Here is a 114,974-nt window from a genome sequence, read left to right on the forward strand (position 1 = left end):
TTCCTCTATAGGATCCATCTCTCGATCTTTGGTGATCACGTAAGAGTCGCAACCACGCCATCACGCCAGATGTCGTGCCCGAATTTTACCGGTGTCGTCCCCAAGGTCCATCTTAGCCACCGTCGGAATGGAACTCAGATTGGTTTGTTTCTTACCCATTCATAGCAAGTATTGCCGACAGTTTTCAAGTCAGAAATTCAGCCTCTACTACAGAAAAACTTTTTAACTCAATGTGTTGGCTTCCTGCTCGGGAAATTAATTAAAGACTTTTTAACTCAAACATTCAAATTCTTATCTTGGAAATGAAACTTTCTTCTCAGCAACCACAACTCTCAACTTAAAATTTGGCGTTCTACTTAGAAACTAAAATTTAACTACGGTGTTCGAATGCTCAACTTCAAAAATTCAACTTACCATCAACAAAACGCATTAGGCGGGGAAAAATTGAGTTGAACATGACATCAGATATCCCTGCAACTTGTATAAAGATCATGCCTACAAATTGGGGTTCGAATTTTCGCGGACTGTGCAAATGAACAAATTAAGACCCTGGGATTCGTAGATAAAAGAAGATAGGGTGGCCTGCTTAGGTTAAGAAGAACAACTTGTAAATGACACCCAGGTTATATTTTTCTAGTAGTAGTCATGCTATCAGTGACTGCATGCCAATTCCATGAAAACAAAATTGCATGTACATCGATCAAATTCGGACCAATGAAATTTATGATTAAGCTTTTTATCAACTCATCTCTTCGATCTACGTTGTCGACCACATGATCCAACAGTCGAATCGGTGTGGCAACAGTGGATGGAAGTGATAAAAATCAGTTTCTTGACACACGGTTGTTGCACGACCCTCAGGTGCGACGGCAGTGAAGTTCACCTTCCTCAACAACTGCCCGGAAACCGTCTGGCCGGCGACACTGACCTCCGGAGGCCGCCCGTCGTTTCCGACAACCGGTTTCGTCCTGGCACCGGGGGCCTCCCTCTCCTTCGCCGGCGTGGGTGCCACGTGGTCGGGCCGGGTGTGGAGCCGCTACCGGTGCACCACCTCCGGCGCGCGCTTCTCCTGCGAGTCCGGCGACTGCGGGACGGGCCAGGTCGAGTGCAACGGCGCCGGCGGCGCCCCGCCGGCCACTCTGGCCGAGTTCACCCTCGGCGGCGGCGCCGGCGCCGTCACGGACTTCTACGACGTGAGCAACGTCGACGGCTTCAACCTGCCCGTGGAGATCGAGCCAGCCGGGGGGCGCTGCCAGAGTTCGTCGTGCCCGGCGGACATCAACCGGGTGTGCCCAAGCGAGCTGGCGGTGAGAGCAACATCTCCGTTGTCATCGGCCAGGAACGGGAGCGGCGGCGGTGCCGTGGCCGCGGTGGTGGGATGCAAGAGCGCGTGCCTGGCATTCGGGACGGACGAGTACTGCTGCCGCGGGCGGTTCGCGTCGCCGGCGACGTGCGAGCCGAGCAGGTACTCGAGGCTGTTCAAGTCACAGTGCCCGCAGGCGTACAGCTACGCGTTCGACGACGGGAGCAGCACCTTCACCTGCAACGGCACCGTGGACTACCAGGTCACATTCTGCCCCGGCCCCGGTTCGAGAATCCAGGCCGTGCCACTGCCGCCCAAGGGGAACAGCTTATAAACGGATTGGTCATGTCAAATTGTCTAGTAGCCACAACTATATACGTGCCCACGTAAGTTAAAAGCTGTCCATTTCAGTTGATTTTAGCACGTAATAGTGCATTATCAGAGGGAACATACTTTCGTACAACCCATTTGTATAATTCTGTTACAACCAGTTGCTATCAGTACTACTACTCCTATTCTTTTCAATTTGACGTTTATGAATTTTTGCAGTATTTTTTACAACTTAAAGTCAATAGCCATCAATGAATTTATACTTTTGTGAAAGCATTTTCAAATACAAATCTAGTGGCATAATATTCATATAGCCAAACTTGATAGCTTTTCACATATGAATGGTCAAAGTTTAATTGTAAAGGTTGACCGCATGGATTATAGGACGCCAAAAAAAAAACGGAGTGAGTATGATTCAGTGAGGCTTTCGGCATTGCAAAATTGATGTAGCTATGCTACATGCTCTTCTTCCTTGGTTCGGAAAGCGACGACAACCCTTTTTTTCTTTCCGCTGAAATCATTGCAGCATGGAGTGCTGCCAAGCATTGACAACTCCAAATCCTTAATCATGTAGTTCTTGTGTAGTGCATGATTGTAGGATCAAGATGTTCAAAAGGAGGTGAATTAGGTTCTATAACTTTTTCTATCTAGTAACTATTAAAAAAAATTAAACAACTTTAGTCTAAATGTACACTAGTTTCTAAGTGAACTATCCTATGAATAAAGAAGCTCAACCAAATTACATCCCTATTCTAGCATAGCAAACCTATTAAAGAAAATTGCGAGAGTAATGTAAATGTAGAGTTTAAATGCTAGAAGTAAAATGCTGAAAAGTAAAAAAAAAAAAAGATATGGAAACTCAATTTTTTTCTTAAGTATCGAGTAGTTGATGCTCCCCTATCATTTGAGCACCCATGCAAGGGTACAACTCCCTCTTGATCTTGTGGAAGGGGCCAAGCGCTCCCTAGTGGTAATCCTTCTCCACTTTAGATCAATAGACTCCAAACAATCACTTCACAATAAAGCTCCTCAAGATCAAACACCACCACCAAATTTTCTGGTGACGTCAATCATCAAGAGTAACAAAGCTAATAACCACACTTGATTTAATCTAAGCTAAAGAGATTAGTGGATTCACAATAGCTACTCTCCTAGCACTAATAATAACTACTACATAATTTGTTTTATATACTAACCTATCACTGCCAGTTTCTAATAGACCGGTAGTGTTGAGGTATTACTGTTGGTTCGTAAGCTGTGCATGAAGAATCTATTATCGTGACTTATGAACTGGTAGTGATAAAAGGCATCACTACCGGCTCAAGCCGTCGCCCGGCAGTGATGCCCAAATCCTTCATCACTGCCAGTTAAAGCCATAGACCGGTAGTGATTCTAGGGTCAGACCTGAATTTTAAGTTCAATCCAATTAAGTCTCGCATCTGCTCATCCGGTTAAGTCTCTCTCAATCTCTCCTCTCTCTCGTATCTCAATCGATCTCCTATGTCTTAATCCAGTTAAGTCTCTCTCAATCTCTCCTCTCTCTGGTATCTCAATCGATCTCTCAATCCAGTTAAGTCTCTCTCCATCTCTCCTCTCTCTCATATTTCAATCGATCTCCTCATGGCGTCAAGGAATGACTTCCCAGCGAAGGTCTCCCTTGCTGACCGCGACGTTGCCACGCTATACTATTCACTAGGACGCTTCGACCTTGACTACTCCGCCAAGTGCACCAGTGTTGCTTCCCCCGACTTCGGCGACATCTATAGCCAGCAGGGCCACAACACACTCGACCGGTGCGCCACACAGCAGCAATAGCCACGACACTCCATCTTTGTTGTCCATCCAAATCTGTGATGTTAATCTTTCTATGAAGATGTGAATGTTTGCAGGTTGTTGATTTCTTTCTTCCTGCGTGGATGTGAATCTTTCTGTGGATACGAATGTTTGATGTCTGTGAATGTGAATGTTTGATGCCACTGAGCACGATGATGTGAATGTTTGATCTTGCTGCACTCATGGATGAAACCGGCAATGGTGGTGTTGTGGTGGTCGCCAGACGACGGAGTGTGTGCGGGGACCAGCGAGCAAGTTGTAATACTGGATTTTTTTAGAGAGAAAAAAGGAGTTTTGACCAAAAATTAACTTTTTGATTTGTTGCTCGTATGGACGATCGAAGACCGTGGTTGCGTTCATCTCGTCGAGACGAACCCATTTTGCTATTCATATGTCCGTTCCGGGCACTTTGTGACCCGTAGCGAGCCCGATAAATTTAGACCGTTCGTTGTTTTTTAAAAAAATAAAAAAAGAAGAGATAAAGCTCCGAATGGATCGGTCGTCACCCCGACCCATCCAGAGTTTTCGTGCCGCCTCTCGTGTTCTCTCTCTCTCTCTCTCTCTCTCTCTCTCTCTCTCTCTCTCTCTCTCTCTCTCCCGTCGCCGTGCCGTGCTGTCTCCGCCGGTTTGAGCCATGCTGCCGCCCGCGTGCGCGTCGCCGCGCCTCTGTGCCGCGTGCCTGAGCATCGCGCCGCTGCCACTCGCCGCCGTGCGCCGGGCCGCCGCTGTCGAGCTGGGCCGCGCCTGCGTGCCGCTGCTGCACGCCGTCGTGCTGCCGTGCAAGCCGGCCGCCGTTGCCTCTGTGCTAGCAGCTGAGAGAAGCAAGCAAGCAAGCAGCAAGCTGGCAGAGCAAAGAAGCCAGGAAGAAGAAAGGAAAAAAAGAAAAGAGAAGAAAAAGAAAAAGAGAAAAAGGAAAAAAAAGAGAAGAAAAAGGAAGAAAAAAAAGAAGAAAAAGGGAAAAGTTGGAAATTTCGTAATTTGGTCGGATTCATCGTCAATCCTTCGAAGGTGATTCCTCGGTAATTCCTAGACGTTTGTGGTTGGATTAAATCAAATCAATCAATTCCTGTCATATCATTTCATGTGATCAGTAGTCCGATTCATTTCGATAATCGTTATTGATTCGAAGATACGACATCCGAGTCAAAACATTTATTTCTTTCAACAAAGCAAAGTCTAATTAGTAAGAACTTTGATTCGACTCTGAATTGAAAATAGTGTATCATTTCATGTGATACGGTTTTCTGTTCGGTTTTCCGGAATATAGGCGTATATGCGACGTTTTCAGGTGTAGGATGGACGCTTCATATTTTATGTGTTTTAAATGTGTTTTAGTGCTAATAATATACCTGTACAGGTGGTAGTACTTCCGGACGTACTTGATCGAAATCTCTTCGTCGATTTTGGTAAAAGGCAAGTAACGTGGGGGTGTGATTCCGTACTATGTTTATATTCATGTCTTACTTCTTCTGCAAATAAAATTAAAGTATATGGTTTTTCTCTAATTCATTCAAATCATGGATGATGTTGCATTCAATTATTTAAATCCATGCTTTTCTTATTGATTTGGATTGTACCTTTGTCTTCATGAATCAGTTGTGGTTTTTATCACGAGTCATTCACATGCATACATATGCATTTATGCACTTCATATGGTGACAAAGACTGATCACTGCCATCGTGCGTGATTCATACCGATACATGGAGTTGCATGAGATGTTGGCATCGTCCAGCTCTCAAATGGAGTTGCATCATGGCATTCATACATTTTTTTATATGATATCTGGAGAATACAGAACTCTGAGAGTTAAATGTCATATTTTGTGGGAGACCGGGTTGGAGTCTGTCGTTACTTTCTCGACAAATACTTCTGAAAAGTTATTCTCTTTAAAACCATATGTTTTTTCTATGTTGTGAGAAGAATGTTCAATTCCCAAATACTTTTGAACTGAGTGAGATATGTTTATATTCATAGCTGTTACTTGCTGAGCTCGTCTCACCCCCTGTTAAATCTTTTACAGGTATATTTAGAATGTTGATGTGCATTTTGGGGATGGATCTTGGTAGTTGCACGCACTACCTCATCATGATGTCGATAACTCAACTGCTGTTTAGAAGTTGTGTTTTTTTTGGTGATCTGTCGTTTGTTTTGTATATATTGTGGTAAGTGTTGGGTAATGGGTAGGCTATGAAATCGCTATGAAAATCTCATCGGATCGATCGTATCGAGCCAATTCCGAGTCATTTATAATGCCTCAATTTCCATTAGATCAATCCCATTGATCATCGCGTGAGGTTTTTCCAGAAACGATGACAGCACACACGACCTCGATCTGCTGTTCTCCCGACCATGTCGCGATGCATGCAGTTAGCCCCGATGGTGATTCCAGCCGGTAGGGGCAAGTCGCACGCAAAACCAGGTGGGAGATCGAGCTAATCTTTTTGGCTATGCGGTTTCATCGACTGGCATCTCATCCGATCTCTAATTCACCAACCGTGCATTGATCAATCCATCATATGAACTGATCAAAAACAAAAGATCTAATCTATTTCTATCACATATCTTCTATATGTGACTGATCCAGATCGAAAACTACGTGGGATGGCTCTGATACCACTGTTGGGTTATGCTAGCACAAAATAAATTTTCTCTACTGCATTCAACCAGGAAGCCATGCGAGTAGGGGATCATGAATCGTTACCACTTGACGAGCAGTGCAGCGGAAGAAGAGTTGGAGCAGACCAATCCAACGTCGTGCGCGTCAAGTAGTCGATCGTCAACCTCGTCCCGAGCACGTCCCGAGCACCTTCCGAGTATTCGCGAGTACGTCCCGAGTACTCCTGAGCAGATCAGCACCGCAATAGTAGCAGCGCCTCTATGGTATCCACATGTACAAGGATGGAATCGCCGTGCGCCGGTGTACTAACACCGCGCGCCCGGCTAGGGTTTCGAAGGGAGTTCGAGAATAGGAGGCGGCCAGGGTTTTTGGTGGCAAGATCTGTTTTTTGGGAAAAACTCAATGCGCCTTGGCCTCTGCCTATTCTTATATAGAGCACGCTAATGGGCCTTTAATCAACATTAAAGCCCATTATGACTCTAAACCCTAATGGTCCTTTAATCAACATTAAAGCCCATTAGCAGATCCAATCCGCAAACTCGATCGCCTCTAGGGCACATCACCAACAGTAAGACGCTGGTAGCGTCGTGAAGATTGCTATATATGTTGGTTATATCATATTTTGTCTGCCTGTGATCTTTTTTGTGGTCAGTTATATCGCCCCTATAGAGGAAATGCTGCCAAAATTTGCTATTTTCAAATTTATGCTTAGTTGTAAAGTAGGGTGTTACGCTGCAGAGAAAGGTTATGGGTAAAAAGAAGGTCTTTATCCTGGTGCTGCGGAGACCGGTGTTGCTGATCGGCAAGTTCACCATCTCTCTGAGAAAGAGGAGCCACCATTGTGGTGCTGGCCTCACCCGCTGTAGTAAGCTTTCTTTTGCTTAGGTGGTATCAGAGCATAGGCTTTAGGTTCTAGGGTAAGAAGTTAATAACTTGACACACTTGCACTTGTAGGATGGAAAAGGGTTTGCATATCTTTTCATATGCCTTGTTCCGCTATATTCCCTTTAGTTCATTTGTTTGAAGTATGTTTGCAGTTTAGTGCTTGTTTACTTATCTGTTATGGTGTTTGTAGCTATGCCGCCAAAGGTGCGAGGTCGTGGTCGAGGTAACGAGGCAGGTCGTAGTCGTACAACAGTCCCAGGTCGTGGTGATGCGTAGTTATCGGCCGCTGAGGTTGAGTCCTCTCAACCAGGAAGTATCAGTCAAGCGGAATTAATGACCACTATGAAGGAGATACAAGAAGAGCTAAGAGCATTAAGACAGGCTGTTCCAAATACTCCTGCTGCTGCTAGAGTTGTGGCACGTGAGATACCTGAAGGGGGTGCTACTAGTGGGGTAACGCTCCGTGAATGGGTTAGTATGAAATTAGACTCCTTTGATGGATCAGGGACTCCAATTCAGGCTGCAGATTAGCTTGCTTATATAGAAATGCAGCTGGATACTTTTGATGTGTTGCCTCGAGACAAGGTTAGATATGTGATACAGTTGATGAAGGGAGAAGCCCAGATCTGGTGGAGAGGTGTACAGTCAGCCAGGACTGTTGCCCATGGGGACCTTACCTGGTCTGAGTTTGTCAGACAATTTGAGAGGAGATTTTATCCAGCTACTTTTCTGGATAAAATGCAAATTGACTTAAACAACTATACACAAGGTCAGAAATCAGTGGCAGAGTATGAAGTGGGCTTTAATCAAATTGTGCGCTTTGTACCTCATGTAGCCCACGATGATGCAGAGAAGGCCAGATGTTTCAGACAGGGTTTGAAGCCTTTTATCTGTCATGTGCTTGGTGCTTTTGTTGTTACAGATTTTCGCTCTATGGTTGAACAAGCTTCTGGTGTTGAGTTGCAGTAAGCTTACACTGATGATATTTGTAAGACATCGGGAGCCGATCAGCATAAAGGACCAGAAGAGAAGAAGAGTCATTTTGGTGGTCCCATCCATAAGAAGTATAAGGGACAACAACGTCACCAACCATACTGTGGTGGACCCTCTCGGATACATCCTCCAGGCACCAGTACCCAATTTCGTACAGTGGTTAAACCCGGTTTTGGTTTGGTGTGCTTCAAGTGTGGTGATTCACATATGCAGAGTGAATGTTCTTGGAAGGGGAACTGTTCGGTATGTGGTCGTCCAGGCCACAAGGATGTGGTGTGTCGCAGAAACCTGAACAGTTGTATCAGGTGGGAACCAGTATCTTCTTCTTCTGGGGTTTCTTCTTCATCGAAGGGATCAGCACATGTATTGGCTGCTACTCCTACTCCTACAGTCATTACTGGCCCTATGGCTCCACCGATGCAGTATTATCTTCCTTCTACAGTTCCCACTGGGCCTTACTAGTCAAATCAGCCTATGATTCCTCAGGGAACTTCTACACCGACATTGCCGTTGGTTGGGTTATCTTCTTCCCACATTGCAGGAACCTCTTCATCTCAGACACCTTCGGGGTTATATACTTTACCTAGTGCTGAGATCGTAGGTCATAATGACGTGGTGACAGGTATCTTACCTGTGGACTCCTTTGATGCACATATTTTATTTGATTCTGGAGCTAGCTTTTCCTTTGTCTCGGTAGACTTCGTTAGACGAGCGAGTCTATCAGTACAACAAATTGGGCAATCTGTGGTAGTTAACTCCCCTAGTGGTCTTATATCCAGTTCTTATATTTGCCCGGGGTGTGTTATAAATATTGGAGATGAGGAATTCACAGCTAACTTGGTGATGATCAATTTAGAGTCCTTCAACGTTATTCTTGGTATGGACTGGCTTGCCCAATACCAAGCCATTATCTCTTGTTCTTTGAAAATCATCACCTTGCGAGCTCCATCAGGAGGGGAGATTGCTTTCCAAGGGAAGGCCTTGCCATATGCACTTTCCATGTTGTGCAGGATTTTCCCTAACCGATGGATGCGGAAATCTGGTGCTCTTTGGTCATTGGTTGAAGGGCAGGATGTCACTCTACGCGTGGAAGATATTCCAGTAGTGTGTCGTTATCCTGATGTGTTTCCTAGTGAGCTTCCAGGATTACCTCCTGAACGAGGACCAGTCTTCCGTATTGAGTTGATTCCAGGTACATAACCTATTTATAAGACTCCATACCGAATGGCTCCAATGGAACAAATGGAATTGAAGAAGCAATTAGATGAACTCCTTGCTAAGGGATTTATCAGACCGAGTACGTCGCCTTGGGCTACCCCTGTTTTATTTGTGGAAAAGAAAGATGGCACTAAAAGGCTTTGTGTGGATTATCGGGCGCTTAATCAAGTGACAATCAAAAACAAATATCCTCTACCTCGTATTGATGATCTTTTCGATCAGTTGAGGGGTGCTATGATATTTTTGAAGATTAATTTGCAATCGGGTTATCATCAATTGCGAATCCGAGATGAGGATATTGAGAAGACGGCTTTCAATACAAGGTATGGGCATTTTGAATATGTGGTTATGTCTTTTGGACTAACGAATGCCCCTGCTGTTTTTATGGAAGCCATGAACCGGATGCTCCATGAATATCTAGATGTCTTTGTGGTGGTTTTCATCGATGATATATTGATTTATTCCGAGTCAAAAGAGGAACATGAGGTGCACCTCAGTTTAGTGTTGGAGGCCCTTCGAAAGAATAAATTTTATGCGAAGCTAAAGAAATGTGCCTTTTGGCTCAAAGAAGTAAGTTTTCTTGGTCATGTTATTAATCAACATGGTATTACTGTGGACCCAAAGAATGTTGCTGCAGTATTAGAATGGCAAAGACCATCTAATGTGACAGAGATTCGAAGTTTTCTTGGACTCGCTGGCTATTACCGGCGCTTCGTACAAGATTTCTCCATTATCGCAAAACCTATGACTAGACTTACTCAAAAGGGCGTTCTATTTGTATGGACTGTTGAATGTGAGGTCAGTTTCCAAACCTTAAAGAATAAGTTGGTGAACGCTCCTATTTTGGCTTTGCCCGAGAGTGGTAAGCGTTTCACAGTTTACACTGATGCTTCTCGAATCGGACTTGGCTGTGTGCTTATGCAAGAAGGTCGGGTAATTGCATATGCTTCCAGACAATTGAAAACTCATGAACAGAATTATCCCACTCATGACTTAGAATTGGCTGCAGTGGTTTTTGCCTTGAAGAGTTGGAGGCATTACCTGTATGGTGAGTCATGTGATATTTTCACTGATCATAAGAGTCTCAAGTACATTTTTACTTAAAGAGATCTGAATCTGAGATAGTGAAGATGGTTAGAATTAATCAAAAACTATGATCTGACAATTCAGTATCATCCCATAAAGGCAAATGTGGTAGCTGACGCCCTTAGCAGAACAGGTGTACCTAAAGCAATAATGTCCTTACATTCAGACTTGGATTGGATGGGGATATCTTTTTGCTTTGCTAGCATTGTGCAGAAAGAAACTCAAATGATCATCCAATCTGCTATACCTGAACGTGTACGTGAAGCTCAACAGCATGATCGTCTTCTTTTAGAAGTTCGAAAGAGAATTTCAGCAGGAAAATCAAAAGAGTTTAGTGTGGATGAGCATGGTGCAATACGCTTTACAGGACGTCTTTGTGTACCACAGAAGGCAGATGTGAAAATGGATATATTGAGAGAAGCTCACCGGACTCCTTATACTATTCATCCAGGTGAAACCAAAATGTATCGAGACCTAAAACAAAATTTTTGGTGGAAAAAGATGAAAGTGGATATTGCTAAGTACGTTGCAGCTTGTGGTGTCTGCCAACAAGTAAAGGCTGAACATAAAAGACCTACAGGATTAATGCAATCCTTAGAAATCCCAGAATGGAAATGGGAACATATCACTATGGACTTTGTTGTTGGGTTGCCTCGTTCACCTCGAGGCAGAGATGCTATTTGGGTTATCGTGGATAGGCTTACCAAATCCGCACATTTCATCCCAATGAAGACAACTAGTTCGGCACATGATTTGGCTCCCTTGTATATCAGGGAAATAGTGAGGTTGCATGGTGTGCCAAAATCGATCATTTCAGATCGGGATTCCAAATTTGTATCTCAGCTTTGGCAGAGTTTGCAAAGTGCCTTGGGCACAAAACTTTCTCTTAGCACAGCCTTCCACCCTCAGACGGATGGTCAGTCAGAACGGACTATTCAGACTTTGGAGGATATGCTTCGTGCTTGTGTCTTATCTTGGAAAGGCAATTGGGAAGATCATCTAGCCTTAGCAGAATTTGCTTATAATAATAGCTATCAAGCTAGTATTCGGATGGCTCCTTTTGAGGCCTTGTATGGCCGAAGGTGTGTTTCTCCTTTGTGTTGGGATTCTGTTGGAGAGAGATCACTACTTGGTCCAGATTTGGTTCAGCAAAATCAGAAAAGGTGCACCAAATAAGTCAGAACCTGTTGGCTGCTCAAAGTCGACAGAAGAGCTATGCAGATATCCGGAGACGAGACCTAGAATTTACAGTTGGTGACTATGTTCTTCTCAGAGTGTCGCCAACCAAAGGTGTTGTACGTTTTGGTATCTTTGGAAAGCTTAACCCGAGGTACATTGGCCCATTTCTAATCACAGCCTGAGTAGGCAGTTTGGCGAACCGTCTTGAATTACCAGACTCAATGAGTGGAATACATAATGTCTTCCATATTTCTATGCTAAGAAAATATCTGAGAGACCCTGAGCATAAGATTGATGTTGAATCAATCACGATAGAGAAAGACCTGACCATAAAGTGTCACCCAGTACGTATTCTGGATTCCTCAGAGCGAGTTATGAGGAGGAGAACTATCAAGTTTGTGAGAGTCCTTTGGACAAATCAATCAGAACGAGAAGCAACATGGGAACTTGAAGAACAAATACGCAAGGAGTATCCTGAGCTCTTTGAGACTGGTGAGTCATAAGTTTTGAAATATTTTACCTCTATTCCATAGTTGCCATGGAAGCGGCAGAATTCGGGGACGAATTCCTTTAAGGGGGGGAGAATGTAATACCGAATTTTTTTTGAGAGAGAAAAAAAAGGAGTTTTTACCCAAAAATTGACTTTTTGATTTGTTGCTCGTATGGACGATCGGAGACCGTGGTTGCGTTCATCTTGTCGAGACGAACCCATTTTGCTATTCATATGTCTGTTCCGGGCACTTTGTGACCCGTAGCGAGCCCGATAAATTTAGACCGTTCGTTGTTTTTTTTAAAAAAAAAGAAGAGATAAAGCTCCGGATGGATCGGTCGTCACCCCGACCCATCCAGAGTTTTCGTGCCGCCTCTCGTGTTCTCTCTCTCTCTCTCTCTCTCTCTCTCTCTCTCTCTCTCCCCGTCGCCGTGCTGTGCTGTCTCCGCCCGCGTGCACGTCACAGCGCCTCTGCGCCACATGCCTGCGCCGTCGTGCGCCTGAGCATCGCGCCGCTACCACTCGCTGCCGTGCACCGCTGCTGCGTGCGCCGGACCGCCGCTGCCGGGCGCCGACGTGCTGCCGTGCAAGCCGGCCGCCGTTGCCTCTGTGCTAGCAGCTGAGAGAAGCAAGCAAGCAAGCAGCAAGCCGGCCGAGCAAAGAAGCCAGGAAGAAGAAAGGAAAAAAAGAAAAGAGAAGAAAAGGAAAAAGAGAAAAGGAAAAAAAAAGAGAAGAAAAAGGAAGAAAAAAAAAGAAAAAGGAAAAAGTTGGAAATTTCGTAATTTGGTCGGATTTGTCGTCAATCCTTCGAAGGTGATTCCTCGGTAATTCCTAGACGTTTGTGGTTGGATTAAATCAAATCAATCAATTCCTATCGTATCATTTCATGTGATCAATAGTCCGATTCGTTTCGATAATCGTTATTGATTCGAAGATATGACATCCGAGTCGAAACATTCATTTCTTTCAACAGAGCAAAGTCTAATTAGTGAGAACTTTGATTCGACTCTGAATTGAAAATAGTGTATCATTTCATGTGATACGGTTTTCTGTTCGGTTTTCCGGAATATAGGCGTATATGCGACGTTGTCAGGCGTAGGATGGACACTTCATATTTTATGTGTTTTAAATGTGTTTTAGTGCTAATAATATACCTGTACAGGTGGTACTACTTCCGGACGTACTTGATCGAAATCACTTCGTCGATTTTGGTAAAAGGCAAGTAACGTGGGGGTGTGATTCCGTGCTATGTTTATATTCATGTCTTACTTCTTTTGCAAATAAAATTGAAGTATATGGTTTTTTTCTAATTCATTCAAATCATGGATGATGTTGCATTCGATTATTTAAATCCATGCTTTTCTTATTGATTTGGATTGTACCTTTGTCTTCATGAATCAGTTGTGGTTTTTATCACGAGTCATTCAAAAGGAATAAAGAATTGACGTCAATTCACATGCATATATATGCATTTATGCACTTCATATGGTGACAAAGGCCGATCACTGCCATCGTGCGTGATTCGTACCGGTACATGGAGTTGCATGAGATGTTGGCATCGTCCAGCTCTCAAATGGAGTTGCATCATGGCATTCATACATTTTTTTATATGATATTTGGAGAATACAGAACTCTGGGAGTTAAATGCCATATTTTGTGGGAGACCGGGTTGGAGTCTGTCGTTACTTTCTCGACAAATACTTCTGAAAAGTTATTCTCTTTAAAACCATATGTTTTGTTCTACGTTGTGAGAAGAATGTTCAATTCCCAAATACTTTTGAATTGAGTGAGATATGTTTATATTCATAGCTGTTACTTGCTGAGCTCGTCTCACCCCCTGTTAAATCTTTTACAGGTATGATTAGAATGTCGACGTGTATTTTGGGGATGGATCTTGGTAGTTGCACGCATTACCTCATCACGATGTCGATAACTCAACTGCTGTTTAGAAGTTATGTTTTTTTGGTGATCTGTCGTTTGTTTTGTATATATTGTGGTAAGACGCTGGTAGCGTCGTGAAGATTGCTATATATATTGGTTATATCATATTTTGTCTGCTTGTGATCTTTTTTGTGGTCAGTTATATCGCCCCTATAGAGGAAATGCTGCCAAAATTTTCTATTTTTAAATAATTATGCTTAGTTGTAAAGTAGGGTGTTACACAAGTGGTGTGGAGCTGGCGTGGGGGCTGAGCGCCGAGCGGGATTTTTTTTTTCTTTCTTGAAAATGGCAATACTGTCGGTGGATAACAATCAGCAGTTATAGTAATCGGACTATCACTGCCCGTTGCATACTGCCAGTTCCATCCGACAGTGAAGGGTTGTTTTGTAGTAGTGAATGCCCTTAATCTTGCAATTAAAGAGCTTGTAAATCAATCAAGTGCTTTTTCTTCGTCTTGGTCCTCCAAGGATGTAAATGAGCTACACCACCATCCAAGAGAGGCTTCATGGCGTAGAGGGGATGTATTTATAGCCAACCACCATAAACTAAGTGTTACCCCTTAGGCTAGAAAAATTACGAACACTAGATGACCCGGTGAACACTAATTTTCAACACTGGAACATCCGGTGTGTACAAGTCCAGTGTAACTCAGGAAGTGGTTGTTACTGTACGGCGACACTCACTGGATGATCCGGTGAGGTTTGAAAGCTCACACCGAAACATCCAGTGCATGTACCATCGTGAGCCTTCGCCAACAATGGCTTTGTTCAATTTCTCCAACGACATGCTCAGATGAGCACTGGAACATTCGTTTGCCATTCTCCGATGAACACATTGGATCATCCGGTGCGTAGAGCTTCTACATGTCACTAGAAATTGCTCTATGCACAAGTCCTCCGATGTAACCTTCCGATGATCATGGCTCCATAATCTCTTTGAAAATTGCTCTCTTTATAATTGCTCCAGTGCAATCATCCAATGTGTAACATCTAATCATCCGATGAACACTGAAAATGTTGAATTTCTTCAATTCAATCCAAACTTTGATCCGTCTTCGATCATTGCTTTCTTGAGCTTTATCTGAGCTACCTAGTGCTAGACTAGATTAGTGTGCATCACAACTATATCTCTAGCTTAAACTAGATCAAACTACTATTCTCAATTCCCTTTATAGTACGGTCAAAGGAAAAATAAGCAACCTATCTACTCTAAATGTCAACCCAACTTCTTATGATAATTAGAACTAAGTATTTCTTAATCTTTGTGCATATCCTTTTGACAATCACCATGAATACCAATATGGAGGTTGAGAATACCCAGGAATCATTACCATGACCTAACTTCCAATAATCCTACATCAAATACGTTAGTCACTATGATCACGTTGTCATTAACCACTAAAACTCAAATTAGAGGCTCAAATGCTTACAATGATCTCATTATAAAATAGGTTGACAAGGCCCAATGATATTTTTTTCGCTGTTATGAATGAAATTAAGGAACTGCAAATACAGAAAAGCGAAGTCCACAGCATCTTGCTCTCGCCTATCACTCTTGTGCAACTTAGTTTTAGTCATTCATAAAGAAATCACCACTCTTTCTTGCACTCACAACAAATTGAAGTCGACAAGGCACCTTTCAGTTGTCCAACATACAATTCAGACATAGCACGCAAGAGATGCAGACATGGTAAGGTCAGCTCTCTTGAACAATCAGAACCGACAGCGACACCCTTTCAGGAAAGAAAAAGAGCCGGTCGGCAGCGACAAGCGTGTGCCTCTCGGCTTCTCATCCAGCTAAAGCATATGCTTCCTCAGTAAGTGGATCAGCTTCCCACGACGTTGCCAACTTACACTGAGATGTGTTCCTCCATTCCTGCATGAAACTTGCTTCCAAAAAAGACTGGGAGAGCAGGAGGCTTGCAAGACTGAAAGTAGAACTCTAATGCCGTCCATGATAAGCAACAATCAAAAGACGGCATAATGAAGTGTGATTTAGAATTACTTACTTTTTTCGGAAAAGGATATAGAATTACTTAGACAAATTAGTTATGAAATATCTTTTTCTATTTTTCTGATCTGATCTGAGTCAAATAACAAAACCAATCTTACAATCGGAGAACATAGTTTATTTTACTCGTGAAATTTACTGCGGCCAATACCTACAAGCAATATTGCTATTTGGGGGTTCACACTACATCCATCTTCAGCTACAGAGTGTTCATTTCATAACCAATTTCAAGAGGATGTGGGAAATCACAGCGATTCATTTGGATTCTTTTTTAGAATAAAATTCATTTGGATTGTAGCCAATAATCTTCGTCCATGGGCCACGCTTGCAAGAACATTATGAAGAATGGAAGTTAAGAAACAGAATCTACATTGCATTCATATCAGGTCCAAACTCCAAATACCTTCAGAGGAAGACCAATGTTCGGCCTCAAATACACACAAGTAAATTTATCCAGTAGTATATTTTTTTCACTGAACAAAGAAGGAAAGAACAAAGAAGGAAAGACATCCAATCATGTGCAGTTGTAACGGAAACTGGGAAAAGCAATCAAAGAAATGCATTCGAACAAGACACTGAAGATGATATTCACGAGAAATATAGTTTTGCATCTGGGATAGATTGTTTGACATAATACAGAGTAAATAAACTACAGAAAATACGTAATCTGGATAATTCGCATTTACAAAGATAGCTTTCATTTCACCAATGAATTTCTACAGCCGAATTGATATTACTTCGTTCAATGTTGGCTTCTGTGCGTGTACCGCAGCCGCTGCAGCCTGCTTGGCACCAATGATGGATCATCTAGGCTCCTGTCAGTACCTGCACCACGGTTACCAGCATAGGACCGATCCAAGAGTGTGCCATGATATCCGCGATAACTGCTGCGGTGCCCAGAGTGGCGATTTGAGAAGCCTTGTCGCAGTAGGCTCTGTGTGTTTGGCCTCCGACGGCCCAGCCAATCTGAGCGCAAGCTGCGCCTATCACTGAATGGAAGCCTGGGAGAATCTCTGTTGTTCTCTGGCACAAGCCTTGGTAAACCATGCCTTTCATCTGCCCAAATGCTAGGTGGTCCTAGTCTTTCATTTGGCCAAAGCATTGGGGAACCAAGCCCGTTATCTGGAGATTCAACTTGGTCTCGAACAGGAGACCACCACTCTTCACTACTTTCATCATCAGAGTCTATGCCAGGGGACGTTGTGTCTCTGGTCTCGATAACATAGTCACCAACTATTATTGCCCCAGGTATCTGGGACCTAATTGCGCTAATGACATCACCAAACTCCTGCTCACGCTCAAGGCGATCCCAAGTTCTTTTCCTCGAGAGGTCTACATGAGAAGGCTTTGTAAGCAAGTGTGAAGTCCTAGCATGTTCACGCAGCTGCTCATAGGTTCCAACAAATTTGCAGGAATCATGAGAGCAAGTTCTCAACCTCCTGTCTAGATACTGTCTCACCTCTCCAGCAGGAATCCAGCCAGATACAGATCCTCTACAGAGGGGACACTTCACTTGAACTGAACTCTGCATGGCATCATGACATTCTCCTGTTACAATGCTTCCTTCTCCTACAGATAAGGTTGAGTCTGTAGATTCTTGATAGTTAGCAATCTCAGACTCTGACCTAGACATGCCATCTGGATTTTGACCACTGTTTACATTGGAACGATAAGATACTCCATTATCAACATGTCTCCTGAGTCTTGGACTCCGTGAACGTCTGGAAATCATATCATAGTGAGCTCTTGGTTGGACAGTTCTGATATTGGAGTTCGAAAGCACCGAATAGGTTGAGTGTGAAGCACGGACCTTACTATCACCATTCATTTTTCTGAACCGGTCAAGGCAATTAGAGTGTCGATGGCTCGTGTTACAAATGTAACATCTGCAGCCATTCTTGTATGAACTGCATTTAAGTAAAACAGCATTGTGGGGTTGCTCCATACAAATAGGGCAAGAAATCCTGTCCCATTCCATATGCAGAGCAGTGCGTGATGTGACTGTAGATCTGTTACTTTTCCTACTTGTCATCTTGAAATCAACTGTGTTGAATTCACTTAATTGTTAGAATTGTTGAACAAAGAACTAACCACTGTTTCAACTTAAGAATTTAGGAACTTTAGAGAAAAACATTGCCGTGAAAACATCTTTATGTACTCATGAAAACAGTAAAACTTTTTGAATTACGGCAAATAAGAAATGAATCCTCTTACTTAGCATGTGCTCAGATCAAGGAGACAAGTCAATAATGAGTATCAAGTGTGCGATGACAAAGCTTACTACATTAATATTTAAGATCATTTAGCAGGAACAAGATTTTGGTCCTGAAGAGAGTACTCTGGTGCAAAGGAAATCACACCTTGAAAATATATCAATCATAATTCTAAAAAATTAGCAGAGCACAAAATAATCCACAAAAGTTACTACATTAAGAACTGAAATCCAAAGAAATTTGCAAAGAAAGTGTCTAATTGAAGATAACACAATATTCAAAAGAATTATGAATTACTGGCCATGAATAACAGTATCTAATGTTCCAAAAGACACACACAACATTAAATAAGACCATCATCCACAACATAAAAAAGAAATAGTAATTCTACCCAAGAAAAAAGCTTTCCCTGATAAATTGCATTAGCTTTCCCAGTAACAAAGACAAAAGGATAAAGTAGTTGACTATAAAAAGTGGCCTTACTGAACACATGTATAACAAAAAGAAACAAATGGGGCAGCTCTCAAACAAAAAAGAAACATATGGGACTTGAAGCACATAAGATATGTTCATTTAACTTTTACATAGAAAGTTTGAACTAACCTATAAGAAGTGGTTGTATGTACTGAACACTTCGAATGGATAAAGATCAGGGATGACACAATTTAATCCCTGAAAATAATGTGTACATTGTCAGTGATAGAGCATTATGTTAGCAGAATCCACAAGATAAAATCAGGTTGCAGTTAATTTTGTTTTCCTCGATTCTGATACCTATCTCTATAACTAACAGAATACCAAAGGCAACCTAAAATCATAACAGAACCGAATAAAGAAATATATTGGACATTTTCACGATACAGCACACTGCAGTTCACCTTAGCAAGAAATTTCACGGGCCAAACAGAAGTATCAACAATTGACTCACCATTTTCACGATACAGCACACTGCAGTTCACCTTAGCAAGAAATTTCACGGGCCAAACAGAAGTATCAACAATTGACTCACCTTAGAGAAAAATTCCGCGGGCCAAACAGAAGTATCAACAATTGACCCATAATTCTATCAGTGTGGACTTAGGCCCCCTTTGGATAGGTTTTTTTCTAGTTTTTTTGAGAAAAAAGCCAGAAGCTATCCAAATGGTTGGCTTTTGGCTCCGACTTCTAGTGCCTTTTGGGTGGCTGAGGAAGTAGCTGTGACTGAAATAAGCTAAGTCTAAGAAGTAGACTGGGAGGAACTTTTCTATCTTTTAGTGTGCTGAGAAGCTAAAAATTTATTATAAAAACCAACAACGAAAATTCAACAGCCACAACCGCTTTCTCAGGCAAAGCTTTTTTCTCTGAAGCTCTAAAGCCACAACATATCCAAAAGGCCCGTTTAGACCGGCTGTGGCTTCGGAGCTTCTGGTTAGATGAGGAAGCGACTGTGACTGTTGAATTTTAGTTGTTGATTTTTATAATAAATTTTTAGTTTCTCAGCACACCCAAAAACCAGAAAAGTCAACCAGAACCTGCTTATCGGCTTTTAGTTCATTTCAGCCATAGTCGTTTCTGGCTAAAGCCAGTCAAAAGCCACTAAAACTGGGACCAAAAGCCAACCGTCTGGATAGCTTCTGGCTTTTTTCAGGGAAAAGCTAAAAAAAAACTATCCAAATCGGGTTTAGTATCTTACTCACATGAACCATAAAGTTGTCAAACAATAAACCATTCTAGAATACAGCTTACAACACCTGATGAGACACAACTATTTTGCTTCTAATTGATAAATAGAATCAAATAACTGAAACAATTTGTATAGGATTGAACATGAATAAAAGGAAGAAACTCTCCTATCTTCAAATTTCAGTAAAAGCTAAAAATGCTGAACTGGCATCCATGTTGGCATGCATCTCACAATGCAGACTAAATCTTGTTGCTTGGTAAATTCAGTAATTCACAGTTATGCATAACTTCTTTTAAAAAAAGCATGGCGTAGGCTGTAAAAGAATACTTTACCCCCAAAGGAAACTTTAAGGGAGCAAAGAAGTTAAACATGACTAAATCCATAGCACTCATGTCTGAATAAGTGAATTAAGGTACATATTGCCTAGATGACCAAAAAATTGTACATTTTTTCACACCAAGCTTCTGAACACAATATTAAACAGGAAAATCGTGTGAAGACTTTGCCTATACAGTAAATATCAAATACATTTGGCCCAAACAGATTCGTGGATCGAAGATCAATCGCTACGGGCATGGCCAAGAGCACACGGAAAGAACCCACGTTTCTCCTGCCCGGATGCCCTCGAACCATCAGAATTATTCACAACCCCCAAATTCCCCAACCGTCCATCAAGAACCAAATCGGCGCCCCAAAATCCAAACCCAACCTAATCGACCGCTCCAACGTTAACCCCAAGAAACATACCTAAATCAACAGGCGCGATCACCGAGGACCCAACCCCTTACCAACCACAAAACCGATCTAACTATACACCGACGGATCGATCAGGAAGAGGCAGCAAAACGCTTAAAGAGAAACAAGATTCGACGGACGGCGAGTGGAAAAACGAAAGAAAAAGGTGGAATTTTTACGAGGGTTTGACGAGACGAGGCTCCGGATCGGACGGGGTTGCCCCTTCTGCTGTTGCCTTTTCTTGAAGGCTGCCTTTTCTTTCGGATTTCTTTCCTCCTCACGGAACAGGAGGGCGTTGGCGTCGCTGCCTGCCATTTTATAGGCGTGCGTGGAGAGGCCCGGGGTAGATCGAGAATCCTGTACGACCGGGCTTCATTGTCTGATGGATCTGGAGGGAGGGTGCCGCTGGTCGGGTGGTGGAAGATCATGAGTTTTTTTTTTATATTTTTTATTAAAAATTTAAATAAATAGATTTTTTTAATTTTTTTTTTACAAAACTAAGTGAGTGCTGCAGCTCTCTGAGAGAGTGATTAGACCTGCTTACCGCCCCTGGGCTTAGAGGGCGGCAAGGGTGTCCGTCTGAACCAATGCTTATCGCCCCCTAAGAGAGCGGGTACAACTCCTTGCCGCTCTCTCAGAAGGCGGTAAGGTGGCTGCCCGCCTCCACCCCTTGCTCCCTCCTCTATAAAAAGCTCTAAAATGAGATAAAATTCTTATTTTATTCCGAAAAAAGAAAAAACTCTGAAGAGGAAAGGAGAGGAAGAGAGTGCAGCGAAGTCCTGCTGCATTTGATTTGCAGATTTGAAGATCACTTTCCGGTAAATTCCTCTATACTTTTATTGTTATTAATTAGTACAGTAGTAGTATATGACATAGGTTTTAGACATGTATAACTTAGGGTTAGAAAATGCTATGTTTAGTAGAAAATTGTCAATTTTACTTACGACATGGTAGGATAGCAGTGAAATATAAAATATTATTTGTAGTATGTTAGTTTTGAATATGTAGATTGTATAGAGTAATACTTGTAGGGTAGTATTGTGTGACATGGGAGCTAGCACTGTATGATAATAGTATGACCTAGGATGCAACGTTAAGAAAATGGTAGTATACTGTGAATATTAATTCTGACATGGTAGGATAGCTATTAAATGTAGATTGTATAGAGTAATATTTATAGGTAAGTTTGGGTAGGGGTATTATTGAAAACTTATTGTTATGTATGAATCGGTGCCGGTAAATTTTTTTATCTCCGATATTGAGAAATATAGTTCGTCAGTTTTAACATTGGTTATATTTGCGGATGTTTCCAGGGATGGCAGATAAATTAATTTTTTCAGATATATTATGGTGAGGGTGAAATTAGGTACGGTCCTAATGGTGTAGATCTGTCTGAATTTCGTCATGTCATGAAGGGTCTTAGTAAAGGTAATGAGAGGACCATTGCGGGTGTGTGCAAATAGCTCATGCAGTTTTTCCAACTGGATCCGTAGCAACATGAGCTTAAGCTGAAAGCTGTCCTCAGCCGTGCTAGTCATGGATACTTTAGCGAGCTTGTTCCGATCGAAGCCACATCAATTTGGAGGCACTATATAGATATATCTTGTGAACGTGGCCTGCCTCTGATTTTGTTAGCTGAGGTGTACCTGAAAGATCAAACGGAGGTGAACTCTGCGGAAGCAGTAGCGGGACCAAGTGAGGCAGTAGAAGATGAATCAGACCTGGTTAATGTCGGGACCAGGGCAGATGTTGGAGATATTACTGAGATGCAACCGATGGGTGTAGCCGATGAAGGGGAGCATATCCCTAGCATCATTGAAGAGATGGAGTTGGAGGATCAAGAGTTGGAGGAAGATCTTGCCGATGGGGATTCATCTGACGAGGAGGGTAATGATCTAGTGCCTACAGAGTTGAGAGATCATGGATTTTCAAAGCTGGTGGTTAGTGAGGATGATCGGACACCGTGACAGTACCATGAGAACGAGGTGTCTCAGGGTGTTATGTACCCTACAAAGGAGGCAATTATTGATGCAATTAAATTCTGGTCGCTGTCTCTTCGGAGGCAGTTCAAAGTTGTTAAATCCAGTAAAAGGGAGTATGATATGAAGTGTTTGGTGCCTCAATATCCTTGGCAGGTGCACGCATTCAGAGGGAAATGGGTAGACTACTGCAGTACTTAATAGTCAAGGAACATAATTGTCACATTGAGGAAATAGAGTTCGCCCACCGGAACCTGTCATATGCCTTTATTGCTAATGTTATGTACGGGGAGATTGTGGACAACCTAAGGCATGAGCCACGATCAATAATCCATACTGTTGAGCAAAAGTTCCCGTACACAATAAACTATACGAAGGCATGGAGGGCGAAACAGAAGACTATTGAGATGAGGTTCGGAACATATGAAGATTCATATCACAATCTACCTCGTCAATTAGCCACAATTTGTGGAAGGATCCCAGGCAGCTACTATGATATCAAGCATTACCCCTCGACTGATGCGGAGTACAGCGGGAAACGAGTATTGCAGCGTGCTTTCTTTGTATTCGCTACAACCATCAAAGAATTTTGGTATTGTCGACCCATCATATGCCTGGATGGAACATCCCTGGCTGGGAAGTACAAAGGATAGATATTATCTACAATTGGGGTCGACGGTAACAACCAAGTCCTGCTACTGGGGTTTGCTTTCGTGGAGAGTGAGAATGTGGACAACTGGTATTGGTTCCTCGAGCGAGTGAAATATGCTATTGTTCTTGACCGACTAGATGTGTGTCTGATTCATGATAGACATACAGAGTTGTTGCAGGCTTTGTTGGATATGCAACATGGTAGTATTCGACGGGGGGTAGCAGCACAGTGGCCCGACCTGAAGAGCAGGTGGTGCATGTACCATATGGGTGCGAACTTCTACAGACAGTTTAAAAACAAAGAATTGATGAAGCTTTTCAAAAAGTTGTGCAGTTAAAATCAGCAACGGAAGTTCAATGCCATATGTGCAAGACTGGACGAACTAACTTTAAAACAGACAGCGGAGGCTGCACCAACTGGTGATGAACCGATAGCTCTTGGACCTCTCCCAACAGATACTCCGTAGATAGTAAGGAGGTCAGGGTCAGTTATTAGGAGCTTTTCATAGTGGATACGTAATGAGTCAAATAGAAAATAGGCTTTGCTGTACGATAGTGGTGGGGCAAGGTATGGAGTAATGACAACAAATTTTGCTGAGGTTTATAACTGGGTCATGCGAGGAATGAGGTCTCTCTCACTTGCTGGAATTGTAGAAGGCACTTTGCATGAGACTTGTAAGTACTTTATTGATCGGTACGCAGTTGCTAAAAATGTAATGGAGGATAATCGTATGTTGTATGGACGGATACTATGTGAGTATATGGAGAAGGCTACAAAGAAGGCCCACATGCATCGCGCAAATCAAGAGGGGACTACAGAGCACAGGTTCAGTGTCCTGTGCTGGGATAAGGGTCGTTGGGTTGGAAGACGTGAGCGGCAGGTTCAAGAGTGCGTGCTAAGGAGTGGGACATGCATTTGTACTTGCCAGAAGCCACAATTACTCCACAAACCTTGTACACATGTCATAGCTACGTGTGCGGAGCACAATATGCTTTCCAGACAATATGTTTCAAAGTACTTCATGAAGGATCGAATATTGAATACCTGGAATCATGAGCTGTATGGTTACGATATTGTTGACACTTTTACAAGTAATCCAGGGCTTTCACGAATCTATGTGCCTGATTTGGAAAAGATGAAGAACGCACCTAGCTGCCGACAAACTCGCCGGATTCGCAACGAGGCAGGTCCTAGGGTCAAGCGCTGTAGTCAGTAAAATGAAACAGGTCATACGTAAAAGTATTGTCCTAAAAATGCACCTGTTGTCTAGGTTAGTATTATGACGCGTTCTAGTGTGATTGTATTTAGCATAGCTTGCTGTCTTAATTGTACATGTCGCAATATATTCATGTTACATATAGTTGTAAAGTGAATTTGCATTCAATGTATATTGTTCCTATCTACATGTTGCAATGCATTAATGTACATGTCTTTCAAATGCAGATATGGCGGACCCTGCGACCCCGAGCTTCTCGACCCTGCAGTGGACAAGAGGCATCGCAGCTTCTTGTCTGCCGAGCACCAGACGGAGTTAGGAGTGTTCCGACCATGTGGCCCTGGAGAGCTGCTTACGATCGACGATCGGTGGAAGCCCAGGTACTTCGATACTTTCATACGAAATTGCCATATCATTGATGTATTGCATTCCCCTATTTATTTATATTCCTAATTGTTCAGGTTGGTAGCGGTGGGACTCCTACCGCTTTGTCGTTTGGTTGAGGCCCGATCGACGGAGAACTCGAGGCAGCGGCGCATTGTTTCTATTTTGACCGGTCACTGATAGCAGCACTGGTTGACCGATGGAGGCCAGAGACACATACGTTCCACCTCCCTTGCGGCGAGATGACCCCGACCTGCAGAACGTAGCCTACCTCTTAGGCTTACCTTGCGTGGAGCTACGGTTGGGGTCATCGATATGGATGCTGACTGGATCAACATCATGCATCAGCGCTTTGACCCGGTTGAGAGGAAGGCCGACACACCCCCTACGTGCCTGAGTTCTTGTCTGATGCACGAGGGCCAACGAAGAAGTGGATCCTACAGTTTTAAGTTTGGTACAATACAACCTCTCATTTACTATTCGAGTATCTAGTTATGATCCTTATTGGCACCTATCATATTTGCAGCCGGCGTACATGCACCCGCAGGCCAACTCAAACTCGGTTTCCAGGCATTTGGAGGCCTATCTGCTTTAGCTGTTTAGGAGGGTTATGTTCACCAGCGGCCAAGGCCACTTGGTTGTGAGGACCCTTGTGCCGTATGCCAGGTTGATAGCGGATGTTGATGGCGAGGAGGTACCGCAGTTCAGTTGGGCATCTACTGTCCTTGCTGCGACGTATCAGGCGCTCTGCGACATGTGCACGAAGAAGGAGCCACTTGCTAGTTTTGCTGGGTGCCTACTTCTTCTGCAGCTGTGGTCCTACGAGCGGTTGGCCATAGGCCGGTCAGTGGTGGACCGCTCCCCGTACCCAGAGGAATGGTATGGCGAGCCCGAGGAGGACGCGCCTACCATGACCTCGCTTTGGTGTCATCGTTGGGTACGTACTTTTTGTTAACACTTTCATTGGCATGTATGTTATTTCTAATGAATTCTAATGATGTTTGTCACAGTCACACTGGGCGCATGAGTAGCCTCGCAGCGCTTACGAGCATTTTCGATCACAGTTCGACAGGCTGCGTCCAGACGACGTGGTCTGGCAGCCGTACAGCTTCTTGACCGTCCAAGGCCGTGCGGGTTTGGGTTTGTCGCCATTGTGTACCCGAGACGAGGAGTAATGGCTTATGAAGGCACCGCTTTTCTTTAACATCTACATCGAGGAGTACTCACCGCACCTCGTCATGCAGCAGTTTGGCGGTCACCAGGCATTCCCTCTCATCCACATTCGTACTGTTCCCATGCATGTCCATAGGTACATATGCAGAATTAAAAATTTTGTAACATTCGTCTTACTATGAATTATATTTAACATGTTTCACTTGCAGGTACACACGCAAAGGCCAACCGGCTGGCAACCTCTGGGCAGATCGCTTGGCCCCATACATTTCAGCATGGGCCCAAGCGCTACAGAATATCCTGGAGGAGGCGCATCCCTTCGATGAGCGGAGCTTCAACGACTACCTATGGTGGTACGTTCCACGTACACGCACACATGTCACCTACACCCTTGAGTGTGTCCGCCCCCATGTCGCGTCGACTACGGAGGCGTACCCGGTCCATTGGTACGAGGACGCTGCATTGGCGGTATGTTTTACTTACAAGTCAGTAGTCCATACTCGAGGAACAAAGACTGTAGATTTAAATTGTTTTTTTCTTGTTCGTATCCACATGCTGATATCATTTACGATGTCCATAGGGATGCAGCTCGTACCATAGACCGCCTCAGGCAAGGGGTGCACCTCAGTGCGTCGGATGTCGCGGGCTTTGTTAAGCGGGTTTTCGACAAGACCGCGCGAGTCTTGAAGCTTACCTCATGCCGATCCACCACAGATGTAGCTAGAGCACCTCCCAGGTCTAGTGGGGTCCACGCCGAGTCGTCCCGGAGGTCAGATGTGCACCGCCATTCATCGGTGTCGGCACCCACACGACCCCTTTTACCACGTCATGCAGGCTTGGAGCAAATATGTACGAAATTTTAATTCGCACGATGTTGAAATATAGTCGTTTCTTACTGGTGCAATGATTATTAAACAAATATTAGGTGCACCTACACAAGCGTCGATGCAACCTCGTAGATCGAGCCCTGTGCCTCCACCCTTAGGTACTAGGCGCCACTTCATCCCTGTATTTAATATATTTAGCAATTCATCTAATATTGTCCACATGTTATTTCGGTGATGAGGCCAGCCCATCTTCAGCTGCCCCATGCCCTATCCCACCAGCACCGTTTAAGCCATACTACGCCACGCTCGCCTGGCCATCTTCTGCTGCACCGGCATACCACGCAGGTACAATTGTGTATTTTTTACTACTACTTTCATTTCCACATTGTCCATATCTAATATAATTATTTGTTCGTAGGCCCCTCCAGCCAGTACACATGGACGCTAGCAGATCCTTCACAGTCCTCGTACCCTAGTCAGGAGGATGAGGCTGGCCCAAACCCCGCGTAGGACCTCGTTCGGGACTTCTTCAGGGGCACACCTGACTACGACGTCCTCCAGCTGTCCCAGGTACCCAGTGCTCCACTTCGGACACAGCCCACGCAGGACGAGGTCTCGACACCGGTGCTCCCTACTAGGCCTACCAGACAGGTCGGTCCACCCGACCCCCTCACCTACTCCAGGGGCCACATGAGGGTCAACCAGCGTCATCGGGACCACGATGGGGGGAACTGTCGACGGCAGCGGGGGAGACAGCAGTAGGATTTTACATTTGTTTTTGTAACTTACATATGCATATTTTATTCATGATGTACTCTTACGTATTCAGACGCGTGTAATCTTTATGGTCCACTTAGCATGTCGTAACTGCATTTCTTATTCCAATGTGTTGGCACGCTAGTTGCATTTCTTAATCCGACATGACCACACGCTACATTCTATCGTCCTCACCCATGTATGAACTGTTTACGACAGACCTAGAAAAGTATATCTTACAAAGCTACTTATACACGAAGTGACTGCTCACTTACTCTATCGGGATTGTAACTTTAATCACGAAGTGACCACACTACTGAACTTTAACCATGAAACGACAACACATGTCTCCTTTCACAGGCTTTAGATAAGAAGTGACAACACCGGACAGCTTTTACCACACAATAAATGACAACACAGGTACCAATACACATGGAATCTCTGTCCATCATCAATGACACAACTTTCCTATTCTTCAAGATGGAATCCAATGCTCCTGCCACCCTCTGAGCCCTTCCACTCACTCCTTTCTTCAAGAGTGAATCCAATGATCCTGCCTTCCCCCACTATAAATAGCCGAACCTCCATACGTTGATGCACCACTCATTTCTCAGATCTCTCAAGTGCAATGTCTTCCTCAACTCCACCAAGCCCACCAAAGAAACATTGGGGAATTTTCATCCCTCAAGGTATCGAACCACTGATGTGCTTCTGTGGTGACCGTTGCAGGCTCCGCAAGCCATATGACATCTCATACACCTATGGGCTGCGCTTCTTCATGTGTGACAACTACCAATATGACAAACCTCAACATGGAACATATGAGTATCCACCGGTATAGCAACAAATATCAGCCACATCTTTGCCGATTCATCTTGTTCTATTTCTTCAATCCCCTCCACCGCTCTGTGATTTTATTCAATGGCTCGATAATGAGCAAAATGAGGAACAGAAGCAGTGGGTCGGCATGAACATGAGGTGGAGAAGGGAAGCTTACGCACGTCGGGAGTACGAGCAACAACAAGAGGAACTTCGCCTAAAGCGGGAGGAAGAAGAGCGCATGAGGAAGGAGGCGCACGACCATACCGTGACTCAGGCTCGGGAGGCTGAGAGGGCAAGGAAGCAAGAGAGCCCGCCGTGTTAAGGCAGCAGGTCCCGATGCCCTCCGAAATGGAAAATATCCTAGATGCACTCAGTAGAGAGTATCCAATGTAACCCGACATACTTCCACTCCCCAAGGCATGTTATGATTAGGAGCGGTGCACTAATAAGTAGGTCTTAGTGCGAACCGTACATGCCACCTCTTTTCCTCGTCGTGTCGTCGTGGTTACAGTCTCATGTAATATTTTCCACCGTATGTTTAATATAATGTTTGTCACCGTTTGCAATCTCATACTCGCGTAATATGCTGCGAGTGCTTCACACATACAATTTGTTCACAAATACTGATTTTTTATTCTCCGAAAATTACGTAACCTACTCCAAATTCTCGCTTCCTCAGTATACCGTTTTCACTACTCTTCAACCTTTTTAATTCCAAATTTTGTTAATTCCAAAATTTGTAAATTCCCTATTTTAAATTTTGACAAAAAAATAAAATTTTGCAATTTTTAGCAAAAAATATGTCATTACCGCCCCTCAGAGGGTGGCTAGACTGCTAACCGCCCTCCCAGGCCCTACCCGCACCCCTGAGGGGGCGGTTAGCACCCTTGCGTTCCTCTGAGGGGGCGGTTAGGCCACCCGCCCTCCGAGGGGGCGGTAAGCAGGCCTAACCGTCCTCTCAGGGGGCTGCAGGCGCATAGTTTTGCAATTTTTTTCATAAAGAATCTATTTATTTAAATTTGTAATCAAAAAAATATAAAAATAAAAAAACTCGAAGATCGTCCGTGGGTGGTGGGAGTGGTGTGTGCATCAAATCAACAGTCTTGCAACATTAAGTTAGCGTGACAGCGTATAGTGGATGGTAGATCTGATGATGGGAACTCGTATGAGACGGTGGAGGAGGGCTAGGTGAGGGCGAGTACATTGAGATGGGGTTACCGAAGGTAAGGAAGAAGGAGAAAGGTGGAGATGGAGGTAGGCACGGTGGATGACGGATGTAGCGTCGGAGAGCCATTAGAGATGGTGGAGGAGGACATGGCAGGGCAAATATGTTGAGATAGGATTGCTGCAGGTGAGGAAGAAATAGAGAGGTGAAGATGAACGCTATATCATTTAGTTGTTAGGGCGGGATGCTCGCTTGCTTGCTCGCGCGCAGGCACGAATTAGAACCGTCCGAAGTAGATTGATGTTGGTGGCTGGTGCGGGCAGTATATTTCGCGGTTTCCTATCTCTCCTCGCCTTCGAACATGTTCCGTTCGTCGTCCACCGAGTTAAACTGGGTCGGTGGACCACTAGATCAGTCCATCTTTCAAACTGGTAAGCACCGGTAATGGGTCCCACAGGCCGGTGACCGGAGTGTGTTCCACGCTCTGCTCTTAAATTCTACTGTATTACTAACATGACATGATTTGCAATGGTACCTAAATTGTACATGTTTTATACTATGATATGATATTACATGCTTTGCAAATGCTGCTGCTCTAGTAGAGCTTTGAAAAACTGTGACGTACATGAATCCAATGTCTAAATACATAAGGGTTATAGGAAACAAAATAATAGTAGAAAAATATGCTCAGAGATAGACATGTCCCAATAGGTCTGTCGGGCCGGCTAGCATAGCCTGGTTATGGCACGGCCCTGACTAGATACGATCTGGTTATGGCACGACCTAACAGACCCGTTTAGTTAAATAGATCATGTCGGGTTGGTCCGCGTGCCACATTCTGGGTCCACGGCACGACCTGTTAGTCACCGCGTCATGCTAAGCCCTATGCTTACAAAATTTACTATATTAGAGCCGCGCGGCTTCCCGGCCAGGCTCCCCCTCCATGTCACCGCAAAAGCCCTCGCGCGTCCGATCCGTGATCCTGCGTCTGCCGTTGCGCGCCTCGCGCTGCCGAGCCTGGCCCGCATGTGCCCGCGTGTCGGTGGCCTGGTTGCCGTCGACCTCTCTCTGGAACACGCGCGCCTGCTAGTTCTGTGTCACGCGCGCTGCGCTCTTGCCCGCCACGCTCCGGTTGAAGGGGTTTGCTCTCCCGGTTCGCTCATGGTGGGGGATCACTGCCGTCTGGTTCCCACGCTGCGTGACCACCTCGGTGTTTGTGCCCTCTGGTGCCCATTGCCTAGCCTGGTCGCCAGCCCATGGAGTCTTTGCCCTCCTCTTTCTTCCTCTTCCCTTTTCGTTCCTCTGCTGTTTGTGAGGTAGGAAATCTCCCCCCCCCTCTCCCCCCTCCCTTCGCTGCTGAGCCTTGGTTCTTGCCTGGATGTTGTCGCTTGCTTTGGTCATTGCCGCATTTTTGGATCCCTTGCTATGGCGATTCCAGCGTTGTTGTGGTCAGTGCCTTTTTGCCTCTCTGATTTGGTCTGCGCCCGGTCTGGATCAGGACGTTTTGCCGGTTCTTTATAGCTTTCTCTTCCGGGCCTTTGGTTTGTTTCCATTTTTTTTGCGAGCCCTCTTTTCCTGTCCCTTTCTATGGCGGTGTGCTCAGCAGATGGTGTTCTCCGTTTTTTTGATGCCCGTCTTCCTCCTCTGCGCGTTACTTTTCGACATTTCCTTGCACTTATTCGCTACATGTATCGATCTCTTTTTGTTTGTTCGCGTGGTAGCGGGCAGGGAAAGCGATGTGGAGCTTTCCCTTTTTCTCTTCCTCCCGTATCGTTGGGTTGTTGTGCTCTTCAACAATTTTAACAATCCCATGAACCTTTTCAATCCCATGAACTTTTTCGCACGGCTCGGTGCGCGTATTTTGTTTATTTTCCCTTCATTTCAACCGCTATTCCCCGCTTTCTTCTATACCTTCTCGCTACCTCTTGCGTTTTTTCCCTGCTCTTCTTTTTTTTTGTCCCTGTTGGCTATTTTTCCCCTGCGTTTTCCCCCCTTTAAATAAGTTGGCGGGTTCTTCCTCTCGAAGCTTGCTTGTTTCTTTGTGATTGGGATCCCATTTGTTTGCTCTGATGTTGCTTACTATTTGCTGCTCCAATGCAAAGATTTGGCCCTCCAGTGCTTCTGATTGTTCTCGTGTGCAAGAGCGCAAAAGCAGAGGAGGTACAGGAGGAGGTAACGAACAGAGGCTGCAAAAAACAACGACAACCGATGAAACCCAACCTGAGGCTATTTTTTTTTTGCTCTTTGTGTAATTACAGCCAAGGAGTTTCGAGGGCGGAAATATCCAACCCTGTACCTGCTCGTGGTGGTTTCTGGTATGGTGTTATTGTTGCTTTGTTCACCCCCCTGCTCCCTGCCCGCTCTGCATTAGCCTCCCTTGCTCGTTGCTCTATTTTTATTTTATGGGAGGGGGGAAAAAACACCTACCGCATGTTCCTGATATCGTCGGTATACTGATTTATGCTTCTTAGTCTAACGGGTGTCCTTTGTTCCATGTAGGTTTTGCATCTCTTGCGGCCCTTTGTCCCGTTTGGTTCGCAAGGAGGGTCGTTGCTCGATTGAAAACGTTTGCGTTGATAAGATATAGCTCGCTCTCCCCTTTTATTGTCCCTAAGTAATACGTTTGTACCCATATTATATGGGCACACAACTGACGCTTAGTTTATGCATGAGATTAGTCGTTGTGCTATGATTGTGCTTAGACCGTTGTGTCCCTGCACATTGTATACTAGCCGCTACATTACCCCTGCATATTATATTACACCGTATTTTCGTTGTTCTCATTATGCTGTGCCACATATTCCTTTATGCTGCGCTCTTTATAGTTTCTGTTATCTTGGATGTGTCAGATCCTTCTTTAAAGATCGCTTATCTTTCCATCCCTTGCAGCTCTTTCCACTGTTTGGTCCACGAGCAGATTGTCACAATGCTGAGCTCATCTTTTCTGGTTTCCCAGGTGGGATGCGCCTCTCCCCCTGTTTTTGTTGCTCCTGGAATAGATTGTTTGTGCTTATCTTACGTGCAAAATCTCTTGTCTGTTACCTTACGCGCGACATTATAACCCCCTCCTGTTATATATATATATATATATATATATATATATATATATATATATATATTGGTACCTTCTGTTCTGTCATGTCTCTAATTATGATACAACAGTTAGCACAGCTATCGCCGCATCTTATGTCGCGTTGTTTTGTTTCCTTTAGTTTTTTCAAGCTCTAGGTCCTCATTTATACTGGATGTGTAGGTTCTTTATTGGAGGCTTAGTTGCGGAACATAAAAAGAACATTGCCTAATTCGCCCATGCCTATATTACACAAATACCTTATAATTTGTTACCTTCAGCGCGATGTTATAAAGCGTATTGTTTGTCGGCTCTATTACATTATTTGCTACTGTATAGTATATCACCTGCCACAATGCTCCCACTTATTACATTATGGCGTATTTGTATTGTTTCTTCATGTTGGATTTGATCATGTCCGTTGTTCTGATACGTATTCTTGGTCCCCATGTAGGTTCTTATAAATTAAGACCCTTTGTGTTATTCGATCTAGAAGGAATTGACGCTGAGCCAAATTTGTTATCCTCAATAAGATAACCCCCCTACTGTCCTTGATTGATTTGCCAGTGACCATACTATGTGGGCATCTTATTGCTAGCTGCCTTGCACATGAAATTTGTAGTCGTATTTGTATTATGTTTATTACATTATCTTATTATGCAGAATATAGCGACTGACACATTGTCCCCTTCTTTTTTTTATTTTCCCCTTTTTCCTTCCTTTTCCCTGGACATCTTCTTCTTTTTCCTTATCCTTGTGTTAATTCCTTGTCCTTTTCGTGTATGTTGGGAAAAAAAATTTGGGAAAAAAATAGCAGAGGCAGAACAGCGTTAGTGGCCTTATGTTTGCTATTGGGACTTCCTACATCTCCCTTTTGCAAGTCGTCGCGTGTAGATGTCGCTTGCCATACGTTTCGTTGCTTTGTGAGGTTGCTAACGATGGAAGCGTCCTTTGTGGAGTAGAGCTTCCAGAGCACCCCGCGCCAACTCTTTTTCTGGTCATCTTGTGGTTGACCAAGTATAATGGAGTCATTGGATGCGCCACAAAGACAGTACAGTTGACACACAAAGACAGAACCAGGGTGGAATTCCAAGCCACGACAGAGTCAGCTATCAACGCCAGTCTCAACAAGGCCAATGCAGTGGAAGATAGCAGGGTGGTCGGTAAATTTCCAAACGTCTTCCTGGAGGATTTGCCAGGTATGCCACCTGATTGCAAAATTGAGTTCGTCATTGAATTAGTACCTGGAACGACTCCTATATACAAGAGGCCATATAGAATGGATGCCAATCAGGGCTGAGCTCATGGAGCAAATCCAAGAGATACTAGATAAAGGGTTTATTCGCTCCAGTTCTTCACCCTGGGGAGCCCCAGTTATCTTCGTACCGAAGAAGGATGGAACCCAAAGGATGTGTATAGATTATCGAGCCCTAAATGAAGTAACAATCAAGAACAAGTACCCTCTACCCCGCATTGAAGATCTGTTTGATCAGTTGAAAGGAGCATGTGTGTTCTCCAAGGTCGATCTTCCGTCTAGGTATCATCAACTAAAGATGCGCACCTCGGATATTCCAAAGACAGCATTCGTTACTCGGTATAGTCTATACGAGTACACAGTAATGTCTTTCGGGTTGACCAATGCCCCAACTTACTTCATGTATCTAATGAACAAAGTCTTCATGGTATATTTGGACAAGTCTGTCATGGTATTTATTGATGACATCTTGGTTTACTCCAAGAACAAGAAAGAGCACGAGAAACACCTAAGAATGGTATTGCATAAGCTTAGAGAAAACTAATTGTATGCAAAACTGAGCAAATGTGAGTTTTGGTTAAAGGAAGTTCCCTATCTTGGTTACATTATTTCAGCAGGAGGTGTGTTTGGATCCATCCAAAGTAAAGGATGTTCTGAATTGAAAACCACCACAGAATGTTTCGAAGATCTGCAGTTTCTTGGGTCTAGTAGAATACTATCATCAGTTCATAGAAGGTTTCTCCAAGATAGCAAAGCCAATGACAGAACTACTAGAGAAAGGAGTAGATTTCAAGTGGACAGCCGCCCGAGAAGTTAGTTTTAATGAGTTAAAGAAAAGGTTGACCTCAGCTCTAGTTTTGATCATGCCAGATACTCAAAAGCTATTTTCTGTGTAATGCGATGCATCTCGTCAAGGTTTGGGTTGTGTGCTCATGCAAGAGGGTCATGTTGTAGCATACACCTCTAGGTAGTTAAGGAAGCACGAAGAGAATTACCCGACACATGACTTGGAGCTAGCCACAGTAGTCCATGCCCTAGAGATCTGGAGACATTATCTGATAGGTCAAATATGTGAGATTTATTCAGATCATAAGAGCTTGAAGTATATCTTCACTCAACCGGATCTTAATCTTAGACAACGCGGGTGGTTAGAGCTCATCAAGGACTACAATTTGGGAATCACTATCACCCAGGAAGGGCAAATGTAGTGGTTGATGCCTTGAGCAGAAAATTTCATGTCAACGCTATAACTCTTCAAGAAGTGAGTCCCGGGCTATGCAAGGAGTTTGAGAAATTGAATCTAGGAATGGTGTGTAACACCGAGATAGTTGCAATGGAAATACACTCAATGCTTGATCAAGATATAAGGAACGTTCAGCTTGAGGATGAAAAGATTTTGGAAATCAAGCAGCTCATCAAAATTGGCCAAGCCCCAGATTTCACTGAAGATGAGCAAGGTACAGTGTGGTACAAGCACAGGATATGTGTCCCGGACATAAAGGCTATTTGGGATACAATTTTAAAAGAAGCTCATGATTCAGCATATTCCATTCACCCAGGGAGTACCAAGATGTATCATGATCTTAAAGATCAGTATTGGTGGTACGGAATGAAACATGCAATAGTAGAATATGTGGATATGTGTGATATCTGTCAGCGAGTCAAAGCCGAGCATCAGAGACCAACAGGTCTGCTACAGCCATTGAAAGTACCTGAATGGAAGTGGGAAGAAATCAACATGGACTTCATAGTAGGTCTACCTCGAACTCAGTCAGGATATAATTCCATATGGGTCATAGTTGACTAGTTGACAAAAGTAGCTCACTTCATTCCAGTCAAAGAATCCTTAATGTAAGAGGGGTAGACCTCCCTCTAAACCTGGTAAAATAAGAATATGTTACCCGTAGAAAGGTTGGGTTGGCCAAGTTAAAGGAGTGAATGTTTGTGCTGGAGGAACAGTCACCATGGCTAAGGTCGAGTTGGTGGTAGGCAGTCCAACAGTAGTGGAGAAAACCTTAAATCGAATAAAAGGAGTAACGTTGGAGTAGATTCAAGTGGTCTGTGAGTTTCCACTGTACATCCCAAAGTATTGCCAAAAGAAAGACGGCGGCCAAAGGTTATGCATAATGGAGCTCCCAATGATGTTACCATCAAGGACGAACATCCTCTACCAAGAATTGAGCATTTGTTTGATCAAATCACCGGATCTAGTGTTTTCTCAAAAGTTAGACCCAAAGTCGAGATATTGTCAACTGAAGGTACCTTATGGAATAAGGTTTTCATGAAGTATTTGGGCAAGTTTGTGGTAATGTTTATTGATGACATACTAGTTTACTCTAAAAGTGATCATGAGGATCACCGAAGAAAAGCTTTGGGAAGCTTAGAGAACATTAGTTAAATGCTAAGCTCAGTAAGTGTGAGTTCTGGTTCAAAGAAGTAATGTTCCTCGGACGTACTATGTCTACCGGAGGAGTTGCGTAAGGTGAAAGATGTGCTAGATTGGAAATCACCTATAAATGCTACAAAAGTACGAACTTTCCATTGGTTCAACAGGACATTAGCATCACTACATAGAAGGGTTTTCTAAGATAATAAAACCGCTCACGGAATTGCTTCAAAAAAGAAGATAGAGTATGTGTGGACCTCTACTTGCGAAGCAAGTTCCAAGGAGCTAAAGAAGAAACTACCTCAACCCAGAGCTAGTGTTACCTGATACCCAGAAGAATTTTGACATATATTATGATGCATCTCGATAGGGACTTGGATGAGTTTTGATGCAAGAAGGTCGAGTTGTAGCCTATGCCTCTAGACAATTGAGAACACCCAAAAAGAACTACTCGTCTCATGAGTTGGAATTAGCAACCAAAGTGCATAATCTAAAGATATAGATATACTACTTTATTCATAAACGGTGTGAGAGATACGGATCATAAGAGTCTGGAGTACATATTTACTAAAAAAATAAGATCTTAACTTGAGACAACGGAGATGTCTATAACTGATCAAGAATTATGATATGGGAATCCATTACCATCCTAGGAAGGAAATGTAGTGGCGGATGAGCTAAGTCGAAATATTGCAACATGGCCATGCTATAAGAAGCTCTACCAATCTTATGTGGAGAATTTCGGTGACTCAACCTAGGGTTTGTCATGGATGTGGAGGCAATAGCCATGGGAGTGGAACCCACCTTGGATGAGAACCTTCAAAAAGGTCAGGTGAAAGATGAGAATATAAAGGAGAGCATGCGGAATATCTAAGTAGGCAAGATTAGAAGCAGCTCAAGGAGCTAATTCTAAAAGAAGCTCATATATCAATGTATTCAATTCATCTCAGAAGTACCAAGATGTACCAAGATCTCAAGGCCGTTATCGGTGGTACGGAATGAAGAGAGACATATCAGAATACGTAGCTCTGTGTGATACATATCAGATGGTCAAAGCTGAACATCGGAGATCCGCAGAATTGCTACAGCCACTGAAGGTGCCTAAATGAAAATAGGAAGAGATCAGTATGGACTTTACAATTGGACTACCACGTACCCAGACTAGTTATGACTCTATATGGTTGTAATGGAACATTTGATCAAGGTTGCTCACTTGCTCCCAGTAAAGGACAACACCTCTAGATACAACAGACCCTCAAGGTACTAAAAGAGAAGTTGTTTATTGCCTCAACTATCATCTGTGCCTGATGTTTGCCTCAGTTACAGAAGAGCCTATGAATCTTCGAAGAGTGGTTACCAATTGAAGAGTTGGATGTAAAAAAGATCTCACATACTAAATATCCAGTCAAGATTCTTGAGATAGGTGAAAGAGTCACTAGAGGCAAGGTAATTACTATATGCAAGGTGCAATGGGGTGGACATTCAGAAGATGGGCTATCGAGACATAGAAGATAGAGGAATTTCCTTATCTCTTTTCAGATCTGCCCAAATCTCGAGGGCGAGATTCCTTTTAAGGGGGTAGATTTGTAACACCCTACTTTCCAATATTTTACAACTTTTTAAAATTTTCCAACTTTAGTTAGTAGCTTCACTAGTACAGAAGTTTAAAACCTATTTTCATAAACAACCAAGCAATCTAGGTTATTATTTCTTGTCCATTGCATGCTGAGTTTTGCTAGGAGCCAGGTAAATGCATTAGTGTTCTTTTTCTTTTTCTTTCTCTTTGGTGTTTTGAGTGAAAAATATTTTGAAAAGATGTTTACAAAACTCTATAGTAAATTAGTTAAGGATCTTAATGGTTGGAATTTAAAATCCTTGAATTCATCATCTATTCAATCCTTGATCATAATGATCCTTCTCTAGTTCAATTCAAATCTTATCCAAATTCTTGTTTAAATCTAATCTCTCCTCTTCCTCAAATTCTACCCAAATCCAAATTCAAATTCCTTATCTACTCCTATTCTTGTTCAACCTCATCTTTTGGTTTCTCTCGAATTCACTCTAAGCTCAATTCAAATTCAAACACTATTCAAATTTCTCTGCAAAACTTTCTTTTCTAAAACCCAAGCCAAGCCCTTGGCCGGCACACAAGTCATCTAGAAGGCCCAACATAAAGGATGCACGAAATCTGTGGATATTCACAGAGTCCTGAACAACCTCATCTTCCCATACAGTTTCGAAGTTCAAGATGGCCTCAAATGCAAATCTTGAAAATACTAAACTTGTACGCCTCATCAAGAGATTCAATCTGAACCTATGGAAGTCCCCTTTTTGGTAATGGAGCTAGGAGTTATAGCTCCCGAAATAAGTGCTGCGTATATAAGTCTCAGTTCAAATAGTTTATCTTGTGATGAATTTTTGAAAATCAAAATGGTGTTTTAAGAAGTTCTAATGAATACCAAAGTTGTAGATATTTTTGAGTACTAAAATTTAGAGTCCAAAAACATCTAATTTAGAGTCTGGACAGTGGAGATATCATCCTCGGAATAGAGAGCTACGAGAAAGAAAATCCTAACCGACTCGAACAAGAACCCGAATTGTGTCCGGCTTGGACTCTACCTCAACCAGCCGCCCTAGCCCTATAAATAGGTGTTGAACTTCATCCCCTATCCCCTTTCCATCCCTCCATGCCCTAGCCACCACAGCAGCCTTGCCGTGCGCTACCGTTCGCCGGTGTCGCCGTCATCGCTGCCCGTGATGTGCTACGTCATCGTCTCCACGAATCCTCCTTCTCCGATCATCAAAGAAAGATGAGAACCCCTCCTTCTCCTTCTTTACCCATATTTTACCATCATACTAAGTCCCTAGGTAAGCCCTAGCCCCGGCCAAAGCCTGATCTATGCCACCACGATCATCGCCATCGCGGACAGCTACGCTGTAGCCAATTGGCATCAACATTCCATTCCAACTAGTGCGCCGTTCTCCATGACCTTTCACCAGCGCATGACCCATGATGTTCTCCATGCCCTCACCAACCAGATCGGCCAATAGAGCAGCCAAACTACCAAAAATCAAGGTTGACATGCCCATTGTCCATTTTCTGGACGTGTTCTGCACGCGCACCCGATTTGCATTCACGTTCCCCTTGAATTCAAAAGCCATATGGATGCACCAACCTTGTCACGACGTGTCCCATCGAGTCTTCTATGTGACCCTAGGAGCCCATCCCCATTTGTGCAGCGACACGACCGGAACGTGATTGCCAACCACAGCATGTCGCAACCGTCACCCATCTCATCTCTGCATATCGTCCTTCCTTTCAGGAGATGATCTACCGAAACCCATGCCATAGCATTGTGTTCCCAAGAAATGAACGTCTCTGTTCAGATAGTTTCTTAAATTTCATAGCCAATCTTAGGGAATGCGAGTGTCTTCTTTGCTATGTCTGTTCGCGGTCACCACCAAACCTAGCAGTAGTCATCACTGTTTTGCCGCTACCTCGGATGAACCCTTACAAAACCAAACATACATCTGAGTTAGTCTTTCTATGTTCTACGCCATGCTTCCTTCGTTTCGCTGAAATACCATCGAAGCTCGACATCGATGTCAGTGGCTATGCGCCTGATCGCCATCTCTGACGAAAACTGAACCACCGCCGCTACACAGAGTCACCGGTAGTATCCTTAACCTAGAAGCACAACCTCTGGCCATTTGATTCATCATGGGTGGCGGAGAATAGATTGCAGCGTATCCCTTCTTTAATCCAAGATGGTACTTACATAGCATGCCATGTCAGCATCACATCATTCTCTTTAGCCTAGTCAGCGAAGTCTGGCCTGCCCTACACTTCTTAAATCTTGCGCGATGATGTTATCAAGCTTGACGCAGTGATTGTGCAATAAAGTCTTTTCCCATAGGAAGATAGTTTCCGTAAATCAGCATTTCCTTTTCAGTCTAATCCATCTCCCGAAAACTGTTCTCTTTTCATCTTAACTCCCATTTAGACGATTCTTGCGTCTAAATGTTTCTAAAATTATACCAATCCAACTATAGTGTTTTTAAAGTGTTTTAATGATGTTTGGTATGTTGTTCTTAGTGTTTTTCTTTATGTTGTTTGTCGGTAGTTCTCGTGATTAGCCGATAACGTTCCGGAGCAGTTCGAGGGACTTCAAGACCAAAATTTCAACAACACTGAGCAGCATTGGGTGGCCAGTGTCCTTGATCATCTTGAACCTATGTTTTAAATTTTTTGTTTTACAAAATTGCATACAATGTCTATCAACTTGATGGGTAGTTACCTATGTTAGGATTTACCTAGTTCTTCCTTTACATTCCTTGAAGCCTAAGTGGTAGTTGATATGAGTCTCTTAGGTAGAATTGCTTAGTCATACTTTTGGGATGTTGGGAAGTGTTATATACATATTTAATAGATATATTCAATGATGATGATGAACTTGTTTTAGTAACATGGAACCCTAGGACTTGGGCAAGGAGTTGGTTTGATAATGGTGGTTCATGTGGTGGGCTTCTGGATACGTTTCAAGAAACAGTGTTAGGTTTTGTTGGTTATTTCCCTGTTGGATAGTCTTTGCCCAAGTGTCACTTTGAGAGAAATATACTTAGATGCTTGCCTTGCTGCTTAGGCAGTTGTCTGATGCTACCCACATAGAATTCACAGAACCCGTGTGGCTCAGTGTCACCTTCAACCACACCTGAATCACGCTCCGGATCCTTCTTCACTAAAGAAGAATGCGTACAATGATGAGTATGAATGAAGTGCAATAATTTATGCTACAATATGCATAACAACAAACTAAAAGTGCAAGATATGTGAAATAATAGCAAACTTTATGATCTAAACAACTTCGAAAAGCTAACTCGAGGCTGGAGACTCTGGGTTGAACTCGGAACATCTGGGTTCTGGAACCTCCAAGTTATACTCCGGACGGGGTTGTTGGTTAGCCATTTTTTAATTAACTCAGAAGGTCCGAGCTGAGTCCGGAACCTCTAGGTTAGGGCGGAATGTCTGGGTGGGGCTCCGAGTGAGGGTGCTCGGTTAAAATCCTGTGAATTGCTTAGACCCTCTGGGTTCAACCTGGAATATCCGGGTTGGGCAAAATTGAACTTCTCGATAGTTTTCCACTGTCGATTTGACTCGCATGTTGAATCTATCATACATAGATATGGATATACACTATACAAAGTTTTCTAGACCCAAATGCACCTCAAACCCTAACGATTTCTTAGGACAATTCAGCGCGGGTTTCACTAAGCTACCCGGAACCTCCAGGTTCTACCCGGACTATCCGGGTTGCTGTAGAGAGCATTTCTTCCTAGGGAGAAGTGGCTGATTTGATTTGCAAGCTTCCTCGATCCAAAGAGAAAATGTTTTGCACTATTTATGGACTCTAAACTTCATCTACCAACACGACAACTCAATTCCATGACTTAAACTCATCCAAAGCCTTGAAATCGCTCCTAAGCATAAAAAACACGAAAAGCATTGCAACTTCGCGATTGAAGCTCCAAACTAAGAATTTATCTAACCAAGCATCCTTGCCATGGGAGCCTAGGAGACTCACCCAAGATGTTTTATCGAGGTTGGTGACCGTCGGGGGAAGATGGAAAATCTCGGGAAGAGGAAGAACGTCGGTGCTCCTCGTGCTTCAACCAAGAACACCAAAATGAGTCAAGAACGAATCAAATCCTTTGGGAAAATGCAAATGAATTGGATGGATGAGGAGCTTAGGAGCTAAAGATCGCATTAATAACACATGCATACCTCGATTACTTCTCTTGAGGTGGGATTTTGGGGAGAATGAGAGAGTGTTTGAGAGAGGGAGAGACTCCTTTGGCTTGGCCAGTTGAGAGGAGAGGGAGTGAGGGTGGGAGTGAGGGAGAGAGATGGAGCAGGTGGGGCTACTGCCCTAGGGAGAGAGGGAGTGGTCACCCACGTGGGCGCCACATGCTAGAGAAAGAAACATGTTTTAACTGCAAATTCATTTCTTTTCTATCCTGAATTTCTTTCTCTCATCTAATTGACTTAAAACTAAGTGCTCTAATGCTCCGAAACAAAATTACTCAAAATCAAACATAATGCTTATGAAGCATGATTTTGCTTAATTACATGATTACGGTTTCGAGACGTGACATATGTTTTGTTGTTGATTACAGGATAGAAGGGTACAGTTGGTTAAGTGTAGATGCTCACACATTGAGTCTAATTCCACTTTTGCGGATAACTTCACTTAATCTTATGGTTGTTTCCTTGTTAATTCATCTAGATGCATTATCCTTAGAGTTGGGTTATTATATATATCCATTATTGATTAAGTCTTGCGAGTACATTAGTACTCATGTTTGCTTTCGACAAGCTTTGCAGGTGAGAGAGAATTAGTATTTGGTTACTTCACGCTCGGCGATGTTGGTGGCAGGTAAGATTAGTGCCATCTATGAGGGATGTCGTTTTGGGGTAGTGCCTCTGGGCAAAAGGTCTCACCTATCTTTTATTGTACTAGACTTTATATTCCACTGCATAGTATCTCTAAGCTATTAGGAGGTGAAGTGGTGCTTTTGTCCTCCTAGCGTATGTTTTCTGTAAATAGATGAAAAATGTAATAATTGAAAGACTTGTAATATATTTTCATTACTTGTTATTTATTATGTTTTGGTGTGATGAAATATGTTGGAAATGTGTGTATTCCGATCTTGAACATAAAACACATGTCAGAACTACCGGGGTTAGATGTTAATCATGATGGTTGTGATTATGTAAATAACCGACTTAATAATTAATTAAAATAAAATTAGGATGTTCCCTACAACCTTAACCTCATAGAACTTATCTCTTCCAATGCAAGTGTCTATAAGAAAGTGCTGAAATACTTTCAAACACCTACATAATGCACTAATTGTTCCTCCGCTGGATCAATAGAGGCAACTAGAAACGGCCTACGACTGCTGCGTCGCCATATCAGCCCTTCACGGCAGAATGTAGATAGCCGCTGCCCACGACACAGCAGATCGACTAGCCAAACTGCAGAAGTTGTCACATCTAATCATGTTTTTGTGTTTGGCTCAATTTGTCCTGAAGCTCCTTGCAGTCAAATAGCACGGCAGAAGTGAAAATGGGCATCATTTCTCTCAAGTACATTGGTAGACCCATAATATGCCCATTCTAGATTGAGAAATACTTTATAGCGCCCGCACAAGGGCAGGTGCATAATACCCTCTCCGTCCTCAACACTTGTAAGGGGAGGATCAGGTTCTCTCCCTCGGAGTCAAAAGAAAATCTCTCCCAGTGACCGGCGAGGAGGGAGATTCCTTGAGGCGCTACGGTAGTTCTTCCGTGATCATACCTTACTAAGTATCTCTCGTCCCTAAATATCATTTATATCTACACTTTAATAAAATATACGAGTTATAATATATTCGATCGATCTTTTTTATTCATCCGAGTTGATGAAACGGTCACCATGCAAGGTTAGATCTCGTTCCTGCTTCCAAAAATATTTAATCGTACATTATTTATCTTTCATACCTAGACATCTAATATTTATCTTTCATACCTTCAAAATTACATTCAATCTACTATTATTTATTTTCCATACTTAGATATTTAATATTTTCCTTCCATACATTATGCCAGGTTTCTTCAGAAGGTACGTCGTCTCCCGCACATTGCCTATAGTGCTAGATTTCTCCAAAACGTATATCATCTTCCACACTTTGCCTACATCACTTGTAATAGGAGGATCAGGTTCCCCTCTCCACCCTCAATACTTGTAAGGGGAGGATCAGGTTCCCCCCTCTCCGAGTCAAAAGAAACTCTCTCCCTATGACAGGCGAGGAGGGAGATTACTTCAGGTGCTATGGTAGTTCTTCCGTGATCATATCTTACCAAGTACCTCTTTGGCCTCTGACTATCATATTGTGTATTATGAGACATGAAAACATGATAAAACTGAGTATTAATAGATGCTAAAGACAGTGGATCACACAACATATGTAAAGAAGATTGTAAACTCCGTATGTTCTTTAAACATCATACTGATCCTTCCCGATGTAGTGCTGATGATTTATCCATGTCACCTTTACTCCTTGATGTTTTTCTTTTTTGCCGGGTCCTTGTCACTTTATATTCCATCCCGATATAGTAACCCATGTTGGATTCGTATCACTATTCTTTTCAAAACGTTGGGTTTTTTATAATTCTAAAGTTGCTGTGCTATGTGCTAACCCAAACTCGACTTTAGTATTAAGTGCAAGATAAAACTCCCTATCCAAGGCAAGGAGTGACGCGGAAAACAAAGAGGTGATGCGCTGATCCAACACATGTCAATTCAACTGTGATCCAGTAAAAATCAAATATTCGGTCAAGCTACTAAGCCAGTGATATCGACAAATTTGTTTTCACTGCTTACAAATAGGACTAGAACTGTTTAGAGCTACGAGCTTTACACATTGCTCACTATTAGGGTCATCATTGCTTCTATAGTGGCCAAAAAATAGTACAAAAGAAAGGGATATGTCAAAGGTAGCAGTAAAAATCATTCACCCAAGAAAAAATGGTTTTAACACAGATCAGACAAATGCAGAACACATGAAGTCCTTCAAAAAATAATTTAATTATACAAGTTATTTACATTTCCGAATAATAGAATCCAACGGAATGTGGATAAAAGAATGTTTTTCATGAGATTCCTATCTGCTACAATGACAGAAAAAATGAGGAATTTCTGTATATTGTAGTGCAGACATGCATTTCGGGAGGGCAGAAAAAAAAACCCTATTCCCAACCCAGCCAACTAAACATTGAGAGAACAAACCAAGCTATCTAGGACAAAAATAATAATTACATAGCATAACAGGGAGACCGGAAACCCTAGGTTGAATTTACATCATCTGATGAAAGAATGTAGGGGTATGCGTGTATGCCCATACAGCAACTTATGACGAGGAAAAGGAAGCAGCTCTGGCCCTTTTGAGCGCTCAACTCTTCAAGAATTGAAAGGTTGGCATTGCAATGAGTTCTAGTGGTGGGGCGACATTCTGAAATTCTTTGGCATCCATTGAATCTGCTATCTCCTCAAGTGATATGGGCATGCTGCAACACAAACAAAGTAGAAAACCGCAAAGTTTAGCATATCCTCAGAATTACGCGACCAACATAATAATGACCCAGTAATTTTTTACATACCTTATTTCATCATCCAGTAAAAAGGTGTTGTCTAAAGTGTCCTGGCTCGATTCCTTGGTCATCAATGTCAGCATCTCCTCAAGAACCTACAGTCATGAAGAAAATCAATCAGCTCCCGTATAGTTGGCTGCTCTATGTCGTATGAATGGTCAAAAGGTCATTTCAAAATGGAAAAACCAGGAAACAAGAGGAATAGTGAAAATTTGGAAGAAATGGCATTTAACTGATACATAAGTGGTATCAAATAGATTCCAAATTGGAGTGACATTTCATATTGCACGAACTTTAGAATCCAAATAAATTCCCCATATAATTCCTTTGCATAAATTGTGCTTATGGCATTCAACTGTAGAATCAAGTTTTCTCCGATTACCTCTTCTGACACACTCTCTGTGTTATATTTGTCATCCCAGTACTGAGTGCATATTTTGTAGAGCTGCTGCACACTTAGTACCTGCATAATAACAGAATAGATGTAATATCCGGTGTGTGTTTGTGTATGAGAGAGAGAGAGAGAGTGCGCTTACTGGACAGAGATCATTAACTATTTCATCGTATGAAATCCTGAACTTTTTGAATATGACCTAGACAAACAACACAAATATATCAGTATTGCGAATTCATATTGCAAACTCTGTAAGATGGAGCCACAAAATACAAACATCAACCATCATAAATGCCTTTCGCCATTAAATTGACCAAGCGGAAAAGATAAGTTATAGACTGACTAAGGGTTCCTGGGGCAACATCCCAAAAGTGGTCTATGCTGCCCCATAAAAAGTAATATGAATTTGGTATGTACAAGTTTCAAAAACTATTCCGGTAGTAATATAGATTTGGAAAAGTCATGCTTTATTTTTAAATAAAATGGAAACTGTAAATCAGCTTGCAGAGGAATCTGACATTATTTTTCCAATAATACTGATAACCGATTACTATGTTACATGATCAGGTTTCATGCAAGGGAATTGGTGAGTGAAGGGAACCGGATGTGGTAGCAAAGAGGGGGGTGGCACGCCTTTTTGCACGCAGCAAGGTTCTTCCCTGACCATAGCCAAGAGGGTATGAGCTCAAATCTTTAGGGAAGGTTTATTTCATCCGTGATTGATTTAATATGATTACAGGAGACAATATATAAGAACCATCACTCAAATTAAATGAATATTTTATACCAAACAACTTCAATGTACCAATCTAATCCTTAATACCTTCCAACTAATGCGCCAGGCCCACCCAGCCTGTCATGATGCGCTGCTGCTAGCTGCTAACAGTCTCATGCACACAACACCAGTAGGCACGGCCACAAAAAGTGTCCATGACAAAAACATCGGTATCTTTCCTTTTCTCCAATGCAACAAAAAGTTTATATTTCCACCCTAGAAGATATATGCTGATTTCACTCATATATTCACATACGATGTAAAAAGCAACATCTTCAACAATCTGGAAACACTGGAAATGGGTTAAATCCCTTAATATGTTTTACACCAACCATGAACAAGTCAATATTATAGTTTGTTACTAGTTTACCAATTTACATACTTCAGTTCTCACTTATTGTTAGATGTGCATGTTCCTTTTGTATTTTCCCCTTTATACAGAGGTTTATTTGCATATCACAATGCTTGTATATCTACCATTTTAGGGCTTTGGAATACTGTGAGCTGCACATGTGTTACATGGTATCATGTCCGCCGCCGTCGTGCCGCCAGCTAGACGCCGATGAGCCTCCACCACCAGCAGCCACGTAGCTCCATCTACCCTCCCTTGCTTCTGCTCCGGCCCCCGCCGCTACCGTTCTGAGCTCCGTCTCCCGCCACTGCAGACGCCTCCCCTGCCAGAGTGCCCCGGGCCACCTCCGCCTTCACCCCAGTCACCCGGTCGCCTCCTCCCTAGGCCGAGTGCCCCCCCCCCCCCCAGAGCTCTGGTTCCCACCGCTGCCGCCCTAAGCTCCGGCTCCCGCCGTTGCAGCCCCGTGCTCTCCCAATTGTGAGTGCATGCGTGCATGAGTAGAAAAGAAAAGAAAAGGAAGGAGGAGGTTGTTGTCTTCATGGTGTCCTACAGGAGGATGGGTGCCATTCCTGTTCCATAGTGCCCGGTGTTTTTCAATGGTCTCAACTGAGGGGAGTTCGCGTTTCACATGGAGATCCACATGGGTGATCAACAACTGTGGGGCTACCTCATCGGCAAGCGGACATGTCCGCCTTATCCCGCTCTCCCGATTCCACTCACTTGCCCTCAGATGCTAATGATGATGCCAAGGCTCCTCTGATTGATGCTCTCGAGACTGAGATGGAGACTTACCAGTCAGATCTCGCTGTCTATATGACCTGGTTGTGTGAAGAGGTCTGTGTCAAGGCCATCCTGTTTGCAAGCATGAAGGTAGATCTCTCGATGTCCCTCAAGGGACTCAACACTATGCAGCTGATGTGGGCTCACCTCCGCCACAGCTACGAGATTTGCAACGAGGCATTGTACATTGCTATCGTGATGGAGGCTCAATCACTTTCACAGCTAGACTCCACTATGGAGGTGTTCCACCATCAGATGTCAGCAGTTTGGCAGCATCTGAACAGCTTAGGTGCAGAGTTCTGTACTGCTAGCACCTGCATGTGTTGTGACTACCACCAGAGTAAGAGGTCGACTCTTCGTCTTCATGAGTTCCTCTCCCAGCTTCGCCCTGAGTTTGAGACTGTCAGATTGCAGCTGCTAACACACAGTCTGAGCCCATCGCTTGACGAGGCGACGCCTGAGCTGTGGGCTAAGGAGTCTTCGAGCAGGGGGGGGGGTGAGCATGGTTCACCTTTCCGCCTTTGTCCTGGCTGCACGAGTCCCTTCTTCGGCTCTCACACCTTCCCAAGTGCCTCTGCCTCCTTCGACACCACAGCCCTCCCTAGTGGTAGCGGGGGCCCCTTCTAGTGTCATCTACGACTACTGTGACAAGGCAGGGCACACTGCTCAGGTATGTTTTATGAAGTTATGAAGCAGCGTGAGAAAACACAGAAGAAGAAGGCACGACGCAACGGACGGTTCTCTGAGAATCCAGGAGGTGGTTCTAGTCAGTCGGGCTCTCGTTGTGTCTAACGTAGAGCAGGAGCTCCTTGGGCTGTTCCGCCACCTCACCACTACAGCTTCTACCTTAGCACTCGGGACTACTGCTCAGCCTTCTGGTTCCACTCCTTCCCATCCAGGTATATCATCCTTATGGTTTCTTGATTCCGGTGCCTCCTTCAATATGACTTCGGATTCGACTCATCTATCTTTTGTGTCGCCTCCTAGTTCATCACTCATAGTTCAGATAGAAGATAGCACCTCCCCTTCGGTTGCAAGACATGGCACTCTTTGTACTTCCTCATTTTATATCCCTACTATCTCTCATGTTCCTAAACTCACAATGCACCTTTTGTCCGCCGGTCAGATAATTTGATCATGGATGTTGTATCATTCTTAAGGCTGACTCTTGTTGTGTTCAGGATCTTCGTATTGGGTTTCTGGTGGGGATTGGTCCAAGGTGTCATGACTCTCAGTGCCTGTGGGAGCTTGATTGGCTACGTTTTTATTCCTCCTCGTGAGCGCACGAAGGTGACTGCTCAGTCTGTTGAGTGGTGTTTTTCTTGGATACAGTTTGGAGCACAAGGGTTATCGTTGTTATGACCCTATTGCTTGTCGGATGAGGATTTCTCAGGATGTCATCTTTGATGAATCACATTCCTACTATCCTCATTCTTCCACCAGTACTCCATCCACAACAGCTGAGTCTCTCTCTTTCCCTATTCTTCCAAATTTGTATTTTCCGTTGCTATCCTCTCCTCTTCCACAACCACCACCATCTCCATCTTCATGCTCACCACCGCCTTCCACTCCACCTCTGGTTGCTTCCCCACCTCCTCTGAAGCTTCCTCCTCGTGCGATCACTCGCTTTTACACTCGTCGATCGCGTTCATTTGACTCATCTCTGTCTCTTCTCGAACCTGCTCCGAAGTCTCCACCACAGTATGTTCTCCTTGATCGTCGTACTATTCGACCACCTGAGCGCCTTGGCTTCACAACTACTACTCTTGTCGAGCCATACGACCTACCGAGAAGCTGTTGTCCACTAGGAGTGGCAACATGCTATGGCTAAGAAGAATCGTGCTTTAGAGCGTACTGGCACTTGGGATCTTGTTCATCTGCCAATCCATGTCACTCGTATCACTTGAAAGTGGGACAACAAGGTCAAAACTCGCTCTGATGGCTCTCTTGAGCGCTACAAGGCTCGTCTTGTGGCTCGTGGTTTTCAGCAGAAGCATGATCGTGACTATAATAAGACTTGCTCCAGTTGCTCACATGACCACTGTTCGGACTCTTCTGGTTATTGCCTTATGTTCGCTAGTGGTCCATCTCTCAGCTAGAAGTCAAGAATACCTTTCTTAATCGTGAGCTGTGTGAGGAGGTTTTTACATGCAGCCCGCCTTCAGGGTACTCTGTCCCTGATGGCATGTTGTGTCGTCTGCGTCGCTCTCTTTACGGCCTCATGCAGGCTCCTCGGACCTAATTTGAGCGTTTTCTTCGGTTGTTACTAACGCTGGCTTTCAACCCAGTGACCATGACCCTACTCTCTTTGTTCACACTTTCTCTCGTGGTCGCACACTTCTTTTCTATGTTGATGACATGATTATCACCGGTGATGATTCTCAATTCATTGATTTTGTGAAGAAGCGCCTCAGTGACAAGTTCTTGATATCTGACTTGGGTCCTATTCGGTACTTCCTTGGGATTGAGTTTTTTACCACGCCTAACGGCATCTATCACTCCCAAGAGAAGTATATTTAGGATCTTCTTGCTCGAGCCGCTCCCACCGATCATCGCACGGTTGATACACCCATGGAGTTTGGTGTTCATCTCCGCTTCACTGATGGTGAGCCTCTCGTTGACACCACTCGTTATCATCATCTTGTTGGGAGTCTTGTATACCTTGGGATCATTCGTCCGAACATCTCTCACTCTATTCACATCCTCAGCTAGTTTGTTTATGCTCCCTCTTAGCTCTACTACACACACCTCCTCCGTGTTCTGCGATATCTTCGTGGCACCATTTCTCGTCGTCTTTTCTTCCTTCGCTCTAATTCCCTCCAACTCAAGGTGTATTCTGATGCGACCTGGGCTAATGATCACTCTTTTTTTCTCGAACGCGCAGGAGAACTGCATGTCATTTCATTAAAGAAGGAAAAAACGGATACAAAATAAGACACCTCAACGAAAACACACCCACAACACACACACCATGAACTGGATCAAAATAGCCGCGCCACAACAGGCCGGGGGGGGGGGGAGACCTAGACACGACCCTAGAGTCCCATGACCAAAGGTAAGAGGTCCTTGGCCCCGGCAGCACACCAAATAGACCCTTCATCTGCCACCGCTCTGACCACCAGAGTCAAGGAAGGTGAGACCTTGTTGAAGACGCAATCAATACGATGCTTCCACAGTTCCCATATGATAAGGATTATGAAGGTATTTAGGCCTTTTCTGTACTGAGTATCGACCCCTTTGATTGCCTTATACCACCATCCAGACAAGGAAGAAGTATCCGGTTGGGGTGCTATAGAATGCAGTCCAATTTTTTGGAAAACTGTGAACCACACCTGCCGAGCGAACACACATGAAGTTAAGAGGTGCTGTATGGTTTCTTCAGCTTGATCACAAAGAGGGCAGGCACTTGGGTGAGGTAATCCTCTTCTTGCCAGCCGATCTCCCGTCCAACAACGGTTAAGGACTGCAAGCCAAATAAAGATCTTGCATCTCAAAGGCGCCCAAGACTTCCAAATGCGCTTCCATGGTGCAAATTTGGTGGAGCCAACAAAGAAAGCATTGTAAGCCGATTTGCTAGAGTAGGAACCAGATTTTGAGAGCTTCCATATGTGTTGATCCTGAACCCCAGGATCCAGAGAGGTTTGCCAAAAGGACCCATAACTGAAAGAACTCATCAAGTATGCTAACAGAGAGAGCACCATTGATATCCCTCATCCACCGCCTATTTCCAAGAGCTTGGCACACTGTTCTTTTGTTGAGGGCGCGACGAGGGACGCGTAGGATGAGATTAGGAGCCACTTCGGCAATCGATCTGCCCTGCAGCCACCGGTCAGTCCAGAACATAGTATTTGTGCCATTGCCGACCACCGAAACAACTGCCATATCAAACATGGCCTTCGCATTTGGGTGAACCTTCACCGGAAGCCCTACCCAAGGGCGGGTAGGATCAGTCTTTTGAAGCCATAGCCAACGAATACGGAGAGCCCAGCCTTGTGTATTCAGATCATGTATGCCGAGCCCACCGAATTGAATGGGCCTGCATACCCTTTCCCAAGAAACTAGGCAATTGCCTCCATGAGCCTTTTCTTGACCTTTCCATAGGAATCCTCGCCTTTTCTTGTCGATAGCTTTGATAACCCATTTCGGAAGATCCAAGGCGATCATTTGATAGATGGGGGTCGAGGTGAGGACCACGCGGACCATGATGAGTCTACCTGCTCGGTTCATGAGGGAAGCTTTCCATCCCGGAAGCAGATTCGCCACTTTATCAACCAAAAGCTGTAGATCAGCCTTGGAAAGTTTCCTTACTGACAGAGGAAGTCCTAGGTAAGGACAAGGAAAATTTTTGAGCTCACAAGGCAGCTGGTCTGTAATAACGGCTAATTCCTCCTCTTGACATTGGATTGGGATGGCTGAGCATTTTAGCATGTTAATTCTGAGTCCCGAGACATGACCGAAAAAATCCAGCAGGTGTTTAATCAAATCCAGCTCTAATGCAGAAGGCCGAATGAACAAAATCACATCGTCCGCGTAGATAGAAACCCGGTGTTGCAACCCTCTGACAGGGAGCGGCTGAAGAAGACCCTCCTGACTAGCAAGACCAATTAAAGAATTCAACATATCCATAACCATGATAAAGAGCATGGGGGAGAGAGGATCCCCCTGACGGAGACCTCTTTGATGATGAATAACCTCACTCGGCTCCCCATTCAAGAGCACTTGGGTGGTAGCAGTAGAAAGAAGACAGCACAATATATTACACCACCGGCGACCAAAACCCAAGCTGCGAAGAACCTCCAAAAGAAAGGACCAAGAAACAGAGTCGAAGGCCTTCGAAATATCCAATTTGAGGAGGACATGAGTTGCCTTCATCCTGTGTAAAGCCCTTGCTGTTTGTTGGACTAAAAAGAAGTTATCCTGTATGCTCCGACCACGGACGAAAGCACTTTGGTTTGTTGAGATCAAGCTTGGTAACCTTGGGGCAAGACGATTTGCAAGAAGTTTCGCCACGAGCTTAGCTAAACTATGAATCAAACTTATAGGGCGGTAGTCCTTTATCAAGATTGCATCCGGCTTCTTGGGAATAAGCGTGAGAAAGGCTGTGTTGAGTAATCTGAAAATTGAAACCCTTCCTTGCTGAACCACCACAAGAGCCTGCATCAAATCACACTTGATGATCTGCCAACAAGTTCTATAGAAACGACCCGTAAACCCATCCGGACCCGGCGCCTTATCTTGAGGTAAGGACTTAATGGCTGTCCACACCTCATCTTCAGTAAAGGGGTCATCAAGAGTCACCAAATCATGTTGCTGAATATGGAGAGCAGAAAAGTCAATTGTGCACTCCCTATGATCAGCAGCACCCAGCAGCCCAGAAAAGAAATCAAAGGTAGCCGAGAGTTTCTCAGATTGGCTAGTGACGGTTTGCTCATCAACTAGCAGTTTTGCCACAAAATTTTTTTTCTTGCGGAACCTAGATTGTTGGTGGAAGAAAGCAGTATTGGCATACCCTTCTTGCAGATAGAGAATCCGAGAGCGCAGCCTAGCAATTGTTCGGTCAAGAGAGGCCAAACCAAGACACCGGTGCTTCAGATTCATGTGCAGCCAATCCTCCTCAACCGAAAGCTGCCGAGAATCCCCAACAATCTCCAAGCGGTGAAGAATTTCAATCGCCATAGCAAGCTGAATCTTGATGTTGCCCACTTTCCGCTGACTCCAACTTTGAAGCCCTCTACTGAGGCGCTGCAGTTTGGTGTAGACCTTCTCTAAAGGGCATGAGCCAGCCACAGGAGCATCCCAATTCAATTGTACCGCCTCAAGAAATCCAGCAAGATTATGATGGGATAAGTCCTTGTGCAGCACATGGTCTTTGTGGGGCTGCTGCATGGTCTTTGTGGGGCTGCCATATGGTGGTCTTGCTGCCCATATGCTTTAGGACAGCATCTAGGACACTAGGACAGCATCTAGGACAGCATCTTAGACTAGAGGACAGCATCTAGGACAACATCTTAGACTAGAGGACAGCATCTAGGACAGCATCTTAGACTAGAATCTTAGACTAGCATCTTGGCATATGCTTGGCTGGCCATGAGCCTATAAATATGTATCCCCAACCCCTCAGGTTGGCATGGCATTTATGCGAGAAATAAACCAGAAAAATTGCCCCAACTCCTAGTGTCATCCTCTCTCGATGAGAGTAAGAATTCAGCTACTACCAAGAGTAAGAATTCAGCGACTAACAAGTGGTATCAGAGCCTGTTTATCCTGTAGCCTGAGCATCTCCTGCTCATCTCCCCCCTCAGCCTCACAGCAGCCCCAGCTAAGAGCAGCAGCAGCCCCGGTTGCTCCTGCTCACCCCTCTCCCTCTGCGCAGAGCAGCAGTAGCTCGTCTGAAGCAGCCCTCTCCCCACGCAGCAGCCCTCCCCCGGTAGCGCGTCATGTCCGCAGGGCAGTCTCAGCGCTCGGTCGCCTCGAGCACGCGGCGTCGGCAGGAGGCCGAACTTGCCGCGGCAAAGGAACACGAGCGAGCGGCGGCAGAGACCGCTGCGGCGGCGGCAATGGCGTCGAGGCTGCCAGCGGCGGAGCTAGCAGCAGCCAGAGCGGAGGCAGAAGCAGCGGCGGCGGCGGTTGCAGCGCGTGCGGCGGCAGCGGAGGTCGAGGCTCTGCGCGGCAGCACCGGCAGCTCCATTTCTGCTGACGACAGCGCCGACGCGGACCTCGAGCTGCCGGAGGCAGAGGCAGCGCGAGAGCGGGCGGCACAGTGGGCAGCGGCGCACGCCCACGAGCGGGGCGGCAGCCCAGACAGGCGCGGACGCGCCGGCGGCGCTCCTGGAGGAGGCGCGCACGGCAACAGTGGCGGACGGGTCGATGGAGAGCGCGGCCTTTACAGGCGGCGTGGCTCTCTCTCCCCGGATCGGTACCGTGGTCACCACGGGTTCCAGGCTGTTGTCAGGGACGTCGGCCCCGGCGGTGGGTGGCCTACCCTCACTAAGACCAACTACGTCGAGTGGGCTGCGGTGATGAGGGTAAAGCTCCAGGTGCGGCACATGTGGGAGGCAGTCCGGTACGGCGACGTCGACTACGACCAGGATCGACGGGCGCTGGATGCCCTCATCGCAGCAGTCCCGTCCGAGATGCAGTTCTCGCTTACCAATAAGCGGACTGCCAAGGAGGCTTGGGACGCCATCGCTGCGGCACGCATCGGCAGCGACCGCGCCCGCAAGTCCACACTGCAGGCACTTCGCAAGGAGTGGGAGAACCTGGCCTTCAAGCCAGGTGAGGACGTTGATGACTTTGCTCTCCGTCTCAACACTCTGTTGCAGAAGATGGTGCAGTTCGGCGATAACACCTACGGCGAGAAGAGAGCTGTCGAAAAGCTCTTCCGTTGCGTCCCCGAGAAGTACAAGCAGATGGCTCGCTCGATCGAGTCTCTGCTGGATCTCTCCACGATGTCGATCGAGGAGGCGATAGGTCGCCTCAAGGTCGTCGACAGCGATGAGCCACAATCTCTCTCGGGGCCCATCACCACTGGCGGGAAGCTCCTTCTCACTCGGGAGCAGTGGGATGCCTGCCAGGGTGACCGGAGGAAGGGGGAGCCTTCTTCCACGACAGGCGGCCGCAAGCGTGGCAAGCCGCGCAAGGCGCGCAGAGACGCCCAGGCCGGGGCGCGAGGACGTGCCGAGGGTGATGCCAGCGGAGGCGCCCAGGGCGGCGCCGCCGGCAAGCACAAGCCGACACGAGACGACACCTGCCGCAACTGCGACCGGCTTGGCCATTGGGCCAAGGACTGTCGTCAGCCACGACACGGCCAGGTCCACGTCGCACAGGCGGAGGAGGAGGAGCCGGCTCTGTTCATGGCTCATGCGAGCATAGAGCTACCTCCAGCGGCACCGGCCGCAGCGGCTCTCCTCCACCTTGACGAGCCAAAAGCACACGCCCTCCTCGGCGACGGCTCCGGCAACGACAAGACTGACGGGTGGTGCCTCGACACCGGCACCACCCATCACATGACCGGTCGACGGGAGTTCTTCACCGAGCTTGACTCTAGCGTCCGAGGCTCCGTCAAATTTGGGGATGCCTCCGGCGTGGAGATCAAGGGCGTCGGTTCCGTCATCTTCACCGCCGTGTCTGGTGAGCACAGGCTGCTCACCGTAGTCTACTACATTCCCGCGTTGAGGAACTCTATCATCAGCTTGGGACAGCTGGATGAGAACGGTTCGCGCGTGGTTGTTGAGGATGGAGTCATGAGGATTTGGGATCGCCGTCGTCGCCTTCTTGCCAAGGTAACCAGAGGCACAAATCGACTCTACGTCCTTAACGTGCAGGTGGCACAACGCCAGAAACTTTCAAAATGAAAACGGCGTTTACCACGTGCGATGACCTTGAGTCCAAGTAAAAGAGGACAGTGATCGGAAACCACAGATGCTGCACTTTGCAGCAAAGAATCAGGGAATAAGTCTTCCCAATCCAAAGAACAGAAGGCCCGGTCGAGTCGAACAAGCGTAGGAGAAGCGCGCTCATTCGACCAAGTGAACTTACGACCCAAGAGGGGGATCTCCTTGACGTCTAAGTCGTCCAAGAGCCGTCGGAAGCGACCCATCATAGCAGGATTCAAATTCGCGTTGTTCTTATCTTCTGCTTGATAAATTAGATTGAAATCCCCCGCCACAAGCCACGGACCAGTACAGAGTGCCCTGATATCACGAAGCTCCTGAAGGAAAACCAATTTGTCAGTGTCCGCTTGAGGGCCGTAAACCCCAGTGAGCCACCAATTGCGGCCCTCCTGCTCGGCGAATTGAACCGATACCGAAAAGGAATCAATACGAGAGCCGATAGACTGACAAATAGCCCCTTTCCAAGCGATTAGAATGCCGCCTCTGGAACCATCAGCTGGTAAAGTGACAAACTGATCGAAATCAGGCCCCAGCACCGAAAGGAGGAGACGACGCGTCATCACATCAACTTTCGTTTCTTGCAAACACACAATATCCGCTTTAGACGAAAGAACCACGTCCCGGACAGAATTGCGCCGAGCAGGTTGGTTGAGACCCCGTGCATTCCAAACAAGAATGGTCGAAGGATTCATGGGTAAACAGAAAAAAGAGCGACCACCAGAGAAGGTACCAAAGGTTAACAAGACACGGCCAGCGCCCCATCTGATCTGACATGGGTGGCGTCTTCAGAATTCCAACCAAAGATGGCAGCGAGAGCGGTGAGGTGCTCACGGGATAGGGTGTTCCGGAACAGCCTACTGTAGGCATCTTGAGCTTGAAGATCAACATGTTCGAGGTTGGAGATAATCCCCAGACTTCGCATGATCCTTTTCTGGGCATCAGTGGTAGCCGGCCCCGGAGGGCACCTGCACCTGCAACTCGTCTGCTGCGCCTAGGCATGGAGACTTGCGCCGGCACCTTGCAACGTCTCTTCTGGATGATGGGCGCCGGCAGGAGTCGATCGACTGGTTTGGAAATCCTTGAGACAAAAGCATGAGGATTTTGGGGCGAGGAAAGTTCAGGGCATGGCGCCGCCGGGGCTGGAGGCGTGGAAGCATGGCGCCCGCGCCTAGAGTAGACGCGCAGAGGAATCCCAGCGGTGATGTCTGATGGAGCGGGAATCACGGCCTCGGCAAAGTCAACCAGCCCAAGGGTGCCGGCTGGGCTTGAGCATGGCGACACCTCTGACGAAGAATGAGGCGTGGCCACAGCGCGCGAACCATCGTCGATAGGCGTCGGGGAAGCAACAAGAGGCAAACAGGCGTCCGTAGCAGGAGGTAGAGGCCCAGTGTGAAGCACAGGCCCACAAAGGGAGGTCGGTCCCGAGCCCAACTCGCAAAGTGGCCCATGGGCACAGAAACCCCGGCCCGAGGACGGCAATGGAATAGGCGCAGGGATTAAGGCGGGGGAGGGATCCGCCTCGGGACCAACCGCCGCCACCGCAAATGTGGCGATCGCCTCGAGCGAAGGGATGTCAAGTGGGGTCCCCACCTCCGCGCCCGAGGCGTCAATTGCGGCCGCCGCAGTCGTCGCTCTCTCTCTCTGCCTATTGTGTTTTTCTTAGATCCTCCCTAATTGCCTAGAAGACCAAGAAGCAGACAGCAGTTTCCTGTTCGAGTGTTGAGGCTGAGTTGCGGGTCATGGCGACGTTGGCATCTAAGGTCACCTAGCTCTGGTGGCTCCTTGCGGATTTTGGTGTGTCGATTACAGCACCCACTCCTCTTTCGTCTGACAACACTGGTGCGATCAGTATTGCTCGAGACCCAATGAAGGATGAGCTCACCAAGCATATCGGTTGATGCTTCGTACATGAGATCACAAGTGCACGATCAGGTTGTGACTCTTCAGTATGTGCCTTCCAAGCTCCAGTTAGCTGACTTCTTTATGAAGACACAAACAAGGGCTCAGCATAGTTATTTCCTCTCCAAACTCAGTGCAGTTGACCCACCATGAGTTTGAGGAGGTGTTAGATGTACATGTTCCTTTTGTATTTTCCCTTTTGTACATGATGGGATAAGTCCTTGTGCTGTTGCATGGTCTTTGTGGGGCTGCCACATGGTGGTCTTGCTGCCCATATGCTTTAGGACAGCATCTAGGACACTAGGATAGCATCTAGGACACTAGGACAGCATCTTAGACTAGAGGACAGCATCTAGGACAGCATCTAGTACAGCATCTTAGACTAGAGGACAGCATCTAGGACAGCATCTTAGACTAGCATCTTAGACTAGCATCTTGGCATATGCTTGGCTGGCCATGGGCCTATAAATATGTATCCCCAACCCCTCAGGTTGGCATGGCATTGTATGAGAAATGAGAAATAAACGAGAAAAATTTGCCCCAACTCCTAGTGTCATCCTCTCTATGAGAGTAAGAATTCTGCTACTACCAAGAGTAAGAATTCAGCGACTAACAACTGGTATCAGAGCCTGTTTATCCTGTAGCCTGAGCATCTCTTGCTCATCTCCCCCCTCAGCCTCGCAGCAGCCCCAGCTAAGAGCAGCAGCAGCCCCGGTTGCTCCTGCTCACTCCTCTCCCTCTGCACAGACGAGCAGCAGCTCGTCTGAAGCAGCCCTCTCCCCACGCAGCAGCTCTCCCCCGGTAGCGCGTCATGTCCGCAGGGCAGTCTCAGCGCTCGGTCGCCTCGAGCACGCGGCGTCGGCAGGAGGCCGAACTTGCCGCGGCAGAGGAACGCAAGCGAGCGGCGGAAGAGACCGCTGCGGCGGCGGCAAGGGCGTCGAGGCTAGCAGCGGCGGAGCTGGCAGCAGCCAGAGCAGAGGCAGAAGCAGCGGCGGCGGCGGATGCAGCGCGTGCGGTGGCAGCGGAGGTCGAGGCTCTGCGCGGCAGCACCGGCAGCTCCATTTCTGCTGACGACAGCGCCGACGCGGATCTCGAGCTGCCGGAGGCAGAGGCAGCGCGAGAGCGGGCGGCACAGTGGGCAGCCGCGCACACCCACGAGCGCGGCGGCAGCCCAGACAGGCGCGGACGCGCCGGCGGCGCTCCTGGAGGAGGCGCGCACGCCGGCGGCGCTCCTGGAGGAGGCGCGCACGGCAACGGTGGCGGACGGGTCGATGGAGAGCACGGCCTTCACAGGCGGCGTGGCTCTCTCTCCCCGGATCGGTACCGTGGTCACCACGGGTTCCAGGCTGTTGTCAGGGACGTCGGCCCCGGCGGTGGGTGGCCTACCCTCACTAAGACCAACTATGTTGAGTGGGCTGCGGTGATGAGGGTAAAGCTCCAGGTGCGACACATGTGGGAGGCAGTCCGGTACGGCGACGTCGACTACGACCAGGATCGACGGGCGCTGGATGCCCTCATCGCTGCAGTCCCGTCCGAGATGCAGTTCTCGCTTAACAATAAGCGGACTGCCAAGGAGGCTAGGGATGCCATCGCTGCGGCACGCATCGGCAGCGACCGCGCCCGCAAATCCACACTGCAGGCACTTCGCAAGGAGTGGGAGAACCTGGCCTTCAAGCCAGGTGAGGACGTTGATGACTTTGGTCTCCGTCTCAACACTCTGTTGCAGAAGATGGTGCAGTTCGGCGACGACACCTACGGCGAGGAGAGAGCTGTCGAGAAGCTCTTCCGCTGCGTCCCCGAGAAGTACAAGCAGATGGCTCGCTCGATCGAGTCTCTGCTGGATCTCTCCACGATGTCGATCGAGGAGGCGATAGGTCGCCTCAAGGTCGTCGACAGCGATGAGCCACAGTCTCTCTCGGGGCCCATCACCACTGGCGGGAAGCTCCTTCTCACTCGGGAGCAGTGGGATGCCTGCCAGGGTGACCGGAGGAAGGGGGAGCCTTCTTCCACGACAGGCGGCCGCAAGCGTGGCAAGCCGCGCAAGGCGCGCAGAGACGACCAGGCCGGGGCGCGAGGACGTGCCGAGGGTGATGCCCGCGGAGGCGCCCAGGGCGGCGCCGCCGGCAAGCACAAGCCGGCACGAGACGACACCTGCCGCAACTGTGGCCGGCTTGGCCATTGGGCCAAGGACTGTCGTCAGCCACGACGCGGCCAGGCCCACGTCGCACAAGCAGAGGAGGAGGAGCCGGCTCTGTTCATGGCTCATGCGAGCATAGAGCTACCTCCAGCGGCACCGGCCGCAGCGGCTCTCCTCCACCTTGACGAGCCAAAAGCCCACGCCCTCCTCGGTGACGGCTCCGGCAGCGACAAGACTGACGGGTGGTGCCTCGACACCGGCGCCACCCATCACATGACCGGTCGACGGGAGTTCTTCACCGAGCTTGACTCTAGCGTCCGAGGCTCCGTCAAATTTGGGGATGCCTCCGGCGTGGAGATCAAGGGCGTCGGTTCCGTCATCTTCACCGCCGTGTCTGGTGAGCACAGGCTGCTCACCGGAGTCTACTACATTCCCGCGTTGAGGAACTCTATCATCAGCTTGGGACAGCTGGATGAGAACGGTTCGCGCGTGGTGGTTGAGGATGGAGTCATGAGGATTTGGGATCGCCGTCGTCGCCTTCTTGCCAAGGTAACCAGAGGCACAAATCGACTCTACGTCCTTAACGTGCAGGTGGCACAACCCCTCTGTCTCGCCGCTCGTCGGGACGACGAGGCGTGGCAGTGGCACGAGCGCTTCGGGCACCTTCACTTCGAGGCCCTGAAGCGGCTCAGTGCCGCAGAGATGGTGCGAGGCCTGCCGTGCCTCGACCATGTGGAGCAGCTCTGCGACGTCTGCGTGTTGACGAAGCAGAGGCGACTCCCCTTTCCCCAGCAGGCGAGCTTTCGAGCCAAGGAGAGGCTCGAGCTTGTGCACGGGGACTTGTGTGGCCCGGTGACACCGGCCACACCGGGAGGACGACACTACTTCCTGCTGCTCGTCGACGACCTCTCCCGCTACATGTGGGTGATGGTCCTCGGCAGCAAGGGAGAGGCTGCGGACGCCATCAGGCGCGCGCAGGCTGCTGCGGAGGCGGAGTGCGGCCGCAAGCTGCGCGTGCTGCGCACCGACAACGGCGGCGAATTCACGGCGGCAGAATTTGCGTCGTACTGCGCTGATAAGGGCATTCAGCGCCACTACTCCGCGCCGTACAGCCCGCAGCAGAACGGCGTCGTTGAGCGGCGCAACCAGACGGTTGTGGGGATGTCTCGGGCCCTCCTCAAGCAGAGGGGGATGCCGGCTGTCTTCTGGGGAGAGGCGGTGGTGACGGCCGTCTATATCCTCAACCGCTCGCCTACCAAGGCGCTCGACGGCAGGACGCCGAACGAGGCTTGGCATGGGCGCAAGCCGGCGGTCTCCCACTTGCGGGTCTTCGGCTGCCTCGCGTTCGCCAAGGAGCTTGGCCACATCAGCAAGCTCGACGACAGGAGCACTCCGGGAGTGTTCATCGGCTACGCGGAGGGCTCGAAGGCTTACCGCATCCTCGACCCGAAGACACAGCGTGTGCGCACGGCGCGCGACGTTGTGTTCAACGAAGGGCGAGGATGGGCGTGGGACAAGGCGGTGGACGACGGCTCGGCTCCAACGTACGACGACTTCACTGTCGAGTACGTCCACTTCGAGGAAGCTGGGGGAGTAGGCAGCTCTTCTTCGACGAGCGTGTCTACCCCAGTCCCCGAGCCTCCACCGACCCCGGCGTCTGCTACTTCGAAAGCACCACGCTCTCCAGCCAGGACCTCGGCTGCGATGAGTTCTTCGCCAGCTCCACCACAGCCGGCAACGCCACGCACTCCAGCACCGACAGGCACCTCTCCGGGCACGTCTACTCCAACACCAGCTCGTGTCGAGCACAGCCCGGTTGAGCTCGCTACTCCGCTCTCTCACGACGAGGAGCGCATCGACGCGTACCACGACGGAGAGCCGTTGCGGTACCGTACGATGGAGAACCTTCTCGGCGACCAGCCGGTGCCGGGACTGGTGCCTCACGATCTGGAGGCGCAGTTGCACCTTGCGTGTGACGACGGCGAGCCTCGGTCGTTTGCAGAGGCCGAGAGACACGCGGCATGGCGCGCCGCGATGCAGTTGGAGATGGATGCGGTCGAGAAGAACCGCACCTGGGAGCTTGCTGACCTCCCTCGTGGTCACCGTGCGATCACCCTTAAGTGGGTGTTCAAGCTGAAGAGGGATGAAGCCGGCGCCATCGTCAAGCACAAGGCTCGCTTGATGGCACGAGGCTTCGTGCACCAGGAGGGGGTCGACTTCGACGACGCCTTCGCTCCCGTGGCACGGATGGAGTCCGTGCGACTCCTCCTTGCGCTAGCTGCCCAGGAGGGCTGGCGTGTTCATCACATGGACGTCAAGTCGGCGTTCCTTAACGGCGACTTGAAGGAGGAGGTCTACGTGCACCAGCCGCCGGGATTTGCGATCCCCGGCAAGGAGGGCAAGGTGCTCCGCCTGCGCAAGGCCCTCTATGGCTTGCGACAGGCGCCGAGGGCGTGGAATGCCAAGTTGGATTCCACGCTAAAGGGGATGGGCTTCGAGCAAAGCCCGCACGAGGCGGCCATCTACCGACGGGGCAGTGGAGGAACTGCTCTGCTGGTGGGTGTCTACGTCGACGACTTGGTGATCACCGGCACCAAGGATGCGGAGGTGGCGGCATTCAAGGAAGAGATGAAGGCCACCTTCCAGATGAGTGACCTGGGGCCTCTCTCCTTCTACCTGGGGATCGAGGTGCACCAGGATGACTCCGGGATCACGCTTCGACAGACCGCCTACGCCAAGCGCGTCGTTGAGCTAGCTGGGCTCACCGACTGCAACCCAGCTCTCACTCCGATGGAGGAGAGGCTGAAGCTGAGCCGCGACAGCACGACGAAGGAGGTGGACGCTACGCAGTACCGGCGTCTTGTGGGGAGCCTTCGCTACCTCGCCCACACACGGCCGGACTTGACATTCTCCGTCGGCTACGTTAGTCGGTTCATGCAGCGACCGACGACGGAGCACCAGCAGGCTGTGAAGAGGATCATCCGCTACGTTGCGGGGACTCTCGACCACGGCCTCTACTACCCTAGGTGCCCTGGGGCGGCACACTTCGTCGGGTACAGCGACAGCGACCACGCCGGCGACATCGACACCAGCAAGAGCACGAGCGGGATCCTCTTCTTCCTCGGCAAGTGCCTCGTTAGCTGACAGTCGGTCAAGCAGCAGGTGGTGGCCCTGTCCAGCTGCGAGGCCGAGTACATAGCGGCCTCCACCGCTTCGACTCAGGCGCTCTGGCTCGCTCGACTGCTTGGTGATCTCCTCGGCAGAGACACTAGAGCGGTGGAGCTCAGGGTGGACAGCAAGTCCGCTCTAGCCCTGGCAAAGAACCCCGTTTTCCATGAACGGAGCAAGCACATCCAGGCGAGGTACCACTTCATCCGAGGTTGTTTGGAGGAAGGGAGCATCAAGGCGAGCTACATCAACACCAAGGATCAGCTTGCGGACCTGCTCACCAAGCCTCTTGGGAGGCTCAAGTTCCTTGAGCTCTGCTCCAGGACCGGGATGGTTCAATCTTCCCACAAGACGACGCACAAGACTTAGGGGGAGAATGATGGGATAAGTCCTTGTGCTGTTGCATGGTCTTTGTGGGGCTGCCACATGGTGGTCTTGCTGCCCATATGCTTTAGGACAGCATCTAGGACACTAGGATAGCATCTAGGACACTAGGACAGCATCTTAGACTAGAGGACAGCATCTAGGACAGCATCTTAGACTAGAGGACAGCATCTAGGACAGCATCTTAGACTAGCATCTTAGACTAGCATCTTGGCATATGCTTGGCTGGCCATAGGCCTATAAATATGTATCCCCAACCCCTCAGGTTGGCATGGCATTGTATGAGAAGTGAGAAATAAACCAGAAAAATTTGCCCCAACTCCTAGTGTCATCCTCTCTATGAGAGTAAGAATTCTGCTACTACCAAGAGTAAGAATTCAGCGACTAACAGTACAGGGGTTTATTTGCATATACCATGCTTGTATATCTACCCTTTTAGGGCTTTGCAATATTGTGAGCTGCACATTGTTACACTTATCATGTGATACCCAACTTGAGGATGATGTATAAGGATAGGTGTTGAGGAATTGTTCTGGTGATCAATCCAAAGTAATAGCGAGTGGAACTAATATAAAAAATCACATACCAAGAAACCAACAGCTTGTCTGATGTGCTTTAGTTCATCCAACGCAGATCCTGCATACTGTTAGCATTTAACATTTAGGCGGGAGCAGAAGAGAAAATTCATGCTTAATCTTGATATGTGTACTTCAACAACGAACCACAAGAAATACAGTAACACAATAGTCCTGTAAAACGATAGCCAGATTAGAGGTAAAATAGAGGGGTTTTACTAGATGAACATTTATTGCTCACAAGAGTGAGATGCTAGGGCTTAATGGTCCATGCCACAAGAGAGCACCACTATTTCATAAAATTCCACAAATAAAGGTGCATCTGTTGGGTGCCATAGGAATTAAAAATTCATTATAACCTTTCTGGTTTGCTGGACTAGTGCCAACTGAAAAAAAAAATGTTCACAACAATGTGCATCAGAGGAAGATGGTAGAAAAAAGCTCAGCTTCAGACATATGCTGCAACTGCACCCATATGATTACCTCTGGCTTGACTTCTCCACACCAAGCCTCCAGTTGTGCCAATCCTTGTTTCACATACTCTCCATTACTGAAAGAGCAGCACTCATGACGTACAAGAAGGCTGCAGAACAGTGCAGTGACATAGTAAGCAATTTATGCAGTGGGGAAAAATGGCAAAGCACTAGATGACTATAATCAGCAGACAATTACCTATTGAAAAGTTGTGCATTGATAAATGAGAAAATCTGGGTAAATATCTTCCGGATAAAAATTGATGGGACCTAAAATTTTAGCTGAATGTTTAGAACAATACCCAGTAGTTATTGGGAAGGTATATAGAATACGTTAAAACATACACAGTTGTCTTGCAAAATTTTCAGGAGCTCATTCAAACTGTCGACTATCGCCTGCCAATAACTAGTTTGATTTGAAAATGAACGCCCCCTTGGCAAACTTGATGACCCAAAAGAACGCCCTCTTACCATACTAGCTTTCACAGTTCTTGGGACCTGCAGTAACAACAAGATCCAATAACTAAAACTAATGAAAAATATAAAAACACCGCAAGTACCTGCAAGTGAAGGCACTGAAATAGAAAAATAAATGGAAGCAATAAATGACAGCCTAATCAATAAAACATGGGGACTTCTCAGAACAGAGATGTAAATCATGAAAGAACATTCTTATTCATTCATAGTGGCCTAAAGAGTGTGTGTGCAACGGCAAAGTCTTTCAGTTGCTAGTTCAACTGACATGAGGTTACCAACGATGATCACATGGGAGATAAGATACCTGAATAGCATTTGACAGCAATGAAGAAAGTTCTTTCTTCACATTGTCTCGGATCATTCCATATAAGCCTTCCACAAATGCTGTAAGTTGCTGCTTAAAAAGAAAAGCAGGATACTTGGCCTCGATTTGGCGCACAAGGTCCATATCAACAGTGATGTTTGAAGAGCGGAATACCTGAAAAAATGACACCAGCAGATGCAGCCATCAAGTACCGACCTTGTAAAGAGAAGAACTAAAATATGGCATGTTAACATTCAGGACACATCCTATCATACTGATGCACTATGAAGCATTTTGGATCACAACAGAATCTGCACCGCTCCTATGCACCAGAGCAAGGTGTTCCAAATCCTCTTTTACTCTATAATTGACTCCTAATGCAGCATCGGAATTATGCCACATCACCTCTAAAATTATTGCCATAGGATCAAATTCAATTAGAATACTAACCCTAAGATCTTAAGTACCTAAGAGACGCTTTGATTAAACACCTTTTAGTGAAATGGTGGAAGTTTGGAACTGTATGTGTCCTTTCACGAAAACACATCATTCCATTGAAAGACATCCTTCTATGACACCTTCAGAAATTATAACTAGTCTACAGGTGTTGATGGGCAATCAAATATCATTAAAACAACCTGCAGACAAGCGCGAGCAGCATGCTAGTTTGCGCTGTGAACTGTAATAGTGGCATAATAGGATCTCAACAAATATTTACTGAAGGACACAGTTACTTACAAAGAGGTTAACATGAACGGGTAAACAGGGAAGGTAACTGCTAGTAGGTTAGCTTAAATGATGCCATTAATCTGCTAAATTCATTATGATTCCTTCGTAAACGATCCATGAAAACTACTGTGTACGTATACCACCACTCTATTATATATGTTCTTTCATAAGTAATGTTATTGGCTTTTTAGTCTGTTAAACATAGATCTTTGACCACTGATTTTGATAACAATATACACCATGCGGCAACAATTCAATTAAGTGACATTTAAAATTGTATGCAGTCAAACTTTTGAAACTTTGGCTATCATTGTAAATACTTGAATTCAACATATCAAAATGAAGTAGATTTGTCTCCAGATTATATGTTCGTAATATTATAACTTAATATATTTTATAAATATATTGCAACAGATATTGGTAGTCAAAGTTGCGTTTTAGGGACCGTGTAAATGTCAAAATTGTCAATTTTTTGTGACTGGTGACAATATTACTAAAAATTGGAAATAAAAAATTAATCCTATGAAAAAAATCTCAACAGCAAATCAAAGACATTCATGTGGCAAATCTAGAAACTTTTTTATAAAAAAGAGATCAAATCCAGAAAACTTTGACTGTCTCGAAACTTGCTCAAATAATAACATTGCTTAAAGATTTTTATTATATAATAAAGTACTACTACTTTGTCTCCGAGAGTGCCTTCCATCCACAATTATTTTTACTACTTGTTCAATGAAAACTTTTTATTTTGACGCAAATGTACTCCAAATTCTAATAGTGACTCGATCATCAAGAGGACAGACATGTGACTTGACTCTAACAGTAATTAAGCAACGAAACATACCATCCTCCCAAGGAACGATGATTGCGTCTGTGGTCTTTTCTGTGGACTGGTTCCTACTGAGCCAGCAGCTTTTAGACTCTTTTGGAGCATGATCAACAAAGTCGATGAATTTGATAACCAGTATGCAAGATCCTCATTGCTATCATGTTTCTGAAATACACACAACGTGAACTACTTAAGAACTAACTAAATCGACTGAGACATACCAGGAAGAAAATGTTTGTCGAACATGGAGTTCTTGTAAAAAAAAGATACAGAATCAACAAAAAGCAAATAATACCTGCATCACAGAACCAAAAATTTGAATAAGCCGATCAAAAGCACTTGTTTTTTCTGTTTCAAAGATCTTCCAATGAACAAGACACTTATATATGGTTATTGCAGCAACTGGTTTTCCTTCACTAAAGCCAATATTTTCACTAACACAGTTTATAAGTGCATCAACACTCTCCTGCAAGAAGTAAATGGTTCAAGCCAATCTTCATAAGATATATTGTCCTACAACTTCACTAAATGATTTTAAACGTAAAGATATGATAATTTTAACATACATGCTGCCCCTCAAAAAAGGATGCCCTAGGCTGTGCAAAGCTCCCGTATTCCTTGGGAGCTGGAGGAGTGCCATGAGGTGTCTAGAGAGGATGACCAAATTAGATTCAAACATAAGCACAAATAGTAACTAGTAATTTAATGTATTGTATAAGATAATTGCTGCTGACCTTTTGTTCATTACTGCGTGGACTGCCATTAATCAGATTCTGCAAAGGTAGAAAGACATAGAAACATGTCAGTAATGAAAATGTGTAGCTAAAAATAATAACTAGTAAAACGTGCAAAGAAGAAATACAAAAAATATGGATTTAAAACACAGTAAAAGAAGCACCAGTGGACCAACATTTGTACTAAAACGCTTGTATGAAGTGGGGAATGGTGAGACCACGTACAGATTTCGGAGATACATTCTCGGGTATTGTTCTCACAGGAGAACGCAACAGTGCCTGCTGCCGAAGTAACTGATTTTCTGCTTCCATAGTGGCTACCTTTTCTTGAAAACTACCCATCACACAGAAGAAAGAAACTTTTTTAAAAGAAGGTAATCAGCAAAAGAACACATGTACATGATGTATCAACATTAAGAAGATTATATTATGTAGACAATGCCAAAGCAAGAACCTTAGCATTGTGTTAGTCAGTTCATTTATCTTTGACTCAGCATCTGTAGCTTTCTTCAGCCACTCTTCCCTGGCTTTCTTCATTTCTTCAAACTTCTGTTCTGTTTCATCAATTTTGGTCTCAAGAGAACCCACTAAATCCTAGAAGTGTAGAACAAAAGGATCAAGTCACCATCTTTTGTAGTAATGCACGGAATAGATAGGAAAGAGATATATCAAAGAAAAAGAAGAGAGAAATGAAGTGATAAGCACTACCAATCATTAGTTAGCTTTTCTACAAGTGAGTAGCCAAGTACTACAATGAAAGGATGAGTATTTCATCATGATCATTTACTAGATTCACGGGATAAGTTTGGGAAGTTTCTCTAAGGCCATCTCATGCGTTAGTCAGTTCAAAGGTTGTCGTTAATATTTGCATAGAAACCATGTTGAGGCACCAAAAATAAAGTGAGATAATAAATGCTTATTCACAGAAAAGCACCTGCAGATGACTATAATAGATTCAAAGTCCAAGCCATTTTTTACTAATTAAAAGTTGAAATTAGACAATGCTTTAGTTTCAAGCTCCTGACCACTGAAGCTACTAAGCTAATTTACATGAACCACATTCAAGCATAATACCACGACTTGTACCAACATGGTTCGAACAATATGGTTCCACATGGTTCAAACCTCCATTAGCACCTGTTAAACTAAACTATTCCCGTAAGAGGAGTTCCTCGCCCTGTCAAGGTAGCAGCACCATCAACCAAATGGAGGATCAGCAAACTTGGCCGCATAGCTCATTAGCATTTGCTCATAGTTATGTTATGTGCAGAGGTGTTCACACGCAGAAATTACTGTTCCCATGTAGCGCAAGTTCAGTAGATATTATGGCAGGAGATCAATGCTTGCCATTTAATTAAGAGATAAGTATCGCAGGAGTTGGATTTGATTTTGATTAGGAGATAGAGTTTGATTAATTTCCAATTTAACTAGAGATAAATTAGGTAAGTTAGGATTTGGATTGTAATCTCCCCTATCAATATTAAGGGGCAGTTGTGCATCATTGTAATCAAGCAAGAAGAATAGATTTAGTTCCCAGTCCCCTTCTATAGTCCCCCTAATATGTTATCTCCTCAATCTATGGTCTAATTCCTCCCCTAGCAGCCAACGCCGCCCAGCTATCCTCCCGGCAGATGTTTACCCTAACAATTAGGCTATGGAACAATGCACGAGACTAGATTGGTTAGAGATAAGATTAGTTAGATTGATTTGTTAGTTTGAATCAGATTCAATTAGAAATCTATTAGTTTAAATCAGATAAGAGTTAGAGATAAGTTAGAGTTGAATTTGAATTAGGACTTTGTAGGCCGCCTAGGTTATCCTGGCTAGCTATATATACACGACGCCAGCCGTGATCAAGAAATCAATCAAGCAAGAGAAATCAATCTAGTTCCCAATCCACTTCTCATGTCTTCCTGTAGTTCTAAGTCTTCCCAATCTATAGTCCAATCCCTCCCATAGCAGTCGACGCCGCCGGCTATCCTCTCGGTGGTGTTTACCCTAACAAAATTGTACTTCAACTCTCATCACATAATGTGATGCAATATAAAGACTTTAATCCTTCCTTAACACAAATAATGATCTAGCATTATGCATTTTGCTCATCCTAAAGGCTCTTGATAATATTTTACCACCAGAGTTGATAGACAGACTAATGCAACAAATCTAATGCAATGAACATCAAACTGATTCTACCATACTTACCTTAAGCTTCTCATTTTCAGCAGTGAGTTCATCAACAAGAGTTGTATCAACATGGACCTTTGGTACTAAGGCAGCTTTCTCCAGCGCTTCTTTGGCAATTTCGTGTTCCCTTTTCAACAAATCTTGTGTCTCCTTGGACTGTAATTGTAGTTCCTGCAATTGTTGTTGCAACTTCCTATTTTCTTGTGTCTTGGCTTCTTCCATGTCAGTCTGCAGGCAAGTAAAACGTGCATAGGATACTTACATAGGCATAGATGAAGCAAACTAAAATTGGATGTTTATAGTGACATATCTGTTTTAACTAATCTTATTTATGAATTAAGTTTTAACTAATCTTATTTATGAATTAAGTTTTAACTACTCTTATTTATGAATTAAGTTTTACCACAATAATCTGAACTTCTGCATTGTAATACTAATGCTGTAATTCAAACAACATATTAGCTAATTTACAGTGTGATGATGGGGTCAAGACTACGAACCAATCTAAAATCTACACATTATACACAGCACTTAAGTATAGCTAAGGAACAATTACAATGGGACATAAGATGGCCACCATCCACTCCAAACAATGATGGTTCACTTCCGAACTCATTTCATGTACTGTGTAGTGTGTACATGCTCGGTAAACAAAAAGAGCTAGGATGAGACAATTGGATCGACCTAAACGGACCCACTAGCATCCCTAGATTACAGTCAACTTCAAACTGGACTGGAACTGGTGAAAACATGGCCCTAGTAAAGTTGTGTCTCTTGCAACTTCACTAAATCCATTTGTCAACTCAAACACCAATCATGACCAATCAATAAAGAGATTGAATCTGTAAATTGCAGTACATATTAAATATGGCAGCTATGCATTTTGAAGGTATAGGCATGTTCTTGAAATCGTATAACATCAAATGAAAAGAACAATGTTTAAACTCCAGACTCATCGAATAGAAAAGGAGGGCGTAGGAATTACAAAAGCAGCAAATGTTACATCAACCATACGCATGTACAACAGAAACGGTACAGCTGTAGAATACAGTAATGCAGAATTTACCCTCATGCGTTTCTCAAGTTGCAGCCGCCAGGTGAGCTCCTCAACATGCTTCTCTAATTTATTCTTGGCAGCTTGGAGAGCACCGGTTTCTTTTGCAGCCTGAAAGTAGTACAGAAAAGCGTGAAGTCAATAGACCAATGTAGCTTGACAAATTATGACTTTACCAAACTCTGTCTAAGCTTTCATTGTTGATCCAGGCTCCAGGGTACCAGGAAGTGTAATAGCTAGACTTATGGCCATCAAATGAACTTGCAGAAAAAGAAGTTTTAGCAAAACTTTTAAGTGTATATGTATGTAGTATAGAAGACTTGGCCTTTGTATTATTAATCAGGGTTGGCCAATAAGGCCCATAACCTTATGGTGTGTATATATACCCAGTTGTCAATCAATATCATGTACAACTTTGTTGATAATTCATCTGACATCTCTTATGGATAGATAACAAGTCTAGTGTCTAGAGCAGATAACGAATGGAAAGATACTGCATCAGCATGCCAAAGAAAAATAAATATACTCAGGCCATTTACACCAGTTCATCTTACCATTTTAAGTTTCCGAAGTTCTTTTCTGGCCACTCTTCCTCTCCAAGCACATTGGGTTGTAATCGCTGCTTTCTTCAATCTCATGTACTTAGAGTGTGCTACATAACTGTGCCAGAAACTCTGTGGAGGAAGAAAAACAGTAAAAGTGAGCTTAAAGTATTGTATCATATATGGAGTTAAAAGTGATTAGTAAGAAATGGAGATACAGATGCATACACTTGAACAGGCATCCAGTTGGATACAGATACTTGAAGAAATAAAGCTACTCGAAATGGAAAATTACCTATCTGGAAGTCCTAACTTAAGAATTTGTTTATAGCTTGGAGTCACCATATGAGAAAGTATGACCCACAACTAATTTAGCAAATGGAACTTGTATTTAACAGGATAGTACTCGTAAACGTAAATATAAACTTTTTGGGAAATGCTAGGCTCAGAACAAGATATAACATGTAAACATGGTCAATTAAATTAATAATTAAATATGAATACAAAAAATAAGCCAACATAATCAGAGTTTGGCTGTCCTAGTAGTGTGATCCAAACAATTACACATACAAAGTAGATGGCTGAAAGTTGGATACAAATGAAACTAGAAAGGAGACCTGAAAGCATACCTGAATAATCACTGCAGCTTTTGTTTGCTGACGGAAATGGTGTTCCTTGCGAGCAGCCATACCACGTAGACCAGATTGGATAGTAGTTGACGCGGAACAAAGATTTCTGTAGTTCTTCCTTGCAAAGTGCATACGATAGCAGGTTTGTATTGTCAATGAAGCAGCCTCCCTGCGGAGATCTTCGTAATAGTGTCTTGCAATTTGTCCTTCAGTTATCACAGCCGAGCAGTCATTATCTCCACTTCAAAATCAGAGAGAATACTAAAGTACTCCCTCCGATCATAAATACTTGTCGCTTTGACCAAGATCCGGTCAAACTTTTAAAATTTTGACCGTCAATGGCTTCCAAAATATTTAGTTTAGAAACATAAAAATCACACATATTGATTTGTCTTGAAAAATACTTTCATAATCTTATATTTTTATTAGATATTATAACTATATTCTAATATAAAATAATGGTCAAAGTTGCACGTCGAAGACCGTGAAAGTAAAAAACATCATGTATTTTTAACCGGAGGGAATACATATTTTGCAGTATTATTCGAAGAAGATTACCTCTGCAAATAGCCTGAAGCTGAGTAGCAGATATTCGCAGCTGAATGAAATTTTTGCGAGCCAGGTATGACCGAACTTTTCTCTGGATTTTGCTAGCAGAACGGCCCAACACCTCAGTCCTAAGAGCATCTAACTCAGCCATTTGACCAGCACGCAGAAACACTTTTGTTTTCCCTATCTGTAAATTGTCCACAAGAATATAAGATAAACAAAAGGTAATGAAAACAAACATACTAACGTTAGAACTTCAGAAGCAACAACTTGTCCAGATAAAGATGGAGGTACCACATTGCACTTAGTGTTTTCCTTATCAGTAACTCCCATGATCTATCGACAAAATATGATCAAGGTTGTCCTCAAGTTTTTTTAAAAAAACTTGCAATATTTTTCTCATGATATCAAGACAGTAGGTCCATTGTTTTAATTGCAGTTTCCCACTCTGCTTAGCCACCAAACTATAAAACCAATATATACTTCCGTCATGGAATCATAAGGTATGTATAGCATACATTATTTTCAATCATTTTAAATTTCAGAGCAACTTTCATAAAGGCTGAGTAAAACCACGTATACACCAGGAACTAAGCCTACCTCAGATGGTGAGAAGTGTGGGTGTACACCGTCACCATCCAAGTTAGAGTCCTCTTCAACTCGAATTTTGGTGTCTATTTCTTCTTAATTCAGAGCCACCTAGTTCCTCCTAGGCTGGTTAAGTTTTTTTCAAAACAAGTATACTGTAACTGAAACTGCTTATCTGAGTGGCCTATTCCATGTTTACAAGATTAGGGGAATACAGGAAATACGTTGGAAGCCTGACAAAAGAGGAAAACACTAGAGAAGCCAAAGAAAGATCAAATTTAGTACGATTTGGATTCAAAATTGATTTAATTTAAACACATAGAAACTGCTCATTTCAGCAAGTAGTAGCTACCTGATAGCCTGTGAGATTGACTTTCTCAAGAAGCATGTTTGTAGCAGTAACTTCATCATAACTGCCAATGGAACAGTAAGTATAAAGTATAACTGCAAGGCCAAAAGGAAAAAAACGCAAAAGCGTATATCATATTTACCGTTCACCAAGAACTTCAGGTACTAAAACACCAAAACGGTCAACAAATTCATCAAATCTCCGTCTCGTTGGATATCCTAGACAGCTTATTCTTATTGCTTCTAATACTCCCTGTTTACAAGGTTAGATAACGCATCAGTTTAGCATATTTATCATAAACAGTTAATTCATACAAAACTGCATAAACAACATGATGTTAATAGCATAAAAATCTCTGGGCATACTGCCGCCATGAGTACAACGTAATACCGCAGAAAGTCTAAATATTTTCTAATATCCTTATATATCGTTCTTAGATCTTCATGAGTCCAAATGAACAAAAAATTATCAGCTTTTATCTAACAAGCTTGAACTGGAAAACTGGTAGACAGCAATAAATTATCAACAAGGATTACACAAATATTGACTTCATACTTCAAAATTAGGAGCAAAATCGGCTGAATGTAATACATTTCGCAACAGCTACTGTGGTGAATGGTTATAGCTGTACTCAGAATACTTCATGTGCGCGCTTGCTTTTCCCCAAATATAAAAGCTGAACCAAGTAAGGATATAAGGTAATCATAAATCCTCTCAACTTTTCTTTTCGCAACTGGGTCTGTTATGATCCTTTTTTGGGGGGGAAACAGTAGGGGAATCCCCTACTATGATAAATATATTAATATAGGAGAAAAGGACAAGGCAACTGTACAGAGAAAACATGAAAAAGAAAGAAGAAAAAGAAGGAGAAGAAAGAACTACACAAGCGAAGAGAGCCAGGAAGAAACCAGGGGTCTCAGAGATACAAACATTCTAAGGGATTGTAAGGACATATCCTAAGCAAAGCTAACCTTCCAACCACTAAAAGAAGGAAGTATCCTCCTGAAACTTGGTCGGATGAGCAGGTTTCTCCAACTTTGGAAACGGGTTATTAGACACCATAGTGGCCTGAGGCAGGGTGATCCGCTATCTCCCATGCTCTTCTTCTTGTTATGGATGTGCTGAACTCCTTGATTTCTTGTGCTTCTTGTGATAGCCTTTTGAGTCCTTTGTCTCATTATATGCGGATGATGTAGTGCTCTTCATCAAGCCAGTCGCCAAAGACCTTGAGTTAATCAAGGGAATTCTTCAGATTTTTGGGGATGCCTTGGGTTTTAAGACTAACCTTCTCAAATGTTTTGTATCTCCTATCCATTGCAAGGTTTTGGAGTTAGCTATTCTCCAGGATGTCTTGTCTTGTCCGGTTAAAGAATTCCCTTGTCCTTACTTAGGTCTTCCCCTGTCTTTCCGAAAATTGTCTAAAGCCAAGCTTCATCCTCTTGTTGATAAAGTAGTTGACCATCTTCCAAGTTGGAAAGCTTCTTTGATGAATCATGCTGGGCACTTAACTATGGTCGCAAGGTTTTGACAGCTACTCCTATTTATCAGATGATTGCTATGGACTTATCTAAATGGGTTCTTAAGGCAATAAATAAATTGCAACGAGGTTTTCTTTGGAAAGGTCAAGAACATGCTAATGGTGGAAATTGTTTAGTCTCTTTGAAACAAGTTTGTGGACCTCTTTAGTTCAGTGGCCTTGGTATTCAGGACCTTTCAACTCTCTGTTGGGCTCTTAGCATGAGATGGCTTTGGCTTCAGAAAAAGGATCCCTCAAGATCTTGGGCTATATTGCAAGTTCAGGTTCAACCAAACTCTAGAGCCTTATTTTCTGCCGCCATGATAACCTTAATTGGAGACGACAGTAGCACTTGTTTTTGGTTGGACCATTGGCTTCATGGTCGGTCCCTTGGTGAGATTGCTCCGCACCTCTTTGCTTTAATACCACGCAGAATTGTGAAACAAAGGGTTGTGGCCGAGGGCTTTGGTTGACCTCACTTGGGTTTCGGACATAAAAGGTTTTCTCTCGGTCGATGCTATTACAGAGTACCTCCAAGTTTGGGACATGCTTGATGATTTTATCTTGCAACATGGGGTGCAAGATCAGCATGTGTGGAGGCTTTCTAGCTCAGGTGTTTTCTCTGGTAAATCGGCTTATAATACCTTCTTCGTGGGATCTATAAGGTTCGCTCCCTAGAAGCGTATTTGGAGGTCCTGGGCACCGCTACACTACAAAGTCTTCCTTTGGCTCGCGATTCTCAACCGTTGTTGGACCGCAAATAGATTGGCCAAGTGTTGCATTCCCCATCTAGCTTATTGCCCTCTTTGTGACCAAGAGGATGAGACTATCCAACATCTCCTAGTCTCTTGTGTCTTCTCCAGGCAAGTCACAATTCTTTCTCGGGTCAGATTGTTAGCCATTACCCCAAACTTGGCTAGTCGGGGTTCTCCAGCTTGTGGTGCTTCGCGTTGAAACGGGTCGACAAGCAACACAGGAAGGGTCTTAATTCCCTCATCATCCTTGTGGCTTGGGAAATTTGGAAACTTCGAAATGATTGTGTTTTCAATGGGGTATCCCCGGCTGTCGATTTAGTGAAGGAAGCTGTGGCTGTGCAAGGGCAGCTCTAGCGCGCTGGTGGTGCAAAGGATCTTCAAGCTCTATTGGTTGGTTCTTAGGTTTATTTGGTTGTGTTCTTTTGGCTCCTTTTTTGAGCCTTTGCTTTGTGTTCTTCTGTGTTCTTTTTGTCTCTATTTTTAGGGTGTTGTCTGTTTCTTTGTGTGCGTGTGTTTTGTACTACGATATTTTTCTCTCCTATTAATGAAATAGCACGCAACTCTCCTGCGCGTTCGAGAAAAAAAATGAACTCATTTCTTTTTCCAAATATTCCAGATTGCTATGATGAAAATCTCCATGAAGAAAGGACACTGAAGCTCCCTTTGGCTCTATGAAACATTGGGAAGAATTTACAGGTGTTGATCCCAGTTAATATTGATGAACCTCCAACATCCAGAAGCAAAAGGACAATCAAAGAAGAGCGGGAAGCTAGTCTCTTCTACCCTACTATTGCAGAGCACACAACTATAGTTATTTCCATCAATTTTGAATATTTTCCTCTTCAGAAGATTTCTTGTATTCAATCTGTTCATAAGCAACAGCCAAGAAAACACTCTCAACTTATTATTGCATTTAGACTTACATGTCCATGTAAAGGGAGCTGGAGGTTGTATCCCACTGCATAGGAGTTTGTAAAACTTGTTTGCTTTGTAAACATTTGAACCCCTGATGTAGTGCCACTCATCCGAGATTGTGATTGTTCTGAATAGAAATCAATTTTTCTGTCAAAACTGAGAATTCTTGGAACGCTTGCTCTGAGAGTGAGTGTGGAAGTGGTTGTGCACCGACATGTCTTGTCTGAAAGTAGCTATAGAGATGTTTTCATTCTTAGCATAAGAAAAAAGCCTTGGGAGCTACTCTCTGAGGGAGGAAGCATCCCAAACAACAGTCTAGAGAAAAACAGTGTCACCCCTCCCCACACAGCAGTAAGCAATACCCCTAAAGTGATCAACCGATTTTACAATGTTCTTCCACAAAAAGATCCTTTGCCAAGCTCGAGATGAGGAACTTGACCATTATAATAATAAGCCTCCCAAATCAGGTGCACCAGGGAAGAAGTCACGAGCTGCAAAATTGTCAAATTCGCGGCTGTTGTCACATTGGATGGATTGAATGGGATGATTGAACTGAGTCCTAACGTAGGAATGGAAGTTTTTCAATGTGAGGAGAGTATATGATTTCAATTGGAGGGGAAAGGTCCACAAATAATGTGTAAAATTGGCAAGGCAAACTAGATAGTATTTCAAATCAGAAATGCTCAGAATATGTGAAGTCCACAAATCACAGTGAATTAACTCAAAGGGTTTTGATGCTCTTGACATAGAATTGAAAAAAGGGAGGCGAGCATGGCGTCCCAACTGGCATGTTTGACATAGTGGTGTGGCATCATTATTTTTATTGGTGGAGATGGCATTTGAGGATTGCAATCGGGAAATGGTTGGGGCACCAGGGTGGCCGAGTGGACGGTGCCAAGTTGTTGCAGAGACGGCGGGTCCGGCAAGAGCGTAATGTGCGGATGCCGGCATGAATGGGTATAGATTCCCAGAGCTATTGCACCTGTGAATGATCACCTTGGTCTAAAGATCCTTCACAGAAAACCCAAAGGGATCAAATTCAACGGAACACAAGTTGTATGTTGTAAATTTGCAGATTGAAATGAGGTTGGTGATGAGTTTAGGGTAAACCAAGACATTAGATAAAGAGAGAGGGCGAGTGGGAGATGAGATATGAATGTTGTCGGTGGCAGTGATGAGAATAGCGGAGCCATCACCAACAACGACACGTGTTCTTGTGGAAGTAGAGGGTTAGACAGTGGAGAGGTTACCTGTGTTGGACGAGAGGTGCAAAGAAGCACTCGAGTCCATATACCAGGTGGGTTCCGATTGCTACAGCGCCATTCATTGCATGAACTAGAGACGCCTGATCCTAGGATAGAGGCATCATTGGGGTGGTGCTAGAGGTGGCCATGTCGTAGTCAGCTTGCAACGAGCCGTAGAGGAGGCTTGGGGAAGGGGTGTCACCGACAAAGAAAGCATGTGGTGCATCAGTCGGGCGAGAGCCAAGAATGCCCTGACAGGGGTGCGGCACAGGCATGGGCCATACCTGGAACATCCCTGTCATTGGATTGAATATGGACAACTGACATTGAAAAGGGTGTCGAAGTTGGGAGTCTGGGAGCCGCCGGAGGAGTTGTTGCGCCTGTTGTTGCTTTTGCCCTTGTTCTTCCCCTTTGGGCGCTGAGGGTTAGAGTGGTTGTTGGTGGAGGCGACGAGGGCGGTGGCGTTAGCAAGCTTCTAGCACTTGAGGTCTGACTCCTCAAGAAGGAGAGAGCGAGACTCGAGGAAAGACGGCAACATCGTCTTGGTCTTGATGATCGACATCATGTGCTAGAATTTTTTCGTTGATGTCTTGGAGGAGGGTGAGGAAGAGGGTATCGTCCTTCACGGGTTGGCGGACGTTGGTCAGGGCGTTAGCGTACGACTTCAAGCGCTGGGAGTATTGGAGGATTGACATGTCCCCTTGCGCGAGGTTGCAAAACTCCACTTCCAGGGACAGGACACGAGAAGCCTTTTTGTCGTGGTAGAGCCCCTCGATATCGCACCAGACGGTACAAGAGGTGGTGTCGAGCTTGAGGATGATCGCTAGAATCCCTTTGGAGACAAAGGCGTAAAGGGAGCTAACGGCGTAGTCGGTGGTCTACGTCGGCGCCTTGAAGTCTTGGTAACTCGACGACATCTTGGGCCTTGGTGGCTCAAGCTTGTTTACCCTCTGACTTGATGTGAAGCGACGGCAAGATACGTGTACGAGGACACGAAGATTCTTGTCTTGGTGGCTCAAGCTCTGAAGTGATCACGACAGCAAATGACCGGAAGATAAGCTAGTTGTGAGACCTTGCCTTGGTGATTTGGTGGCTCATCGTGCTTGAGACCTTGTCTTGTGCTTCGTAGCTCAAAAGCCATGACCGGGAGAGTCGTGCAGACCGGGAGCATATCCTTTGTGGAGCTCCAACATGAACTAGGGTGCCATTCATGCCATTGATACCACGGGATAAAAACCCCTTGTACCGAGTTTGTCTCTCTATCTTATTTACGTTTCCGCATTTACATATTTGTAATTTATCTTGCTAGAGTAGGTTACAATCCTCTTAAGCGGTAGAGTAGACACACTAGATAAATCTAGAGCATATTTAGATAGAAATTGAGATAGGTTTATCTTGTGAAGTTTTTTTTTAGCCATTTTGATTTAAGTTTATAAATATCCTAATTCACCCCCTCTTAGGACGTCACTATTCCTCACAGCTAAACCCATTTTCTCTAACGCTTTCTTGCTCAGTAACAGTCAGCCTACTACATAGGTGTTTGACAGAGGTTCTTCTTCTACCTCCTTGTTCTTGTCCATCTGTTTGCTAGCTCTATGCTTTTCGGGAGATGCCATTTTGGCGAACTGTTGGCCAGATTTGCTGGATAATTTTTATTGGTGCAGAATGAGATTTGACCTTCGGCAGAGCACGGCGAAAAGAGAAGTAGCTGTCGTCACGTACTGGAGATAGATGCTGCAGAGATGATTGAGGGGCAACCAGTGTTATGAACTTCTTCGACCACTGGATGAAGGAGTGGACAGCATCCCTAAGTGTCCTGATGTCGTCCTCTGGGGGCATAGGAAGTGGGATAGACGTGCAATTCCTATAAACCATGTCCACTGACACCCTAGCGTAACTAGGTTATAGCGAGACTCCGTGAACCGTCTATTACCCGCCACATGAGAATGACAATCCCGTGCCAAACTCAATGATGTTATCAGAGCCAACGGTGGTGAGCAATACGAGCTTGCACTTGGTGGCTGCCTCTATGTCGTTGATGGGATATCTCTCGCTAAGGACCTCTTTTGGAATATTGTCCAAGCCTGTGCCAACCTCAATGATGTCACCTTAAAATCCACTGATAGGGAAGTCATGTTGCTTAAGCATGTTATCTAGAGCATTATCTGGTGCAGATGCATAGCTGCAATGGTGGAGATTCAAGTGTTATGGCTACATCCTACTGCCATGCTACGTCTGGATCAGCAGGTGCCTCCTTGGTGCCATCGATGTGAGATGCAGAGCCAAACTTGTCACGAGTGTGAGGAAGACCTCGCGCCAGCGAGTGTAGTTTGGTGGGGTCAAGTACTAGATAGAAGGGAATGTGCGTGCGCACGTTGATGGTGGAGAGGGTGGAAGTTGGGTTGGGGGGAGGCTGCTGTTCCAAGAGAGCGGCAGGATCTTGCTGGCTGTTGGCCATGGTAGTGAACAAAGGAAGGAGAAATAGAGGAAGGAAAGGATTTGAATTAGGCTGATACCATGAAGGAAGGAGATTATTTGGAGAATTGTTGCACACTTGGTATTGCAATCTTGCCAAACTTATAAAGGCACACAGTAATGCAATTAAGAGCTATCCTATAATTAGGCCTAAAGAATCTATAGAATATGCCTAATTCTGTACAGCCAAGAGAGCATATTCCAACGGTAGACCATGAAATGGGAGCAAGAACCATAGAAGAAGACTACATTAATTCGTTCTTATTGCTTGATCCAAAGAGATAATAATCCTAAGCTAGTAAAGTCGGCCACCTTACACAGACAAAACGAGGTAGACATCTACGATTAGGGATGACAACAAGGTAAAAACCCTAATGGGTGTAGGTTTGGGTTGCATTATTTGCACATAGGTCTGGATGCGGGTTTGTATCTAAACCCAACAAGTACACATATGCGGGCATAAAAAAAGCTTACTCGTGCCTGCTTTACCTGCGTACCCACTCCAAGCATCTGACATGTGTGCCTAAATACTTGTATAGTCCAGCAGGTGTGACCAAATACTTCTACGTTATTTTATTTCTATCTTATTCTTTTCCCTTGATTTCTTGCTACTAGTTTTTCCAAGCACAATTTGTAACCAGTACACCTTTGAATAGATGCTTCTATATTCTCTAAACATGAGTATTGTTGGAGACGCAATATCGGAAAGGGATGACCGTCGGAGACGCATGAGCTCGCAACGACCCTTCTTTCATCAGAATATGAGGGGCCTCTTATGTTGTTGGCAGGCATATAGGCGTGTCTGTGGGTACATGGTACCCACAGGTGAAGGGTGTGGGTTTCATTACTTAGCCATGGTGGGTAATGGGCGTGAGCACAGGTTTAGGAATTAGCTCGCAGGTATGGGTTTTTGTAGCCCTTACCCGTGGGTTTTGTGCTCGTTGCCATCCCTATCTACCATGCTATTTAGCTCAACTGTTTTTGGGCATAATCAGTTTACGCTGCAACTTCTTTACCTTAGATTGTTTTTGGTTTAAGCAGAGTGTTATCGGATACCCGATCAGTACAAGCCCCCATAGCACCTAAAATTTCCAGTATTGGATACCATAGCAACCCCCCCCATCCCTATTTTCTCTACGCCTGTTACCGCTAGATCCCCCGCCGTGTTCATGCCCACCTCATCGCCCTCACCGACACCAGCGAGCACCACTTCAACCAGAACCTTCTCTCCGCCATCCACTTCACATTCGCCGCCATCCGTGCCTCCTCTGGAGCCAGGCCCTCATCTTGGCCGCCAGACCACCCAACCTCGTCTCCGTCATGCATAGCACCCTTTGCGGCCTCGTCACCGACCTCCTCGCGCACCCATGCCCACCACTATGGTTGTTGGCTTCGTGCTGGCCCTCATGCATAATAATGGGTTCTCACTCTGTTCTTGAGTTGAACCAAACAAAATATGCTTTCACCCATTCCATTTACGTTACCGTTTGCATTTGCGTTACACATGTTGAACCAAATAAAACCTAACTAATTTAGCCATGAAGATATGCATGCCTCCAACTCCTTGCCTCGGCCGGTCCTAAGGGTGTTGTTGCTCCTTAAGGGACTCCTAAGGAAAGTTATTTCCCTTAATGGGTTTGGCTAGGCAGGCCTGCCCATGACGGGGTACGTAAACTTTTTTACCTCAAATGATGAACAGAGATTATACATTTAAATCACACATCAAATAAAAACAGATAAAATCACTATTTGCCGCTAGAAATTTTAGAAAACCCTGAGTGTGTGTATGACGAGTTGGATCCTATATTTCTGAAATATGGTAGGCTCGAGGTGGGGGAGTGGAGTGACCACTGGTGACGACAGATTGGATGAAAGAGTGAGGAGTTGTTTCTTGGACCTTTGTATCCATCAATATATGTACTTCCAGTGATTTTTTTTTCTCGACCATGGGGACGAAACATTCCAATGAAATAACTCGCAACAATTTCTTACCCCACATCGAAGTTGCTGGAGAACATTACTGTTCTCAAAAATTGCTGGCTTCAGAACATTATTGGGCTTTATGCAGCGGATGTAATGTGGTTCTGTTGCACTCAGAGTTTCCAGCAAAGCTTGTAGTTGTTGCTGCGATGTTACAGAAAAGGATAAATTATCTGATGAGAAAGCTATAAAAAATTGTGTCTCACAAGCAATACTCTTTGTTACCTTAAAGCTCGAACCTATCGATGTAAATTTCGTGGATTTAGTTGATTCTTCAGAAGGTCGAAAAAGACTTGAAACAAATAAACATCTAGAAGCATGTAACAAAACTTGATGCTCATTCACAGCATAATCTATGTTCTTATCCAAGAACAGATCTGTTTGATATGTAACCTGCAAAAGAAGAAAATGGTTATTACAAAGTGCATACCGCGCACTGAGTCTCAATTGTAAAAATATATGATGGCACCAGCCTCGCCCACAGAACTAATTCATCTCCAGGTCAGATATATGTATCATGTGAAGTCAGTATATTTTTGAGAGAGAAATGCCCTCTTTTTTAATGCACGACAATTTTGGGTCAGCTATGGGGACAATTTTGATGTGTTGGAAACGGGGAATTCAGTTCTAAACTTAGGTCTGTTCATCTACAACTAAGTTGGGTATCTGCACTCATACAGCTTAAAAAATCCATGCATGTACACCTGCAAGAATATCTCCATATGTGCACTGGGCAAAAGAAGAAAAACATAATGTACACCTGCAAGAATATCCCCAAGGCTAATATTTTCTATTACCTTTTTTTGTTTTTTTTTTTTTTGGAGGGGGGCGGGCTACAACGCACATATGAACATGTTTTTGCACAATTTTTTTCATGTGTACATGTGATATGGATCTTGATTATGAGAGGGGAATGGCAGATAGATATAAGAACTCGCCCTCCCTTGGAGACTATGAGCCTTTGCTCTATCTATTTTCTGCTTGCCTCTACCGATACATCTTCTCTCTATTTATAGAGAGGATTACTTGACTCTTAAGCTATCAAATCCTAACCATCTGTATCTAATTGATAGCAATCCCAACTAACCAAATATGCTAACAATCTTATCTAATCCTGACTTAGACTCAAAGGTAACTAACGATCCTATCTTCTGGCTTGTCGTGTGCCGCGTGCTCCCTTGCCGTGCGCCGTGTGCTATTGCTCTCCTTGCCATGCACTACCAAGCAAGCCCAAGACCCAACCCATAACATTACACCACCCCTCCAAGACAGCTCGTCCTCGAGCTGTGGTGGTGGCCCGAGCTCTTGGCGTTGCAAGATCGAAGGCGGTGATGGATGTGAAGACTCTTATGTGTGTGCAGCAGGGTGCCGAAGAAGGTTGACAGTGCCCGGTGTTGGTGAAGATAGCAGCACTTGTGCTCTGTCTAGAGGTTTGCCGGCGTGGAAGGAGAAGGAACCATGCGGAGCAGTCTGAGTTGAACCCACTGAACCGTGCAGGAGAGGACGACTGGAAGATCTCAGGAACTGCTGGGGCCACCTTGGCTTGCTGAAGCAAGAGATCACCTGCATCTGCAGTCAGGATGACGCCAAAGCTGGAGAGGAGCAAACCATCAATTGGAGCAGCCATATCAGGATGGAAGATTGCTGCTGCTGGAAGCGGACCCACGGATGTGACGAACTGCTGCGAGTCATACCAGGAGTCCTTATGACTTGGAGGAAAACCACCTTGATCACCAATTTTAGTGACATCTTGCCCATACACCAATTTTAGTGACATCTTGCCCATACTTCTTCTTAATAACAGGATGCAGGTTGTGATCCACTCCAACATTAGTGATGGCAAACACCTCAGGACTGAAGATTGTCCCACCATCATAGATGTCGGGGAGCACAAGAACATATGAGAACGGGCAGATTCCCAACCTGGTAAACAGGGCAGTCTTGTATGAGGCCACCATGGCATCCTTCTGAATCAGCTCCACAGGGACCACTAATGCCACCACACCCTTGTGAATCTTGGTGGAGATGTGAAGTTCCTAGAATAAATTAGTCTAGGAGAGATCCAAGCCCATGTTGCCAGGGGAAACCACCATACCAGCATGAGCAACAAGTTCAACACGAGCAGGAGTTTCAATCTGCGTAGAAGTGGCAGGTTCAATAGACTTGGGAGCTGCAACCATGAACGTGGCAAGCACCTCGCGGATCTTCGGAAAGGCAGCCTTGGTGGTGGCAATGTCGTGAGCAGCAAACACAGGAACGTCGAGTTGCTCCATGGGGGTGACCTCATGCATCTCCTCAGTCTTAGTGGAAATGCTGCTGCGTGAGCCATCAACATGCTCATTGGCGCTGACGATGTGCGGGCCAAGGGCGTGGGAGGAACCGGTCAGGAGTTGGAGCATCTAGGCGGAGCTCGGTGTGGAGCAGATCAGCCGACCGGGACGGAACGCGATGTCTTGAGGCGACCGCCGGCAGAGTCCAACGGCGAGGGCACGTGGCGGCCGGCCTTGTGCAGCAGGTCCTGCCGAGGACAGCCGGTCAGCGGGTGGCCGTGGAAGCGAGTGCGACAGAGGAGCTGAGGTGGAGTTGCTGGCCACAGCCGGAATGGAAGATCCAACAGTGGCGAAGCGTCTGGCGGCGCCGGTCGAAGGAGCGGCGACCCGTGGCGGAGCAACGGCCTGCACTGCAGAGGCTAGGGTCGGGAGATCAGGCAGGGCGACGGAAGATCCGACGGGGGTGACGGAAGATCTGACGGGGCCGGAGTGGCCCGGTGTTGGACACGGCCGAGGTGGCAGCTCCGACAGGGGCGGAGCGTCGGGCGGCGCTGGCGCGCGGACAAGTCAAAGATGCGGCCCGGCCCTGAAGACGCCCGCCGTGCGCTGAAATCGGGCGGATCCACACGGACTCTGGCGGATCCACGCGGACTTGAGCGGATCTGCTCCGGAAAACTGTGCGGTGTTGGTTGGATGGCGTTGGGCCGTGCAAAGAGGCCAGCCAGGAGGTAGGCCAGAGGATCTAAGCAGGGGGCGACGGAATCGGATCCGCTACCGAGACGTGCGGATCGGGCAGCCGAGCGGACAAGTGAGCGGCGGCCCGTGGTGGAACGGCGACCGACGCTTCAGTGGACGAGGCCGAGACGAGCGAATGGTGAGACGCGTGGAGACGGCGCGTGTGGAGACGAGAGAATGGTGATATGGATCTTGATTCTTTGAGGGGAATGGCAGATAGATATAAGAACTCGCCCTCCCTTGGAGGCTCTGAGCCTTTGCACTATCTATTTTCTGCTTGCCTCTATCGATACATCTTCTCTCTATTTATAGAGAGGATTACTTGACTCCTAAGTTATCAAATCCTAACCATCCTTATCTAATTGATAGCAATACCAACTAACCAAGTATGCTAACAATCTTATCTAATCCTGACTTAAGACTCAAAGGAAAATAACGATCCTATCTTTCTGGCTTGCCCATGTGCCGCGTGCTCCCTTGCCGTGTGTCGTGTGCTGCTGCTCTCCTTGCCATGCACTACCAAGCAAGCCCAAGGCCCAGCCCATAACAACATGACATGATGATGATGTACATTTATAAATTCTTTGAGATTTTTAAAGTATACTAGTGCAAAAAGTACAGCATAGGTTTTGATGAACTTAGGTTTAGAAAAACAGTGTATAGAAAATGATTACTTAATTTTCACCAATCAAAATTTGCATGCTGCTGATCTTTCTTTGTTAGGGATGCAAGTTTTTTTTTTTTTTGGTCATTAGGTCGACCCAAAACACACAAAAAATGAACTAGAGATTTACTCACTTAATTAAGGAAAAAATTAACTAAGTAGTGACCCAGAACTACTAATTGGGTAACCATCTGCATCCCTATTCTTATCCATTTAGCATATTCAATATTGGCAATTTCGTAGATCAGAAACCTTCTTAAGCAGCCATTAAACTTTTGGACTTCAAATTGGTAAATTTGATTTACTCAATGTTTAAAAGTTACATTTGCCAATCCAATTATAGGACAGACCTATCTTTTGTTTGTTGTTGTATGCCTCTACGATGCTCCAATTGATTTAGAGACGTGTTTTTGGCAAAAAAAATAATCAACATCCGGTGAGCAAAAACTGGTATTGATTCAGCTTCGCCATTTCACATGGCATATGACAAAACCCTACTTGTATTCACATGTTACATGCTCAAAGGTTGACTCTTGAGTTGCAAATTTACACCAAGCAAGGCACGCCATTTTAGCTGGATATTAGAATGCCAATTTGTGGCCCACTACCTGAGAATAGTTTGTTGTTCGTATCATATCATCTAATATTCTAATATGATGTATGCAACCACATGTGTCACTATCATGAGTTGGTGATGAATGCATCATGCATCGGCAGTACCAAGCTAAAATATGTCCTGCATAGGGTGGAGAATTATTCTTTCAAGCGATAGTAGAGCAGACAAAAGAAGTATGCTACTTACATGTCCAGCGTAGTGATGAATAGTGAAATCGGACCGTGAAAATTTTGGCCTACTGAAGTGTGGGTTCTCCTTAAATATTTGATACAGCTTTTCAGCAAATATTTCATGGGTTGAATTTCGCAACATGCTGAAGCACAAAATAGACAATGTTAGAAAGAATCAGAACTAAAAACAAAACAAGAATGTTCACAATTTACTTGTACATACCAAGTTTCATCCAGTAGAGAAATAATACCCCCTGGTTTCTGTATTGAAAGAAATCAGAAGTCAAAAATGAGATTTCATAGCATGGCTCAACCCCAATGGAAACTAAGCGCTAAAATCTCTGGATGGTTACAAAAAATGCACATGGAACTCAGACCTGTCTAGTTTGTTCAATAATTCTGAGTATAAGATAATTCCACATTCAAATCTTAGGCCTCATGAATCAACGAAAGCAAATAAAAAAACCAATAATAACTGGCTGGATGAAGATGAAAGAAAATGTTCATGGATTCACACTAGTGCCTAAAACAGGTTGTATCAATGAATACATTGATAATAAAGAAGACATTGCAAAGGACACTGGATGTTGTTCACCTTCTCAATAAGATCAAGAATCCCTTGGTTGTCCACAAACTGGATGTAACTCCAATCAATTTCTTCCTTTGTATATTCTTCTTGTTCCATCTTAAACACATGCTGCTCATGGAACATATGTAAAAAAAGATTGACGCAAAATCAAAATTTTATTTGACCATACTAAAACATTGAATGCAGAACATTATCAAGAAATGAGACTTCCGTTCTCTAACCTGATTAAAGTGTTGCTGGAGCTTCTCATTAGTTAAGTTGATACAAAACTGCTCGAAACTGAGGCACAGCACAATATCAACATATAACAGTTATTATCTCTCATATTATCAAAAGATAAGATGGTTTCATGTCATATATTACCAACTGCTAAGTAGAGATATGAAGATTTAAAGCTCTTAACAAGGACAGCATATGACTTCCCATATTGCTGTACAGACTTAATGTAACCGTGCAGCCATTTGCTGCAGAAAATCCATGCAATTGTTAAAAAGAAGAGCACATAACGTCAAACCTAATGTTGTATCCACCCTGTCCCCATTCATACCAACAACATGATGTTAGTTTCCATCAAGGTTTTCTTCTATGGGGCAAGTGTTAGAGAGTCAAGACCATTGCTACAGATCTTAATTTTTTTTCTTTTCAATGTTCAATTACTATGCTTTCAGTATGTGAATCTGATTCGGCGTGTTTGGGACATGTTCTCGCATATATGAACCACTGTCTTTTCTTTGGTTGAATAAACCATTTTTTTCTGCTTTATGAAGGAGCAACTTAAGCAGTGGAGTTTTGTGAAGCAATGAGGAGAATTTTTTCCCCCAATCAAGTTCTATTGCTAAACTAAAATGAACTCAGCATGCTTACTGAATGATTCTCATAATATGTACTCTGGTTTGTAGTTTCTCCAACAGTTTCCAGTTTTCACAAAAATGATGCAACCAAAAACTCTACTTCAGATAAAAGTAGATTGGGAGAAAAGGTCCTATGATATGCTGATATAACAACCAGAATTTTTTAGTTAAAAGGTAGAATAAGTGTGGTTTTCTAAGCACGTCAAGATCATTGTTTTAAATAGCATGCTAGCATCGTATGATCTGTTTTGCATAATCGTCCATTTCCATTTTGAACCATTTCCCCAAGACTTGACTATGCAACCAAACAGATAATTCTAATACAATATAAGTCATTTAACTTGAAAATAGATTGATTGAAACAAATATAGTTGAACATGTTGTGCCTGCTATATCACCGATATCCACTGTCCAATAAAAAAAACTTGCCACTGTTGTTTTGTTATACTTTATCAAAACAATGATACAGATAAACATAAGACTAAATGCAAAGGCATACCAGTTAAGCACCTGTTTGTCTTGAAACTTTCAAAACCATATATATCTAGCACACCAATCAGAAGCTTTGAACTTAGATCTTGTCCTATTGAAGTATTGATCTTATTTACAAGCCTGAAAAAACAGAAAACAAAAGAAGTGAAATATCTTTTCATGTTACAGAAGTAATATAATAAACAGGAACATGACAATTGCATACCAGACTAATGTGAGAACTTACCAATCAAACAAGCGAGAGTAAACAATTCTGGCCAAAGCATCTCTACTAAGAGCTGCTGCTCGTGCATCTAGATTTTTCACAATACTTTCACCACGTGTTACCATAAGACGCTTACACAAAGATTCCTCGAGAGCCTTTTCATCACACCTGCAGAAGAATGTTGCTAAATGCATGTCATGCCAAAGACGACAGACAATATTTTGGAGAAAGCACAAGAAAGGACTAATACATGAAAAGCCCAGCAGCTGTCCTAAGATGAAATTGGGATTTATCATCTTTGGGTACAGAGGAATCTGCTTCGCTCCCTTCTGAAAATTCCACATTGCCCAAATGAAGAATAGCAGCTACAACTCTAAATATTGCATCCTGCACGAAATGCCATTCGAAGTTCTAAGTAATGATTCTATCTTTCAGAAAAACTAACTTCAATCATACCCTTGTGCTTACCTGTTCATCAGAACTGATGCCCACAATGTCCATTGCTCTCTTAGTTGTGATATATTCAGAAGAATCATCCATCCCATCAAGCTTAATGCAACTAGACTGATTAAGATAGTGAAATGATGCAGCATCTCCCAATTTATATCTCTCACGGTCCTGCCACAGCAACATTTTGAGTGCAGACCGAAAGTAGTGGACAATACAGACACAAATAGATATGTGTCGAACAATAAAAACAAAAGGTTATGATAAAGCACAATTTACAATGGTCATCTAACAGGAAGAAATAAGAGTGAAAAAGCACAATGTATTACATGTCTATTGCTTGCCATTAAACATATAAAGCTCTTAACAATGGATAACTCTTTCCCACAGAACAAGTGTACTCAAAATATGACATATCGGCTACAAAATAATAAACCAGTAATATATATGTAAGAATAGCATTTACAACCAATTCACAGTTTTCATTTATAAAGTTGTCCAGAAAGATATGTGTTATTTATTTTGAAGATGCGTTGGCCCAATAAGATACCCTAAATTGATTCATTTTTACACAGTAAATCAGTAATAACATATCCACATCATAAACACTCCCCTAGTAATAGCATGAAGAAAGGTGGCAACATGGTAACTGCACATATATTAGTTACAAAATTTTCGTTTGGAATCTGATTTTGGCCATAATGACATTGTTACCTCTGGAGGTGCAGCACATAGCATGTAAAAGCAGTGATAGTTTCTTTCTGGATCAGATATTTGACAGACACGAGACCTTTCCAGGAGGTAAGTCCTTATGGCAGCTCCTGAGATCTTCCCGTTCTGATCAAACTGAATCTCGACAAATTTGCCAAAACGACTGCGTAATCAGATAAAAGAAATGTGTCAAGCCATAAACTAAGAGGAAAATGAAAAGTTGTGCTAAATGAGCAAACACTAACTGCTGAAAACAATGTTATTGAAGTTCATTACCTCGAATTATTATTCCTGACTGTTTTTGCATTTCCAAATGCCTCAAGAACAGGATTGGACTGTATCAATCAGACAGATTGGATAGCATAAGACACTAGAATCACATTAAGATTGATGAAATATGAATTTGATGCAATCCCACAAAATTATGTGCTGGCTTTACGAACAATCCAAGATGCCACCTCATAATCCATATATTCACTATTTCAGGTTGCTAATACGCCTAAGAGTAAGAAGAGAATAGAACTAAATAATGACAATATAAAATGCAAATGAAGCCCTCACCTCCAGTACTTGTTGTTGCACTGACCTTCCTCCAGATTCAGCTTTGCCACCCATAAATGCAAGATATTGCATAAGCATTTTAGTGCTTTCTGTCTTACCAGCACCACTTTCGCCACTCACTAATATGGCTTGGCTTTTACCATAATTCATCATAAGCCTGCATGGTCGATATGTCAGATACATGCACCATAGTTAATGCACAAAATACTCAAAAGCTGTTTCTTTGCTGAAACACACCTATACGCACGGTCTGCAATGGCAAAAGGATGAGGGCTCAGCTCGCCAAATTCTGCTCCTTTATATATTCCCATCATGTGATTGTTATAAAGGTGGGGAAGTCTTTGAAATGGATTGACAGCTATTAATATGTTCCCAGTATAAGTCTGGAAGGACGATAAATTTTTCCGTTAGATCAGGCCAAAAGGTTGTTTAGTACACTAGACCAGTTACAGTGTTACAGAATTCCAAACTATTCTAATGTAGAAACTAGAAACACTCAACACCGTTAAAATAACATAGGCAATGAAACATAAATACTATACAGACAGGAGGTGTAAATTGACCAAGTAGTTCTATTATCATCCTAGAGAACATATGTGAACGGAAGAGTCAGAGCAACTAAGAACTCACAGCACTGTCAAGTATGCATGAATGAAGTAGCATAAAAAGAAGAGCTGATATGTTGAACAGCTCAACTTACATATATTTCATTCATTCCATATCTAGACTTTAAGTTTTGTAGAACTCCTGGTTCATTTAGATAAGCTAGCCTTGTCATATCCTCAACGCCACAGCGCTTCGCTTCTGCATCTTTAGGATAGACACTTGAGACGTTGGTGGTAACCTGTAACCAAAATATGAATCTTTTACCATTACATGTCTGAATTTTCATTTTTTGTCATTCATCTCCTGCAATAAATTAATTTATTATTACAGCATATAGCACTGTATCAGAGCACTCACGATTAACAGTTTCGGACTTAAAAATAATTAACATGAGATATAAAAAAATCTTTGGACAAAAGTGCTGCAACAGCCCCAATAAAGCATGAATAGAAAATGAGGCAACATTAGGATTACACAAACTCCCAAAATGACACTTTCGAAGAGAAATAAAAGAAGCTATCATGAAACTAGTAACTGACCTTCTTCCCAGAAGTGCAGTGTATAATTAATTCATCTCCTTGGACCTCCTCCACCAGCCCATCAATCCAAGCAACATCAGCATCCTCAACCCAAACATGAGAACCCACTGTAAAGCGGACTTGTGATGCCTGCAACAGAATATGCATAAGCACATGGAAAATGTCATTTCATCAGTGATATGTTGAATTGAATGAAATGAAGGATGAGCAAAACAAAATAGTAACTAACAACATCTCAGTTTGAAATCCAACCTCAGGAGCAACATTCCATTGTGTTACAAGTTGCAAGTACAATAGCACGATCCATAGCAGGTAATAACATAACACATAAGCCAAGTCCATTCACCACAGAATAAAACGTAAAGCAAAAGTGAAAAGCTTACAGAGAGCATCACCAGACATTGTCCTAACTCCTATGGTGTAAGTACATATATTTGCATATTGATCGAAGACATAAACACAAAACAGAGTATAAAGGTCTTAATTTTCTCAGTTGATACTAGCTCACCAATATCCCATAAGCCCTATATCAAGTTCTGTCAGAGTCATCTTCTCAATATGGAGCCTTGGTGAAAAACAGGGTGCAGTGTACCACATGATAGAGTTTGAGCCTGGAGCCAGAGCCCCGACCTCGCCGCACTGCACAACCATGGCTAAAAGGGGGGAAAAACATAGCAAACAGCTCTCCCGACACACACCCTAACTACATGTTTCCACGGTCCTCGTCCGTTAAACACTGCCCAATTCTGAAACGTGTTTGTCTCAATCGGACTCACATCACAACTACTCCAAATGAACGAGATCACAGGGTGCCAAAACACCCTAACCGAGCCGGTATTTCAGAGTCCTCGTCGAGCGACTGATCCCACAAAAACACGCCACTGCACGAAGAACATTAACAAGCGCGAATTCGATCAAGCCAATCGCAACACATACCATTCCGTCCGCGGGGTCGGACCGAGACCGCCGGCGTCGAGGTGGCGGGGCGGGCTCCGCAGGCGCGATCGCCGCCGCAGCCTCCGCCGTGGCCCTCCCACTGGCTGAGAGGAAGTGGCCAACGCGCGAGCCCCAGGCGGGATCGGCAGCGGCGCCGCCGTAGGGGGGTGGAGGCCGCGAGATCGCGACGTGAAGCGCGCCGCTAGATTTGGATTCGAACGTTTCGTGTTTGTTTTTTTTGTTTTTTTTTTTCCTTCCGTGGAGGAAGGCGACTAGACAGGCTGGAGCGAGAGGAGGACGAGGACCGAGCCGATTGGGACTTGGGGACGAGTGGGAACGGGAGTGGAGAGATTAAACAAAGGCGAGGAAACCCGCCCGCTGCTGCGGCTCGGCTGTCAGCGACGGCGGCTGCAGGGTGGGGTCTCAACGGCAAGGAGGCCCCGACCCCCAGGGTTGTTGGAGTCGTCTCTTTTTTTCCTTTTTCTTTATCTTTTTTGGGTTTTCTCTTTTCTTTTTATTTGAATAAACTGTAAATTATATATGAACTCATACTGAAGTTTCCGTGCTACTTGCAAATACTTGCTTGATTGAATTAAAACATGCAGACTTCATATTCTCTTTCGTACATACACTAGGACAATGTTCAATCAATGTTGATAAATTGGTATGATTCAAAACGGTACCCCCTCGGCGCCGCCTCTCTGGGCGACGAGAGGGGTGAAACCACCACCAGCCCAGTCACCCTGGTGCTCGCCCTTTGACGGCCATCGTCACCGCTGCCGATCGGTGGCGACGACAACGGCCAACGACGGCACCAAATGGTGTCCACTTGCGCCCCTCCCCCTCCCCTCTCTCCTTATCTCTCTCCTTTCTCTTTCACTCCTCAAATCTGAGCCGCGGTGCCAAGGCATGAGCCCCGCATCCATGGTGGTGCCCCAGCACACCCGCAATTGAGGTGGTGCATAGGCGTCATCCCCGTACGTTGAGACATTCGATTGTTCCTTTTGTAGTTATATTTATTTTTAGAGATAATTGTGTTCTTACCCTTATTTTAGAGAGAAACTGTGATTTTACCCCTAATTTTACAACTTTGTATTTTTTTCCCTCACTTTTTGAATGTGAATCGACCGACTGCCCCTGTTTTTTACACTGTCAGGTACAAATCGATTTGGCGATTAAAAAAAAGAAAAAAAAACTTTGGAAAATAGGAAGGGATGGAAATAGACCAAAATACCCATGTGCAAGTGTGGAACCGTATCATTTTGCAGCCACTCGAACCTTATCCGATAGCTCGGGCGGAGGCGCGGCGCGACGCGGGTGTGCTAGCAGGTCACACGGAGGCGCGGCGCGGGTGTGCTAGCAGGTTGCACGGGCGAGCGAGGAGGCCGGCGGAAGCGTATCGCGCGGCTCAGCCGAAAGCACGTCGCGCGGCTCGGGTGGTAGAGCGTTGCGTGGGCAAGCGAGGAAGCCGGGCGAAGGCAAGTCCCGTGGGCGAGCGAGGAGGCCAGGCGGAGGCGTGGCGGCGCGTGGGTGAGCGAGCCGGCAGGGCAGAAGCGGGTTGCTGCGGGCGAGCAGGCCAGGCGAAGGAGCGTCACGCTACTCGAGCGATAGCGCGTCGTGCGGGTGAGCGAGCAGGCTGGGCGGAGGCGGGTTGCGTGGGCGAGCGAGCAAGCGAGGCAGAGGCGGGTCGCGCGGGTGTGAGCAAGCAGGTCGGGCTTGTCAACTTCATCAGCTTGGTAAGTACTTCTTGCTGGCATTATTTTTTAGTATTAACAGAATAAGATTTCACTTTTGGGGTGAGTTGATCGAAATGAAGGAAAAAGGATTGTATTAGAAACTGATATTGTGGTGCTCAAATATCACCATCATGTATTTGGATGAGGGAAATGCTTATTGAAATGCTTATTGGGTTCTAAGCTTGCTAGAAGGTGGAGCTCATCTACATGCTCATACAGGTTTCTTTGTTGGGACAAGGAAACAACAGCTGTGAAGCAATGAAGTGTGGAAAGGCTAGGTAAATTCTTGTGATTGTTTCTAGATCTGATGGATGCCAATTCAATTCAGTTTGTTGGATGAATTAGCTTAGGTGTTTAGGACGATTTAGCTAATTGTATATCTTTTGCTATGATTTGTAGGCCAATTAACCGCAATTTGAAACTTGTTGTTAAAGTTCGGTCATATTTTAGTTTGCCGGATGGAGGGCCAAAGACATATTGCAAGAGTAAAACCTTGACACCACATGTTGATAGACACCACTTTGGGTTGTTGCAATTAGTTGATCACATAGCTGCGCATTTTATGTGGGGTTCTAAGCAATACATAACATTCTGACGTTCTTTGGACGATGCCTCTTTTGAGATTAAAACTGATGAACAATTGCAAGAGTGGTTTCAACTCAACCTAGAGAAAGGATTAGTGGGCATCGATGCCCAGATCAATAATTTCGAAGGTCCATTGCAGCTTTCACCCATAAAACTTAGGTGTCACCCTACAGCGAGAAATAGAGTAATAGAAACTCCGAGTACTCCACTTCTAGATTTGAATCCTCCTATTTATTCAACCCAGTCCACTCAAGACATGAGAGATGCCACAATAAGAGAGCCCCAAATGAGACACCCACCAATGGGAGAGCCACCAATGAGAGAGATACAACCAAGAAGCCTACCAAGAAAGCCAAAAAGTCCAAAAGAAAAGTTGCACATGATGAGGAGACCGTAGGAGTTGATGAGAATGGCATCTACTCTGACACTGAATCACTTTGTGGCACTAAGTGATAGCAGCTATGACATTGATTTGGCTGCATCATCATACTCTGACTCTGATTGCAATGACCCTGAGTATGATCCTGATGGTGAAATAGTTGATGAGGATGATGAGGACGATGTTCCTGTCTTATCATATAATGTTGATGATCCATGTATTGATAATGATGTGATATTCCCAGATGTGGATCAGTGCAGGTCAGCAGTTACCCATCATGCTATCTTGAATGATTGTGCTTTCCATATCATCAAGAAAGATAAGAAAAGATTTAGAGCCATATGCAAGAGAGCAGATAAGGGTTGCAAGTGGCAGTTTTATGCATCTACTAGCAAGAAGTACATTGGATGCAAGGTAAATTCAGATATGTAATTTTTTTTAGCATTTAAGATTTGTTCATCAAGTTGAGATGACAATTACTCACAAAATAGTTCTTTTATGTAGGTTAAGATGAGTGGACCAAAGCACACTTGTGGTTCATTCAACAAGTGTGGTGACACGATGGCCTCAAATAAATGGGTAGCTGACAGAGTGGTGGACTTGTTGCGGGACAAACTCACAATGGGACCTAAGAAGTTGTAGGATGAGCTGAAGAAGAAGTACAAGATGGATGTTCCATATGACAGGGTCTACAGAGGCAAAGAGAGAGCACTTGACATAATAAATGGGAAGTGGGATGACAGTTATGATTTTCTACCTACTTATCGCTCTAAGCTTCTCAAATCAGTACCTGACAGTATCATTGAGTTAGACACAGAAGAGCACAATGGGGCTGTGTGTTTCAGGAGGTTCTTTGTTGCTCTTAAACCATGTATTGATGGTTTTTTGCAAGGATGCATGCCCTACATTGCCATGGACTCCACTCACTTGACAGGAAGGTCAAGAGGTCAGTTGGCATCAGCTGTTGCAGTGGATGGTCATAACTGGTTATTTCCAGTTGCATATGGAGTGATTGAGATAGAGTCTAAGGAAAGTTGGACATGGTTTATCCAGAACTTGAAGAAAGCTATTGGTACTCCTACATGTTTGTTCATCTTTCAAGTTTCATCTCTCAAGTTGCATCTTTCAAGTTTTATCTTTGAATTACTACCATAATACTATTGTGTTCATATAGGTTTGGTAATCAGTACAGATGCAGGCAAAGGAATAGAAGTGGTTGTAGATGATGTGTACCCAGGAGTGGAACATAGAGAATGTATGAGGCACTTGTGGAAGAACATGAAGAAAAAGTACTATGGTCCCTTGTTTGCTAAGAATATGTGGGCAACTGCCAAGAGCTTCACAATTGAGAAGTTCAATTACCACATGGGGAAGATAGAGGAGAAGAGTCCTGATGCACTTTCCTGGTTGGATAACAATCATCCATATGTGTGGAGTAGAAGAAAATTCTCTGATGACTGCAAGGTAGATTACATCAATAATAACCTCTCTAAATGTTTCAATAGCTGGGTGTCAAAAACCAATGACATGCAGATTGTGGACATGCATTACAAGATAAGACAGATGATCATAACCAAGTTTCATTTGAGAGGAAAGATTGGTAGTAACATGGAGGGCAGAATAATCCCAACTATTACTAAGTCTTTGAATGCTAAAAGCAAGGCTATTAAGGACCATGGGGTCTTTACATGTGGAGCTGGAATAGCTGAAGTAATTGTGTCCACTATCAGGCATGCAATCAACTTGGAGTAGAAGACATGTAGTTGTAGGGTTTGGCAAGTGACTGGAAAGCCCTGCAGCCATGCTTTAGCTTTTATTGCAAAGCTTAGTAGGGAGGTACATATGGATGACTTTGTCCATGAATACTTCTCTGTTGAGAGGTTCAGAAAGGCATATGCATGTGTTTTCAATCCAATGACATCGAAGCATCAGTAGCCACGTGTTGATATAGGCTTCAAAATCAAGAAGCCTAAATTGCGAAGGAAACCTGGGAGGCCAAGAGTATCCAGGATCAAGGCATCTAATGAGGCACACACTAGGAAGAGAAGAGAATGCACCGAATGTCATGAACTAGGCCATATAGCCAAGCATTGCCAAGAAGGTCTCACAGCTAGTCAAAAGAGGAGGCTTTCATCTTCAGAAAATACATCACGAGAGGGGAGCAATGATAAAAGTGTTACACACACATCAAAGTAAGTCATGCATTGGTACTCATTTGCATTAATTCTCATTCTTACATAATCATTATTGATTTTTGCTTACTTAATCATTGCTGATTTTTACTTAGTTTACCATCAACTTGTCTACTAACATATTTTTACTCCTTTCACATGAAATACAAGTGCAAGTGCTAGTGCTAGTGCAAGTGCTAGTGCAAGTGACATGGGAGGAGGAAGACCACCAATTGGAAGGGGAAGGGGAAGGGGAAGGGGGGGGGGAGGAGGAAGAGGAAGAGGAGAAAAAGGAGAAGGGAGGCTAGCTGCATGGTTTGGTGCTTGAATGTGATGTTTTGGACTGGACACATAATAATTATCTACTAGTTGTTGGTTTTGTTGGATATGTATTGGTGCTTTTGTTGGACATGTACGTTTCCATTTGATGTATGATCTGGACGTACTATATGATGCTATGTTATGGTTGTAATATATGATTTCTGCTTGAATATATAAGTTGTGTCAAAATGCTGTCAAGTTGTGCCAAAATACTGTCAAAATGCTGTCAAAATTCGGTCAGGTTTAAAATATATGCAAATTTAATCAAGTTTTGTTGTCAAATTTCTTTCGAAACCCGTCAAGATGCTTAATGTGAAAATAGGGGTAAAATCACAAAGTCCTAAGAAAAATAGGGGCAAATCTGCAAGGGTATACATGTCCTTTTATAGCTGATTTCACACCATTAAGTACTCTTAACGGAATAGAGGCAAACACAATGTTCACATTCAAAAAGTGAGGGCAAAATCACAAAGTTGTAAAAATAGGAGTAAAATCACAGTTTCACTCCAAAATAAGGGTAAGAACACAATTGCCCCTTATTTTTATTCTTGTTACGTTTATGTTTCAAGTAGATGTCTACATGATAGATTGATATAGGTGTTCTAGTGTAGATGCTCACATAGTTGTTGTCACGTCCCAAATTCTTAATCATGCATTTAGCAAAATCATGCTTCTTAAGAATTATTCTTAAGTTTGCGTAATGATAATTTGGAATGCTAATACACTTCGTTTAAAAATCATTTGGATAAGAGAAAAAAATTGAAGGAGAAAAGAATAGAAATTGCATTGGAAATACCCATTTTCTCAAACATGTGAGCCCCACTAGTGGCCCCACCATCCCACCCACCAAATGGGGCAGCCCCACCTGCTCACTCTCTCTCCTCCCTCACTCCCCACATCCCCCAAGCTGCAGCAATAGCAGCTCTCCTTCTCTCTCCCTCTCCCACTCAAGCCCACTCTCTCTTTTCTTCCAAAATCCGATCTCAAGTGGAGGATTCAAGGTATGCATGTGGTACCATTGCATTCTCTAGCTCATGAGCTACTCATCTATCCAATCCATTTTCATTTTCATGGTAGAATTGAGTAGTTCTTGAAGTTCTTGGTGTTCTTGAGCTTTTTGGAGCAAAAATGGAGTTTTGGTTGAAAATGAGCTCTAGAGTCGTGTTGATAGTTGATGAGTAAGTTCTAGTACCCTTGAACTATCCCTAACATGTCCCCTTTAGACTTGGAAAAGATCGCAACTCGAATCAACCAAAAATCCACTCGAGAACAGCTTTTTTAGGCTGGCTCGGATACTCTGGACTCACCCGGATACTCCGGGTTCAGTAGAAATAGTCCATTGAATTGTGTTCAAAATTATTTAGGGTTTAAGGTACGAGATTGGTTTAAAACCTTTTGGATAGAGCATATACACGTTTGTGTAGCACAGATTTGTAAAATGAGTCAAATCACCCGAGTGAAAAAATCACGAAGAACCCAAGTCTGTATCACTCGGATTATCCGGTCAAACCCGGAGACTCCGGGTAGTTATGTGGTCATGTAGCCGAGAGCTTCGTTCGGAACCTCACTCGGAATGTCCGGCACATTCCGGATAGTTCGGACCAACCCGGAGGTTCTGAGTCAAGTTAGAATAGAGCTAACCGAGAGCATTCACCGGAGGATGGCCCGAATACTCCGGAACTTGGACATTCTAGATTCATTCGGATACTCCAGGCTAGACAAATAAAAGCAGCACCGAGCACCTCTTCCGAAGGGTCACCCGGAGGGTCCGAACCCGGATACTCCGAACCAATCCGGATACTCCGGATGGCTGTTATTTTCTAGTTTTCATTTAGATCGTTTAGTATTGCATTGATTCGCATATATTATATGTCGGAGGATTAACTCCAGTCGCAGGGATCCCGAGAGACCGCTTTTTAGAGATTTGGCCGGGGGGGTGATCCTGAATACGTTCGTCGGAGAAATAAATGGGAATGAATGCAACAACCGGTGGTGGGGGTGATGACCTAGTGCAAGAAGAAGTAAATACATCGGAATTTAGACAGGTTCGGGCCGCACGGGGGCGTAATACCCTACTCCTGTATGGATACTATAACTGTCCTGAGAAGTCCCTCAAGGATGTTGCTGGTTACAAGAATCTTGATCTATCTAAGAGCCTGGGGCTCCTTGTTCTTCGGCTTGTCTCGTGCTGCTCACTTCTCTGCCGCTGTTTCTCTTGCGCTGTGTTCTTGTCTATTCCTTGCCTCTCAACCGTCCTCTTTTTTTCTTCTTTTGTGCCGCCGGCTGCTTTTAAGTACCCGCCGGCCGCAGCGTGCCCCGAACGGAAGGGGGGGCACGAGTTCCGAGACACCATAAATGGAAAGGGCGTCATCATTTCCTCTGGGCGAAGTGATCGGGGGTGGAAAATACGGCACACGCTCGGTCATCTGTCACAATAAATGCCCTTGCAATGGGCGTCGTGGAGAGGGCCCACTGGGTAGCCGCAGAGCAACCCGGCGTGCCCACCCTGTCTTGTTCCCCTGCCACAGCAGCGTGGCAGACGGAACGCCTTGATCCTTACGACGTTATCCTGAGACAGGCCGGATGGCACGGGACGGGACCCGTGCAATTAATAACCCCACGCCTCTCTGCCAGAACATGGTAGGAACTGACGCTGAGCGCGGCGGGAGCAGTTGGAGGTGACAGGACATGCACGCTCTTTAAATGCGGCCTCGGGCCTTTGACTGGCTGACACCTCATCGGTGGGCCCCTCGGGGGCCTCCACCAGGGGACTTACTGGGTCGTCGGGGTACCGAGTGCTCGGGGGTACTGTTCACCTCCCCGAGCACTCTCTCCCGAGAACGCCCTTTCTTGTCCTCGGGGGACCGAGTGCTCGGGGGTACTGTTCACCTCCTCGAGCACTCTCTCCCGGGCACACTTGTACGGATCCTAGGGGAACCGAGTGCTCGGGGGGCTGTTGCACGCAGCCCCGAGCACCCTCTCCCGGAACTTCCTTCGGTGAGTCATCGGGATACCTGGGTGCCCAGGGGCCACCGCCAGCGGCCCTGGGCATGCTTCTCCCGGTACTTAGCTCTTCTGGTCGTCGGGGGACTAGGGTGCTCGAGGGCCACCGTATACCTTCCGGAGCACTTTCTTCCCGGTACTTAGATTTCGTGGATCATCGGGGAACTGGAGTACTCGGGGGCCACTGACTGTGGCCCCGAGCGCCTTCTCCCGGGACTTGATCTTTTCTCATCTTGCAGGAGGGACCCCACGGGATGGCGCCATGTGGCGGATGGCTGGCCTGGCCTCGGGATTCGGGGACCCCCGGTTCCTGATACACCGACATTATACTTCTAGCATGTTGTTAATCATTGTGACATGCCTCATTGCATTCATTCATGCTCATCATTGCACGCGTTCTTGTCTAGCTAACAAGGAGCCGAAGCGGGAGGCAACCGTGGTCGAAGAAAACTCCAATATTCCGGATTTCGGCGAGTGTTGCATGGGTAACTATAGCAGCTACCTGAACAGTAAGGCAATCATCCATCATATTGCACCTTTGTCAAATTGAATGAAATCTAAATATTGATAAACTATGCTTATGTATAGGTTTGCATGTATAGGGAGTCAATGTCGGGTTTTTATGGGTAGAACCTATGTTGATTGCATAATCCCTACCTTGAATTGTTCATCTATATCCTTGTAGCCTTGGTAATGTGGTAAATGTGTAAGAGTCGATCGAAATGCTTAGCAATGCATAGGTCCTCTGTAGAAGACGAGCAATAGTTCGACCGTTGTTCGCGAGCTTAGAGCTTACTACTTGTTCACATATATGGTTATGTGGATGTTGGTTGGATGAGTGGAGAGTATGAGACGAGATGTCGGCAGTGTTAGGGGTGACGTCTGCCTCAAAGGAAAGTCCTGGGGGCAATTCAGGAGAGAAACCCGGCACCATAGACCGCTTGCATCTTTTAAGGCCGATCGTCGGGGTAGTTGGCTTTAGCATTTACCTTACCACATGCTGATCTAGTGGTAAGGTGAGCTGAATACCTTCGCAGCTGTGGCTTTGTGGGCTTGAACATCGACGGTGTGAGCGGCGGGATTGTAAGTGGTACTAGTTTGCTTTGAGAGTACTACCGCGCCGAACGATGCATGAACCACACGGTTGGGGCTAGTTGGGAAAGGTTGTCACGAGTATCCCCTTGTGTGCACTTTAGCGAGTGGCACAAGCCGTATGGTCCTCGTGTCGTGTGGATCCAGGAGTATTCCCCTGCATGGTGTATAAACAGTTTGAATTGTCGCGCTCTCAGTCATGAGCATGCTATTATTTCATTTCTATCCGATCGTAGAGTTCTCATTTGTGGTTGTTGGTTCGGTTATTGTGGTGGTGGATGAGTTGGATCAGTTTTCTTTTATGTTCAAGTACTTATGTTACATTTATGTTACAGTTTTATTTATGTTCAGTTGGTTATTGCAGGGTAGAATAGCATGTTTGGTTAAGTATGGGTGCTTATGTCTTGGTTCCTTACCACATATATTTTACTTAACGTTATGGCCTGTCCTTACTAACAGCTCATTGCATAATCCTTGGAGTTGGAATATTATATATCTATATTGTGTAAGTCTTGCGAGTACCTTCATACTCAGGGTGTTACCCTTAAGTTGTTGCAGGTTCTGCTACCGCCGAGGATGATGCTATTTTTGGCTACTTCGTGCCTGTCGATTAGGGTGGTGGGCAAGAGTAGTGCATCCTACTCTGAAGGTGGCGTGTTGAGACGGTGCCTAAGGGCATGTGGCGCCGTTCTCTTTTGTTGTTCATAAGTTTAACTTTCTGCTACGTAGTTCTTTTATGGTTAGGAGTTGAGGGGTTTTTGTCTCCTCCTAACTCGCTTTTGTTGTAAATTGTTGAAATCAGTTGCATGCTTAATACTTGTAATATAAATATTTATTACTTGCTATTTATTAAGCTATGTTGTGATGTACATGTTAGAAGGCATGTGTTCTGATCCTTGGGCACAAAAAACGTGTCGGGACTAACAGGATGATATTCTGGTTAATCATCGATGTTGTGATTATAGATAATGATCCTCCTGGTGATTAATTAGAATATTATTTGGACGGTTCTCCACAATTGTATCAAGTTTTGCTTTCGCATGATGAATTTACTTAACCTTGTGGTCATTTCCTTGCTAACAACTAAATGCATAATCTTTGGAGTCGGGTTATTTATATGTATGCACTATGGATTAAGTCTTACTAGTACTTTCGTACTCACGCTGCTTATTTTCTTTTTAGGTGGAGTTAGGTGTCGGCTACTCTAGCCCCCGGTTGGTTGCCTTATGGACAGATGGTGCCACCGGTTTTGTTTCCTTAGTTTTGTTTTTTTGCTGTGTTGTTTGTTGTAAGTTAGCGCTACATGAGCCTTGTCGTTTGTCTTGGGTATCAACTTGTTTTTCTTGTAATCCTGTTTCACCATCATATTGTGGTATTCATGTTGTTGAGTTATGTGTGCGTAATAGGTTTTCTAGGAGTTACCAACGCACATATACCGAGACTGCTAAAATTAGATTCGTTTTAACTATTGGTGGCTATGACTGTTATGGTGAGATATGGGTTATCACGCGGCACATCGAAAGACATGCGTGGACTAACTCTCATCTGGTCTATCCCATTATGAGGTCGCCAATCGGAGGTCCTAGCGTGTGCGCTTGTCGTGGTTCAACCGTGGTGATGCTTGTGGTTCATCGTGTCACTACTCCTATTCTTCTCTCTCAAGCTCCATTAATTGGTTGTCCTTTGCAATGTCTAGCTCGTATCCGAGTTGAAGCCTCAGCATGTAATTTGGGGGAGTGTGTCATTTCACTTGATTGCGTCGTGCGCTTTGTGTGTGATCGTGTTGGCTGGTGCTTTGGCATCGTGCGGTCTACGTTTAGTGTGTGAGCTGTGGAGTGCGGTCTGTGTCGAGTTCTTCGAGCTGGGTCTGGTAGTTGTATTAACGTTCAAAAAGAAGTTGAGAAAATTAAATGGTTTTGTCACTTGGGTACTATAAGTAGTTTTTACAACGTAGTTTGTACTGGCCTTACGTATCCAAAGTTGAACAGGACCTCCTTAACTCAATTTGCACATGTCAACCGTAGCTTGTTGTAGTGGTGTCCCACCACATAGTTCAAAGATTAAGAGGTTGTGTCACTTCATTAGGTTCATCCTCACGTCTTCAATTTGTTGCAGCACCTACGGATTAGGAGGTTGTGTTTTGTCCTGTAAGGACCGAGACAGTTCCAAGGAGTCAGGGAAATGCATGTTTACTATCCTGCTTGTTTGTCCAACCTGAGATTCGCTTAGCTTGGCTAAGATTACAATGAAGATGAAATCACGCTTGCACCACTATACATGCATCTCGCGAGAATTTACATTCTATCACAAGCTTAAGACACATAAACAATGTTAGAATAAGTAGCTCATATCTAAACTATAAATATATGAATGTGTTTGGTGTCGAGCACCTCATCCAACCCTCGAGATCCAATCCAATAGCTCCCTTTCCTCCCAACACGTTCTGTGTGGTCTATTTCCTGCCTCCCACTTAAAAAACTAATTAAAACTGGCCTCCCACCTAATAAAAAACCAAAATAAATAACCTCTTTCCTGCCTACCTGCCTCCCACCTCCGCTCCCCCATCGTCGGTAAACACCGGAGAAAGAAAAACCATGCGGCAAAAAACCAATCTAAGCCGGCCTCCAACACCCACTTAATAAAAATCCATTGGGATAAAAAAAAGGGTCAACAGATTTTGTTAGTCAAAATCTGTCAGATTTTGAACCAATCAACAGTTGTCATATATGTTGTTAGTTTAAACACTCAAAGCCTAACGAACAAAACATGAATTGGCATCCATCTATCCCAAAGGGATCTGCATAGTAGCCCAGACCCAGTACAACTGCAAAAGACCAAATCCAAAAAACATAGGACCAAATAAGGCCAACAAACAACGTTACATACATGTCAACGTTACATTAATAAAAACCTCATAGATTAGCACAGTGTGACTGACACCATCACCAAATTCCAATACAATACTTGAAAGAAGAACACCAATCCATAACTAAGATGGAACAAGTGAAACTCTTAATGCAATTTGACCATGTGAACATATTATTACCAGTTGTACGTTCATTGGCATACAGGGACAGCACAGCCTGGATGGCGACATACATGGCAGGAACATTGAAGGTCTCAAACATGATTTGGGTCATCTTCTCCCTGTTAGTATTGGGATTGAGTGGCGCCTCAGTCAGCAACACAGGGTGCTCCTCAGGTGCAACATGGAGTTCATTGTAGAATGTGTGGTGCGAGATCTTTTCCATATCATCATAGTTGCTAACAATACCGTGCTCGATTGGGTACTTCAAGGTGAGGATACCCCTCTTGGATTGGGCCTCATCACCAACATATGCATCCTTCTGTCCCATACCAACAATAACACCAGTGTGACGGGGGTGCCTGACAATACTTGGGAAGATAGCCCTTGGCACATCATCTAATAAATTGCAGGGATGTGTGTGATTAAATTAAAAAACAAGGTTGCTGGTTATGAAGAAATAGGAATGAGCGCTACGAATCTTGACCATGCCAGTTCCATTGTCACATACAAGAGGCTAGATGTCCTCGCCCTCAGCCATTTTCCTACATATTCTAGTGCAAAATAGAAGGAAAAGACAAAAGGTTAAAACATTGCAATAGAGTAACCATTTCAAGAAAAAAAAACGCATGGAAACACCCTAAAGCTCAGTGCTAACTAGTTCACTCCCTTTATACATAAAACACAAGCACCATAAAAAAAACACAGACAATGCTTTGGGAGGAAAACAAACTCACCATGGTTGGACGATCCAACAAAAAAAATCAGCAAGCACTCACATGACCAAAATGAACACCAGAGCAATTCATCCCTATCACCGTATTTTCTTATTGAGGTTGTAACATAGGTGCAGCTTGTAAGCTGCTAGTTCACCACCCCAATAAAATAAATTGTATGTAGCATCATGTTAGAGGCATACAACAGGCAAAATGATATTACACAAAACTACCACATAACACAACAATCATGCAAAAAAGCACCAACGCAAAATCTGTTCAGCAATCAGGCTTTATCGCAAAACATGTCTGCACCCAAAAATAACCCAATCAGACATTCCAACATAACAAAAAACATAAACACACACGTACATGAATAAAAGAGAAATCAGATGGAGATCAATAAAGATATAATTGTATACAAATAGAGAGAAATGGAAATATAGATAACAGATATGCCCATTACATATGAAAACTTTTCAGAAGCGTAAATGTGCATGCATAATGCCCATATAGTAACATATGAATAATTCAAATCAATGTATTATCCACAACACATGTAACACCTAGATCATATCCATGCCAGCTAAAATACATTCCTAACAGCATAGTTCATAAGCACACATGGAACTTTTCAGAGCACAAATGTGCACGCACAAGCTCAAATAGTAACATATATATAATTTAGAACAATGTATTATTCAACCATGTAACATCTAGATCATAGCAATGCCAGCTAAAAGAAATCAAAGCATGGGTCATCTCATCACAAGTAAAACTCATTTCATCATATTGATATATGCTATGGTTTTTTAATCAAATGAACAGACATAAATAGCATGGACAACACTGAGAAAAACAAATGCTCATAAAAAAGAGAATATTAACACTCACCTAAAATGATCCAAATGAAAAACTCTAGATCTGCGTCATAGTATCGTGAGCCAAGGCTAATCAATTGAAACACAAACACCTACACACAAACACATAGAATGGTTGGTTCATGAGCCGATAGGCTAATCAATTGATTGACAAACATACCATCGAGAACAAAAAAATTTGGAGAAAAAATGCAGATTCGATTCCCCTAATGGGCTCCTTGAATCAACACTTCTCAAAACCACAGCCTCTAGAATCACAGTGAAAACATATAAAAAAAAACACAACAAACACACTAAAAATCCATAGATTCCACACTTGAAGCCTCGAATCTAAAAAAGTCTCATTCAGACCCTAACCAGAACGGAATAACCAGTAAAAAAAGAAGAAAAAGAAACAGGTCTAGACTTAGACAACAAATATACCCGTTACATGTCATATCAACAATGCTTAAAAATAGTACATTTGTAATCTGTGAGTGCGAGAAAGCAATAAAACACATAACGTATAGATATACCCATTACATGTCATATCAACAAAACTTAAAAAATAAATGTACTAGCACATTTTTAGTAAACTTACCTAGTATTCATTTTTCTATCAGTAAACGTATATTTCTATTAAAAAAACTCACCGAGATTCAACGAAAAACACAAACTACTGCACCACATATAGATAGATCCATACAAGAGACTATGTAAACCCTAACCCAATAGATCTGAATCCAGACCTAACACACATGGCTGAATGTGTAACGCACATGGGAAAATCCGAATAAGGTTTTGACCCATGGAATCAAAAAAAATAATAGCGCATCTCAGAAAACACAACCTCGACCCATTTTGAACTCAGATCTATGGCAAGACAACATCAACTTAGCTCATATACTCACCTCACGGACTGCATATGGATGTTGATCGATTTCTCTGCTTGCCTCCCCTACTCTAACACGTCCAACACTGCATAATGACCCATGGAATAAAAAAACAAAACATGCAACTCAGAAAGCACACCATCGATCCATTTTTGAACTCACCCAAATGAAGCGCAAAACTTGATTGCTCGTCCAGAACTTAATCCTCTCCTGCCCGAATCAAACCCTAAAGTAGATGAAAAATCAAAAACACCAAGGCGAATAAAAAAATCACGCATCAAGTTGGGTAGATTGAGATCCAAATCATGGTAAATCATCTGAATCACCCTTGAACTCACTGATTACATAAGGCGATCCGGTGCCGATGAGGGAGAGATAGAATCGTTGCTTCTGCCTCCCATTAACAAGATAAGAGGGAGAGAGAGATGGGGAATGCAAGTGGTTGGAGTTTGGGCCGCGCCAGTAAAGAGGGGGTTAGTGGGATAGAGGATGGCGTCACAATCGAGAGAAACAAATTTAAAAAATGTACCAGAGTTCCAAATCATTGGTGGATTCCTAGCGTGAAATCAAGACCCGGTTAAAAAATCTAACATTAGTCAATCATCTAAGTATAGATTTCAAACCAAATCGTATGGCTACAAATCAGACAGATTTTGAAGAAAAAATCCGTCGATAGATAAATAACAAATTTCTAAAAAAAAAACCAGCCACCAGCCTCCCTCCTCACTCCCCGGCCTCCCTCCCTTGGCCCAATCCAAAACTAGGTTTTTCCCATCCTATTCCTAGCCGCCACCTGGTTGTCTCCTCCCGTGCGCCTGTCCCTGCTCCGTGCTCGGCGACTGGCCGCCGGTGCCCGCTAGCACCCCCGACACGGCCCTCCGCCCTCCTCTTCACTATGCGGTGGTTCTGCATCAGCCCAACCTGCGGCAACTGCTCACGCAATCTGCTCTTCACGAGGATGCTGCACCTGCTGAGCCCCGCCGTGCTGGAGCTGCTCACCAAGCTCCCTGAGGAGGCCGCGCAGGACTGGGACTATGACATGGGGGTCGATGCCGCCGCGCGGTGCCATTTCACAGGTGAGCTGCTCGTGCACGCGCACACTGTGCTCGAGTTCCTCCATGCGTAGTCCGAGAAGGTGGACGCTGACAACGGGGTCCCCCTCCACGAGTGCAGAACTTGCCAAGTTAGATAAGACTGAAAGGAGATATGCATGGATTAAACATCGATTACGGTCAAATGAAGACACCTGAAAAATATTTCCACCTTCCTGGCATGTTGATTATCTATTATGTATCCAGTTCTGTAAGATTACAAGGTCTGATTTCACCCTCTATAGTTTTGCAGTTAATGATCTTCTCCACTCTTGAGTGGTCTATGCATTAGTTACTGAATCTTGTTCTACTTTTGTTCTATGATCAGACGCGGGCGAGTGATGATCCATACTTGCAACATTGTGTGGAGTTAGCCGTGCTACTGACCAAGATTCGTGCGAATGTGTCGGTCGTCTCTGCTAGGCTTCTGCATGATACAATTGATGATTTGTTTGTGGACTATGATCACATCTTCCACATGTTTGGTGCTAGGGTGGCCGATCTCGTGGAAGGGGCACGTGTTCTTGTTTCCTTGGATTTTGATCATTTGTTTTTGTGGGATTGGACATGTAAGTTTGGTGCCCTGATTATTGTTAATTCTATGTATTATCAAGTTGTTGGCCGGATCAATTGCAATTATTTGATCTCAATTATGATGGTGTACTCCCTGGTTTTTAAGTCAATGATCATGTTCCATATTCATATAATTTGCATTATCCTACAAGTTGCTAAGTTGACAATTCTCGTGCATTGCTTATTGTCTTTCTTAATAGTGTATTTTTCTTGTATAAGCACATCTTGGGCGTGTACTCTGTGAAGTATTTGATAGCAATGTGAAAATGTGCACAACAACATTGACATATTTATTCATAAAATTCAGTTTGATGTAGTGTCGAAGGTTGTAGGTTTTAGGTCTGATGTTGTGGCAAATTGTTAAATAATCCTTCTATGCTTTTATGCTAGCTCCATTGTCATTTGCTATCCTGGAACCTGATTTTTTCTATCTGATCTATTCAAGTTTCTAAGTTAAGTCACCTGAGAAAACTTGCTTGTGATAACAACACATCCTGTAGGACTATTGAAGGTGGTCACTTGCATACAATGCTTCTTGCAATGGCTGATGCTCAAGTTGTTCTAATAAAGCTTGCAGATCGCTTGCATAACATGGAGACCTTAGAAGTTTTGCATTTGGTCAAACAGCAAACATTTTCCAAAGAGATCAAGGAGATATTTGTGCCTTTGGCTAATCGATTAGGGATCGCTAGCTGGAAATACCAGCTTGAAAATCTTTGTTTCAAGTAGACCAGCTTGAAAATCTTTGTTTCAAGTATTTGAATCTAGAAGAGCACAAGGAATTGTCATCCAAACTTGCAAAGTCCTTTGACGAAGTGCTAATTACATCTGCTTTCGATAAACTAAATAAAGGCCTGAAGGAAGCCGGTGTCTCATATCACAATCTTTCTGGGAGGCATAAGAACCTATGCAATGTTCATTCCAAGATGCTAAAGTATGTCAAAAGCATTACTTTTGCATTATGTGTAGTTTAACTGCATGATAATGAAACATTTTTTTTTGTCTATCTTTGCTAATTGAATTTGGTCAAATCATCAGGAAGAACTTAACAAAGGAAGAGATCCATGATATCCAAGGCCTGATTTGAGTGAAATATTATTTAAGCTAGGAATTAAGTTGTTGATATCTATGGCCTGAATTGAGTGAAACATTATTTAATCATCAAGAAGAACTTAATGAATGTTAATGGTATTGTTGATGCTATGTAGGGATTTTTAGTTGTTTAGGTAAGACTTCACCAAAGCAACAATGTGTAGAATCCTTGGAGAGAGAGAGTTGCAGCTCAGATGTTTGCAAAAATACCATGCAGAAGCAATAGAGTAGGGTGTTGAAGCCATACACTCTCTCAAAAATGTCATAGAGTAACTTGATTTGCTAGCAGGTCTTCCTAGCACTTAGCTTTGCATTCTCACCCACATACATTGGTTGAATATGTTGTACTATGTTTTTCACTGCTAGCTCGTAAGATTAGGTGTCCAATCGCTTGATTAATCACCAACAATACGTACATCATTTGAAGTATCCCTTTTGGTCCTGAGAGATGTAACTATATCTATATGAGTTGTATCAATTTGACAGCTTTCATATAGGTAAAAACAGTTGTATATGACTTCATTTTTTATGTGATAACGTTGTTTGTATATGCACATATGTCTATATAGCAAGTGTGATGATAACTTGTCAGTTACGAGAGCAGTGTAAAAACATTTGAAGTATCCCTTTTGTTTGAGTGAGATGTAACTATATCTATATGAGTATGTGACTCACGTGGTGTTGCAATTATGTGCTTTCAGTTAATATATTTATTATTATATTGTTCATACAACTGATTCTTTTAGCGATCAATCGAGAAAAATATTAGAGGAAATGCCGGTGGACGTAGATGAAGAACATCTGAATATTATTAATACATTGAATACGGAATAGCGGTAGGGGTTTGATGAAATAATATATCACGTTATCAACTTTAAGATACATGTATTCTTTGTTGACTGTCTAAATGCCTCGGTCTTCTTTGTTGATGGTCCAGGTGGCACAAGAAAGACATATTTGTACAAGGCATCACTTGCAAAGGTCTGTTTGATGGGTCACATAGCCATTGCAACTTCAATATCTGGTATAGCAGCGTCCATCATGCATGGTGGTCGCACCGCCCACTCTAGGTTCACGATGATTCACAAAACAACTATCGATTGACTTTCTGAACTCAATCACACCAAATGGATTGCCGCCACATTTGCTTAAATTCAAAACCAACTGTTAAGTTATCCTGCTTCGGAATTTTGATCCTCACAACAGGCTATACAACAGAATAAGGCTAATGGTTAGAGTCTACCAATACAATGCGATTCATGCAGAGATCGTTAGCGGCCAACATGCTGAAAAGAGGGTGTTCATTCCTAGGCTCCCTTTGTCCTCATAGGAGGACATTTCACTTCCTTTCAGATTGAAGAGGAAATAATTCCCAATACGCCTTAGCTTTGCAATGATCATAAATAAAGCTTAAGGACAAACACAAACAATTCCTAATGTTAGTATTTATTTGTCAGAGACTGTGTATTCTCATAGACGACTATATGTTGCATTATCGAGGGGTGTATCATGCCAGTGGACATGGATTCTGGCTGAGCCAAATGAAGATATAGATAACACGGGGAGAAACACAAGATTGTGTATAGGGATGTATTGAAATGGTGACACAAGTTGGTTTGTCTTCTTGCATCTCTTTTTTTTTTTTGCTTATCTTGTCATATATGCATACAATGTGCATCTTGCTTGTTTTGATCTTGTCAGGAACACTAACCAATGTACATGTGAGGATCGTTATTCAAATGAATTGACAGCTGCTGGCTAGATGTTTGGTGCATTGTACGCATTGTTTTATTTTTAGATACATGGCTTACATGCATGCAATGTACTAGATGGGGAGTACATTTACGTGTGTACAAAAATTACGCGTGCGTGTCGCACATATATAGTTACTATAAATATATAGATGCCATGAGTAGAAGCACCAAAAATATTATGTATAGAGATGTATTAGAATGGTGACACATGTTGATTTTTCTTCTTGCATCTCTGATTTTTTACTTATGTTGTCATATATGCATACAATATTCATCTTGTTTATTTTCATCTTGTCAGGAACACCAACAGATATACATGTTGCGATTGTTATTTAAAGAATTGCCCGCTGCTGGCTGGATATTTGGTGCATTGTACATATTGTTTTGTTTTTATATGCATGGATTCCATACTATGCGTGGGATGTGAAATACATCTATGTACGTGTAAAAAAATTACGTGCGCATGTCGCACGTGTATAGTTACTAGTACAGGTAACCATTCATCGCACATTCACACTTTACACATTCGCATGCACCATGAAAGTTTACCAATATTCTTCGCATCAGAGTATGTGCACTTATATATGTTGGTGCATATGACAGTATGTCCCAGTGCGCGTAAGATATGATTCAGTGGATGATGCACTACAAGTCAAGTGGTTGATGCGATGATAAATGGCAATAAGGAGAACTAAGAGGCGGCAACTAATTCCATTCAGATGGAGTAAGAGAAGAGGGTGATCCAGGCAACATGGAGAATGCATGGCGAGGGGAGATCCATGAAGCAATGCGGCTCTCTCCCTAGCTTGACCAGTTGGTCGACCGTCTTGTTGGTGTGTACGCCCACAGGCACAGACGAGCCACGTTGTGGCCGCTATAGCACGTGATCAAACAACGACACGCTCCTCGTCTAGGCGGTCAAGGATTGTTCCAGCCGCAGCCACAGGCCACATCAGCTAACTTTGGCCTTCAACCCATTTCGCCGGTCATTTTATATTGCCAGCCGTAATTACAAAAAAAACCTCAGGTTTGCATAAAATACACGCCATTTTAGTTAGGATACATATAGGCTGGCACCATTTTATAAAAAAATCTAGGTTTTTCCTATATTAAGCGCTGACATTAGAAAACTTAATAATAGACTTCTATTATTTACATTTAAGTTCTTAGACTTTGCATAAATTATGTTATGCTTTATTTACCTCATGTAAATGTGTATTACATACCCTCATGTCATCATGAATTGCATAGCAATGTGTACTACTACATTATACATGTATCACCTCAAGAATACTATGTTATTTAACATATTGTAGTTTATTACATATTTTCATTTATTTCTTGCAATTACTTTCATTGCAGATTATTTATTGAAATAAATATTTTTCTGTATTCATCATTTATTTAAGCCTCACGCTTAAATAGTTCACGGGAAATCAATGCAAAATGCTTTTAAATTGATTATTACCTTATGTTATATTGGTAAAAACACAAGGTGGTGGAGTATATGACATCATCTGCAACTGTAGTGTCACCCTCCTTATTTGGATAGAGTCCATGTTCATAGCATCCAATTCCTCGTCCACTACTGCGAGGTCTACACCATATTGTATAATGGCACGGTGATTACCTTCATCGTGTTTTACCAATATTTAACAGTACAAAGTCTATGTCTTCCGTAGTGACTCTAAGTCACCCACTTTCTCAGAAGTGGAGTCCAAGACATTGGTAGAAAATTTGTTGCATGTCCTATATAGAAGGTCTACATCTAATGTCATTCTAGACGTATTTTGATTCACATTTTGCCCATGGTCATTTCATGTAGTATATGACTTATATTTTCAACAAAGAGTTTAATGAACTCACGTTAGATGGAAGCAACTATCTAATTTAGGCTATGGACATAAAAATCAGTGGCATCCTGAGATCTTATTACAACAATAAATGAACCTCAACCTGAAGCCCAGATGTCTCTGACCAACTCAAATATGCTGCCTTATATTGTTAAGGCATCACATCCATCTAGATCTCAAAAAATGAATATTTGATGGAAGAGGATCCACATGCTCTTTGGACATCACTCAAAGAGCGCTATGACCAGCAAAAGGATGTAATTCTGCCATAAGCAACACTTGAGTGGTCACTCATTCATTTTCAAGACTTTAAATCTGTGGTAGATTATAACTCTATTGCTCATAAAATCCACTCTAAATTGTATTTCTTTGATCAACCCGTCTCAGATGCGGACATGATCAAAAAGACTTTGTCCACATTCCGTCCACCTTGCAATACCGCACCCAGAAGTATGCAAAGTATTTGAATTGATCTGCACTCTACTTCATGCAGAAAACATGTTGAGCTTCTAGTGAAAAATCATCGAAATCACACAATGGGTGCAACATCACTGCCTGAAGTGCATTCGAACATTCAGAATACAAACAAATTTGGTGGTAAAAAAAGGCACCAAAAGAAATGCGAAGGAAAGTGGTGGAAGCACAGTAATAAATAGAAATTCAGTGGATCTAACAAGGGTAAAGATGGTTTCAAGAAAAATAACTAAAATAGCAACTCGCAAATTTGTCATAAGTGTGGATGTATAAATCATCATACCAAAAAATTATCGTACCCCTAAGCATTTGGTTGATCTATACCTCAAATATGTTGGAAAAAGGAAAACAAGTTCAAGGGGATAAGTTTGAAATGCACTTCAACATACAACCTAAAAATAATATGAAA

General features: G+C 44.2%; 4 protein-coding genes and 2 pseudogenes across 7 annotated transcripts in view; 3 read left to right on the plus strand and 3 right to left on the minus strand.

The window, feature by feature from the left end:
• The window catches only part of LOC133893168 (thaumatin-like protein 1), a 4,623-nt gene extending 2,838 nt beyond the window's left edge, over nucleotides 1-1,785 (plus strand). Inside the window, exon 2 of the mRNA XM_062334140.1 lies at nucleotides 862-1,785. Within this exon, the coding sequence (XP_062190124.1) occupies nucleotides 862-1,637 (776 nt within the window). The 3' untranslated portion in view covers nucleotides 1,638-1,785. The remainder of the gene's footprint in view (nucleotides 1-861) is intronic.
• Nucleotides 1,786-16,468: 14,683 nt separating this feature from the next.
• LOC133892407 (uncharacterized) lies at nucleotides 16,469-20,890 on the minus strand. Of its 4 annotated transcripts, XM_062333163.1 has the most exons (4): nucleotides 20,677-20,889; nucleotides 18,703-18,771; nucleotides 17,697-17,793; nucleotides 16,469-17,607 (listed from the first exon to the last, which is right to left on the minus strand). In XM_062333163.1, exons 3-4 carry the CDS (start codon nucleotides 17,708-17,710, stop codon nucleotides 16,629-16,631), a joined length of 993 nt encoding a protein of 330 aa, XP_062189147.1. In that variant the 5' UTR covers nucleotides 17,711-17,793; nucleotides 18,703-18,771; nucleotides 20,677-20,889; the 3' UTR covers nucleotides 16,469-16,628. The 4 variants fall into 4 exon arrangements, with proteins under 4 accessions (XP_062189147.1, XP_062189145.1, XP_062189146.1 ...); XM_062333161.1 differs by having other exon boundaries at nucleotides 16,469-17,929; nucleotides 20,677-20,890; XM_062333162.1 differs by having other exon boundaries at nucleotides 16,469-17,793.
• Nucleotides 20,891-44,772: 23,882 nt separating this feature from the next.
• Nucleotides 44,773-93,266, minus strand: LOC133892010 (myosin-8-like). The gene is made up of 39 exons (XM_062332747.1): nucleotides 92,948-93,266; nucleotides 92,012-92,140; nucleotides 91,567-91,710; nucleotides 91,104-91,249; nucleotides 90,867-91,023; nucleotides 90,582-90,640; nucleotides 90,309-90,468; nucleotides 89,616-89,765; nucleotides 89,398-89,534; nucleotides 89,169-89,315; nucleotides 88,961-89,062; nucleotides 87,821-87,878; nucleotides 87,606-87,707; nucleotides 87,234-87,271; nucleotides 87,027-87,153; nucleotides 82,781-82,948; nucleotides 82,568-82,699; nucleotides 73,813-73,922; nucleotides 73,674-73,734; nucleotides 72,743-72,920; nucleotides 72,185-72,390; nucleotides 71,568-71,687; nucleotides 71,026-71,124; nucleotides 69,978-70,187; nucleotides 68,230-68,369; nucleotides 68,001-68,109; nucleotides 67,776-67,814; nucleotides 67,608-67,688; nucleotides 67,337-67,507; nucleotides 67,057-67,206; nucleotides 65,484-65,657; nucleotides 65,048-65,200; nucleotides 64,902-64,972; nucleotides 64,713-64,812; nucleotides 64,241-64,297; nucleotides 45,909-45,965; nucleotides 45,755-45,835; nucleotides 45,382-45,467; nucleotides 44,773-45,288 (listed from the first exon to the last, which is right to left on the minus strand). Exons 1-39 carry the CDS (start codon nucleotides 92,948-92,950, stop codon nucleotides 45,174-45,176), a joined length of 4,527 nt encoding a protein of 1,508 aa, XP_062188731.1. The 5' UTR covers nucleotides 92,951-93,266; the 3' UTR covers nucleotides 44,773-45,173.
• Nucleotides 93,267-95,677: 2,411 nt separating this feature from the next.
• On the plus strand, nucleotides 95,678-97,399 carry LOC133892165 (uncharacterized). The gene is made up of 4 exons (XM_062332884.1): nucleotides 95,678-96,061; nucleotides 96,152-96,226; nucleotides 96,290-96,731; nucleotides 96,822-97,399. Exons 1-4 carry the CDS (start codon nucleotides 95,678-95,680, stop codon nucleotides 97,397-97,399), a joined length of 1,479 nt encoding a protein of 492 aa, XP_062188868.1.
• Nucleotides 97,400-105,016: 7,617 nt separating this feature from the next.
• LOC133892166 (uncharacterized) lies at nucleotides 105,017-105,800 on the minus strand (annotated as a pseudogene).
• Nucleotides 105,801-108,623: 2,823 nt separating this feature from the next.
• On the plus strand, nucleotides 108,624-110,479 carry LOC133892167 (probable GTP diphosphokinase RSH3, chloroplastic; annotated as a pseudogene).
• The last annotated feature ends 4,495 nt before the right edge of the window (nucleotides 110,480-114,974 follow it).

Source organism: Phragmites australis, chromosome 15 (genome assembly GCF_958298935.1).
Source record: "Phragmites australis chromosome 15, lpPhrAust1.1, whole genome shotgun sequence".
In the NCBI taxonomy this organism is placed as follows: domain Eukaryota; kingdom Viridiplantae; phylum Streptophyta; class Magnoliopsida; order Poales; family Poaceae; genus Phragmites; species Phragmites australis.

Coding starts and splice junctions, on each gene's coding strand:
- LOC133892407 (XM_062333161.1), bottom strand. CDS start 17,918: ATGACAAGTAGGAAAAGTAACAGATCTACAGTCACATCACGCACTGCT.
- LOC133892010 (XM_062332747.1), bottom strand. Junction 82,700..82,780: donor CGATAGGTTCGAGCTTTAAG/GTAACAAAGAGT, acceptor GTAACATCGCAG/CAACAACTACAAGCTTTGCT. Junction 68,110..68,229: donor CTGACTAACACAATGCTAAG/GTTCTTGCTTTG, acceptor TGTGATGGGTAG/TTTTCAAGAAAAGGTAGCCA.
- LOC133892165 (XM_062332884.1), top strand. CDS start 95,678: ATGGCATCTACTCTGACACTGAATCACTTTGTGGCACTAAGTGATAGC. Junction 96,062..96,151: donor AGAAGTACATTGGATGCAAG/GTAAATTCAGAT, acceptor TCTTTTATGTAG/GTTAAGATGAGTGGACCAAA. Junction 96,732..96,821: donor AGCTATTGGTACTCCTACAT/GTTTGTTCATCT, acceptor GTGTTCATATAG/GTTTGGTAATCAGTACAGAT.